The sequence below is a fragment of the Oryzias latipes genome, chromosome 9 (assembly GCF_002234675.1).
Source record: "Oryzias latipes chromosome 9, ASM223467v1".
Classification (NCBI taxonomy): domain Eukaryota; kingdom Metazoa; phylum Chordata; class Actinopteri; order Beloniformes; family Adrianichthyidae; genus Oryzias; species Oryzias latipes.
In genome coordinates this window covers 17,365,317-17,504,990 of record NC_019867.2, presented here as the reverse complement: position 1 = coordinate 17,504,990, position 139,674 = coordinate 17,365,317, and the positions used below count along the sequence as shown (strand labels likewise).

General features: G+C 39.8%; 12 protein-coding genes across 19 annotated transcripts in view; 9 read left to right on the top strand and 3 right to left on the bottom strand.

Moving 5' to 3' along the window:
* Positions 1–18,837, bottom strand: part of tcf7l1 (transcription factor 7 like 1) — a 30,402-nt gene extending 11,565 nt beyond the window's left edge. The window contains exons 1-3 of one of the 3 annotated variants that reach the window (XM_020705586.2): positions 17,852–18,837; positions 17,697–17,769; positions 17,493–17,620 (exon numbers count right to left, since the gene is read on the bottom strand). In XM_020705586.2, coding sequence (XP_020561245.1) covers positions 17,493–17,620; positions 17,697–17,769; positions 17,852–18,037 — 387 coding nt within the window. In that variant the 5' untranslated portion in view covers positions 18,038–18,837. The remainder of the gene's footprint in view (positions 1–17,492; positions 17,621–17,696; positions 17,770–17,851) is intronic. The other 2 variants (XM_011479088.3, NM_001252248.1) reach the window with 2 other exon arrangements.
* Positions 18,838–36,124: 17,287 nt separating this feature from the next.
* Positions 36,125–42,417, top strand: LOC101172587 (ubiquitin-conjugating enzyme E2 D4). The gene is made up of 7 exons (XM_004072495.3): positions 36,125–36,426; positions 37,677–37,740; positions 37,865–37,896; positions 37,978–38,055; positions 38,182–38,287; positions 38,604–38,697; positions 39,511–42,417. The coding sequence occupies exons 1-7, from the start codon at positions 36,403–36,405 to the stop codon at positions 39,554–39,556; spliced, it is 444 nt and encodes a 147-aa protein (XP_004072543.1). The 5' UTR covers positions 36,125–36,402; the 3' UTR covers positions 39,557–42,417.
* A 1,335-nt stretch (positions 42,418–43,752) lies between these two features.
* dbnl (drebrin like) lies at positions 43,753–56,220 on the top strand. 4 transcript variants are annotated; one of them, XM_004072680.4, is made up of 15 exons: positions 43,753–44,051; positions 45,496–45,551; positions 48,621–48,733; positions 48,817–48,891; positions 49,526–49,675; positions 49,970–50,047; positions 50,203–50,354; positions 50,430–50,484; positions 51,711–51,779; positions 51,941–52,085; positions 52,378–52,500; positions 52,756–52,806; positions 53,540–53,598; positions 54,146–54,230; positions 55,104–56,220. In XM_004072680.4, exons 1-15 carry the CDS (start codon positions 43,969–43,971, stop codon positions 55,238–55,240), a joined length of 1,431 nt encoding a protein of 476 aa, XP_004072728.1. In that variant the 5' UTR covers positions 43,753–43,968; the 3' UTR covers positions 55,241–56,220. The 4 variants fall into 4 exon arrangements, with proteins under 4 accessions (XP_004072728.1, XP_020561715.1, XP_011477659.1 ...); XM_020706056.2 differs by lacking the exon at positions 52,756–52,806; XM_011479357.3 differs by lacking the exon at positions 52,378–52,500 and having other exon boundaries at positions 43,757–44,051.
* A 2,337-nt stretch (positions 56,221–58,557) lies between these two features.
* On the top strand, positions 58,558–66,467 carry LOC101155279 (AT-rich interactive domain-containing protein 5A). The gene is made up of 7 exons (XM_004072679.4): positions 58,558–58,727; positions 59,825–59,895; positions 62,749–62,917; positions 63,013–63,065; positions 64,467–64,564; positions 64,643–64,802; positions 64,888–66,467. Exons 1-7 carry the CDS (start codon positions 58,607–58,609, stop codon positions 66,085–66,087), a joined length of 1,872 nt encoding a protein of 623 aa, XP_004072727.2. The 5' UTR covers positions 58,558–58,606; the 3' UTR covers positions 66,088–66,467.
* A 3,916-nt stretch (positions 66,468–70,383) lies between these two features.
* Positions 70,384–73,167, top strand: gins4 (GINS complex subunit 4). The gene is made up of 8 exons (XM_004072494.4): positions 70,384–70,763; positions 70,876–70,962; positions 71,648–71,761; positions 71,851–71,948; positions 72,033–72,121; positions 72,203–72,293; positions 72,413–72,517; positions 72,758–73,167. Exons 1-7 carry the CDS (start codon positions 70,665–70,667, stop codon positions 72,507–72,509), a joined length of 675 nt encoding a protein of 224 aa, XP_004072542.1. The 5' UTR covers positions 70,384–70,664; the 3' UTR covers positions 72,510–72,517; positions 72,758–73,167.
* Positions 73,168–81,436: 8,269 nt separating this feature from the next.
* LOC101155035 (protein phosphatase 1 regulatory subunit 3C-like) lies at positions 81,437–83,075 on the top strand. The gene is made up of 2 exons (XM_004072678.4): positions 81,437–81,886; positions 82,012–83,075. Exon 2 carries the CDS (start codon positions 82,170–82,172, stop codon positions 83,007–83,009), a length of 840 nt encoding a protein of 279 aa, XP_004072726.1. The 5' UTR covers positions 81,437–81,886; positions 82,012–82,169; the 3' UTR covers positions 83,010–83,075.
* Positions 83,076–83,151: 76 nt separating this feature from the next.
* phyhip (phytanoyl-CoA 2-hydroxylase interacting protein) lies at positions 83,152–88,175 on the bottom strand. 2 transcript variants are annotated; one of them, XM_023958565.1, is made up of 5 exons: positions 87,981–88,175; positions 85,968–86,144; positions 84,812–84,986; positions 84,609–84,726; positions 83,152–84,524 (listed from the first exon to the last, which is right to left on the bottom strand). In XM_023958565.1, exons 2-5 carry the CDS (start codon positions 86,142–86,144, stop codon positions 83,978–83,980), a joined length of 1,017 nt encoding a protein of 338 aa, XP_023814333.1. In that variant the 5' UTR covers positions 87,981–88,175; the 3' UTR covers positions 83,152–83,977. The 2 variants fall into 2 exon arrangements, with proteins under 2 accessions (XP_023814333.1, XP_004072541.1); XM_004072493.3 differs by lacking the exon at positions 87,981–88,175 and having other exon boundaries at positions 85,968–86,464.
* Positions 88,176–90,594: 2,419 nt separating this feature from the next.
* polr3d (RNA polymerase III subunit D) lies at positions 90,595–95,245 on the top strand. Its single transcript, XM_023958564.1, has 9 exons — positions 90,595–90,714; positions 92,642–92,838; positions 93,032–93,075; positions 93,183–93,337; positions 93,447–93,571; positions 93,661–93,820; positions 93,967–94,214; positions 94,292–94,444; positions 94,792–95,245. The coding sequence occupies exons 2-9, from the start codon at positions 92,674–92,676 to the stop codon at positions 94,906–94,908; spliced, it is 1,167 nt and encodes a 388-aa protein (XP_023814332.1). The 5' UTR covers positions 90,595–90,714; positions 92,642–92,673; the 3' UTR covers positions 94,909–95,245.
* A 157-nt stretch (positions 95,246–95,402) lies between these two features.
* Positions 95,403–106,696, top strand: gpat4 (glycerol-3-phosphate acyltransferase 4). 2 transcript variants are annotated; one of them, XM_004072492.4, is made up of 13 exons: positions 95,403–95,567; positions 96,252–96,877; positions 98,613–98,682; positions 98,774–99,074; positions 100,728–100,802; positions 100,890–100,979; positions 103,453–103,546; positions 103,649–103,764; positions 103,853–103,908; positions 104,003–104,088; positions 104,317–104,445; positions 104,697–104,776; positions 105,435–106,696. In XM_004072492.4, exons 2-13 carry the CDS (start codon positions 96,710–96,712, stop codon positions 105,541–105,543), a joined length of 1,374 nt encoding a protein of 457 aa, XP_004072540.1. In that variant the 5' UTR covers positions 95,403–95,567; positions 96,252–96,709; the 3' UTR covers positions 105,544–106,696. The 2 variants fall into 2 exon arrangements, with proteins under 2 accessions (XP_004072540.1, XP_020561712.1); XM_020706053.2 differs by lacking the exon at positions 95,403–95,567 and adding an exon at positions 95,958–96,038 and having other exon boundaries at positions 105,435–105,674.
* Positions 106,697–108,221: 1,525 nt separating this feature from the next.
* LOC101171587 (type I inositol 1,4,5-trisphosphate 5-phosphatase) lies at positions 108,222–124,412 on the top strand. Its single transcript, XM_004072491.4, has 16 exons — positions 108,222–108,705; positions 112,783–112,824; positions 115,231–115,331; positions 115,600–115,687; positions 117,997–118,060; positions 118,492–118,595; positions 118,773–118,825; positions 119,705–119,824; positions 119,983–120,067; positions 120,147–120,239; positions 120,320–120,394; positions 120,549–120,622; positions 120,715–120,826; positions 121,080–121,148; positions 121,232–121,290; positions 121,967–124,412. The coding sequence occupies exons 1-15, from the start codon at positions 108,646–108,648 to the stop codon at positions 121,271–121,273; spliced, it is 1,182 nt and encodes a 393-aa protein (XP_004072539.1). The 5' UTR covers positions 108,222–108,645; the 3' UTR covers positions 121,274–121,290; positions 121,967–124,412.
* A 1,482-nt stretch (positions 124,413–125,894) lies between these two features.
* Positions 125,895–130,352, bottom strand: nkx6-3 (NK6 homeobox 3). Its single transcript, XM_004072676.4, has 3 exons — positions 127,710–130,352; positions 127,093–127,262; positions 125,895–126,788 (listed from the first exon to the last, which is right to left on the bottom strand). Exons 1-3 carry the CDS (start codon positions 128,119–128,121, stop codon positions 126,558–126,560), a joined length of 813 nt encoding a protein of 270 aa, XP_004072724.1. The 5' UTR covers positions 128,122–130,352; the 3' UTR covers positions 125,895–126,557.
* A 105-nt stretch (positions 130,353–130,457) lies between these two features.
* On the top strand, positions 130,458–133,077 carry LOC101175243 (protein neuralized-like). The gene is made up of 4 exons (XM_004072675.4): positions 130,458–130,693; positions 131,505–132,014; positions 132,134–132,295; positions 132,397–133,077. Exons 1-4 carry the CDS (start codon positions 130,639–130,641, stop codon positions 132,567–132,569), a joined length of 900 nt encoding a protein of 299 aa, XP_004072723.2. The 5' UTR covers positions 130,458–130,638; the 3' UTR covers positions 132,570–133,077.
* Positions 133,078–139,674: the final 6,597 nt, after the last annotated feature.

Here is a 139,674-nt window from a genome sequence, read left to right as displayed (position 1 = left end):
AAATTGTTTGTCCTGTGTTGAGTAGAGATGATCAATGCCACTAATCCATGCTTTCAAGATACTTTTTGCTCCAAATTAAGATTATAGATTTTCATTTGGACAAAAATATGTGCTGAACTCCTCAGAAAAATGACCCAGAAATCTGACTGAACTCTGTATGAAGTGCGTCATCTTTTTAGAAGTGTACGGAATGAACAATGACAAATGAGCAAACTGGAAGGGTCGCGCATTCAGGTTTGGACTTTAAAAAGTCCATTCATCACTGTGGGTTTGTAAAGAGGAAGGAAGCTTGGGTGACTGTGGGTTAAAAATGGAAAAGACATTATAGCAGAAGAGGTGGGGGGGGGGAGAAGGGAGCGGAGGAAAAGGGGAAAAAAAACATTTTCAGGAATGAGTTTTTCGGAGCAGGCAGAGGGTATTGTTTCCTGACAGCTGGGGTCCAACAGAGCACCGCAGCAGGGGGAAGGGGTCCCTTTTTTCCTTCCAAAAGAGGGGAAATTCTTGGAGTTGACATCAGCCCTCTTCATTTTCACTATACTGCTCAAGGCTGAATCGTAGGTTCCAACTAATGGGCCCAAGTCCATACAACTGTCAGGAGGCAGTTGCTTTTAAAGGCTGCTTGCTCCCTATTGAAACTTTGCTCTGTGCATGGTGCCTAATGAATGTTACTCTCAGGAGAGAAAATCCAAAACAATGCAGTTTTCTCGGGCTAATCTGTGTCAATCACGAGCACTTCCACAAATGAAACAAGCGCTATAGTGAGCTTTTGGTCTGGTCCGACCATGCCCACCTCTCCTGGCCAATCCATCCGTTTTTTGACAGCTTCTGCCAGGACTGAGGTACATGCCCGCAGGCACTTCTTATTCGGAGCACTTACTTTTCTCTTAATTGCCAATGTGCCCCACATAGCAACTGTTCACACACTCCAAAAAACATCCAGCTTGGTAACATCAGCCGCACACTGTCATATTAGCTCCTATCCAGACTCCAGCAGCATACCACTCACCAGGACATGAGAGTGAGGAGAAGGGGGGGGTGTCTGGGCCTGTGACTTGTTTCAGGAAACTAAAGGGAAAATAATTGAGAGGCGAGCTGCTAAGCAAAAACTTTATGGGGGTTACAGATAGAGAAAAAAAAGTTTCCGAAACAAAAGCATAAGAATAGGACGATAAGAAGTTGATTATTTGAACCACCTCAAATGATTTTAGGTGCTCGCATAAAAGATTGAGATGGAGATAAACTAACTGCAACCAAACTGCTTTACATGTGCTCTTATTTCATTAGGCACCAATACAGACATATGGTTGGGGCCCCGTAGCAATGCCTGCTTCAGCATGGGAGCTGGAAACTGAATGCGCTCGGACAGAGAACTGAAAGAAACAAGTATTTAAAAAGAAAAAGGAAAAAAAAAAAGAAGCTTAGCTGGTCCATTTTTACAGCTCTCTAATTGTCTTCCAGCTTTCCCTGCTGCCTCCAGCTCTCAAAATAGACTTCAGTAGAATGTGCTACTTTTACAGGACCCAGATGCGACAAAGGTGGCAGGGATGGTGCAGAAATTTTCCAAAAAGCTACACTGGAGCCCATGGGTTGTTTGAACACAGAGAATACAACATATGCTCTGGGGCATGTGGCCTGCCAGAGCTGGGTTCTAATTGTTACATCGCTCTCACAGAGCAGGGGGGAAAATGCAGCCAAGAGTCTTTGTCATCTCTGAAGTGTGTGGTGCCATACTGCAAACCAACATCAGAGCACGTCGAAGAGACAGATGTCTGGACATTTGCTGTCAAACTTGGTCAGACGCTCAGCCAAAGGGACAAAAAAAAACAACACAGTTTTCTAGAAACTATTTGTCAGCTCATACAATAAATTGAAAAGTGTTTTTCTCTATCTTGAGAGGAGAAAATCTTAATCAATGTTTGCAAACTCTGCTAAAGCCAGAACCTTACATGTTGTCTGGATCTCGTTAAATATTACAGAATACTGAATTATTTGAATCAATGATGAGTAAAAACAAAATGGAAGGGTTGAATATGTATGAGTTGCCTGCTCAGACGAGGCCTTATGTTTGTGAAATGGCTTGGACCAGCTAACGGTGAATGGCAAAGCAGCAGGAATGCCTCCACGGATCGCTCCAGCAGATAATGTCAATCACCTCCTGTGCGGAGGACCCCTCCCCATTGTTTTCTCCCCCCCAAACAGAAAACAAATGGGCCACACAGCTTGCTGTTTGGATGAGGTGTTAATTACCGTCCCCAACCCATATTAACACCAACTTCACACAATAACCCTGTTGGCCCCCTGCAACATTCCCTCCCCGACTGGCTTTGCTCATATCACCTGCACTCGCCGGGCCATTGACACCTCTACCTGATGCATGCAGGAAACACAATTAAAAGATTAGTGACAAAGACAATGTGGTAAACAGCCTCCGCCTTGTCCCAGAGTTTGCATTAAGCTTTATTGTTTGCCAGCATTAGAGGCAATTACACTGATAATTGTTAAGCAAGCCTCCACACTCATTGTGCTAATTAGTGTGTAATCGATGGGGAAATGACAAGGCGCTCAGACTGAACTGGCTTGCACAGTATAATTGAGCAAATTTCAATTGAGTGGGGACCGCAACCTTTTATGCAATCCAGTAAGAGGTGAGTAAATAAGCCAACAGGAAGCAACTGGGTTGCTTTCACTCTAGGACAGTCTTGGACTAACTGATTAATCACGCAATTCCAAAACCAGATCACATGGGGGCAATATTACTTGACCAAGCTGGTAAGAAAAGGAAAAAAGGAAACTGGCTATTTTTTTTTCAATTTAACAAACTACTGAATGCCTGATTTTCCTTCCTGCACCACCTACACTCTATTAAACATTTTGTTACAGTTTTTACACATTTTTATGCTCTAGCTTTGTGCTATGGGCAGTTTATTTAACTCCAAGCAATACCATCATTTTTACATCCTTTGCTTCCCTCCTGTAGTTTGGTGTCCTCTGGAGTGAGCCAAGACCATTGACTGTCTAAGAGAACTGGACTGAATACCCCCCCCCCCCCCAAACAAGCCAAAATTGTTACTATTTCTTGTCAGAATAACCAAATCTTCTTGCTAATTCAATTTTTTTTATGATATTTATTTTCTTTATTGCACATTATTCAAGTTATAAACTGGCCAATCAGATACCTCAATATAAGTGTCCCCACCTCAAATGTTTAAAATGTTTGATTGACAGATTCTCTGGAGCCTGTATGGTTTTAGTGGAAGGGGTGTGGACTTCAACAAGCTCTTTCCTGACTGGCAAGAGTGGTTGCTATTGAAACGTTGACTCAGACTGACTCGGCCCAGTGACTGCTTACAGATGTCATCTGGCTCCGATGTGGCAGGGTCTTTATCACGAAAAAATGGCGACTGAATTGACTTCATTTCATTTAGGCTGGGAGTTTGCCATTTTCTATGGGTGGCGTCACTCTAACTCGGTCCAGTTCTCTTATACAGTGACTGAGACCTTTACTGAGACCAGCAGGGGTTTATTTGGTTGGTCCGCACCAAAATCCAACCAAACTTTCAAATTTGAAAAAAAAAAAGCAGAGCATCCAAACCAAACAAACACTAGTCAAATCAAATCTGCCAAATAAGTGCCTCAAAGAAAAGTCCAATAAAAATAAAAAGGCATAGGTGAGAAATGTCTGCTGACACTGGTGTCGCCATTCAGAATCACTCCATGGATGCTCATTGTCTTAATAAAATTAGAGCAGCAAAATTAGATTGCAGCAAATGTAGCATGACTCAAGAATCCATGAAAAACAGGTTGTTGTTTTCTTAAGATTTGATTTTAAGTCTTTGTCGTGGGTTTGCATTAACCCTTCAGATGCTGCTGTGGATGCAGCTAATGGCAAATCTGAAGTGTCCATTAGTCCATACGGGACTGAAGTTAAGTGACTATGACAGGGGCGCTCCCTCCGTTTGTTGGGCTTCTTTTGTGACCTGGTTGGTCGTCCTGCACTTTTATTCACAGCCGGTACAAAAACTGGGTCAAAGGTCAGACATCCAGAGTGCCATGGTTTCCATGGTGACGTGGCCTATTAAGGCCAGGCTCATTGGCCTCTTTAACGTACCCTTGTACACAAAAGAACTATTAGTGCAAAGAGGGAGAGAGGGCAGGGAAGAGGGGAGAGAGGGCAGGGAAGAGGGGAGACAGCACAGGGGAGGTCCAAACGACACGGCGTCCAGGTTCCTACAAGTTCTCCAAGAGGATCCTGAATGCTGACTCTGCTCCTGTCCTGTTTTGGCATGCGTTTTATTCTGGCAGGCTGTTCTCAAGGACAATGGAGCTTCCTGAATATTTCTGGCCTATGAAGGATTTCTTGAAGAGCAGAAAGAGTTAGTGTTACACAAATTCCTTAGCAAAAAAAAAGTAGTCAGATTTAACGTACTACGAGTATTACTTAGTCTATACTTAGTCTATACTAAGTAATACTTGGACAAATAGACAGAAATAAAAAGAGGAAAAAAAAAATTAAATGCCCCCTCAACAGGGCACAAACCAGTGTCCTCCTTGTGCTTGTCCCAAGCCCGGTATTTGCAGAGAGCAGTGCCAGGAATAGCATCCGAGGTAAAACTTATAGGAAATATCAAATAGATCAAAGCAGAAGATAGATATATGGATAGATTCACTGATATGATGTTAGTACGGTTTTCTGTGCGTTTTAGGGGCACAGACACCCAGACGTCCCCCTCCTGATATATTTCCTGCACACCTTAGTGGGGCTGACTGAATCCTGGGCCTGTACAGGTTCTATAGTAGACTTGCTATATTTATACTCAAGTATACATAAACTTCAAGTGAACTACTTTTTGCTAAGGGATAAACAAATAAACAACTGTCAAATGGTTAATTTTTATATGCTCTATGAAAGATTACAGGCTATATTTCTCACTTCATATATGTAATTTACTGCTGTTAGTGAAAAGCATAAAAGGGTCGTTTAGACCTCTGCTCATGCAAGCTTGCTGTGACTTTAGTCAGGGTTTTCACTTTTGCAGTTATTTGTTTTTATTTTCTTTTTTCACTTGGACACACAGCCGCTGCATCTAGAGCGCTAGCATAAAGCTTACATGCTGGAAGGAAGCTGTTGCCGTTATCAGTCCAACTTGTTGACTCTCAGATAATTTTAATCAAACGGTTAAAGAAGAATGAGGTTACAGTCAGGAACGAGTGAGACTTTGGAACACAAACCAGCAGCAGGTCACATAAAAAACGTAACTGTATAATTAGATGCAGGAGAAAATAATTGTGCATCTGGTAAATGCAAGGCTTATCTCATAAAGACAGAGAAAGAGAGTGCAGCTCCATTCAAGGCCATTGGGTAAAGTCGGCAGTGTGTTTTTCTTGTACCTTAGGGATCTACTTCCAGTCGTCCGCCGGGTCCTTAATGTCAGTGTGATCTGATGTCAAGACAAGCTACACCTAAAATGTCACAGATATTGTCTTTTTTCATATCCTGTTGTATTGTTTCATCAGTCGCACAGGAACACAGCTTTTTATTGTTTGGGGAGTAGCCTGGTTTCATTGAAATTTACAGCCGTAAATGTCGGTATAATTAACTCCAGAACACAAGGTGGTTACCAGCACTTGGCTGGATGTTTACAGTAAAGCTCAACTTAGAAATCAAATGTGTGTCTGGATATACGTGCGTGTGTGTGTGTGTGTATTTGGACTGTGCCAATGACACCCAAGTGAGACCTGGATTTTTCATTTATGACCAAACACAAATTGACTGGAGACAGCATGGGTTAGCATTATAGAGCCGCGTTTTGTTGCCAAAGCATTTAAAAGCAACATAATAGGTCTGAGCAGTGAACATACCACAGTAAGGTAATCACTGCAAATGTAATATAAAAATGACAAAAACAACCTTTGCCCCTGATTTGTTTTGATTTTTTACCAAAAATTGCACATGATAAATATTTTACATCTACTCTCAAAAGTATAAATGTGACTTTATCTACTAAGTCATATTTAAAGGGGATTATGGGTGACTACTTATGCATTCCTTTAACTTTTTTTCCCTGTTTTTGGTGGTGGTGGGGGTCTGTAGCACAAGGAGGAGAAGCATCTTACAGGCAAAAAGCACGTTTTGAAAAGCTGAGGTGGGCATAAGTGGGTGTAGTGAAAAAAGGCAAGAGAGGGGAAAGGAAAAAAAAGTTAAATTAAACACATTTGTTTCTGCTCTCACATACCACAAGTCTTATGAAAACAGAGGGCTGATTGTGTTCACTCTGCAAGTCTACCCCCCTCCCTCCCCTCTGTCTCTTTTCCACCACCCAACTCCACTCCCCCAACCTCCTGTCCTGAGCAGCAACCCCCCCATCACCACTAGTCTCTCTCTCTCTCTCTCTCTCACAAACACGCACACACACACACACACACACACACACAGCTGCCTGCAGATGCCTCCTGTGTTTGCTCTCCAAGTGCAGAGGCACAGGACTCCAGGCCCCGCAGACTGCAGGTCCCTGCCTCATCTCAGTTTTTACTACCTGACATCCATATCACCCCACTGCTAACCCCGTAAGCTCAACTCTTCAGCCTTTCCACTTCAGAAACACACACACCCATTAAAATGCCACAGGTAGGTTTCAACACTTCTTCCTGTTACGCTGCTCCACAAAAATCCAAATGAAACTTATCACACTCTTCACAGGAGCGGTTTTCTGAGGGAAAATGAAGCAATTGTTGATAATACAATTTTAGACGACATAAACATGATAACAGTGAAAAGAAAATGAAATGAATAAGATAACTTAATAAATTGCCATGTTCTTTGCTTTTCTTGTGCATTTTCAAATCCAATTAGAGCATTTTGTGAGCCTAGTTTCAGAACTTTGAGTTGGGTGACACAGCACCAAAATGGGGAAATGACTTCCTCCAGGAATAGTTCTGCATATTGTCTGCAGACTGAGCAGGTCTGGGAAGCTGCCAGCGCATTTTCATACCTGAAATTGGAACAAAAGTCAAAACTTCCACAGTCTTTCTATACGCAGGGCGCCATTTTAAATCAACTTATTTCTTTATAAGTCAGTAATTGGCGTTCCTTTCTATTTGGACTGGAAATACAATCATAGTAATAATTAAGCGTAAATGCAAATGTACCGTATGTGAAACGTAAGTCTAATCAATGTTACATAAGTTTTTCAAAACTCTATTTATGTTTTTTTTCTACTGTAAATCTTTTCGGTCAAAGTTCCTCTTTATTTAAATAAATTGTTCTAATTTCCTCCTTTCTTTAATAATTCCTTTTCCTGTTTTTTTTACTATAAAATTCTGTGATTTGCTAGTTATTTATCTGGGAGTGAACATCATGATATAAAGTGGAAAAGGACAATGATACTGCCACAACTCCCTTATTTATTCTGTAAATTGTATTTTTTGGGTTTAAACTGTACTTTTTGTCAATAAAAAAAAGCCTCCTTTAGGCCTTAGTTTGCTCTCAATGCTGAACTAGCTCTGTTAGCACAAAAAGTACATTTTCCGCAATTGATCGCAAAAAGGGAGTCCTCCTTTTTGGATTATTACTGCAAGAAGGGCCATAAAAAGTTTCTGAAACAGCCATGAAAATCCAAAGAAAATAGAGGAAATAATGAAAGCCAAGACAAGACTGACATTTAGAATATATAGAGGGAGAACCGTCAACTGAACAATAAAGTAAAAGTATAGCTGAATAAATAATAGATTTTGATTTAAGTTTTACATGTTTTTGGATTGCTTATTTATAAAGTTGTTTCTTTTTTGAGCCACTTGTATGTTCTTATTGCTGAGTTATTCGATTACTCAGATTTCGTCGTTTGTATCGGACTCTTGGAAATTCTGCAAAACTAAACCTCGCAGTCCAAAGATTGGCCTCCAGGCGGTGAGATAAAGCCTTAAGAGAAATCACAAGGCTGTAAGAGTGTGGTCATGCAGGCCTTTTTCCTCTCGTCAGGTCTCCCAAAAACAAACATGAATTTGAAGATATAAGCAGTGGTTAAACAAAGTGCGCTTTTGTATCATTGAAATAAACAGCAAGAAAATACATTGTTATATAACTAAAAGGAGGAAAAAAATACATTTGTTTTCAGAGCTGCTTAGCTTTGCAGGCAATGAGAGTTAAAAACATGCCCTAATGAAATTAACCAGGACCACTGAGACCTCACTGCTGGTTATAACAATGTATACAGCTGCTGCTATCTTTCATTCTCAATACAATCTAATGAGAGCTGCAAGGTGATAACGATCAGGGGCTGCTGTAAATATCAGATTCCCAGGGACAGAGTTTAGGAGAGGCCCCTTTCAATTACACAGTATTCAGGAATGTAGAGCATAAACCACAGGAACTGCAGCTGAAAACAAAATGCTCCCATCACATTCTGAGTGCTGAGCTTCCACCAGTCAGCATAAAAAAAGAGAATGGCATAAAAATTAAAACAAAAAAAAAAAACAAGGCAAGAGCTGTTTTTGCAAGCTCAGTGCTACAAAGCAACAAACTTTGCCTCGATTAAATCTGCGCACTTCTGCAAACAATTAAATGTTAACCCATGGACTGTAAGCTGCTCAGAGAGGAAGAAAAAGAGTATGGCGAGGGGGTGACTGAGGAGAGGAAGAGGGGTTCTTGTGCACAATTACAGCAGGGATTTATGGCCTGAGAAACAATTTATAAATCACAGCGCCTGAGCTAATGTGCTCCAGATTGTTCTCCATGCAGCTGCAATTTTGGTCTGCGTGAAACGGCATAATAAACCTGGCTGGAGGATATGTTTGGGTGGTGGTGGGGCAGGGAGGAAAGTTGAGATTGTGGGTGGGGGACTAAAAGTTTTGAGATGAACAAAGAGAATGACAGGGATTTTTGCTGAAACACATTTTGCGATGGGAAGTTCTTACAGGAAAGCTCTGCATTTTGGGGATGTTTAAAGATGCTTTTCTGCACCTTTCATCAAAATTCCACGAGAAATTCCACCTTAAGCTTTCCTTGTGGTTTGTCTTATAATTACACTGTTAATGTGGATCCAAGATAGATTTAGTTTATAATAGGAAAGAACAAATGTTGCAAACTGATCCCACCATTGTGGCTGCAAGGCTGGTGTGGGCGAACGGATCGGATGTGCCGAGGGGAAGCCTGGGCTTTTGTGGCCACTCAGCCAACTGGCCCTGAACCTTGACCTCCGACCCTTCACCCAGGAGGGAAGGAGGAGGGGGCAAACAAAGCTCTGAGTGGCATATGAAACTAGACACTCTGTGGGGAGAGAGTGTCTGGACAGGACTCGAGTAACCCCATTAACTGCAGGAAAAAAAAAAAAAAAAGATTTATGGCTATTTATTCTCCACTTTCAAATTCGCAAAACTAAGGAGACACACAGATCAAGCAAGCAATTAGAGGTGTGCACTGCGTTGCGCCTCGTCTACTTGCCAATATCTTCCGTCTTGCACGAAGATGGGGAAAAGTGCTGAATAATTAACAACTGTGCGTTGGGATGGGATTACCAGCGGTGCAAACATGTGCCAAAAGTTTGTCTGTGACTTAAGTAAGTTCTGCCTAATATGAACAACATGAGCGGGCCTTCAGGTGGGTTACAGAGTCAGTGACGCATTCACCGTGCTGCACCTTTGCTGGATTTTAGACAGAGGATTAAGCCAAGCACGCTGGGATTAGTATACTGTAAACAAAAACGGGGAGACATTGCTTGACGGTGAATGCGGTAAATGCAAGCCTCCTTCCATAGAACGCTGAAAGCGACTGTAGTATTTAAATCGAGCGAAGAGGGACCAAGACTGGGCCAGGCATTCTGTAGCTCAGCTGTGAGGCTCTAAGCCGTTGCCCTAGGGTCTTTGTCCTGCCTTTCAGGGCAAGTCTGAGGTAGTCAAAGACCCTATTCATGACCAGCACTCCCCCTGCCAACACACCCATACAGCCCCAGTCAAGTCAGCCGAAAGCTATAGATCCCTCCCATTTCACACGAGAATCAGACCTGCCCCTAAAGCCTGCTTCAGGGATTTCCAATAGCAAGCTCCTCCAATCCATGTACATATCAAACAAAGGGGTTCCTAGGCCTAGTCCTTGTCATAAATGGTTGATTAGATCAGTTAAAAAAAAAAAAATTTACAAAAGAAATTTGACATTGGAGGGATTTTGTTCTTCCTTTATGGAAATCTACCTGTGAAGCTTCCACATTGGACACGAGATTCACCTTAGTCTAGCAGATGCTTTTTATCCCAAAGCCCATTCTGAGTGCATCACATGATAAAATCATTAAACAAAGAAACCAAATCATGCTGATTATCTGAGGGCAGGGACCGCGGGGAATCCCGCTATCACTGAAGACCGCCTTATGTCTCCAAAGCACAAGGCCTGCAATCACAGCCGTTAATCATGACTAATCCAGAACATTACCTCATAATTTCAAATCGAGCTGATAAGGTCAGGAAAAATGGGATGTCCTGGAGTAGGGGGGCAGTATAAAAACCTTGACCCCCTCTATAGTGTTTCTCTTTTGCTGCTTTCGCTGTTTGTTCCAACACGATCCACAAGTCTGCTTCAAAACAGCGAGGCTGTGCATTTTACACGGCCTGCGCCTTGTCTTGGCTTTAATCGAATTTGATTCACAGGAGAACATTGTGACTTCCTAACAAGTACAATTGGTTTATGGGGTAAAAAGAGGGGGAAAGGGGGCACTACAAGGTGAAATCATTACCAATATTAGGCGGAAAAGCAGCCTCAGCTCATGGGAAAATTGTAAATGTGTGATATTGACCAAACAACTTAAAACACCACAAAAAAAGAAAATATCTGCCATAATAATAACCAGAACATATAAATTGACCAATTTTGTCAGTGAAAATTTAAAGATCATTTGCAAAAGAGGTATATTTCACAATTTAAGTAATCAAAAATAGTTTGACAAACCAGTTGGTCTTTGTTAATTTGGAATAATTAAAGAAGTTAGTTCATCATTTAACCTAATTATATAAATTAATGTATGATTAAATGGTCTTTAGCATTACATACATTTATTTAGCTAGTTGTTAGAGATAAACGACATTCCAGTGAGTCTCTATACATAAAACATTTTCCTTAAAATCACACTTTGATCGTCTTTTGAAAAAAGCATTCTTGTAACTAGTTTTAATTTTAGCCAAATTATAAAAATCTGTATTTTGTTTTCAGAACAGAGTTCCTGCAGTAGTTCCTCAGAAATGTACCTCTGACTTGTTAATGTAGAGTAAGCCTACCCCCACTTCCCAACACCCATCTGTTTACACACTCTCCTGCTATCTAACAGCCCCCTCACACCCCAGACCTAACATTAGCGGTGCAACAAAAATAGTGGGCAATATCAGAGCTATCCAGCCAGACAGTCTGCAAGTGGATAAATAAGAATGGAGCAGAGCGGGCAGCTTGTAGACTGCCGATTAGAGCTTCTTTATCACTGCTACGTCTTCTTTTCGTCTGCTCGTGATTCACAACAACTTTAATAAGAAATACTCAGAAATGCAATTTTAAGCCTCATTTCCTAAGAAAAATACTACAAAAACATGTTAAGAACAACCAAAAACACTATTTTCATCTATAGGTGGCAACTTTTATGTTTACAGTAGAACTGCTGTAATGTGATATCAGAGTATTGTAGATTATGTATCCCAAAGCAGGAGAGGCCTCAGGATTTTCACCCATATTCTTGATGTGCTGTGCATAGAGTAGCTTTCCCAAGTGGCAAAAACTGGAAAGCATGATTTATAACTTCTGCAAGAAGAACAGCTGCTCTGCTTGTACCGTCAACTAAACTGATCCAGGGCGGATATCCATCCACTTCTTAATTTAGTGTGACCACTACAACCTTACTGATACTATATGCATAGAGTACAACATGGCCAGTAAAAGACCAGGTGGCCTTTATATGACCTGAAGCAGGGCCTGATGTAAATCTAAGCTGTGCTGATGCTACTTGTGCATGATCTGATATCCCCCAATCTGATTGGCCTGTGACTGTGAAGGAATGATGAGGCATTGTGGTCTATGACAGAGAAGCGTTGCTCTGTGGGAGACAGAATCCCTCTGATAAGTGAGTGCCTCAAGGTCTGGAACCGGGCCCACCTCAGGATAACATCCTACGGAAAAGCAGCACCCGTATCTGCCCCAGTTTGTGCTCCCACCATCACATCTCATCAACAATCGCTCCTCCTGCCTGCTCTCCTTCTCTCGCTCCTTCTCCTGCTGCCTGCAGTGCCTAAACTGAAAACAGCTGGTTGGAATACCAGACTGATGAAACCCTGTTTAGAGCTTTTTGTTTTGTTTTTTCTTTGTCTTTTCTTCCTTCTGCACAATCACATTTTAATAGCATGGTACTGAGAGTTTAAGGTACAATTACAGCAGGAAATCTGACTTTTAAACAGTCACAGACATGAGACTGTTTAAAAAGAAAAGACCACAAACAACAGAAAATTTTCGGAGTTTATCTATACCGAACAAATTTCACTGTGCAGACTTTTTTTTTTAACAATCACATCATCACAAATTTCACTGAGGTAAAAGCGTTGATAGATTGTCAAATGATTGAATCCTGAAAGAAAATTCCAGCCTTTTACTTCTTAAGAATCTGCTTGTTTGGTCTTGAGTGAAAGTAAACTTCAAAAATATGCTATAACGTGTAAACATGCTAGTGTGTCCGGTTGTAAATGTGTGAGCTTTGTGTCCTTGTCCACCAACTGTTTTGCATTACAGCTCATGAAAAAACAAAAACAAACTGACCATTTGGGCGAAAAATCATTTTGATTCAATGATGTTTGAATGAAAATGCAAAAATAAAAAAGTTATTTTAACTATTAGTTTTAGGAGTTTTATGACTGAGGGTGACTTTCTGTGAGCGTGACTACATACTTCTTGCAAATCCAGGGGCCCAGCCCTCCCAGTTTGCACTAGGACTCTGGGTTAATACCACAGAGCAGACAGGACTAAGCTGGTATTCACAAAACACATGATACATGACTCCACCCCCATGTCTCCATCTCCCAGAGTTATAATTCCCTGAAAAAACTTTTTTCTTTTAGTATAATTAGCAGCTGTGGAGCAATAAAAACGAAAGTGCTTTGGGCTTCCTGCACCAGCGTTCTCTGTCTCGGAGTAGTGGAGCGATGGCTATCCAGTCAGGTTTGCAGAAGAGCAAAGGCAGTGCCTTTTAACTTTCACCAAACACCTTAATATCTTAAATGTGCAACAGGCGGTGAAGGCAAGGTCGACAAAATTTCATCACTCGTTGCAGAGATTTTTGGGAGAACTAAGATGTGTTACAGTTTGAAATGTAACACACTGACGGCGTGCGAGGCAGCTCTGGCCAAACATGGTAAATGAGAAAAACACATGAACTGATTTATAAAAAAAAAAAAATCACACATATTCATCTTGGAACATCAAAGGGATTCATTGATGTCACTAAACATGGGGAGTCTGCGGCTGGAGAGGAGAGATGTTGGTTATCCTTTCCTCAAAGGATGCAGAGATGCTCCTGATGGGCCCCCTTCGCTCAAGAAGCCAGAGAGCGCTATAAACAGAATTTCTAATGTCAAGCGGGCGAGTGGGTGGGTTAGGTAGCAAACTAGCGGGCTATGGCGAAGCAAGAGGAACTGACGCCAGCTCATGGTCTCCACAGAGACTGGAGAGGGAAGAATACAGACCGGGACTGACACCATTTCGCACAGCTCTGTGCAAGAGATGTTAGCAGAGAAGCATGGGCATTCATGATGAAAGGGAAATGCAAATGAGAAAATATTCACGTTTGCACAAAGAAGGTGCTATAAAAGAAAGAAACACTGCTTTGTACCTTACTTGATTATAGTAGTTGAACTATAGTTTAGCTTTTTTTTACACTTTTACTTCCTTAAGCCTAAGCACAAAGATCCTTATCAGAAAGGAACAACTCCAGGCGAGAGTTTTTATGCATTTCTGCGGTTGCTTGGAATCTGTTGCTAATTAAATAGACTAATTTTGAAGTGTTGGGGGGGGGGGGGGGGGGGGGCCCTTTCAAAACCTGAAACTAAGTCAGAAACATCAGCTCTGTTGACACAGCGCTTGGCCGAGAAAAATATTTGCGCGCTAAGATTCAGGAATACAACACCAATGGTTGTCAGAATGTGAGACCATACACAGTTCCCTCTGTTGCAAAATATCCAAACAGGCTTTACCTGAACGTGCCCCCTCCCCACCCTCTCCCCGCCTCACCCACCACCATCTCCTCCCCACTTCAACCCCCTGCACTCTCAGACTTCGCACAAACAAACGTACGGCACGCATGGCTGCTTGTTTGCCTGTACACACACACACACAGCAAAGATGAGTAAAGTGCCAAGTGAGCCACCTGATGAAAAGACACCCCCCACACAAACAAGCTTTGCTTATGCAGGGAGAGACCCCTTTATTCTACTGGACAATGTCTGTGTTGACTTTTCTTTGTCTGCACATTTTTGAGCACTAAAAGCAGCAGAAAGAATGGCAAAAAAAGAGAAAAGAAATCAGGAAGGCATGCAACCCTCACCACTGACATGTTCAGACCTATACAAACTCTCTATTCCTATCTCCAACTCCCAACAATTTTCTATTCAGCAATCATGCTCTGGAGTTTGAGTGTGTCACCACATATTTGATGAAGATATGTTTGAACGGCTTGTCTCACTCTCGCTTACTTGCAACCTCTCACACACAAGAGGCATTTCGACCTTCAGCGATGATGATGATGATGAGGTGCTAGCCGTTATCCAAAAATGGCGAGGAAGGTGACAAGCGGTGGCATCGAGCAGAGTGTGGCATGAGTCCCACCTGGACGGGACAGATGCAAAAGCTGGAAACTGACAAACTATGTCTCGGGTTTGCTTGGAGGGAGCAAAAAAAAACACACACTGGTGCTACAATACACAGCAGGCAAAAGTCTGGTGGAACATCTCTGCAAACATAAAACCTCCTCCTCAGCTCTCGGTGGATTACAGCGGAATGTCAGCTCTGAACAGGCTTTAAATCAGTTATGCTTGGCCCTCAGGGGAGCCCTGTGCTGATCCCATGAAGGCCTGTCTCTCATTGCTCATGATGGAGATGGCACATTCACATTTCTTTTATAGAATTTGGCACCTGAATCTTTCATCAGGAAGCAAACTGTAAAAAAAATTTTTTTTAAAGTGTTACATAGTAACAGTTGAGCGACTGAAAGCTTTTTGCGAAAACGCTAAAAAGATCTAGAAGTTCTTTAATGAGACAAAAACCAATAGTTAAAAAAAAAAAACAACTTCTGCAATCCCAAAAATATTTACTGAAAGCTATAAAACAGCAGCTCTCCACCTAGAAATAAAAACAAGTGGATTTAGTTGCGTGGTATTAATCACATGATCTGCTTGTCAGGAATAATTTTATCGTCTCGTGCAGCACAAGTACAGCCACATACCATTCCATGCCCATAAAACAAACCCGTCAGTCACAGCAGGGCTTTCGCAGCAGCACAGGCTCATAAAGTCTTTGCGAGCACTACAGTCGTTTGCATCCGAAGACCGGAGAGGTGACAACATCCATTCGCTCACAATGCACATTTTATCCCCTATACTCGGTTTGCACCTTTCCCGCAATGATTGTTGGTCAAAGACCCGGCTGATTAGATCAGACTCCAAGGATCCACAGGTGTAAACAAACCCAGCATTCACTGTTCAAGCTCTTAAATGACTCAAGTCTAAGACTAGAGGGCCTCCAATCAATCACATTCACCGTGCTCTCACTAAGTCAGTAGGGAGGGCAACATGGAGACCTTAAGACAACCACTAAGTATGCCAGCTATTGTTTGCCTGCTTGTTTTCTGCCATGCAGATGATTGACAGTGAGCTCCTTCTGTCCCAATGACCTCATTCCTCTTCTTTTAAATATGGAGGATTATACCTCCCAACTTTAAATCCCTTTTAATTATTTGAACAAATGCCTCAGGCATAAAGAACGAATTTTTTACAAAAAAATAGGATAGGAACCAGATATGATAGGAACCAAATAACCCTGGTTTACTAGATTCCAAATGGATGTCATTTAAGGAAAAAAAAAAACACATCCAAATGACAAATTTTTGCACTTTTTTTTTGAACAGCTTTCCAGAAAACCTGCAACAGTGAAGGCGCCACGCATCACATGGTGCGGGGAGAGCAGCCATTTAGTTAATGAGCCCCAATGGAGACCTCCAATGAAGCCATCAAGACTGCTCAGAATGACAATGGTCAACTAACGCCTTTCTAATTGAATGGAAGGTGAGGGGAGGCGAGGGGAGCGGGCCTGGAACAGTGAAAAGGAGACAGAAAGGTGGGGGGTGGGAGAGCGGTGGTGGTTCTGGGGAGCCTCTTTTCAGCCAGTTGTCTGCCAGGCTTTAACGAAAGTACACGTTTTTTTGGGGAGGGGGGTTGCGACAGGGCTTGGGGGGGTTGGACGCTGATCTCTGGCAGGGATTAGCTCAAGGAAGTTTGCAGAGCCCCGTTTAAAATGTACCAAACAGGCCTTCATCCTGTACTGCTGGTGGAACTTCCTCAAGCTGTGCATATTGGTTTAGAGTCACAGTAACTGCATATTACACGTCTTTAGGCCTTACAGTGGATTTATGCATGCTCATTTGTTATAAACACGTCAATGCAACAGCTTCTCACTATGAAAACCTGAATATGCACATTTGCAAGAAAAAAAAACAAAAAAAGGATAAACTTATTTTTGTATGCAACTTCACCAACAACGGCAGTTAAAAACACAAGTTGAAGAACCCAATCGGCATCACTTCCTTGAGCCTGTCAGCCTTATCTGGACATTAAAAGTGTCTGGACAGCGTCTGTCACAGACACGGCCTCTAATGTGTGTCAAAGCATCTACAATGCAGGATATAACCAAAGGAACAGCCTTTTCCCTTGTGCTGTGTGTAGATACTCGATTGTGGGTTTTAACATTTACAAAGATGGTTCACCCGCAGTCTGAAGAAAAGCCTAAAACCACCACAAAAAAAAACGTTGAAAAAAGAGAGCAACCTTGTGGTAGAAACTTTAGAAATACCTTTAGTTCTAAACTAAATATTTGAAGAAGAGAAGTTTTCATGCGCCTGAAAGTCTCTATAGGAGAACAGTGGTGACAGATAAGATCAGCTTTAGTGAGGCGAGGTCTTTGAAAAGTAAATAATGAAGATCAAGTTTGTGTGTTTGTTGATTTTCTCCCTTTAAGGAAGAAATGTTTTTCATTTGGAACTTTGCCCCCACACAATGGTTAGTTGCCATATGCAAGTTTGGGTGAGAGTGAGTGGCAGTGAGAAATGTATAACCCCCTGAAAGGACAAAGAAAGTAGTTACAACAACTCCTTGAGAGGCCACTTGGAGGGAATATGGCGGTCTGGCAGTGTGCAAGGAACTTTTACGCACGGCTGAAGTTTTTTTGCAGCGTGTGCGCGGCAGAAAGAAAGTAGATTCACCAGGACACTTACTGTTCTTGCACCGGGAGACAGTGAGCCGTTGGATAGGTATGGATTGGTGAGGTCTGGGATCATGAGGAACGGATAGCCAGGGTAGTGGGGACTCTTAAAGAAGCCACCATCTTGCTGTCTCCTCAGCGCTGCAGGGACAGGGGGGAAAGTTGTTAGAAGGCGCATCTACTAACTAAAGCGCGTAAAAGAGAAGCAAAGCTTCACCTTCACTGAAGTACTCTCTTGTTTTCTCATAACTTTCTGAGTCTGGTCTGGTTTGGGGGCGCCTCTCTGCGTGCTGCAAGCACAGGAGGGCAAACTGTGAAAACTCTCCACATTGGGTGATTACTGCGCGCTGGGAGCATTTAATAACAATTTACCTCGGAGTCAGACGAGCTGCTGTTGTTTTCCGACTCGTTCACGAGGGACGACTTCACATCATCCAAGTCCCTCTCCGCGGAAACGTTTTCGGATATCTTTTCCTCCTGCTCCCCTTCGTCTTTGAAGGGGATCATTTCATCGTTGGCCCCTAAGTCATCCCCGCCGCCTCCGTTCAGTTGAGGCATGTTTGCACACCAGTCGATCAGCTCAAACAAGACCAAAAATACAAAATAAACACTCGACAACAGTTTTTTCCCTCTCTTTCGTTTCAGTCCAAACTGGTGCAGTGAAGTAACTACAAGAAACAGTTCATGTTTCAAAACTCCAGTTCCATCCTCAATTCTCGGTCCATGGCGCGTTCCTAAATCCACAGCCTCAAATATCGGTGGAAGTGTGACGTTTGGAACCGTGCGCGCTGCAGCTTTGCCAAACTTTCGCCTCCTCCGCAGCTCGTGGACAACTTTGCGGTCCTTGCGTGGATCTGCGTGCTCCTGAAGAGTCGGGGCTTTCTCTCTCCTCTACAGAAACAACCCAAGCGTCGGGGAGCCTAGTCAAGAGCGAGCAACACGTCTGATCTCATCTTCTGACATCCATGTGTGACAAAACAAGACGGAAGCGGAAAAAAGTGAGGAAAAACTCCGACTTTCTTTTCAAACAGAAACACTTTTCCTAATTCAAGAAAGAAGAAAAAAAAACACGACAATCACAAAGTTTGTTTTAAAAAAACGCACAATAAAGGAAAAGAAAACTAGTGTGTTTTTTGTTTAAAATAAAAAAAAGAACCAAAATAAAAAAAAGATTCAATCAACGGGTCGCCTCTTCCATCCACATTGCTGCCGGGGAATGCGCTCCGAGAACTACTTGGTTGTTGAAGTGGAAGAAAAGCGCAGTCTGTCCGTAGAGGAGGAGTTTGCGCTGAAAACCGACACTTCATTCACCGCTGCGCGCATCAGCTATTCTTAACCCTCAAGCCACCGACTCACAACCACCACGCAAACCAAAGTCAGGACAGCGAAGTTTACGACCTCCTCATTAACTAATATTGCTGGGCTTTGTGCGCAAGTCACGTGATCTGGCTAAAATAAAAACTATTTGGCATGCGCCCATATTTTCAGTCCGGCTCAGGGTAGACACCGGAGACCAAACTGCCTCCAACTGGGTGAAGATGACAGGCCTGGTTTTAGTGACAAACTCATAATTATACATTTCCAGGTAAATTGCACGCCTGTGCTTGCAGACAATGCGCGCCAACACCTGGGATAAGCTTTACCTATTGTGGCCCAACTATAGGCATGACAGTGAGGCAACAGGACGCGAAAGCTGCTGGGGTTTGTGTGTGACAGGACATGCCTGGCCCTCTCTTTTTCTCATCCCTCCTCTGTGGACTGAAGCGCATTGCTCCATTGTTGATTTGAGGAACAGGATTGTTGGGCTGGTTTTGCAAGCTGTCTTGGAAAGGACAGAGGAAGTAGTTCCTTTTTTTTTTTCTTTTGTTTGGTTCCTGTGGAGTAACTTACTAGATCTTAATCATACACTAACATAAAGGTTTTCCAATAAGAAAAAAGAAATTACAAATAGAATTTAACCCTTGATAAATTATTTATTTAGAATAATTTTCGGCCTGTTTTCCATTTTTGCCCCATGACCTCAGACTTTACCATTTCACAAGCTGCCTGTTTCAGAAAAGTACGTCACTGATGTTGTTGACTGAGTGTCAGCAAGCTGAGGGGTTGACTGACAATTCAGCAATCTCCATGGACCTCATTAGATCCCCTGATTCCTTCTGGGTGTGTGCATGTGCACATGCACTTTACAGCTATATACTGTACACATTTTGGTTCAGCTGCACACTGCTTTGTCCCGTAACCTCAGTGCAGTTGCTATTAATGCTTTTTCTTTTTGTGCTTATTTTTTTTTACTCCGATGAATATTTGGCCTCGGGCCCGCACACCATTCCTTGGAGCTAAAAGTTGGAGGCAGGCACATTTTCCGTGCACATTTTTTTTAGATTTAAATCCCTTGGTTTCACATTGTTCCCAGACACCCTTTAAAAACACACACAAAATGTATACATGTTTCTGTATGATAAATTCACGGTTTCCATCCCAGCAGGTGTAATTACGATTATTCAACGTTCATGCAGCACAGTCTTATGAATGATTTACGGAGAAATCAAATATTAAAACAAGCTAAAAGGGGAAAAAAAGATAATGACCATATTCGGACACAGCTCCCTAACAAATCTTTGAAACAATGACACCTTTTTTAAAAAACAAAAAAACAGACATATGCATTTCCAAAAAGTAAAGCATAATTAAAGGAACAGCTTTGTGATGAAGCACATTGAAGAGACTAATAGGAACACATATAAAGAGACTTTTAGTGTTGAGTGTTACAGAATGAAGCTGATTTCTTCCTAAAATCCTTATTCCTTTGGCACAAGAGAATTGTAATAATTGGTGAAAAGTCATTTTACTTTCAGCATGTGAAATAATTCTATTATATCCCCCCCCCCCCCCCCCCCCCCCCCCCAGACTGACTGCCTTGTTTGGGGGAGATTGGCTTAAACCGGGAGTTGATGAGGAGTCATGAGAGATGCGATCAGCCACAATCTTAGCCTGGGGGCAGATTGACTGGTGGACAGAAAATTTATTCAGAGGGTGCTGTCCCTGCATCTGCCTTACTTTGAAGTTGCTCTCTCAACTCTGGCATGCCGTACGTGACTGTGTGTTCAGTTTTTTTTTTTTTTCTCACTAAAGAGAATGTGAAAAAAGCAGGGATGCGGCACACTCACGCCTGGGTTTCTCTGAGTATTCTGTGGTTTGCATGTTTCACGGCTGTAATGGAGGAGAGTGTACAGCAAAGGTGGGGAGAGATGCTGCGTGCCAATCCATACTCACTTTGGAGAATTCAAGGTCATCCTTTCATGTTTTGCCAACCATCGGTCAATCATTCTCCAATCAGGCTGGTGCTTAATTCAGGAATAATTCCCATCTCCTCGCCACGTCTCCCTCTCCGTTCTCTGTTTTCAGAAATGTTCAAGCAGTACGCTCTGATCTGCTGCAGTGTGTCCAACATGTTTTGCCAGGCCAAACCCTCCCTGTCAAGTTCTCTCATAATACCAGCTAAAGTGTGTGCAGGACATGTCAGATCACAAAGCGAGCCACTGTTGCCTCTGTCTGTCTCACTTCAGGAGATTTGGATCTCAGTGATTGTCTCCGATGCATAAGTCATGTTCTTTCATTCATCCACGCTGCTGAATAAAACGTCTTTTTTGCTATATCTTAAACAAATCTAAACCAACACCGCTTTGAAATGGTTAAAACAGTTCAAGCTACTCTCGTCCTGTGCTGCAACAAACCAGCATGTGAGCTTCAAACTGTTGTTTCATGAAGCAACATGATGTCCAAAAGGGACAGTCAATCATCAGTCAATATAAGCTTTGAGCTCAGATATATGAAAAAAAAAAGTAAATATCCTAATCAATATTTCTTCTTTAGTGCTTCAGTAGATGTTTTTGTTGCGTCCTCCCTGCTGCTTCTGCCCCAACCAGTTTCTGTCCTCTTGTTTTGGGATTTCCTGCTCTACTGCACTTTTAGCTCATCTAATGAAGATCTGCCAATCCTCTGTTCAACCATCTCTGCCTGTCTGTGCTGGTTTGGATTCTCCAACATCACACCTATCAGGACAAGCACAAGAATTTTCTTAATTTTTTTAATTTACATTTTCTCCGTTTTTAACATTATATTTCACTTACAAGGTTATATAACCTGTTGTCAGTTTGTTTAATATTTTCCTGTTAGCTCTGTATAAGGTGACCTTAACTGTGTAATTTCATTTTATTTTGGAAACTGATTTGTTACACAGCCACACACATTACTAAGACAGGTAAACGCTACATAAAGAAAGCTGGGATTTGAACCATGACCCTCTTTCTGCGATTCGTCCTGGCTAATGTAGGTCTGTACATGAAAGGATTTTAATTTTGTTTTTAATTTTTACCATTTTCAAGGAAAGTACTTATACTTTCCTAACACACGCAGCTTTCAAACTGTAAAAATGGATAACATGCATGTTGCTCACCTTTTTTTTTTTTTTTTTTTTTTTTTTTTTTTACGAGGTCATGTCCAAAAACACCATTTTATCAGAGTAATTACCACATGTCTTTGGTGTTTATTTATCCAAGACGTGGTTAGATCCCAACACACAAGCATAAAATTGGAGCCTGCTGCCATATAGTCATTACAGAAGCATCAACAGATTTGCAAAACCTGGAACTTATCATTTGTTGTTTCAGGCAAAGGGCAGGCTCCAGTGCTGATCTTACTCAACTCTTTTGCATCATGACCACTCCGGATTAGCTCACCTCCTCAGTCATCAAACTAAGTCTGAATGGGAGTGCCCAGCGCAATCATGGACCTCACAAAAATAACCTCATATCCGTTTTAATCCACAGAAAGGTCCCCTTTCCAGCCTGGAATGGGCGTAGATGGCATTTAAGACTTTGTGAGGTTATGATTAACTGACAGTTTTTTATTGCTTGAAGGGTGTAACTAAAACACTAAACTGTGAACAGAATAAAAAATACATAAAAAAGGCAAGGCAATTTTAATGGCATAGCACCTTATGTACACACAAAAGGGTTTTACAGAAATGCATCAGCTTTGGCAAGACACAAAAAGATCAAATGAAAAAAAAATAATGCTAGGTAAATACAACACATTTCTAGAGAACACACATTTGATATTGTATAAAATCTGTAAGAGATCCATATTTTAAACAGAGGCTGGAGAACAGAGCAACATTCTAAGTTTGGGACTTACATTTTGGTTAGCATCTAAGTGCAACAGAGTGGCTGGTTCCATCTGTGTACATCATAAAAGCAGCTTCACCCCGTCTGGTTGTGTTTCCAGGTTCCATGCGTTTATTGCTTCCTGCGGGTCTCAGAACTCTGCTGGGTTTGTGTATCACTGATATATTTGACAGGTTGTTGATTCCCACATCATCAAAGACCCACTCTGATGAAAATTGTGTTTTTAACATGTTCTTTTTGCAATTTTTGTTTTATAATGGAGGACACATGTAAAGAAAATTAAGCTTAAAATTTCTGAGTATTTTTTAATTCAAATTCAAAATTATTTTTAAATAAGTTTGTAGCAGTGGTGTAGAAACTACACTGGACGGGCCACAACCTCCCTGCTCTTCCGATAAATCCTCTCGTAGACGATTAGATCCATGTCCATCTTTGTTTTCTAATCTGAGCTGGAGTCTGATTCAAAACTGTACGACTGGATAGCCTCAATATTGCTCATCATTTTTGTTGCACCAGTAATGTTAGGTTGGGGTTGTGAGGGGCTGTAAGCTAGCAGGAGAGCGTGTAAATGGATAGGTACAACTTAGAGGCGAATTTCAAATGAACTACTGCTGCACTGCAGAAACTATTTCTTGGAAAGGTTTTTTGATATTGGCATGTGAGATAAAACATGTGAGATAAAACTGCATAATCCTAATTGGGAATACTTTTACAACAGATAAAAAGATGATCAGAGAGGAACTTTAAGTGAATTATGAACCAGCGACAGTACTTAATTCAATCTAACGATGAGGCAGACTTTAAGGAAACATTAAATAGCAAAAAGTTCATTAAAAGAGATTGAAAGACTGCAAAATAAGATAAGCTCATTATGATAGATTTCTCTAGTGCATCATTGACTGCATGTTTTAGGAAAGATAATGCATCAATGAACAGGTGAATTAATAAACAGGCATTGTCCCGATGACAGCAAATCATTTATTTTCCTACAAAGGATGTAATTTCACCAGAAAAAGAAACTTCAAACGTACCCAAGCCCTGCAGCGGGGATTCACGTGGCTGCTGAGACGTACTGCCTCACACCTCTTGTCTGAAATACATGTTCATGTTTTTCTGTGTTGCGGTGGATGCTTTTAAGAAGCATTATTTCTGAGAACTTCAAAGCCTGCCAAAAGCACTCTCCTTTTCAAGTGTACAGCAGCTTGAAAGAGTACTTATATTTTCCAAATGGACAGGAAGAGGCCCTCACTGGTATTGAGGTGATGCTAATGCAGTTGGTGCTAGCCTTTTTTTTCTCCTTCTTTTCTATTTCTTTTTCAAGGGTGACTCATTTTACTGCCCAGGAACACAACCTGTGTTAAAACTAATAGTCTTTTACAGGCTTCATTTTATATGTCCTTTAATTTCTCATTATTTTAAAGACAAGAAGACAAATATACTTTTCATTTTGCTGTGTGTCCATATGGAAACCTGGCTTTTATGGCTAAGGGGAAAAAAACAAGCAGAGCCAACAATGCCCACAGGTCCTCATGGACACCATTTATAATGTTCAGCCCAGCAATCTAAGTACCACAATTGTCTGAACAACCTGAGTTAGACTTTCCAGATGCTGCATGCAGGATTTGTGAAATTCCCTGGTTTTATTGATCCATTTTTTACTTGCAAGGGCTCCGTCTTCAACTGTCTGTGTTTTCTCAGCTGAGGATGAACAGCACCGCTCCTCGGAGGATTGGAGATCATTCCCCGTGATGTAAACGCTGCCCAAGTCAGAGGCCGTTGACTCTATTTAATACATCTGCCAGGGTTTTTATGAGTATGACACAACTGAAATGGTTTGCATTATGTGTGAACCATACGTTCCGGCTCGGCATGCATGGCAGCAGACAGCTGGAGGTAACTTGAGTCCGTCGGTCACTTATCAGCCCTGGCATCCTTGCCATTTCCCGTAGCCATCTTTAAGCCAGAAGAATCCAGTCTTTGTTTTCATCTCTATGTGCCCTGTGTTAACTCAGCAGCCCTGTGCTGATTGTTGCTGAGATATTAAAGAAAATGGTAGATGTGTCTTTGTCCATATTACTCTGTCTTGTGACTTCCAGGCTTTGTGTATATGCGTGGATATGTGCGGGTGCGTGCATACACATGTCTGTTGAAGTCGTGGTGGTGGTGGTGGGGGTTGCGTGTCTAAGTTTTAGGGAGCAGCTGCACCTGCCCTGTATGTCAACATCAGGGTCTGGAGCAGACACTCAAGAAGAGAGGTGGCTTTCACTCTGCTGGCCTCACTGGAGTTGCGTATTTCCAAAAACAACAATGACCACGCAGCAGCGCCGGGCCACGGAGCTTTCAGGCTCTATGGGCTTGGCGCCTGCTCTGTGTGGCCTTGAGATTATCTGCCAACTGAGCCTCCACATACAGCCTCATTGGACTTAGTCAGGTCCCCCCTTGTTCTTGTGCTTCTAAAGTTTCCAGGATGCTTTTTGACTGTCTGTTTTACACATAAGAGGCATGATCCCCCAATGGGATTGTTATGAGGTTACCAGGGCGGTAGCAGAGGGGTCAGGGAGAAACTGTCAGTCTATTTCCTTTCTCTGGCCTTGGGAAACTGCACCACAAGACTTGAGTATTTTTAGCATCCTCGCTGGTTTTTATCTGCGAGTATCCACAGCAGAAGACCAACATAATCTAGGACTTTTTTTTTTTCTCACGGATTCCTTATTATTAGCGTTGTCTTTTTCAGACGGTGCGTTCACTGCCTATAGAATGACCACATTTGGTGCGCAAGTGAGTGGGAAATATGCACAGGGCCTGGAAAACATCATCTTTATGTGTCAGTCTTTAAATCTCGTATCGCTGGACGTGTCTGGACTGATGGCTGGCTTACACTCGGACATCCACAACTGGTGATTGCTGTTTGCATGGTTATGATATAGGTTAAGACAAATGCGACTGTTGTGTAAGCAGATTTTGACATCAAATAACCAATAGTTAACAGGATTTGTGTTACCTTGAGGTAGAGTCAACTGTTTCAGACAGATTAGGTTGCGAATGAGCAGGAAACAAAAAGCGTTGAGAAGAAAAGGCGTGAGAACGATTTTGGCAACAGGTAATAAAGGTAAAAGAAAAACCAAACCCAGTACCTTTTTGGTTCATTTCATGGTGCGAGGTCACAGCAGGTATTGAGCTATCGTGTTCATCTGAGAAAGCCAGTTTCTATAAACCTGCTGGACGGTCATGCTCATTAACATTCAGACTGCATTTACACAGAACATCCTGAAAAACCCAGATGATGTTGCTCGCTGACATGTCTTACCTGCTTCACCACATTTCTTTCTGTGTTATCTCTGAGCCTATTGACAGCACTCTCTCTGAAGCGTGAACAAGTTGCCGTTCATCTGTATCTCTCGAAACAGCGGCTGCATGTTTGTTAAATAATCTAAGCGTAATAGGACCAATGTAAATGTTGGTTTTCTTCATCTCGAAACCATGTGGGCGGCCATTACTCTTTGTTCTCCGGCGACAGTCTCTGTTTGTGCTGCAGCTCGTGCAACGAGCACAATACTTTGTGCGGAGCTTGTACAGTGTGTCTTTTCGAATAGATCACGGTAATTAAACAGTATTTCATTGTGTGATGGAAAAAAAGAGCCATTGTTGAAACAAAACACACTCCTTTCGGACTATCATTTAAAAAAAATAGCATGTCAGACTGCTCACAGCTAAGGAAATCGTAGAATTTATGATATTCCAGCCAAGTCCGTGTTCTGAAATGGCTAAAATAAGTTCATAGGTTTAGTCAAATGTGGTTTCGTGCACCTTTTTTCCTCTATTTACTGAGTACACTTCCTTACCGACAGATAAAAAACTGGTTTCAACGCATTTCACACTTGGGTAATTATCTAAACTGTTGATCTTTCGTTTTATTCCACAATGCAATTATCACTCTGCGAATGGGAAGGTATGTGTTAAGAAAAATAAGTTTTGGCTCACCTCTCTGTTTCGCTGGACTCTGCAGCTGCGTGTGTGCAATGTGGAAAACAAACAGTGCAGTGCAGCTGGGTTTCTCAAGACACCCAATGAGGGAATTTTAATCCCCCCACTTTTTTTCTCCCCCACTTTGGCATCAGTTAGAGTTATTTGGTCATAAAGAAAGGAAAAGCACCTCACCATCTGAGAGGGATTGGGAAGGAAGAGCGCATACGATGCCAGAAACCCCTGTTGAAGACTTAGAAACGCAACAGGCCAGGAAATGAAATCCCCAATAGGTCAAAGTGCTCAAAACACAGAGGAGGCCAATTAACTGAGAAGGCGACACGTTTTGGGAATACCTGCACAGCTCCTGTAAGTCTGAACACTGGGGGGGAGACGACAAACAAACCAGTGTGCTGAGCTGGAATTTCAGTGATAATATTCAGAGTAACAGTTTTATCACTGCGAGGCACAGAAGTGTTACCACCAAGTGCCAACTTACAAGTATCTCTTAACCAGGCCTGCAGTGTGCTTCAAAAAAACAAACCATCCAGAGATCCTCAAACCATTTCCAGCTGTCACATCTCTGCAGCAGTCTAAACCCTAACCTGATATGACAGGGCGAGGCAAGGTGAGGGTCAGCCTGTGAGGAAGATTCATAACATGTAACCTAAACTAGGAGCATTATATCCATAATTGCCTGTGGTAGACAAATTAAGATGTTGTCGTGCTGCACTTTTTTGCTCTCATGTTTCTCCCGTCACTTTCTCAGTTTACAAAACTCCATAAGTCTTTAAAATTAATTATTGAGGTGACAAAAATGTGTGCATGGGCAGCAAATAAGTACACAAAGGGGATAAAAAAAATACTTTTTTTTTTAGGAAAATGGGATGGCAGTGTCTGTGTGGTAAACAGGCTGACAGCTGACACCGAGTTAAGGCTTATCTGTCAGAGCTCAAGCAGAAACAGTCAAAGCTTTGGTCCTGTTGGATTATTCAAATTCAGTCATGTACACATTTTATTTTACTTCTTGTTATCAGGCTGGTTTGTTTACTTTAAACCCCAGTGTGGTTAGATTCTATTATGGCAAAACTTTATTTTGTAATATCCCTTTTTTGTTTGTGTTTTAAACAACGTTGGGCAGTAACTGAACAACGTGAAGGAAATTTGTGTTTTTGAGAATCCATTATCCAAAAATAATCAAGCACAGGTTTAACAGTATTAGAAACCCAAAAGTGTTTGCAGCACTGATAGGTTTCTTTAAGTGTTAACTCATTGAACTAAACCTTCACCGTACTCTAAATCCTCCTGACTCCTGACCTGTCTGCAAAACCAAAAATAGATTCAAATGTAAACAAACACCCGCACACAAGAGCTAAACACCATCAATCTGTCACAATCATGTATTGATTCCAATTGATTTAGGAGAGCTAAAGCAATGCATTGTGGGAAAAGCAATTGAAACCAAGGATGAAACTGGAAAACCTGGACTTTGAGATTTTAAGTTGTCTTTTCAAAAGGTGAACAACTGAACAACTGAAAAGCTGCACAGTGGCGCAGTGGTTAGTGCTCTTGCCTTACAGCTAGAAGGCCCCCGGTTCAAGTCCCGGCTGTAGGACCTGAAACAGAACAACATCAATGGGGGACCTTTCTGTGTGGAGTTAGCATGTTCTCCCCGTGCATGCGTGGGTTTTCTCCGGGGTCTCCAGCTTCCTCCCACCTTCCAAAAACATGCTTCATGGGTTAATTGGTTAATCTAACTTGTCCCTAGGTGTGAGTGTGAGAGTGAATGGGTGTGTGATTGAGGACATTCTACTGTGCGACAGACTGGCGAACTGTCCAGGGTGTCCCCACAAGTGGATAGGCTCCGGCAGCCCCATGACCTGAAAGGGTCAAAACGGAGTAGAAAATGAATGAAAAAAACGATGAATGATGATAAACTGAAGAAAAAATTGTTAAAGGGAGGTGTAAATGTTATAAGGTTTCCTTGAATTTCCTTAAATGCAGCATATTCTCTGGTGACGCATCAGCAAAGATAAAAAAACCGAAGATTCCAGTTAATTGCAACTTTGGAACACAGATGTTATATGTTGATGCAAAGAAATATCTTCAATTATGTTAAATTAATCTAATGAAGAAGCTTCTTTTTTTTTGGAGTCATGCAAAACTACTAATGTACAAAATGTTTTATAATACCCTGTTTTACAATAATAATTTTGTAAAAAGCTAACTTTGCCTAATTTTTAAGCAATGCATTATAAATAGAAATGAATAGAAAACATCTACCCTAAAATTTAGCAAATAGCACATGGAGCATTTCACCTGAAGGACAGACACTGACACAGAGAACTGCACTTTGGTTTTCTGGATATTTTTGTAGATTGCAGAGACAACATTGCAAAGCAACAGTCATCTGGAATACAGCTCAAAGTTCCAGTAAGCTCCATAAAAAAGACGAATGTGTCCCTGCGAATACCCAGGGAATAGCACGCCGACTCATCCCAGTCTTTCCGCACACTGAGGCACAGGACCGGCCACAGGCCCCGGAGCAGCTCAGCGCACCGTTAAAGAAAAGAAAAAAAAAGACCACACCTTAAAAACGTTCAGTGAAAAGTCTCCACTCCAGCCAGTAAATAGAAACTTCTACACGTGTAGCTAAACATCATCTGATGTTCTTTTTATTTTGGGGAGGAAGCAAAAAATACTTTTTCAGTCAGAACAGTACCTCTGGTTAGTTGAAAATATTTCCATGTTCTTTGTCACAGTTAGAATCTCACATCCATCAGTGCTCAAAGCTGGTGGACAAGCATCACAAAGTTCAAGCAAAGTTTTGACCAGATTTTTCTTGTTTTTTTGTTTTTCGACAGTCATGACAAGCCTGACACTCTGCTGCTTAGATTCAATTTCCCAGCTTTGCACAGAACATCATGTGGACTGTCCATCCAGGACATGCAAAGAATGTGAAATAGTGAAATAGCTCCAAACACAAACAAGACAATCAGACATATTCACTGTGGTCTTTGTCTTGATTTCATTTCCTGAAGTCCTTGATAATGACTTGAACATAAAAAAGAAATGTTGTGACATGAGAGGAAGGATAAAATCATCTATTTTAGTCTTTTGTTTCAAAGGGATATTTAGGAGTCTGTGTGTGATATTTTTTTTAATCCTTCTTCACCATCCAAACCTCTTACCTCCCCCTTTGGGCTTTTAGGAGCATCCTGTGACCTCTGACCTTCTGGACAATAGAGGCCAGGACATTTCCCAGTGAGTGCCGATGGAGCCAACAACAGGAACATGAGGGGTGCTCATGGGAAACAAACTGTTTATTGTGCAGCAGGATGGACAGCCCCCCCCCCCCCCCCCCCCCCATCACCTCCCATGCTCCAGTCACTCACTTTCACACACAGTCTCAGACGGCGTCTCCACACCTCTGCAGAGTAAAACCTTGTCAAACAACAGGTGGTGGTTTTAAAAGCCAAACCAGGATGCAGCAGTTCTGCTCAAATGTCATATTTTTTGGAAGAAAGCGTGCTTAAGTGCTAGCATCTGGCTGAAACAGAACTAGAAGTCAAGAAGAATGTTTCTCCTTTAGCTGGGTCCTAGCATGTTACAGCTACACACATACTTCATGCATCATTTATTGTTAAATCATATGTTCTCTGTTGATCCAGCTGTTTCTGTCTCTCCAATGTCTAAAAACAATAAGCTCATATTTACTACCCAATCTAGCATACCAAACAGTTTGTTGGTAGAGCCACTGTTTTAAAGGAAATCCCTTCTTTGTCTCTTAAGGAAGTTTAACAAACTGGGAAAAAAAACTGAATTTACCACCAGAGCTCAGATAGCTGTAAAAAAAAAAAATACATTTGATAAGACAGAGTCACCACTAAATGTATCAGATAACACTCCGCACTGGTTATTACCAAAGCTCTGGAGACTTTCATTGCAACAGCGACGCAATAAAACGGTTTCCAAAGCTGTCAGTCACTTTGCCAGATGTGTGGTGCAACACAGAGAGTCGGAGGGCTCCAGGGATTTTGCTCTAAAAGTGTTCAATCCCAAAGGTTCTTTATGACTACACATGTGGTTCTGTTTGTGCTCCACATGATGCACATCTGATAGAACTGGATCAGATGAGATGGGCACATGGAATCTCTTTGCTGTTTCTCAAGAGAAAATGAATTATGACAATCTGAGAGGAATCCGAGATTGGCTAAATTGTGTGCTAGACAACTATTTACTAACTGCAATTTAAAAATAATATTTAGCTTTTTTCAAGTTTTTCATACCAATTTTTCCAATTTGTTTAAGTTTTTCTAATGCATTTAATTAATTAATAGGTTGAAAATTTCAAAAAATCTAAATAAAATGTCTTTTGGAAAATAAAGCAACATAAATGCAGACACTTTACAAAATTTACATTAAATTTTTAAATATTTCCCACAAAGAAAATAATGCATAAGCATTGTTTAGCTGAAATTAAAACAAATTAAAATTTTTAAACTCTAGTCCAGAGTGAGAACTTTCATCAAATAAATCAATTTAGGCAATTTAATGAGTACAAATTCAAAAAGAAGAAGATTTAAAGAATAATTCTGAGACTTTCCAGGTCAGAGGCCACCTTAACACCGACAAGCAAAATCAAATCACAGCTAAGGAAATGAGCCATGAAACTCTGATTGCTCCACACATAATGACCCTTTTTTTCCCAGTTGCTTGGCTCAAGAATTATTTGATTGTGCGGACTGCTGACTTCACTGCAAACATGAGCACTGCTTGCACACATCGCCTGTGTGCATAATCAAATCAAGATCACTGACACAAGGAGCGAACAAAATATCTCTTAGTATGTGAGAACAATGAAGCTTTGTTCCACGAGAGAGCGAACAGACTGACCGAAGGTAAAACACCTCTGGAGACAGCGAGCCCAGCTTGTGCTCAGCATTAATTGGTTGGGCTTTTATTGGATAATTTCAACATTAGGAAGGCCCATTTAAGTGAATTTTGAAAATGACACTGAACATATGTGCTTTGTTTTTTTGTGGCCATGGGAATAAGGGCTACTGAAGGGATCGCAGACACAGTCTTAACATAATTGCCAACCAGAGTGGAATGCTGCCTGTTATGCGTTTAACTTTCATTCAGGGAAAAAAGATAGATCACGCAGGTTTGCAACAACCGCTAAGTTCCTCAGGGTCAAGTAATGTTCTCCCTAATTCTCACCTTTGGGTCATCCACCACTTGGGAACTTGGGACACCAGTTATGTAACTTTAAACCGTTTGGGTAAAGGTGGGAAATTCTCTGTGAACATCAGTGATCAAAAACATACACGTTTGTAACATACGAAATGCCCGGTAACATCAGAATCTTATTCTGGGAGCAAAGAACACAGAGTTTGAAACACACAGAAGCAAGATTTTAGAGATTTCAGAAGAAAGGACAGCAGAGCGAGCCAAAGGGGCTTGGCGAAGCAACGCTTAAAGACAACAAAGCATGGGCTTGACTGTGGCTGAAAACCTCATGCTGATAAATTGCCTCTCCAAGTAGACAAACCTCAAAAAACAAGAGCCTTGCTGCACAAGACCAAAACTGCTACCTCTGCTGCTCTCTGAATCTGATTACTAGCAAGCCCTGAGGACAGGCAGGTCATTGAGAGCACGGAGATGAGCAAACAATAAGATATTATCTGAAGGAATCTTCAGTTTTCCAAAAGGAAAATGGTCCCTCTCAGTATCTCGTTGAGGGTAGGATCCTCAACCTGACACTGAATCAGCCATTTAAGAAGAATGAACACTGCGTCCCATTCATACTTACTCACTAAAATAATAAGAGCTCTTTTTTCACTCTTGTTAAAGACACATAAAGGGATGCTCATGAGGCGTTGCAAGACAAGGCTGCGGAGAAACCGGAGCACGCAGCTGATCCAGATGAATGTGCCTTTACAGTCATTGGGTATTGAATGAACAAATCTACTGCCTCTTTTTTTCCCTCTCTTTTCTATTGTACACGTGAAGAAAACACACGTTTCAGTCCTTTGTTTGCTGATCAATTGTCATGCAAGTTGGCATCTGAAATACACAAATTTGAGTGAAAGGCTCCATTTTTGTGCCGACATGCTGTTTTCTGTCTGAAAATAAACCTGGTAAAAGTTTGAGAAACATTGTTTGGGTTCACACTCCAAAGCAAATTAGGTACTTGCCATTTCCAGTCTTGTTCTTTTCAAACAGTGACATCTTGTGGACACCTGGCCTCATTCCACTCACTGAACACAGTTTCTGAAGGATAAAGACCCACTCCAATGAAAATGGTGTTTTCAACATGTTTTGATGGCCTTTTTCTCATGATGGAGGACATATTTAAAGTAAATTAAGCCTAAAATTGCATTTCTGAGTTTTTCTTTATTCAAATGGTTGTGAACTAGGAGCAGAAGAAATCGTGATGTTGAAAAAAGCTTGTGGTTGTTATGTATAAACTACAATCGGCAGGCCACAAGCTCCCCGCTTCGCTGCATTCGGATGCATCTGACTCAAAACTGTACAGCTGGATATCTCCAATATTGCTCACCATTTTTGTTGCATTAGTTATGTTAGAGCTGGGGTTGTTGAGGGGCTGTAAGCTAGCAGGAGAGCATGTGAACAGATGGGTGATGGGAGGTGGGGTGGGGTTGCTCCCCACCAACAGTCCCACCCACAACTCAGAGGTGAATTTCTAATGAACTCCTACCACTTTGCAGAATAAGTCCTAGAAAACAATGCAGTTTTTTTTTTTTATTTTGGCTAAAAGCAGCACAACTATAATTAAAAGACCACAGGGAATGCTTTTATACTAGATCAAAAGATGATCGGAGTGCGGATTTAAGAAGAGGTTAAAATATGAAATAATGAGGACGATTATATTTGCTTACTTTTTGCTTTAAATTTGATGCTTTTCATAAGTAAAAAAAACAATAATAGTGATAAGAACAAAACTCATGATTACCGGTAGCTTCAACGTTAAAATTTCAACGTGTAAAAGAATCATTTCAACAAGGGTTACCTGGTTTGACCTTTAGGCTCTATCACTGTCAAAAGATTGTGTATCATTTTTCTTTGTTGACTGGTGAATGTAAACGTGTGTATTGTTGTTTTTATCCTGTTGACTTGTAATGTGATCTGTCCAGAATGTACCTTGTTTTTCACTTTGCTTCTCACTTAATAACCGTTGTAAATATTACCTGTAAAACTGAAAATAATGTAGGCGTCAAATGATGAGTGAAAACCAGTATGTCAAACAGGCTGAGGGTCCTCAGAGTCTTGACAGTTTTGAAACTTCTCAGAGAATTTTTGCATTTTTTCGGGTGTGTCAGTGGAAGGCAGAACAAAAACTGATCGTCTGCTGTGGAAACAATCACCTCTAAGAGCAAGCTTTCCTGCAACCAGATCAGTGGTTCTCAAATACTAGGTTAGTGACTCCTGGGCACTTGATGGCTCCCCAGGGGTAAGCTAAAAAATCTGATTCCTTCCTAAAAAAAACAAACAAAAAACAACATTTTTAGCAATAATTAGTTTACAGAATAGTTTGGTGTTCAGTTGAGTCTTGTAGCCTGTTTTATAAAACATCTGCACTTATTTTCTATCTTTTTAAATGTTCCCGTGATTCAATTAGAACCAAATAAATTAAAACATGTTTTGCAACACTGATTTTTATTTTAACAAAAGAAAACTGCCTTTAAATTTTATTGTCCTGTTCAAGCATCCTGTTGTTGTAATCCTGTCAAGGTTCTCGGAAAAGTACTTTTCTTAAAAGATGAGCTATCTTGAACTGGTAACTATACAATTGATGAATTTTAGGGGAACATCAATTTGTGCAGGGAGAAAAAGCAGAGGACTACAAACATCTATTAATATTTGCTGCAATCTGCTACAGATCTTAATTAGAGTATGGTGACAGGTGCAATGTTCTTTCGGAGTTCTCAAAAAAAGATTCCCTCTCATCACTTTTTATTACTCCTTGTCCTTGTTGAGTCCTATTTCAGTTTAAAAAGAGAAATTAGGAGATTGTTGAAGGAGATTAGCCCGCTCACTTTGGACAGCAACTGATGAAGATGCACTACAAAAGTACACTTTAGATAACTTTTTAGACTGAATAAGGGGTGTTGTGTGCATGTTTTGCATCAGCTTGACTTTGTAAAGGTTATTCTTGAGGATATTTAGCTGCTAAGTAGCTTTTTCAGTTCCAGTCCTGTGATATCAGACCTGGATAATTAAGAATCTCCTAAAACATAAGAAAATTATGATATTTCAGATGTATTATTTACATGTTGCTCAGCACTTTTGATTGGTTGAGTAGTTTCTGCGTCACTTCAAATGGTTTGCGTTTGCGAATCGTGAGCTTAAGTGAATCGCTCTTTTTTCGGAGAAGAATGGAAATTAAGATAATAAAGGAACCATTCAACCTTTCAGATTGATGAATTCCGACAGCATTTATCATGGCAGTCATTTAGCAACTAAAGGGACTCTTCATACGTCACATCAGAAGAAGAAAAAGCAGAATTTGGGCAAAACTCATTATCCTACAACTGGTGACAAGCTGAATGAAAAGGTCTGTTCAGTGCTAGGGATGACCCTGCAACCCCAGCTGTTAATGGTGCAAAGAAGAAATTAAAAGATGTCCAGAATATAGTAAACAACACGACACATTATTTTGTTGAGGTGGCAAATTCAATGAAAGTAGTTCAAGTCAGTTTAAAAAATACATTTAATTACCTTTAGTTTTCCCTTTTGAGACTCTATTTCTACTCTATTTCTATATTTTTAAAATGGTTTGACACCAGATTTAGAATAGATAACGACTAGATTTGTACTCCATCACATTAGTTTTTCTGTTAGATTGCTCCACCTGCCTAGTTTTAAAAAAATCAGCATTAAAATTAAGGTTAAGATCATTTTGTAATGACAAAACAAGCTCGTACAAAAAGTAATCTAAAGTTGTATAGTTACCAACCAAAATATTGTTCAATCAATTGCCAGGTTGATTGTTATTTAACCAGCTAACTTTGACACTGTTTTACAACAACAAAAAAAATCTGTGTACTAATCTGGACATATTGTTCAGTTTGTTCCTTGGTTCAGACAGAAATAGAAGAAAGAAATTTAAAAAAAAAGAAGTTTGCAGGTCATGCTAAATTCGCTAAGGTAATTTAGGAGTTCATAGATGCTGCAATTATCTAAAAGTTCTCAAAATTGGTAGTAAAAAATTTAGAAGCAGAAAAAATAAAAATTATTATGAAATTTGCTGAAGGTTTTGTCGAGATTTCTAAATTACACCAATTTAGTAGACATGAGTAAATAAAAATTGGGTAAAAAAAAAAGAAGTTTGTAGGATTAAAATTTTCACTAAATTATATTAATCACAAGATGAAGCTATTTAAAATTTGATTTAGACGTGCTACATTTAAACAGAGAGAAGAGGAAAAAACGTTATGAACAAAGTCTCGCGACAGTCACACAATACCGTTATGAGAAAGGTCTCGCGATACTCAGAGATTGTCAAGCTCCAAGAAGAGTAGAAATCGGAAAGGGAGGTAGCAAAATATCTGTTTTTTGTAGTGTTGTAAACGAGTAACGTATAATTTAATATTGATTGCATTGTTTATATATCAACCCAATCATTCTTTTAGTTGTACATCAATTATTGTTCAGTGAGATTTTATAGTACGCGACCACAGAGTTCAAATTGTATGTGTGTGGTGCTAACTGTTAGCTGATAGGCTAACTAGTACAGCCATTGAAGCAATGGCGTTGAAAAGAATTCAGAAGGTGAGTGTTTGTTTTCTTTATTTACCAGAACTACTGTGAAGTTGACTCGTTGAAACAGTGTCGGACATTTTGTAAAGAGATTGAATCCGTATAACAAATTGTGAAGCTCGAAGTAGCCACATGACATTAGCTTAATTTCTTGTGTTTTCTTCACTTCAAAGTAATTCTGAAGACAAAGGCGAGCTAACCACTTGGCCTTGTTGTTGGTGCATTGCTACGGCAACAGTGCTTCCCAATAACAAATGAACTGTTTGGTTATGTAAAAGTTGAATTTCCCTGGCTCATGTCTGGTATATCTTTGCTAAGCACACTAATGGCTCGTGTATATTTATTTAAGAAGTGAGGCAGTGTTATTAGGCTAATATGTTTGCTAGCTTCAGTGTGTTAGGTTCATAGCCTGTCCGTTGGATCGGTATTCTACTTAAATGAATTGTTACAGAAGGTTTATTTGTGTATGCGTTGGTTTACATTGTGATAATGTATATACTAGTCGCAGAGTGACAGCTGCCTGATTGTTGCCAAAATTGAACCCTCGAGTCATCGTTGCCATATAAGGAATTGCAAATGGGGCACTGGAGCAGGCTATGTGTGTATTTATATAACAGAATAGATTGGCGTCTTTTCTAGAGATGTTAAATAACGGGCTTAACAAGCGTTTAAGCTTCTTTTTGTGTTTCTGTCTGTGAGGTTAGTCGAACACGAATATCTGAACGCTTTTGTTAATTTTTCTACTGCGAGCAACCAACTCAAACTCCTTTTTCATTGGTTCTTTTTATAGACTGTATAATCAAGTTAGGCAAACTGTAGTTAAGATCCATGGGCTAATCAGAACTTGACATAAAAGTTTACTAAGTTTTTATTTGATATCAGCTAGAGATTTTCCAGTACGATAGGGAATACATAAAATATTTTTATTTGAAATGTATCTTAAGAAACAACAACATTGTTTTATTTTAGTTGATTAAATCATATGCTGTCTTTCATGGTGTTTTGGCTTTTTGTCTTCACATAACTTTTCAAAAAGCTTTTTTATTTATTAGAAAAAACACTAATTAAAATATGACATGAAATAACCCATTTGTAATAGATATATTTGTATCTAACCATTAACTTAGGTCTAATTACTACTAAATCCTTACTTATTCACTTGCTCATTATGTAACTTCAATAGCTATTAAGTTTGTAGAATTAACCTTAAGGTATTATTATTTTTATTTTCTTATTGTGCCCTTTTCAATCCATTTTTTCAGGAACTCTCAGACCTGCAGAGGGACCCTCCTGCCCAGTGCTCTGCTGGACCTGTTGGAGATGATTGTAAGTCCTTAAGACCGTTTATGTTTTTACAGTATGAATTCATTCTAAGTATTATACTGTATTACATTTTACATTGCAAATATAGCACACAAAAAATCAAGTAATGTTTGTTTTTTCTCTCTAGTGTTTCACTGGCAGGCAACAATAATGGGTCCAGTAAGTGCAAACCTGAACGAAAGTTAGCTCAAATAAAGTTGTATATATAAAAATAAACTGTTTTTATGTTTATTTTAACAGAGCGACAGCCCATATCAAAGTGGAGTGTTTTTTCTCACCATTCACTTCCCAACAGATTATCCTTTCAAACCACCAAAAGTAAGACTGCTTCTGTTTTCCAATAATAATGCACAATATATTGTTTTTTTATTATTATTATTATTATTTTACTTCATTTGATCTTGTCCGGTCTGTAACTTTTCTCTTGGTTCCATTGTTGTGTAGGTTGCATTTACAACAAAAATTTACCACCCTAATATCAACAGTAATGGAAGTATTTGTCTGGATATACTGAGGTCACAGTGGTCACCTGCACTCACAGTATCAAAAGGTAAAGGCTTAAAAGAAAATTAGTTATATATTTGTGTTCTGAGTATTTAAAATTGACTTGTGAAATTCAGCCCCAAAATCTTTTGTGTGTGAAATGTAATGTTTTAGACAGCATATCAGTCTCCATGGGTTCTATATGAAGCATTCTAAAGTTTTTAATGAAACTGTTTTTTTTTAAATCATAGTCATTTTATTATTACCGATTAGTTTTCTGTTCATGTTTTTACTTTGGGACATAAATGACTTGCCTTTAGGAAACACTTGAAGTGTCAACCAGCCGTCTAATGTCAAACCTACTTGTTCTTGTTTCTTTCCAGTTTTATTGTCCATCTGCTCTCTTCTTTGTGATCCAAATCCCGATGACCCACTGGTACCAGAGATTGCCCATACATACAAAGCTGACAGAGAAAAGTGAGTCCAATGCAGAGTTTTGTCCAATTCTCAGTCATGCCAATTAATTCTCTAAAACAACAAAGAAGTTCTAAATGATACGCTGCAGCCAAAGAGAGTTAAAGAAATGCGGAGGCTTCTGGGATTTTGGTCAAATTCTACTCAGTGACTGGTTTGCATTGGGCACATTTTGAAGCCAATGTAGATCTCAGTCATGCCCATTGTCAAGCTGAAGCTCTTTTTAAATTCTGATCTCGTATATCGAATAAAATACTATACAGTGTTCCCTTTGTTTATCACAATCATGAAGTAGGATTACAGATGTGTAAAGGCTCTGAAATTGCTCACTACACTCTTTATACCCTTTTATCTGACAGAAATGAAGATTTAAACACCTTTCTCTCTTGTTTAAACTCTGGAAGCTCAAACGTTCCAAGCAAAATAGTTTATAGAATAGAAGGAATGATCTGCATACGATTCAAGATTTGTCAATTTGGAAACTAAACGCATTGTCTTCTGGAGACATTGCACTGAGAGGATTGATTGACAGGGTCAACAGCCAATCAGTATGCAGAGCACAATGCACTATTAAAAAAAAAAAACAGGCAAAATTGCTCTAAAAAAAATCCTTGAGACTAAAAAAGGTGAATGCAATAAAGCAAGGGAACAGTGTCAAATATACAGTTTTTACAAAGTCTTACAAAGAAAGAAAAAAGTTTGGAATTTGGTTCTTTCTCTTGTTAAGCACCGTTTACTCTGGACCGAGTTCTCAAAGCCCAGAAAAGAGTGTTATGTCATTTTATACCCAAAATCTTTAATTCTTTTTTCTTACAGGTACAACAAGTTAGCAAGAGAATGGACGCAGAAGTATGCAATGTGAAAACACCAGCAATATCAAAACACAGTTGAGAACAAAAGAACCAAATGAGCAACAAAGGGGAAAACAAACAAATAAAACCGTTACAACTCTCAGTGAGGTACAGTGCCAGTTGGCTGTTTGTGTGCTGATCTGCTACCATGTGCTGTTCTTCATGACCTGTGTGGATCTGCAGAGAAGAACCCAACGGACTCTTCAAAGCACTCCCACGCGGAACACCGGAATTTCCTCCATTCCCTAAAAAGCCACACTCAAGACTTAAAACCATTTATCCGTGCTGTTGTCGTCATCATTGTTGCAATTCACATGCTTCATTTTCTGTATCCGTGAGTCAGGTCATTGTGCTCCTGGGATGCAAACATTTTGAATTGGGGGAGATCTGCTCTCCATTCGCTCAGAGTACCATCGGCATGGAACTGGATGTCGTGTTCTGACTGTGTTTCCATGTTTTTAGAGGCCTTTCTGTGTTCCGTTTTTGGTGTATGTGCAATTGAGACAAAAGCCCCCCCACCCCCCCTTTTTTTTTCAGTGCAAAATGGTGCGGTGCCATTACCAGCAGCTTACCTGTTGGCACTTAACTGTCTCTACCCTGAAACAATGTGAAATGAGTAATCAGGAATGGCTTTTGAACATCAACGCCGTGAAACAAAAAGAAACACTGGAGGGCTGCCAAAAAGCCACCTGGGATTTGCTGTGGTGGGTGAAACCCCACCTATTTTCCCTGCACATATGATTTCCTTCTCATGCATGGCGAGCAGTGGTATGTTCATCACACACCGTATGCAGCAGTCATTTCACTACTAATGTGTGGCTATGGAAATAGTTACCTTTTGGCATGAAGCTTAGCTGTTTGCCTCCTCAGTACAGTTACTCAGGTATCTAATCATATCATCAGCCTTGAACGTGCACTGGCCCATGTTATCAAGCCTCTTTAAAGAAAAGCCTGGCTCTACGAGTTGCATTCATGCTTAGTAAGAATGAACTCTTATTTTTTTTTTTGTTTTTTTTATCCAGGTCTCCATTTTCATTTTTCTTTGGAACGATCCCACAATCTTAGCTTTCTAGAAGTCTTTTGTTTGGATGAAATGGCCTCTGATGTCACAGTCCCTTGTTTGATAGTTGGGGGCTTTAAAAATCCTTGGCATCTTGCAGAATCAACTATTTTAAGTTAATTATAGTAACAAAATAATGCAGTATAATGTTAAAAGACTTGTTAGCTTTTTTGACAGGTTTAAATTCTTTATCTTTAATATATATAAGAGCACATTTTGCTTCATTTGGAAAGAACATGGTAAAACCTATATGCTTTAGACATTTAAATGTTAAGTTTAAACTCCCCCCCCCCCTCATTTGGTTCATATGGAGCATAAACGTGTTATTATGTAATAACTTCATTGTAAGTGCTGGAATATTTACTTAAGTTGTCACTCTAGAATTCTGATGCTGCCAACATAAAGGGAATTATTGGGTTGTTTGCTATTGAAGCTGAAGAGATTTCAGTTCATAAAATAGTTGAGCATGATGGATTTTTAGAATTTTTATTGAAAATAGTGACATGATTTGGGTTCTGTATATGGATTGTTTTCGTCAGCAATGGCTGCTGAAGCAAATGACAACAGCCTCACTTTCCTCAAAAGCAGTATGTTGACATGTTATTTTCTCTGAACGCAAAAGCTTCAAGATCTTAGACGTATTGCAGTTGTTTCCGTCTCTGTGTGCGTTAACGCTCGTTAATCTGGACCCTTGAATGCAGCTTGAGTTCACAATGCAGGTCATGATTCATGGACTCCCCCTGTCCAGTGTGCTTGCTCGGGTTCACATCGGCATGCTTTGCACTCTGGAGAACCTTTTCACAGCCATTTTTTTTCAGGCATCAGGGATTTCACTACAATTCATCTGCCTAACACCTCAAACAAAATTTCTAGCCTTAACCCTCATTTTGTATTTTTAGACCATGTGTCATAGACTGTAACTCTGCCTATAGGGCTGTGATAGAAATGGAAACTCGATTGGAACGGCTCCAGTACGTGAACTAGTCTGAATGCAGACCTATACTCAAGACATTTAAGTTTGGAATTCAACTGTTTTGACTGCCATCAACATACAAGTCTTCAAACAGTATTGAGTAGTAACAGACATTGTTATAACAAGAATAAAAGTCATCTTGGTTTTTGTTTGTCTGTAGTGGTTTTTTTTTTAATTTAAAAAATCTGCCACTTGATTATTAGTGAGACGGGATGAGTCGATGCTTTCCAAATTTAAAGATGATCATTTTAGATCATTGAGACGAAAACAAAAAGTCTGTTACTTGAAGAATTGAAAGAAAAATATATCTGTTGTGTTCTAACAAAGAGAAACATCCTCATGAAATTGAAAGGCTCAATTATTATCAACCATTAATTGAAACTATAGAGTTTTGTAATTCATGTTGTCATCACAGGAGCTGTAACCATAACAAGCTGATGTTAAACGTTTACACTTATATTTGCATCATTTTCATTTTCCCTCCTAGCCAAACTGTTTTTTTTTTTTAATGAATTGATATCAAGGAGACAGAATTCCTGTTTATATTTTATTTTTTGTGTTACAAGTCATTGAATTTGGATGAAGGAAGGTAAAGGAAACAAAAAGCCAACATTCTGAAAATCAAATATTACAAAACAAATGTGTATTTGGTTTAAAGGTAAAGGTCTATATATATATATCTGACATTTAAATGTGTAACACTTGACACTGTTAGAGATTTTAGTGTGACTAATGATTGCATCGGTTTCTCATTACAAATATGTTCTGGATGTATTTACAACAACAACTAAAGAGGTCATTTAAATATGATTCTTTTAATAAACACATTCATGCAGCCATTCTGTCTTTCATTTGTGGATGAATCCTCAAATAGCTTCTTCTGAAACCACTTTGGTCTCAGCAGGCCCTTATTAAAGCCTGAACAGGAAATAAACGTAAAGAAAATCAAAGCAAGGAGAACTGAACACAAACTCCATAATTGATCATGAAACAAGGAAAAATAGAGGTTAAATGTTATTTTCCAGTTGAACCATCTCAAAAGAATTTGAGAAGTTTGGAATTATTCAAACCATTTTATAAATTATTTTTTATTAGTATGAAACAAAGTTTAATTCTAGTTGTATTTCATTACGTTTCTTTCTCCAACCCCTTAAACAGGCTTTGAATTTGAGCTTTTATTAATAGAAAAATGTAAACATCTAACTGAATTTTAAAAAAGAAAGTTAATTCATCCAGATTTTACTATTAGAGATGTTATAATTTAGTAACAGAAACATTGTCATTCAGTTTTTGCAGCTGGGGGGGGGCATTATTTTAGTTTAGATGATCATCTTTGGCTATTTATTTATTTATTTTACAAAATTCAATATTGAAAAGTTTCTTTTAATGGTTAAATTGAGAAATTTAAAGGCTCGACAAACTTTATCTGCTTTCGTTTAGTTCAGAATGGATCCCTGTTGTAGTTTCTGGGCGCCATCTAATTAACAGAAACTGCAAATTGGCAACAAATGGAGGCCGGATGAGCTCACACTCATGACAGGGTGTGTGTACATGCCTGTGGTGTAATTGCAACAAATGCATGTGTGGAAGCTAATAAGTACTTTTGCCAACTAATAACTCAACACATTTTTAGGTGTAATTTAAGTTTGCAACAAACATTTACAACTTGAAACTTCTTAACATAAAATTGTCCCGCAATTTTATGAAGCCTAACTTAATTTCTGCAATAATTAGTTTTATATGTATTTATGAAAAACAAATATTAAGAAATAAATTAGAATTTCTCTAAAATGTGTAGATATACAATGTTAGATTTTTCGCTTTTAATTTAATCTGGTAAAAAATAGTTCTCATTTTCCCAAAATTTAGAAGCACAGTTTGTGTTATCACTATTTAAAAGAAAAAAAATAATATATATTTTCCTTCTATAGTAATGTAACATTTTTATAATTTTATAAGGGTACGAAAAGTATTTAGTTAAAAGAAGACGAGTTTTTTCATTTTTTTTTTCAAATGAATCGATACATTTACCTGAGCGGTCCACATTGGGGTTCATTCGATAAGTGGCACGGTGTGTTCAGGTTGAGCGGTGCAAAGATGAACTGTAGCTTCACTTCAAAATAATATTGTTTTACTCTGCTTTAGTAAAGTATTTGTGTGTTTTAATGATGCAAGGGAAACAAAATGTCATTTTTAAAATGAATAGAAATCACAAAGCGAGTGTTGAGCAGGGCTGAGAGGAGACGATGGTGTTTAAACGCGAAATCCCTGAAACGTATCTGAAGTCGCGTCACAGACAGAGCTGAAAGTCAGTGTATAATCATCGCCGCTCCTCCTGTAGGAAGGACGCTCCCCAGATAGCTAGCTGGCTCGTTAAACTAAGGCGAACCATGTCAGTAAATCTCAGCAAAAACGGACCCGCATTGACAGCTGCATACAAAGAAGTGGTGGACGAAAAATCCAACACGAACTGGTAAGAAGCTACATTTTTAAAGCGACTGAAAGCTGTATGCTAGCTGCAGTGCTAGCTCTGATTCAAGTAAGTTAACGTTAACCTAAGATTAAAAATACCTCATCAGTCTGGAATATTCTCTTTAAAAACTGTGACATACTTTGTATATTTTTTTTGTTGACAAGAATTATTAGGTGAAATGTTTTTTATTTAGCATAATTATCTCAGATGATTAGTCAGTGTGTCAATTTCCCCCCCTAAATATTTCGTTGTATTAATGCGAAATATGAAGGAACGCAGTCAATAATGATTGTGGTTAATAATTTGTTTAAAACAAAAATGACGTGCATATATTATGAGTTATTTTTGGATGGTTTGAATTGCCCCAGGGCAAGTTGTTAGCTGAAACCCCCCACTTCCTGGTAAGAAATCAGAAGTTAGACAGGACCAACATCTACATAACTTCCTCCTTAAATGACCAGGCATTAGACGGAGTATGATTGTTCCTGCAAGTACAGACCTGTTGCAGACAGCTGCAGTGTTTAATGGTGACCTTAATTAAAGGCAATTACAGCAAAAGTCTGATCCCTCAGGGGAACTGACGAGCCGACTCCGGAAATATGTCAAGAAGGTTTCCTTTTTATTTGTTTGAAACCGACTTGAAGCATTTGATAACCTGCTTTTAGAAATAAACACGTGTTTGTGTCTGAAATATTAAAGGGAAAAAAAATCCTAGAATAGATCAGAGAACATTTATTTACTAATTTTCTAATTTTAGACGTTCAAGTTCCTGGTTGAGACTAAACTTTAGTCACAAAAATGAAATGATGAAGGGAGTGGACTGTTTTGACCTTTTTAAATGGATGATGAATATTGATGCAAATCATTTGGGAACACTTCCGTTCAACAAGCAAAACTCATTCAAATGAATGAGTCCAAAATTTCTGACAGTTATCATTTGGGTTATTGATCCCAGTCATCATCCTTATCATAAATCCATCCAAATTTATGACTCAAAACATACTTTTGTTGAGTTATAATTGGAGTTTTGTATTACTAAAATAAAAAATCTTATCTTATCATTCATCTTTGGGTTAAAGTTACAGAATCACCAAAATAGTTTAAAAGCTATGTCATGCTAAATAATTTGGTTGGAGTTGGAGCACCTGCCAGCTGGTGTTGGTATTTGATACTGCAAACCAATGGCAGCTTCGGCTCCACCCACAATTCAACTACAGCCTTTTTGCCACTATTGTGAGCTTTTTTTTTAGTCAAGACTTGCAGCTGTTTAACTTTTAAATCTTTTATTTTGCATTGAAAAGCAAATATATGCATTTCATTGTAGCTGTTTACACTTCTTTAGTTGCAGAAAGTAGCTTGTCTTAACAGAGCATTACTGTCACACTTGCTTAAAACTGGTTTCCAAAACACGTCTAATCAGATGAGACGAATGTGTTCCCTGCAGGGCCTTGTTCACCTACGAGGGAAACAGCAATGACATCCGTTTGGCAGAAAAAGGAGGCAAGTCATTTTCACGTTTTTATTTTTATTTTTATATATATGTTACCAAATGTGTCTGATGGTCTAAAGTTTAATCCAAGCTATTTTTTTCATCAAAAATAAAAGAATTTAGTTGTAAACTGCAAAAAGTAAAAAATAAAGGTAAGGTTGCTAAAACGTTGTGTAAATGTCTGAATTACACAATAAAAGCCTTTCAGTGGAGCTAAAAAAAGATGAACAATTTAGGCTTTGATCAAGACTTCAAATATTTCAAGTATTCCAACTTAACTTGATTTAATTTTTTTTTTTTTTTTTTTTTTTTTTTTAACTTGTCCTGTCCAACAGCTAGGCAAACAGATGAGAGCTGAGGGCCTCTTGTGTTGGACATATTTTATTCTAACAAGAGGGGTTATTCATCTTCAGACAAACCAAAGGTATGTCTGAATAAACCCCTTTTGTAATTGAGGCCAAACTTTATTAATTTCAATCATGTTTGAAAATCTTTGGTGTTGGACCGGACGGAAAAGGAAAGAGGGGAAGAAGAGAGAGGGACGTTAGAGAGAGGGGGGGTAGGAGGGTGATAATAGGAGGGGAAGGGGGGTAAGACCATGAAGCAGCATAGAGCAGACAGGTTTACTGGTTGTTTATCGTTACGGTACGGTTCAAATGTAGTACAAAAAGGGCGGGGCCTGTTCACACACACTCAAATATTATCAACACACCTGCTAGCCGCAAAAATGTCCACATGTCAACATGCACACAAAACAGATAGTGTTCACGAACGCATACCTATGCCTTTAAACCAACTAGTGTGAAATCTTTCATTCATTCAATCATGCAAACTATTAGGGCAAAGGTGAGCTAACACCTGTGCTCAGGTGAGTGTTTATGTTCTTCTAAAATGGATGGTGGAATGTGAAAAGAAGGACGAGGAGCGCCCAGCCACCCCCACACCCATACCCCCGCCGCAGCAGCAGCGGCAGCCGGAATTCCCCCAACGCCACACGGGAACAGGCAGGGAACAACCGCCCCCCGGGCGACCAAGACCGCCACCCAGGCCAGGGCCAGCAGGACCGCAGCGAGGCCCCCAGAGCCAGAGAGCAGGGAGGCGCAGAGGGAAAGAGAGCGCCGCCCCAGCCCAGCCAGGAAAGCAGCCCCCCGCCGCGCCGGAAGAGCCCAACGCAGGGCCCCACCGGAGAGGGACGCCCACAGCCCCAGGCGAGCACCCCACCACCACCCAGGAGTTCCGGGCATCCCCCCGCCCCGACCCCAGGTACGAGCCAGGACCCCCAAGGGAGACCCGCTCCGCACTCCAGGCAGCCACCCACCCGGCCCACGGTTGGTCCAGGTAGGAGCAAGGCAGGGGCCCGCCGCCCCCGCCCAGGAGGGGGGAACCCCGGGGAAAAAAGGGCGGCCCACAAGGGATGTTATAAATATGGCCCGACCAGGCTCGGCCATGTTGGAAGTTTGGCGGGGCCCAGCGCCCAGGGGCAAGGACCAGGACCCACCCCCCAGGGACACGAACACCCCCGGCTCAGGTGTAATATGAACCCCCCCACCGTGCGGAGAGAGCACCGCCGGGCCCAGGGAGCCGGCACCCAAGGGACACGGCCGCCATCGCCAAGAGGCCCGCACCCCCCACCAGGGAAGGGGTAGGGGACAGATGGACCCAGGTCCCACCTTCCTTGTAAAATGTGTGTGCGTGTATGGGTGTTTGAGAGGGTGTTTGTGTGCATGTGTGTGTGTTTATGTTTGAATGTATATATTGAAGGGGGAGGGGTGTGTGTACTAAGGGGGGTGCAGTTAAAATTGGCGAGTAGGGCACTAAGGGGACATCTCCTGATTGATTTAATTTAATGACTATTGTAGAACTGAAATGAATCTTTTGTTAAAAATGCAGCTAAAATGGAAATTGTTTATCCTACTTACTCAGAAATAGCAGAGAAAGTCCAGATGCAAGTTTCACCACCAAACGCTCAGAAATTGAGGGGAACTGACAAGAAGCGGCCTGGCTGACCCAAAGTTATAACACCTGTAGGACAGGCGATTCGCTGGACAACAGCTCTGATTGTGGTCGTTGCAAATTCGTCTCCGTTTTTACCATGAAGAGAGAACTTTGAGCTGCAGGTCTGACTGGGTGGGGGCACAGCAAAAAAGACAATGCTAAAACGTCTGAATCAGACAGGACACCCCCCGTGGGATCCGGCGGAGGGTGGAGGGTGCTCTGGGAGTATGGGGTCCAGGGAGCTTTACTGAGGGCTGTCCAGGCTCTATTTGACCCAAACAGGAGCTTGGTTCGGGTAGGCGGCAGTACGTCAGACCTGTTCCCGGTGCACGTTGGATTCTGGCCGGGCTGCTCTTTATCAGCGGTTCTGTTCATAGTCTTTATGGACAGAATTTCTTGGCACAGGCAGGGGCCGGAGGGGTTCTGGTTTGGGGACCAAAGGATTCCTTCTCTGCTCCGTGCAGATGATGTTGTCCTGTTGGCTTCATCGAGCCAAAATTTGAAACCTTTGGTTCATCGCACAGATTCTTTGTGCTCAGTCAAAACAGTGAAGGAATGGCTCCAGTGTGAGACATTAACTGTCAAACATGGAAAAGGAAGTGTGATAGTATGGGACTGATTGCTATATCTAGGAGGGTCTGGGACTCGTACAGTGAAAACATGAAGTGGCTCGCACAGGCTTGATCTCTTTTGAACCTCTTTGGAAAGAACCAGACTGAAGAGTAAAGACAGAAAAGAATATTGAAGAAGGAATGCAGCAGCTGTCTTCAACTGTTATAGCTGTAAAAGTGGCTACTTCAATAAAAAAACGTAATGATTGCATACAAGTTGATTTTATTTCTATAACTCCAGTTATTTATTCCCTACTTTTTTTTTTCTCAAGGTGCAACAAGACGTTAAATTTAAAACCTTTCACAATAAAAGCCTAAAAACATCAGCGCGCTCTAAAGGTTTTGAAGGGTATACAGTACAGGCAGTGGAATGATCACCACAAAAGAACTGCTGACCTCTGCTTTCCAGGCTGACTGTTTGCAAACCACAGGAACCGCTTAGTTTTTCTTTTCTTTTCCACTTTTTTCGTCAAGATGGAGGACTGGAGGAGTTGGTTGAGGAACTCAACAGTGGAAAAGTGATGTATGCCTTCTGCAGAGTTCAGGACCCGAATTCTGGTCTGCCCAAATACGTCCTCATCAACTGGGTGAGTGTACAGTTTTACATGGATTTATTTGGTTTGTGGCTTTTTTCCAGTACCTGTCAAATGTCTGTGTTCTCTTGTTACAGACTGGAGAAGGAGTAAATGATGCCAGGAAGGGAATGTGTGCCAATCATGTCCTTTCTATGGCCAATTTTCTTAAGGTATCAATGAAATCTGCAGTTTCATTTCTGTTGTAGTTTATTTTCCTTTTAAAATGATGATTGTGTGTAATTTTAATGCATTTTTTGTACCAATCTGGAAGATTCTATAGCTAGAAATTATTTTATTTCCTTAAAATAGTAACAGGACTACAATAAATGAATCATCCCTAAATATTTTATCTATTAAAGTTGACACATATCGCCAAATTTCTTTGTTTTTTGCAGCTCACAAATCAGAGCAAAACTGGCAGAATTTTTGTTGCAGAATATTAAAATTTTCTTTTCTGAAAAAACCTTTTAGTGTTTTTTTTTAAACCATTATAATTATTTTTATGTATGGTAATAGTATATTGTCAACAAGAGATCTAAAATAGAATCAGCTTTCTGTAAACTCTAGTTCTGGTCGGCATTCTCATCATTATCTGTTCTTAGCTGAGCCTCTCAAATAACTCGTGGTTTCTTTGACACTTCATGAGCTGCTCTTGCATTGTCTGAACTGAAACTGCATGCATTCATGCACCTTTTCATATCATCCTTTTACAGTTTGCTCCACACGCTGAACATAATCAACGGAGCTTCCTTTTCCTTGTGTTTTAGACATAAACATCTTTTTTTTTTATTCTTCCATTTTTAGGGGGCTCATGTCACAATTAATGCAAGAGCAGAGGAGGATGTTGAGCCTGAAGCCATCATGCAAAAAGTCGCTAAAGCTTCAGGAGCCAACTACAACTTCCACAAGGAAACTACCAGCCGCTTTCAGGACAGCGGCCCTCAGGGGCCCGTGGTATGCTCTCCATTTGGTCTGTCTGTCATAAAGATCGACACTTCCCAAGTTTCCTAAAGCAGAGAAACGTTTTGCTTATATTAAACACCAGTGGCCTCCCATGTCCTACCAAAATAGCTTTTTGGAGAATTAGACTTTTTAACCATTAATGCATTAGTTGACATGGTAGTATTTTTTTGTGCTAAAAGCAAAAAACATATATGTTTATTTATATCTGGTGGTAAATTAACATTTTCCAACCTCTGACTGTACTTCTACACGTTAACTCATAAGAAGTCGCATCTTTTTCATCAGGGCTCCGTTTACCAGAAAACCAATGCCATGTCAGAAATCAGGAAAACGAATAAAGATAACTTCTGGGCACAGGCTGAGGTAAGCTTTCACACACGTCTGGCTAAAAAAACACGCCATTAAACAAATTTATGGGGATTTTGTTACAGATTTCTTAAGCTATTTCTTTTGGAACTATTCCGTATTTTGCAACTTTATTGGATTGTTAAACATATCTGGATTTTGGCAACTTGCAGAAAGAGGAGGAAAAACGGCGGCAGGAGGAGCGACGCAAGGCAGAGCAGGAGCGCCAGCAGCTGGATAAGGAGAGAAAAGACAGAGAGGCCAAAGAAGCTGCACTGAGGGAGAAACGAGACAAGGAGAAGGCCTCTCAAATCGAACAGCAGAAGTAGGCTGCACCCCACCCTAAAAAATCCAAATGTTTGCTTGTCAATCAAAGGGCTCTGAATTTTCTGTCGATCAGGAAGTACCAAGAGCAGCTGGAAGCTGAACGTAAGGAGCAGGACAAACAGCAGTGGGTGAGTCTGTCTCTGGGGCAAAGTTCAAATTCGTACCTGTGAAGCACAAACTAATACTACGTTCACACTAGGCCTGCACAATATACCGCAAATTTATCGTTATCGCGAAATCAAGCTGTGCAATATGCATACCGCAAAAGACGGCAAAAATCGCAATAAATGGTTACCTTAAATGTGCTAAAACAAACTCATGGCAGCTTGAAATATTGAACAAATGAAATAAATCCCTTTATGCATTTAACCAATCAGAAGGACCCGTTTACGTTTTTGATCAATCAGATGAGCCCTTTTATGTTTGAAGTTTGCCTCCTACGTCGACAAGGGTCATTTGGAATATAATTTTTAAACTGTTGCAGTGAAATGGAAATTATGTTTTTGTTTTTTTTGCTATTTGTTTATATACCACAATTTATATCGTTATCGCAATATTAATTACCAATATCGCATATCGCGAGTTGTCCTCATATCGTGCAGCCCTAGTTCACACTAAACGCCATCCGCACCTAAAATCTGCATCTGCCGCCTCTCTTCTGAGACCCGTTAGATTCACTATTGGACGCTTGTCCGAAAATGTCCTCATAAACATGATGCTTTGATGACTTGCTGTCCCGCGTTAGTCCAAGGAGAGAAAAGATCAGAATAAAATGAGCTTTTTTATGGTTGTCACGAAACAAATAAGAACAACATCATACAGTTTTGGAGGATCCCAAACGGCAACAATCAAGTTCTCCTCCATGTTGGTTTGGGATTCCACCCGCTTATCACATCAATGCGCCAAATTCAACGCCAAAAGTTCAGATATTTGAACGCGTTTCTGGCCACACCACGACACCCAAAAACGCGCCGCTGCCAGAGCGCCTGGTGCTCTGAACGCCTGGTGCTCAGAAAGCCTTATGCTCTGAACGCCTGATGCTCTGAACGCCTGGTGCTCTGAACGCCTGGTGCTCTGAACGCCTGGTGCTCTGAACGCCTGGTGCTCTGAACGCCTGGTGCTCTGAACGCCTGGTGCTCTGAACGCCTGGTGCTCTGAACGCCTGGTGCTCTCAACGCCTGGTGCTCTGAACGCCTGGTGGTGTGGAAAAACCAGCTGGTGTGAACGTAGCGTAATAGAAACGTGTGTTTTGTGATGCTGCAGTTCTCTACAATGAAAACAAGTCGAATGCCAACATAAAATTAAAGAAGGTAGTAAATTCCAGCAGTGCAATCATCAGTATCAACCTCATCAGGAGGAGCAGCAGAAGGAGGACATCCAGAGGAAAGCAGTCAGGAGGGGTGAATCTGTAGAGAAGGTCAATGTAAGTCCCCCCCCCCAGAAAACACTCAATCTGAAGCTCATTTCTCTCTTCAAACTTCACGCACCGTCCTTCTTCTCTTTGAATATTTCTCATAAAATCACATTGGATGTTGTTTTTTTTCCAACCTTTGACCTTCTGCGTTTTCTTGTCTTCCTTTCTAGGAAGCTGCATCCCTCATTTCTCAGCGCTCTGTGAACCCCAGAGAGATGTTCAAGCAGAGAGAGCGGGGAATGACTCCCAGCGACTCGGACGTGCCCCCTGCTGCTGCTGCTGCTGCTGCTGCTGCTGCTGCTAGCCCCCAGCCAGGTATTTCTCCTTTTTTCAAAACGCTTTCATCACATGCTCCATTCTGCCCTGCTTCACCTTCAGAGCCTGTAGCCTCTCTGCCGTTTGGTAGGTAACAGAAGGTAACAGGTCGCGCTGTTCTTTTCTCTTTTCCTTTCTTTGAGTTGGAGCTACACATCAACATGTCTGGTTTGTCTCATACTTGACTTTGTCTGCATAACACGGTTTCCTCCTTGTGCTCAGTCTGCCGGTTCTTTGACTTCCTTCTTCATATGTCTGCATGTCTTCTGGGTCAATGTACGTCTGTGGTCAGGGCGACTTCAAAGCCCCTTTCTGTCTGAGCAAGCATTTAAATCTGAGCGAAGCAGCTCGCCGCGGCGTCAAGCTTCTCCTTCTGCTGCGCCAGCACGCTCCGCCTCTCCTGTCCGTGCCACAGGTGTGAGCTGAAACCACACACAAACACACACACAAACACACACATGAAATGATTGTGCGGCGTTCTGGACACCAAACTCTGAATAAACAAAAGATCCGTGTTTCATTCGTTGTCGCCATCATCCCTGTTTGTCACTCTACTCATATTCCCTAAAAAAACTGGAATGAGTGTGTTTTGTACTCATTCAGAGGTGAATGTTGTGTATCTTCATGCATGGTGTTCATGCATGTCTGTGCTTGTGTTTTGGGTGATAAGAGCCTGTTGTGGAGGATGAGCAGGAGGCAGCCCCCCAGGAGCAGTGGAAAGGTGGGGGCTCATTTCACTTCTCACTCATGAGCTTTTTTTAGTTTCTGCACTCTTTCATCTGCTGTCTACGATGGAGTATTAGGGCCACCATAAAATAAGAACCAAAAGACAAAGGCACGAGAATAAAGTCGTACATTCAAACCAAAAAAATCACCAATTTACAAGATTGGAATTGTACATTTATACTTCAAAAAGTCGTAATTTTAAGAAAAATAAAATTAACTTTTAAAATGTTTCAAATGTTTCAGCTAGACTTCACACTCCTAAAGAATCTTGCTGATTCTGCTTTACTCTTTTGTAAATTTTCAAATTTTGTTTAATAAAAATGCTTCTTAATTTTAGAAAAGTCAGGAGTTTTTTCTTGTAACATTATTACTTAATATTCATAAGTTTGATTTTATTCAAGTAAAATTTTGACTTTTCTCATAACTTTATGGCTTTATTCTCATCCCTCTCTCTCTCTCTCTCTATATATATATATATATATATATCTATATCTATCTATATATATATATATAGATATAGATATAGATATAGATATATATCTATGTAGATATATCCATCTATATATCTTCGGCTCTAGAGTAGCTGTCTCTGAAAATGCCAATTGGATTTATTTACAGAGCTTTCCACTTTTTATTTTTGTGTATCTTTGCTGCCATCTGCTGGTAGTGCTGGTAGTTCTTGGGAGGGAATTCTCATTTTTTGTTTTCATTCTTTTTAATTAACTTAGAGGAGGCGCCCAACACCAACTCGTACGTTCAAGAGTTGCCTGATGAAGAACCCGCTCAGGTGGGTGTGTTTTCCATGTGGAACACTGTTTTTTTATTATAGGGAAGACTCTTTGCAGGTGATTAAAGTGGTTTTTAAATGAGCTCTTTCTGCAGTTTTGATTTTAGACATTTGCCTCTTTTAAAATAATTTGTTTATGTTTTGGAGGGGAGAGTGTAAAGTGCCACTGAATCATTCCAAAAGCCAAACACTGTTTTTTCCAGACCATATAAAACTCTCAACAGTCTAAATTTGTTACACTTTTGGCACATTTTTACTAGCTTTGCATAAAGTCACTTTGTTTTGGTTCTTTTTCCAGTTTAAAATGAGTTCTAAAGGGGTCGTTTTTTTGAGAAAAATTTGCTGTTAAGAGCCAGTGGCAAAGAAAATATGCAGTAAATGTTGACGCAACTTTAGCTTAAATTCCACCTTTTTAGTTTTCAAATTTTTCCTGCATCAGACAAAAGACCCAAGGATCTAAAAATGCATGAAAGGACTAAAGGGGAAACATTTAAGAGGAGGAACAACACTGGATATTTGTAAAATGCTCAACCTAATTTTTTCCCAGGTGGAGGACAGCAGCTCCTGTAACGTAACGGCAGATTCATCAGACAGAGGCATCTGCGCTAGAGCTCTGTACGACTATCAGGCTGGTGAGTTTGGACCTGGGTGGAATTCTCAAAAAAATTAAAACTCACTTTTTATAAAAAACAACCAACGCTCCCCGTTCATCTCAGATAGACCTCTCTGGCTAAATGAAAACCCGATCAGGTGGTTAAAGCTCTCTGTGGGCTTCGTTCTAACTCTGGATCAGACAGCTGAAAGTAAAGCGGCTGACAGGAAACATGGAGTGACAGCGCTGGGTATGATATGTAAAACCCTTAGCGGAAATTGCGCTGTGGACGCTGTGGTTATGTGGCATTTGCTGTAACTGTTGAGCCGTGACTGCACTCCCCTTACTTTCTTGCTTTGCTTCAGACGGGCTGCGTTTAGCGCTGCTGGAGAGGAACTAAAAGGGGATGTTGGTGAGCAGCAGTGATGGGTTAATACATAAAACGTGCATCCTGAATAATAAGCACAGACGCTAGTTGGAAATGCTTGCTCCGCCCACCAGGAGGGGTGAATAAGGTCAGGAGCAAGGTGGACATGGAGGCATGTTTACCTCCGTGTTGCATCAGAAAGACCTGAGTGAGCTGCTTTGGTGGTCATCTTTTCCTCTTTCAGCAGGTAGATTTAGCTCAGGACTGCAAACACTCAGAATTTGGTTTTGCTCCTTATTCCCACGCAGATTATTTCTGCTCATGCTTAATATTAGTCACCAAATTAAGAATTTCTGTTTTATTGTTGATTAAAATGTGATTCAATTCCTTTCTAAGTGAATGCACCATTTAACGCAGCATTTTAGTGGTTTTTTAGCCGCTTCAGTAGAACTAGAAGTTATCAGAATTGAACGGCTGCTTCAGTTTCAGTTATTTTTAGAAGCTTGTAGTGGCTGCACTGATGCAAAGTCGCTTCCTCTCTTGCAGCGGATGACACAGAGATTTCTTTCGACCCGGATGAAATCATCACCGCCATCGAGATGATCGACGAAGGGTGGTGGCGAGGCTTTGGCCCCGACGGCCATTTTGGAATGTTCCCGGCCAATTACGTGGAGCTGATTTAGCTAAACCCCAGAGGAGCTGAGCAGCAGAAGAGCGCACGCTGCAGTCAGTCCATACACACGTAGGAGGCTCAAAGGGAGTAGCCTTCAGCTCGTGGCGCAACAAACACGGGGTGGTAAATGTGGACCAGAAGCTTTCAAAAATCTTTTAACATTTCAAGTCTACTATTGATGTTTTCACAAGCTGACGGCTCTGCAGAGGGAACCGAGGCCATCCCATAATTCTGCAGCCCCTCATTCCAGCACGACATCAGCTTTAAAGCCTTCAGTTGTAAAGCATCTTCTAGCTCCCATTCCTTAAGTGGCTTCAGTTTATGTTCAGGTGTGACTTGGTGATTCTGTGTAGCAGCTGTTTCTGTCCGTTTTTTCAGGAAATGAAATTGAAAGGGTGTCACCAGAAGCAGCTAATCCTTTGCCTTGATTTTTACCATTTCTTTCCGGCAGACTGAAATATTCTTGTTTTGTTTTTTTGCGTGATTGACCTTCAATCTTGTGGGACTTTGAAACGTGCACTGATCCGACTGTGGCTGAAGTGATGATCTAAATGGAGAAACGACCCTCGCCGCGCTGTGGGTTGGGCCTACAGCAGGGCAGTGCATCAGTTCCATTTTTAAATGCGAATAAATGGCCGTTCTCAGTGCAACTTCTTCCTCATTCGAACCACATCCTTTCAACAAACTTAACTTTTTAGGGAATGACTGAAATGAGGAACACACACGTCTGCATTTATTTCAATTCAAATTGCAGATCTGTATCAAGCCCTGTGTGCTTTATTGTGCCATCAATGATGCGAGGCAGCGGCTGCAGCTCAACCAGAACCGCGGGAAAGTAGACTTTATGCAACTATTTTGTGTGACTCCCACCCTCCTTTAAGTCTCAAAAAAGTTTTTTTTTTTTGCATAGAAAGGGGCATTTGTGTGGTTGTTTTGCAGAGTCTGTTGTCATGCACACATTCTTCAGTCAAAATAAAGAATCCAACTGTGTGGGTCTTTGTATTTCATTTTTTCTGATACAGTACAGATGAGCAGAATAATAATCTGTCAGCAGAAAGAGCCTGGAGGGATTTTTCACAGGTTTAACAGGAACTCAGACGTACACACCGGCTCAGTATTTGCCCTGCACGGTTTCCTGGAATGAGGCAACAGCTGGGGAATTTACCTCTTAAGGCATAGGTTTCATTTTCTCACGAAAATCTCTTATACCTCTTGCCTTTGCATCTTTCGGTTGAATCCTCCAAGCTAATGAGAAGATGTTCTACACGGATGAAGGTTACTGTACCTGTTTTTTGTTTTTTTTCTTCAGAAAAAATCTTAAGCAGCTTTTAAATTGAACTTTTAAGCCTCTTGTGTGATGTGAAAACTTTGCATCTTTGCGAATCGTTCCCAAGAGAATGAGTCACTTCAGAGAGGAAATCTTTGGTGTGCTGCAGTCACAATATTCTTGTTCTCATTTAGATGGTGCTGCTCTGGTCTCAGCTCTAAATGTTTGTACAAGTGAAAGTCTGAAATGATTCGCTGGGGATTTTTTTTAATGTGTTTTTTGCTCATCTTCACTTTTGTTGCTGTTGCACAAGAAAGAAATTCTCACATTTGTGCAAACAGATTTTTTTTTTTTTTTTTAAAACTAACTTTAAACATAAAAAAAGAGGAATATTTCCCCCTCTTTTTTCATTACATTCCTTTTTTCTAAGTTTTGGTCAATTTGGCTTAAAAACTGAAACTTGATTTAAAAACGTTTTAAAAGAATTTGCCTAAAATAACCAGTTAGGATAGCTTTTACAAGTGTGGTTATTCTGACAGTTAGATGCTAATGATTTTCAAATGTCATTCTCTATCCGCAGCAGATGTTTTGAAGAGGACATCCCCCTTTAAAAGACATCAAAGATAACCTGAGGGAAACGTGGATGGAGTCTGGTGCAGACTATTAGGTCACGCACAAGATCAGCCTATTGTTAAACAACTGAAGGAAAGTGAAGGGAAAATACCTCAAAAGTTCCTCTATCTCACTGAAAACATCAAAACAATTAAAAAAAAAGAACCACGAACTGACATAACTGGTTTAGGAAAATGATTGGTATCATAAAATTTGACCTTTTTATTACTTTCGGGAACCTTAATCTGAAGAAAGTTCTATTTGACGTGTTGACAGCAACAGATGACCAAGAAGCTTCTGCATTTTCCCAGCCATGTAGTATTTGTGCAACGGTCAGTGGAGCCTATTTTAAAGAAGTGGAGCGTCCCTGTTCCTTATAATTTGAGAAGTCTTGAAACTAGGCTGCCGTCTTGCCTTTTATAAATCAAATTCCCTAAAGTCGATTTCTTGATTTCCTTTGTGAATTATTATTTTTATTTCTTACTATACAAATGAACTTACCAAGAGGAGGACACCCTGTCATTTTCCTTTAATCGGGAAAACCTACAAATTCAGCCAAGGATCAAATGCTCCTTTCCTTCACTGTAGCTGCAAATAATCCCTCAACTCTTGGCTGCGTTTTTATTTATTTATTTATTTATTGTTTAGGGCTGCAGAACCATCGCTTTTAGTTCTTTCCTCGCAGTCAAATTGTTAAATTGGTAGATGGAACCATACAAAACACAACCCCACTTCCCCCCGTTAGGCAGATTTTATGGTTTGTTCCTCACCTGAAGTGGAGCCAGCATGAAAATTTGCTGACGCACTCAAACTTTGAGCTACTTTATCTGATAATTCAAGTAATTCAAGTTAACATTTACACATCATCATTGAGCTAAAATTCCAGAAACTTAAAATGACATAGGTTTTTTTTAAAATAAAACTGTGTCCCTAACTGGCCAAAACTCTTCTGTCACACATGGTTGTCAGTAAGTTTAGCCGTTTTGCTTCCTTTTTTATTTGAGGCGAAACATTTCTTTAAAACATCGTTTCAGAAGACACCCAGGAAATGTTCTGCTGACACTTCGACGCCTTCAGACCTTTATTTGGACTTTAGTTCTTTCACTTCCCCAAATGATGGAATTTGCTGAATTGGAATCCAGTATTTGCAGCTGACCTTTCTTTGAGTTGAGATTTTGATCTCTGACAAAAAGCCCTCTTCATATTTTCTGTATATGTCAGCCTGCACTAGTTTGACATTTCTTGTATACTTCCTATTTTTCAAGTTCATTTATATTTAAAAAAATCTTTTTTGTAATAGACTTTGCTAAATTACAGGATGATTTGTCCAAATAAACATCCAAATATCAAAATAAATCAGAAAATGCATTTAGTGTTGATCTAAAAATGCAGATAACACAGACAACAAGGATGACAAGAGCTGAATGTGAAAAAAAAGAAAGAAGAACAAGAACTCTGTTTCCCAGCCTCATTTGCAGCAGTGCCATCAGTCAACCAATGAAACTGTCTTGTGGAGATACCTTCCTATTTCGTGGTATCGAGTTGAAGAGTGAGATGCATGAATTACTGTCAGCAAACACAGAGAAGCTCGAGACCAGAGGACAGCTTCTGACAATGGGTGAGGGCGAACTTTCTCATTCTCATGTTCTGTCTGCTGTGTTTAGGACTAACAAACCGAATTCTCTCTGATTGGACCCTTTTTTGTTATGTTGAACTTTAAAAAAAATGTTTATATTAGCACAAATTTATAAAGTTTCAGAAAAACTGCTCCTGCTTTGACTCAGGTTGATGCACATACTTTGTAGAGAAGATGATTCAATTTAAAAGATGAAAAAAAAAACATATTTTTTACTTTTTTTAAATAAAGATGACAAAATAATTTCTATAAATGTGAATGTATAAAATTCTAAGTTGAAAATGATATTGCAACTTTTAAGGTGTGGTTTTGTTTTAAATGGATTTATTTGCTTTTTTTCCCTAAAATTGTGAAGTTCGGAGGCTATACTGAAAGCAGAAATAATGGTCAAAGCCACAACACAGGAAACAAATGATCTCAAAAGAGAAGCATATTGGTTTTGAACAAAAATAATACTGGTGTGGGAGGGGAACTGTGTGAAATTGAGCAGACATTTGATGAAGGATGAAACGTCATTCTCAGAATTACACCTCACTCCAAGGCTTTTGATTTTCAACACTCATCTTTCAGTTTCTCCTAAAATGCGAATGCATGAGGAATATTGGTTATTTTTCTCTGTAAAAAGAAATATATATATATATTTATAGACTAGAAAATGATTAACATTATTACAGAATAAATTCCTTATGGATGAACCCTCACGTTAACCAAATATCATCATTTCCTTCACATACATGAGCTGATTTTCTTCACAAAGACAGACGCATCTTGATGGAAGCGATTTAGTGATTGACAAACAGTGTAGTTCAAGTGTTACGATATCATACAGTGCAGCATACAAGTGGTTGTTTTCTTGAGCAGGAAGTGGTTTTGCAACCTGTGGTTTTATATCACGCTCACTCTACAATATGTTCTACAGATTACTGTGTGTGTGTGTGTGGATGGGAGTGTGTGTTATAGCAAATATTCCTAATTTTATTCTAACAGTTTTTATTTATAATGTTAGATTATATTCTTTTTTTTTTACTTCACACATTTATTTTATTTTTATTTTAATTTTCTTTCTGATGTGTTTAAAGCTCAGGAGGAGCAGAGCGAGGCGGTTCAACAGACAGCAGGAGGCGAGGAGGAGATGGACACATCAAAGCAGGTACTAGATTGGGTCACTGCCCGTGAACCGTCAGTTGGCTCTGTGGACGTGTGGTGGGGCAGTTTCCATCAGTTACAGTTCATCTGCAACTACTGAAATGACAGCTCAGAATTAGTAATGTGTTGTGTTTTCATTTCCTTTTTTGTTTTTTGGTAGTCTGTTTGAGACGGTGTCAATTTCTCTTTTTTTAAGAGGTGTTTGCCAGCAGTTCTTTTATCTTTCGGGCCTGCTGTGAAATGACTGTCTGCAGATAAGTGGCATTATTCTGAGAAGGGCAAACACACACATTTCTTATTGCAATATTTGAAGTGCGCATAAAGAAACTGAAGTAGAAAGTCACAGCCACTGTTCTGGTAACTGAAGTGAGAGGTACAATATGAGAAGTACAAATTAGCTCATCAAATTTCCAAGGCCCATGTTAGTTGAAAGCATCTTGGTTTCTGTGGTGGATTCTGCCCCACAGATAGCATCAGTCTGAACGCCATTGACAGTCATAGTGAGAATCACATATCAACATACTGACATCATCACCCACACAGTTTTCCAAAAATTTCAATTTGCGAAAAATCAACTGAATTCTTTCACGCAAATATTCGATAAAAAATGTGAGATGACATCTGAAGGGCTACACTTTGTGGCTCACAGCGCTGACACTTCCTGTCGGCAGCCTATGATGCACAGCCCTTTTGTGAATCAGATTGAAAAGCTGTGAGTAAGTTTAGATGAACACGTTGATGTGCTTGCAGTTTTCTCATATTGGGATTTCTGGTTTTTAAATTCAGGTGGGCATTTACAGTACATCACATCTCTGGAAATGCATAAACTGAACCTAAGCGGTTTGTGAATATGGCATTTAAAAAAAAAAAGATGCAAACTGAGGGGCTGAAGGGATTTGAGAGAAAAATAGTCAGTGCAGTTGGCTGCCGGCTGGGAACAGCAGTATGGAGCCACCAAACTGACTCAGTTTGGACGGTCTTAGTTTAAGGCCTGCACCTTCACTATTACTCACTCTAGAGGTTTACTTCTCGGAACCAGGAACCACATTGAGGAACTTGATTCAATATGAAACCGCCTTGCTCGTTTTTGTTTTACAATGAGTGCCACAGAAATAGCGGTTTCGAGATGTGATGATTAAAAGTAAAATATCGGCACTCATTGTGGTATTCGCCGAATTATGCTGCTCTGAAATTGATCAGGGAAGCAGCCAGTCCGCATTTGAATATTTAATGCACAGAGTTGTTGTTTTTTTTTTTTATTAACTTCAATTTAGTGACTAATGTGTCACTCATAGAGGTTAGATTGCAAGAATAAGTGTGTCATTTCTAGAAAAAAAATCCCATGTTTGTCTTGGTTCTCTCTAAATTCTGTGTTCTTTTTGAGTCAGTGCAGAATTTCCCAAAGCTGATTCTTGCTATGCACAGAGTCTCGCTAACTTCTCTAAAAAACTGGACAATATTTACATTTTTATTTTTGCTATTCTTTGAAACATGCTAATCAAAACTCATAGAAAAGTGTTGAGTTGTCACCGCAAATTGACTAATCTGTTTTTGTTGCACATGTGCAAAAAGAGATAAAGAAACAGGTTTGCATCAAACCAAACGTGCAGAACGGGAAAACAATATTATGTGAACAAAAGTACCGGTATCTGTCCTTAGCAAAAAGTAGTCTAAGTGTACTGCAAGTATTCGGTAATATACTTAAAGTTTACTTTTATACAATTGTAAACTTTTAAATGTTCTAATTTATACTGAAAAAGCATTCAGTTAGTATGCTTGCTGCACTACACAGACATGAAAGTATACTTGTAATGCTTATAAAAATACTCAAGTGTACTACTCAAGTGTACTACTTTTTGATAATGGTAATATAAATAATAATATGTGTCATTGTGTATTTCCTCATCTTGTGTTTATTACTTACAAAAAAAAGGTAAAAAACTGAAATATTTTGTATTTATAACAACTTTGCAATTGTAACAATTTTTTTCTTCACGTTTTTGACTACTGAGGGAGCCGTGAGTTGCACTGGTGGCCTTTTTCTTGAACTGTTTAGGGGGTTTTGTCTCAATTATCGTCATCAGCATAGATAGTAATCGAGCAGATAACCTTACACAAAACCAGAGTAGCTGCTACTCATTGATTTGACCGATTTAAAAGAAATTGAACCCATTTGAGCCATAAGGAGGCGGGGTTTAGCAGATCAGGTAGATGACAATTAAGTTCAAACATAGGGACAAACAACACACTATAATACATCGCATCTTCTTTAGAAAGAAAATACTGTAAGTTTATCTTAGGGCCCTGCTGTCTAGTGCTTCTGTTTTTTGTTGTTGTAGCTGTTTCTTTTTTCTTTATCTTGCCTGCATTTAATGTTTCATTTCTCTTTTTTTCAAACCACAAATAGAGACTATTTCTTTCACCAAAACTACTGAGAAGTTGATCGGACTTAAATTCTTGGTAGCATCTGTTTTTTTTTTTTTTTTTTGAGTCTGTTTTTTAGTCCCAAGGGGACAAATACTCTTCTTTTAGCTTTTATAACTTAAATTCCTAATCCCAGCTCACCAGCAACAGAGTTTTAGTTTACAGCACATGTTTCGATGCCTTCTTAATTTTTTAAAGTGACATCCGTGACACAGTTGGCTGATAAGTTCAGACCAAAAACCAAAAACCCTGCTGCTTTATCTCCACACGGGATGTGCAGTGGTTTGAATTGAAACTCTACACTCTGATTTTGTCTGTTTCATTTCAAGATTTCAACAGTCTCTTTTCCCATCTTTCATCCCTCCAAGCGTAAAATAGTTTTCCAATAGGACACACTAGTTCCATAGACATAAAAATGTTTCCCCTCTTATAGGCTTCTCCCTGTGTTATTGAAATCCACGGCTCTACCACTGAATGTGAGGAAGAGGCAAAGCTCAACCGGCCGCAGAAGGAGGAGAAAGCCTTTGTGTCCAGTTTGCACTCTTTTATGAAGGACAAAGGTACACCCATTGAAAGGATCCCACATCTGGGCTTTAAACAGAGTGAGTTGCTCTTCAATTCACTTTTTTTTTTTTTAAACCAATTTCACAATTTGGCTAAAGAATAACAACAACTCTCTCCTCATTTCTTCTCCTAGTTAATCTCTGGAGAATCTATAAAGCTGTTGACAAACTTGGGGGCTATGATTCCGTAAGTTCTCCTCTCAACATTCTTTATAACCCTTAACCTGTAAAGCTTCTGTGTTGGGTGGTTTCTGAGTGGAAAGTGAGCAGCTCTCGGATGCTAAAATAAGGACTTTGTTTTTTTAGACTACACTTGAGGACAGCGAAGCTGCTGAGCTCTAAAAACTGTGCTCTTGAAAAAAAAAAAAAATGTTCTTCTCGCCTTTGAAGTTCTGAAAGTGATACTCATATTGAAATGGAACCAGAGCGGGGCTTAGGGTAGACCACCAGCACAGTTTCCCTGTGCATGAACACTACAATACAGGTCACCCACGCATGCTGCATTCGTGGCATGTAAGGTGGTAACAAGCCACTGGCGTTCTCTATTAGATTCAAACGGACATAAATGAAAGCACATGTGGATGAATAAAATGCAATTATGATGAAATTCATTCAAGAAAAACACTAAATACTTCTGTTTATTTTTTAACAAAAAAAGTTGTGGTTTAACCCTTAAATGATCTATTATTTCTTTGGTTCTTGCACATTGGGTGGCCTCAATTTCATAAGTTTTCATAACTTTTCAAAATTGCATTTCCATTTAAACCCAGCAGAGGGCAGATCCTCCTCTCAAAGAAATTAGAACACAAAGAAATGAAAACATAAAGTAAAATAACATTTTAAAAAAGACTTCCCAAAACATTTCCTGGCAAGCTCTAAAATTGTCAGTTGGGAAAATCTAAAGGGAAGCTTTTCTTGTATTTGAAGTGAAAGAAATCTGCCAATGGAACTATTAGAATTTGTCTGGGTAAGATGTCTTAAAATATGTTTTGAAATCCTGACCTTTACATATAAACACTCACATTTACATACATTATTCTGACATATGGAAAAACTATGTCTTAAAATAAGCGTGTACTGTAAAAATAAAGTTGTATATCTTTAAAGTAAGTACATTTACAAACATACATGGAGACATGCTTGTACTCCCCCCCCCAAAAAAAAATATCCTGTTTGAAGCGCTACAACAATCCTATAAAAATAGATAAAGTTGTCAAAATAATGTGTCAAAAGAAGTCATTAAAATATTACTTAAAATCAGATGTTTTTTAAGATTAAATTCTCAGCAAGATCTCTATTCAAGATTTACTTTTGTTACATCTTACTAAAAAGTCACTAGTAAGCTACTTTTGTCTTATATCAAGTGTCAAACATATTTTAACTAGAAGCTAGACAAAAATACTATGATTTTTTGTGTTTTTCAATGAAAATCCAGATGAAGTCCTGAGATTTTTTTAGCACAGGGGTTTTGACAAGTACATTTAACTAATAGTGCTAAATAGAATTTAAAAATGCAAATTTCTATTTATTTATTGATAATAGAGCTAAGTTCACACTAATGCAAATGTTCCCACTTTTCTACCAACAGGTAACTGCTCGACGCCTTTGGAAAAAAGTGTACGATGAGTTGGGGGGGAGCCCAGGCAGCACCAGTGCTGCCACCTGCACCCGAAGACACTATGAGAAGTATGAGAGAAGTTCCCTGTCGGCTTTTGCCAAAGAACTTTCTTGTTACAAGTCTAAAACATTCCATTTCTCCTGAAGGCTTGTGCTTCCCTTTGAGAGGCACATCAAAGGAGAGGAAAACAAACCTCTGCCTCCCAGCAAACCACGAAAGCCTTACAAGAGAAACCCAGAGAGCAAGATGAACAAGGCGGATGGGAAGAGGAAGAGGACGCTGTCAGAGAGAGAATTGGACTCTGAGGTAAGAAAGAAAATGCCTGTCGAAAATGTAGCATGCTTTAATGTCTGCGCTTAATAATAAACTGTTTTCCTGTATTTTCCTGCAGATGTGTGCCCAAAGAAGTCCAGAAACGGTTTGCCAACGTGAGGTGATAATGAGTCCAAACTTTACACTCTGGGCTGCTGCTTCTGAAGGACACCACTCAGACTGCAGGCAGTCCAACAGACCCTCCAGCAATTTCAGCGCTTCCATCAATGGCCACATGTTGCAAGTCCCAATGTCCAGCTCCTGGGCTCCTCACGTCCCATCTGCGACCGGAGAGGTCATTTCTCCCCTGGAAAAGAAAAAGAGAATGGCTCAGGCCTGCCTTAATGTACCCGTGAGTTCTCAGAGAGAGGACAAGGAAAGGCCTTCCGTCATCCACTGCTCCCTGTCTCCAGCCAGGGCTTCCTCCAGCAGGAACTCCTCGGATGGCTCCCCGCTTCCGTCATCCTCCTCTTCCTCCCGCAGCCCCTCCCCTCTTTCTGTTTCATCAGAGGACAGTCCATCTGCCAAAGGCTCAGAGAGGCCCCAGAGCTGTTTGAGCCCCACCAAAAAACAGGAGGACGACAAGCCTGTGAGCTGCAGTCAAGCATCCACAGTGCCTATGGGACAGAGCAAAGAATTTTCTCAGGTCAGGCCCCAAACGCTAACCACCGGTTCAGTAAAGAGTCTGAAAAAGGACTCTGCCTGGAAGCCTTACCAGAAGGGGACTGGGAAGTATTTCACCTATCCCTTATCCCCTTCCACTTTTGCGACGTCTACCTCAAGTTTTACCAAAGTTGTTCCAAAGCCCGTGCAGCTTCTGCGACCCGCTCCCATTCGGCCCACTTATAAAATTCACCAGAGCAGGCTTTATCAGCAGGACGACTCCCTGGCGTGTGCGAAGAAACTGAACAGTGTTGCCCCCTGGTCTTATCAGACAGAGAAGAGAGAGAGATCCAGGACACTGCCACAAAAAGTTCCTCTTCCTCAACAAACCCTGCCTCAGTCCGCCGCCCATCTGCCAACTTCATGCATCCTGTCGAACTACGACAAATCAGGGAGAGACTCTCGGCACCAGCCAGCACTGCATCCTGCATTTTTCCCCCACAGAATGAGACTACCTCAATCCCAGCTGATGTACCGCCACGTCCCAATAGGCCCAGGCCACTCGGCTGTCATCGGTCCAGCCGTTTACCCTTACGCCTACACCTTTCCACTGTTGAATCCCCAAGCTGGATACACTCTACCCACCATGAATCCTATTTATCCACACAAGCTGTGATTTTTATTTTATCTGATTTTATCTGAACCCAAATACTTTTTTTAAAAGAACCATTTGGTAAAAGTTTGAGGCTTAGTGTAGCCAAAACTGAACTAGGCTTAGGAAAACATAAGCAGCACACTGGGTTAATTTGAACATGATGAGGTAACAGAATGCTTGATGAATGAAGGAAACATTTCTTTAGTGTGTTAGATTAAAGGCTGTAATATGTTTTTTTTAAAGGGCTTACTTTCCAAAAAATGTCTCTTAGTTTTTATGATATAGTAATGATCTTGGCCAAAACACAATTCCGTTTTTACCACCTCCGTTGCACAATTTCAATAACTTGTCTGTGAAAGTAAAATAAAAAAACACTGTACTACTTTCTCAATTTATAAATACACAAAAAGGATTGTTTATGCCTGTGTCAGTATTATGTTCCATTAGAAAAGATTACTTTCAAAAGAAATAAGAAATTTTAAAAAGGTAACTTTAACACTGCAAACACGATTAAATAGAGGATCTGGTTCTGCTTTTATTTGCTTATTTTTAGGTTCCTCCCTTTATTTTTTTTTATTTTTTTTTACAAGAAATGTTAAATACAAATTAAGATAATTAAGAAAGAAATGTCTGTAAACTGAAATGCCTTCAGTAATGAAATATACTACTATATTATATTAACCAAGTCTAGTTGACTGCTTTTCTACTTACTACTTTGATGGAATCAACCTGGATGGATGGCAATTTACTAGAGGTTCATTTTAACAACAATATCACAATTTGTGGTTGGTGATGCAATTCACTGACCTAAAATCTTTCCAGGACATCTTTTGCCAAAACTTCAACCAGTGTGACTCAGAGATAAATGTCTGGTTACTGAGCAGTGCAGGTGACATTTTCCAGATTCCTTGTATTTCTTGTGAGATGATCAAGGCTCCGACAGCCCCGCAACCCCAAAAGGGAACAAACAGATTAGAAGATGAATGAATGAATAATCAAGTGTAAATTAAATATGTGTACAAACAAACAAGTAAACAAGAATTAAGGGCAAATCCATTCACATTTGAGTTTTATAAAGTCCAGCCAAATATTGTTTTTCCACATCAAAAAACGACAAACGGAACATTATTAGAACATTCTACCACACTTCATGGTTACATGTCTGCCAAATTCAGTGTTTCCACACATTGGACTGGAATGATGATGCGATCATTTTCTGCTGCCATCACATGTGTGTTGTCCACTGTGATGCACTTGGTTGTTTTTATGTTATAGTAAAATAAACCTACCGTGTTTCAATCCAAATGGCATTTTCCAAGATCGATTTAGTTTATTTTGAAACGATTTTATTTGTAGATTTGATTCGATTAACAACTTGCCTCGGACAGATCGATCCGGTTGGATTGTAGGAATATAACTCGATTAATCAATTAATTGGTACACCCCTACAATCTACACAAAAAAATGTTGTCTTCAGAGCATGCCCTCCAAACTGGCCTTAATTCTGCATTCAAGTTGTTCTCGTTTTTAGCACAGACTGTGGTCAAGACCCTCTGCAGCATTAGTGTGTGTTGCTCAAGTGTGTGCAGCTTCACAGGTTGCTTTCTGACTATAGGTCTGACATAGCAAACCCAACCTCGTAGGAAGACGCTGTGGTCTGCCATAATGAACGTCAGTGCAATGGCAGTGTCTAGCGGACGCCAGATCATCGACAGTGTAAATAACAAAGAACTTTGAGGCAAAAAGCAATGAGAAGGAAAGAGTGAGCGGAAACTGCACAAATGAGATTACGCTGCAGGCCACAATGTGGTCTGAAACAGCTGAAACAAATGAGGCATGTTCAAATGCACAGCAGAAGTGAGACAGAGAGCGCTGTGAAATGCAGGGGGCATTTATTTTTACCCAGCATATCTGTGGGAACACAACTGACTATAAGTAAATGTGTGGAAATAATCCTTTTGTTATAAATGTTCAATGGTGACATGAAAAAAATCGATACAATCCATCAGATTCTAAAAGTTATGGTCATATATTGCATAACCTTTTCACTAATCAATTGGTCAAAGTAATGCTTGATAATATTTATGCAGAAGAGAGGTCCCTTGTGGAATGACAATTTTCTCTGTTTGGCTGCCTGTGGTGGACCGAGCAGTGTAAGGCAAGAACAGCAAACAAGTTTATCAAAAATATTTACATTTATTTTTAAAAAGTGTAAATGGGCAAAAAGGGGCCCTTTAAAAGAGGTCAAAGTAACAAAATTAAACACAAGATTTAAATTTAACAGTTGACAACTGAACAGACAAACTTATTTACCCGCGGCCGTGGTGCAGCGGTAGGGCGGTTGACCCATGATCGTAATATTGCAAGTTCAATTCCCGCCTTGCATGCCCATGTGTCAAAGTGTCCTTGGCCAACACACTGAACCCCACTTTGCCTCTGGTGGGAGGTTGGCAGCAGCGGAGCTGCCATCAGTGTTTGAATGTGTGTGTGAATGTGACTGTAAAGCACTTTGGGCCTTTGTAAGAAGGTAGAAAGCGCTATATAAGTAGACGCCATTTACCATTTACCCTTGTGCTATCCTAGGCACTTTAACATTGGGAGTTGGGTCATCTAGACCCAGACGGTGCACTGAACCTTTTTTCTTCAATGATTTGTGATCTTCACTGGTGTCCATGGATTACATGAAATCTTTCCACCTTTGCCATGGTAGGGAGAACACGTCAATGTAAGGGTGGGGTCATCTAAGATATAGCACAAGGGTTAAACTGACCTACCTAATTGTGAACACAAGGGAACACATATAGTGGCTGATCAAACCAACTAGACACACAAGGGGGAACTTAAAAAGACTAAGACAAAATACAACAAACAAACTAAACTAAAGTCCATCCAATGGTAAATTAACATACACAAATGAATGAAAATAAAGAACATCAAAATTGAAACTAAAGTAAAGAAACAGAGAAAGAGTTTCTTTACTGGGCGATGGTTCAGTCCAATTAGCTTCCTGCTGAATATAAGGCCTCTGCTGACTGGCATGAATTGTTGTGTCAGGCCTGACTTGATTGTTTCAGCAGCAGCAGCAGCAGCAGCAGCAGCAGCAGCAGCAGCAGCAGCAGCAGCAGCAGCAGCAGCAGCAGCAGCAGCAGCAGCAGCAGCAGCAGCAGCAGCAATGGTTCCCTCAGCACTGGTAACTCAAAACAAAACATCAAATTAATGAAGCAAATTATCATAAAGTAAACTGAAACATGTTAATAAATTTTATGTTCAAACATGTGTTTGGGTTATGTTTGAAAAAAGAAAACTAAAAGTATATGCACAAAAAATAAAGTGAACAGATATGGTGATGTGGTGCAGGAGATTACTGCCCTGATGGGGTGGCAGCGTAGGCAGCCATCACACTGCCAAATAGTGTGATGAAGGATTTGGTAGTTTTTATCTAAACTTTATCTGCCTGACTGCACTGTTCCAACTCTGAAGTTAGACCGCAGAGGGATGTTTAGCAGCTCATCATAGCTGTTTGTTGTACATTTGGTTCAAACATGGGCAAACTTCAGTCTCGGGGACCGCATTCCTGCATGTTTTCCAACATACCCTGCTCCGGCATGTTCTATTTGGCTGAACACACCTGAACCAGGTAATCGGTCTTGGATAGGGGCTTGGATACGTCGAAATCATACAAACGCACCGGCCCTCAAACCCCTGAAGTTTCGGGTGTTCCCCCCCCTTCACGGTGACACGCTCCAGCAACCCAATAACCCAGAAAGGGATAAAGCGGGTTAAGAAAATGGATGAATGAATTAGTCTATCAAAAATACAGAAATGTTGAGACTCTTACATTTCATCAGGGTTTCTAAATTCTTTGGGTTATAGTTAAAAAAAATTTATGCCTATTATTATTTTTATTGTATGTATTTATTTTGCTATCATTCCAACTTGTCTGATATTCAAATTTTATAAACAGTCTTTATGAATATTGAGAAACAAGGGATCAGCTGAGTGCAATCTGGGCCATTCTTTAAAATGTAAAGATCTGCTACACTGTAGATAATGCACGGGCCTATAAAATGTTCTAGTCTGCATAATTGCAATGAACGTGTTCTGCTTACACAATTACGAAAACACAATTTAAACAAAAAGTCAAGATGAGTTGGTTTAATTGCCAGTTTTTACTATTTCAGGCTTCTTTTTTTTCCATCACGTTGAATAATCCCGGTAACTGCGGTTGCGGATGTGGCAAAAGAAAAACCTTAAGAACTATTCCTAACTTTTTTCTCTCTCTTTTTGTTTATTTATTAATAATTTATTTGCTTTAAGAGTTTTCCGAAGCATTTGGCCAATGACAGACGATGAGAATGCCTGGCATACTAAACTCAGGGTGAACAAACCCACGAACAATTCAATCTCGCGAGAGCACCACATTTGGCGCGAATACATAAAGAGTTGTCTTTGTACACAGACGCTGGGGTTGCAGTTGCGTTTTAAAATAGTACTTTTTATTGAATCGATAGAATCTTTGAGTGGCTTCAAATGAGCCAATTAGAATACGAAGTAGCAAAACATATGAGGTAATTTAGTCCCTTTAAAAGAACAAAACGATGTCGGAAGCCGCGTTTGATGACAGCGAGATCAACCAAGAAGATGACAGCCAGGAGGACGTTATGACTCCAGCAGAGCTGATCGCCAAACTGGAAGAGGTGAGATCGAACTATTAGGACCTTAAACCTTTTCTTGCGTCTCAAAGCAATGATTGCAACCATCCTGTGTTAGCCCCAGCTTCACTGCTGCGCTCTTCTGGTTGAGTCACAGGCTTGGCTGAATGAGAAGTTCTCCCCCGAGCTGCAGGAGAACAAATCCGAAGTGGTGGAATGTGTGATGGAGCAGCTCACTCATATGGTAACCACGAACAGTCTGCTACTTTTGATGCTCATCACCATCAGTTTTGATTGACAGATTCACTTGAAGCCACAACTTACTGGTTAGTTAACAGCATTCTCGAAACTCAGGAGTTGTTGAAATGAGGTTTATGTGGATTGTTACTAATAATGTAAATGCTATTAAGGTTTCTTAGATGACTGCAAATCAGTTTCTAAATCAGGTCATAGAGTACGTAATTAACAAAATAATTGCCTTCCTTGTTAAAGGGTCACTTTGTATCCCATCGATTTGATCGATTGTAAAACCGTTTTAATCACAATCATGTGCTTTTTTTTTATCCAAAATTCGAAAACCTTTTAGAACATAGTTTCTGCAGAGCAGCAGTAGTTCATTAGAAAATCCCCTCTGAGTTGTGGTGCAGAGCAACCCCGCCCCCCTTCCCCTCTCCATTCCTGATAGCTCAGGTGCTTGTGACCTGCCCAGCGTTATTTTTTTACGTAACGTACTTTTGTCATTTATCGTTTGCTCCTGATTCAAAATGATTGATGATGACTAAAGTAATTTTTATTTGAACTTTCTTTATAGATGTCCTTCATGATGAGAAAAATGCCACTAATTGTATCATTGGTGCATTTCTTTTATAGTAAATGTGTACTTTTCCCATCGTTGTGAGTAAAGTGCTACTCAACTTCTCTGCCAACAGGAGTCCAACTTGCAGCGAGTGAAGAAAGGCGACACCAAGGCCAGCATACATCGCATGGAAGTGGACCGGATCCGCTTTGTCCTCACCAGCTACCTGCGCTCCCGGCTGCAGAAAGTCAGTCAGGTGGAAGTTGTACAGTAAAGCTCCAATCTTGCTCTATAAATATAAAGACAAAGCTTCCTTTCTGTGTGCTGTCTGTTTAGATTGAAAAGTTTTTCCCTCATGTCCTGGAGAGGGAAAAGTCTCGAGCTGATGGGGAGCCATCCCTGCTTTCCCCCGAGGAGTTTGCATTTGCCAAAGAGTGCGTTTGAGTTCAACAGACATTTTTATACCGTTTTGAACAAAACAATTTGCATGGATGAAAACGTTCAGATATTTTTTTCAGGTATTATGACAACACAGAAGCGTACCTGAAAGCGGTAGCGCTGAAGCGGATGCCACCTAACCTACAGAGCATTGACATGCTCAAAGCAGGTATCTTGCCTTTGTTTTTTTCATTGTTTAGTATTGCGATCACTTTTGTGACAAATGAAATGTTCTCTTGTGCAACTGCAGTTCCGGAGCCCTGCTTAGACTCGTTTGTGTTTCTGCGAGTCAAAGAGAAACAAGAAAATATCTTGATTGAGCCTGAAACAGATGATCAAAGGTACCAAACAACTTTTAATTTACAAGATAATGAGATGATTTCTACCATCCCACCAGCAGGTGGCGAAGTTCTTTTCCGAATGCAAACCAAGTGGTAACTTTCTGTGACTCACTTGCCAGAGAGTATGTTGTGGATCTGGAAGAGGGCTCGCAGCACTTGATGCGGTATCGCACCATCGCGCCGCTCATCTCAAATGGGGCCGTGAAGCTGATCTGAAGACTCAAGTAAGATGGTCTCAGTCTTGACTCGTCTTTCTCGATGGCTTCCAACTCTCACACTGACAGCTGCTGGTCTTACATAAGCTGCTGTTGGACAGTGATGTTTATTCTAAGCTCAAATCATCTGTTTATGTTTACACTACCTGGCAAAAAAATCAGTGTTTAAAGTGTTATAAACTCTGTATTTTACATATTTACAGAGAAACTCGCAATGTCATTGAACTAACAGTGATTTTTGTGTTGCAGAATTGTCCTCCAGTGAGAGTTTCCACTCCTGGGAAGTTTTTTTTTGTTTTTTTCCCGTTTATATTGTTCTTTTGAACTGTTGTAAATACAGGTGGAAAACGTTTTCTTTCTAAATTTAATAAATGACAGACATGTGACCCAAATACTGATGTTTTCAACATATTTATGTTGATTTGCTGTATTGTATATTTTTCTATTTTTTTTTCCAACTGTGGAATAATATTATAATTTGTTTTATTAGCAATTTGTCATCCCTGCAAAGAAAAATAACTCATTAGATGGCTTTTTAATGCAGCACTATTCATTGGTTTATTGTATATATTTGTATATGTAAATGTTTTTCCTAAAAGCTTTTGTTTGACATTATTGTGCATTTTCATTATAAAAAAATAAATCAAAGTTTAATAGCTTGTGTGCATCTTACTCCATCTTCCACATACTGTATGTATAATAAGCATGAGGCTGCAGGTTAAACTCTTTATAGCTTAAGAGAATCTTTATCTTGTGCATGGCACCGTTACTGGACAGTGATGAAAAGGAGATCGGTCAAGATGGCGACCGATGCAGAAGCAACGCTCTTTGGTTAAGTGAAGAAACTATCCTCTATCCCTTACTACCAAACTTTAACTAACAGAAGTACACGCTACAGAAATCTAAAGGAACCAAGATCAATCTCCAAGCCTTTGAAAGAAACCACCTCTCTTCTAAATCTATCTATTACCGCTGTTGGGGGTCTGGACAACGGCTAAGCTAAATCGGCTACATCGAAAACGGCTAAGCTAAGCTAAGCCGGCTACACTGCAGCCTGTGAAACCCGTTCCAGCTCATCATGAAGCCAAGCGACCTAAACACAAAACGAAAAGGAAGAGAACCTACCGTCCGTGAAGAAGGTATGGAGTTCGGAGTTCCTCTTGATATTGAGAAAACAGCTAGCTCTCCAACTGCTGTCTCGGCTCCAGCTGCTGCTAGCTCTGATCATGACTACACTAGCTCCGGTCTGCCGCCTGACTCTACTCCAGATACGCCAGTTAAACCTAAGGAAAAAAAGCAAAAAGCTGAAATGTCTTTGTCAGAATTACAGAACAACATTCTGGACGCAATTAACACGCGGGCTGATAATCTAGAAGGCCTCATCAACAAAAATACTTTAAGTATTGAGGGCCTGAAGAAATCCCTGGACTTTGCTTTTGCAGAAGTTGAAACTCTGAAAGTGGAGATGAAAGAAGTCAAAACTGCAAATGAAAAATACGACCAGAAAATATCAGAACTGCAGCATAAACTTAATGAAGCTGAAAGATATGGTCGAAGATGGAACCTCAGACTACACGGTGTGCCGGAGGGAAACCCTGAAGACATCAAAGCCAAAGTCACCAACATCTGCTGTGCTGTGATTCCCAGTTCTCAGGAAAAAATTACAGGGGATATCGACATGGCTTATCGTCTCGGAAAGAAGACAGGAGCAACCAACAGACCGAGGACGACATTCATCCGCTTCACATCCATATCGACCAGAGATCTTCTGTGGAGAGCAGCTAAAAGGAGCGAGTACCTCAGAAACAACAAACTGAGATTTGCTGAAGACCTGACTTCTGAGGACAAAGCGCTGAGAAATAAGCTGTGGCCCATTATTGAGGCTGCAAAGAAAGAAGGAAAAAAGGCTCATTTTGCAGGTATTCGTGTCATCATAGAAGGCAAAGAAGTACGACCAGAAAACTTTCACCAATCCCAAATGGACACATCTTCTGCAGAGGCCTCTTCCACCTAGGATGCTCTGCAAGCACCAGGACAGACTTGTCACGCTTTTTCACTGAGGCAAGCTTGAAAAGGTCTGGTTTGATTTGGGCTTTTGCTTTTCAAATGTTGAACTTTTACAGGTGATTTTGCACACTTTCCCAAATATGTGAGCTGGTAAAAAGAGGATAGCAATAATTCAAAATAATTAAAAACATATAAAAAATAAATAGATTAAAAAAAAAAAAAAAAAAGACAAAAAATATTTTCCCTTTTTTTACAAATGGCCTATTTTTTAAATGCTTTTTTTGTTTTCTGTATCCTTCTTCCCTTATTTTTAATGGCCAATTTTTGACAAATATTTTTTGCCGAACAAAGAGATTGTTATTAACCCATATAGCTCTGCTGTTAATAATGGGATAGAGATAGTTATTTGTTCAGTACTTGAGTTTTTCTCTACTCTTATAGTACTTTTTCTATAGTTTTTTCTTTTCTTTTTTACACTGTCGTTCTCTGTTCTTTCTCTTAATGCCAGGGGGTTGAGACAGAATGTCAAACGAAAAGCCTTATTTCTTTTTGCAAAGCAACAGAAAACCGATTTCTCCTTTTTTCAAGAAACACATTCAACTAAAGATGATGTACAGTTCTGGAAGGCGCAGTGGGGTAACGATATCTGGTTATCACATGGCTCAGAAAGAGCAGCAGGTGCTGCTGTTTTGAAAAACTCCTTCAATGGAGCCGTATTGCATTCTGATGGGGATCCTAAAGGTCATTTCTTCGTTCTGGTCCTTAATACTAATGATTCTCTTGTATTACTTGTAAACATATATGGGTACAACGCAAAATGTGAAAATGACTTATTGTTGGAGAAATTAGAATCTCGTCTTCTACACTGGTTATCCAAATATCCAAATGCCTTGATTGTGATGGGAGGGGACTTTAATGTTGCTCTGGATGGTCTGTTAGACAGATGGCCTCCTAGAACTAGTAATTCTATGGCCTCCAGTTTAATACGATTCATGCAGAAATTTCAGTTAGTAGATATATGGAGACAAAAGAATTCTAATGTAAATTCTTTTACCTGGAGCAATAAATCCCAGACCAGCTTTTCTCGCATAGATTTTTGGCTGGTTTCAAGCTGCCTTGATGAAAATTGTATAAATGTGAAAATTCTCACCACTCCTTTAACTGATCACAAAGCTATTTCAATACAGATATTTTTAAATCCAAACACTTGTTACAGAAATTCATACTGGAAATTAAATAACTCTATCTTGCAACATGATAAGGTGTCCAAAACCGTTTGCTTACTAATTAAACGTTTCTGGCAGAAAGCTTCCTTAGAAAAACAGTTTAGCAGAAATTGGGAACTTCTAAAATTTGAATTATCTAAATATTTTAGAACATATGGAAGCTCATTTGCTAAAGCTAAAAGATTTGAAGAGGAGAGCTTAATTTCAGAAATAACATCTTTAACACAAAAATCTCCTGTTGACTTAAATGAAAATGAGCGAAAACACTTAATTAATCTGCAAAATAAACTGGATGACATGTACCGAAGAAAAGCTGAGGGAGCCTTTATAAGAAGCAGGAGGAGATGGATGGAGGAAGGAGAGCAGAATACTGCATATTTCTTTCGCCTTGAAAGACAAAATGCTAAAAATAATTCAATACAAAAATTAAATATTGATGGGAATGTTACAGATAATCCTAAAAAAATAGCCAATTACTGCTCTGACTTCTACACTAAACTTTATGAATCTAAATATTGTGAAGAAACTTCTAATCTCTTCTTACAATCTCTCACAGACACCAAGGTAATTGAGTCTGATTTGAAGGAATTCTGTGATAAACCACTATTGCTACATGAAGTTATATCAGCTATTGAACACCTCAAATTAAATAAATCTCCAGGCACAGACGGCTTAACCTCTGAATTCTATAAAACATTCTCCGAACAACTTTCTCCTTTCCTCCACCATTTATTCCTGGAGAGCTTGAACAACAACTTCCTTCCTCCTACTTTAACCCAGGGCCTTATAACATTAATACCCAAACCTAAAAAGGATTTACTCCTCATTGACAATTGGCGTCCAATCTGCCTGCTTAACAATGATTATAAAATACTTGCCTTAATCTTCGCTGAAAGGTTAAAAAAGGTTTTGGATCATATAATAGATGAGACTCAGTCTGGCTTCATGACAAATAGACACATATCAAATAATATCAGATTAGTACTTGATTTAATTGATTATTCAGATTATTGTCCCGACGAAAGCTTTATCCTTTTTCTCGATTTTTACAAAGCCTTTGACACAATTGAACACAACTTCATCCTCCATGCGATAGAAAAATTTGGTTTTGGTCCATTCTTTAGAGGAGCTGTTAAAACCATGTATGCAGGAGGAAATTGTTCTATCAAACTTCATGCTGGGACTTCTCCTCGATTTTTACTAAAAAGAGGAGTCAGGCAGGGATGCCCTATTTCCCCTTATTTATTCCTCCTCTGCACCCAGCTCCTCACTGACTCTATAAAACTCAGCTCACTAAAAGGTATTTCAATAGCAGACCACACAGTCACTATCAGCCAACTAGCTGATGATACCACCCTCTTTCTAAAAGATCATTCTCAGGTACCGTTAGCCATTAATCTGATTAATAATTTTTCCGTTGCATCTGGACTCTGTTTAAACATAAAAAAATGTGAATTGTTTGCTCTTAAACACTGCGACGTCCTCTCTATCTGTAATATTCCAGTGAAAGAGTCCATTACCTACCTAGGAATTACTTTCTCTAAAGATAAAAAAGCCAGATGCCAATTAAATTTTGACCCAATTATTAATAAAACACAGACAAAGCTGAACCAGTGGCTCCAGAGAGATTTATCATTGAGAGGCAGAGTTTTGCTAACTAAAGCTGAGGGAATCTCTCGCCTAACGTACGCAGCTTTATCCCTCAATGTTGACAAAAAAGTCCTGAAAACCATTGACAAAATTCTATTTAACTTTATTTGGAGGAACAAAAATCATTACATTAAAAAAACTGTTGTAATGAACACTTATGATAAGGGTGGTCTTAACTTTCTAGACTTTTGCACATTAAATAATACATTTAAAATTAATTGGCTAAGATATTTTATGAAGAATCCAACTTCAATCTGGAATTTCATACCAAATTACATTTTCTCCAAATTAGGAGGCATAAACTTTCTTTTATTCTGTAACTATAATGTACAAAAGATCCCAATTAAGCTTTCTTCCTTCCATAAACAAATGTTACTTTCCTGGTCACTCATCTACAAACACAATTTTTCTCCTCACAGATACTACATATGGAACAATAAAGACATTACTTATAGACATAAATCTTTATTTTATCCATCATGGTTTAATCAAAACATCCTTTTGGTTCATCAGCTGTTTAATTCAAACGGAGCTTTAATGTCACATGAAGAATTCTGCTTCAAATACTCCATCAAAATACCAAAAACCGAATTTAACTTTGTTTTGAAAGCAATTCCTAAATGTATTATTACATTATTCAAAAGTTCATCATTGCAAAGTCCAACTTTATTGCCAATTGATCCGACTAAAATAGAAATAGGCCAAATTTGTTTTTCTTCTTCACGTAACACAAATCGCCGTATACGCTCACTCTTCCAGAAGGATGTTGTCTCCATTCCTTACGTAGTTTCTTTTTGGAATAATTTAGTTTATCATTTAGAATGGAAAAAGATTTGGAATTTACCAGCAAAATACTTTTTAACCAATAAAGTGAAAGAAATCTCATTCAAACTAATCCATAAATTCTATCCAACCAAACTATATCTACAAAGGTTCAAGGAAGATATTGATGTTACTTGCTCTTTTTGTCAAGAATACCCTGAAGATACTGTACATTTATTTTGGTCATGTCCCTTTTCCACCACTCTCTGGTCTAAAGTTTGTCATTTCATTTCTGCCCACATTGACCCTGACTTCCGCCTGTACTTAGAAAATATTATGTTTGGCATCACCCACTGTCCATCTCATAAAAAAGAACAGTTGTACCTCATTAACCTTTTGTTGTTTTTATGCAAATGGCACATTCATAAATCAAAAGTAACGAATCATACCCCTCATTTCTCAGTCTTTATTAATGAGTTCAAACAATACATTAAGACAATAAGAAACTCTGATAATAAGAACGCCATCAAAACATTAGATCTGTGTATTAGTTTCAATCTTTATGCATAAAATGTATAAACCCCCTGGCTTGTTTCTTCGTTGTTCAATGTTGAACATTATTTTGTATTGATTTTTTACATTCAATAAAGTTTGAAAAAAAAAAAAAAAAAAAAAAAAAAAAAAAAGGACAGTGATGAAAGTCTTCCGGGAATTCCCGGAAATCCGGGTTTTTGAGCAAACCGAACGTACTTTCCGGGAAATAAAGACCTGATCTCTAGGGACAAATCGCTTTCCGGATTAGAAAATGGTCTGAAATCAGCTAATTTTAGCTTTATTTTCTATATTTCTCCGCAGATCGCTTCCTCTATGGTCGTGGCCATCTCTCGTCTTCCCGGCCTAATTGATCAATGACGGGACGTTTTAGTTGCTTTCGAATGCGTCGACGGGTCTGATTGGCTCTGTCTGCACCACGTGGTCAGCGTGACTTGCTTCCCTAGAGACCAAAACTGGCGGTCCACGCTAAACTTTCACAAACACACCTGAAGAGTTTGCGATCAAATTTGTGTTAAAATAATGGCAGGCATCGTCATTATTGAGCGTGGTCACGACCTCAGTTGTGAGAAGACGATAAAAAACAAATTGAAGTGGTCTTGGCTGGAAAAAAAAAAAGATTTTTAAGGTAGTGTAGGTCAAATACTTTTTTGTGTAAAATAATCTCAAAACCACATTTTGAAATAATTTCAATTTTAGTTTTGAATTTCAGTTTTTATTTTGAATACATTTCTCTATCTAATTTATTTGTATTTCCTAATTACCATGATTTAGTTCAGTATAGTTGACATTAATTATAAGTATTTGATGGTTTGGACCCGCACTCCCTTAAATAATGTTTACAATGTTTAGCTTAGTTTGTATGTTTGTTTTGATATTTCCCAGATTACTTAGTATTGGTGTTAAAGAATTGATGTATTATGTTATAGAATTATAGTTTAAAGCAGATCCCATATTTTGATGTAATTATAGTTTGAGAAAACAGTGCAAGTGGATGTTGTACATCAGTCATTTCTAAAGCAGAAATAATGTATAAATAACTGAGGTATTTTCATAGAATATCATAGTTACTGGTGTTCTTTTTGCCATTTGGGGCTTTGATGTTACTATATTTTAGCAATTGTATGTTTTGCAGCTTTAAGGAAAAGCGTAGATTTTTAATTTGAATGACAAATCATGATGCTCCAATTAGTCTTAGTTTCTTGATAAAGAAGTGAATAACTAGCTGCCAGAATGCACCAGAATGCATCTAAGACCACGTATTTTTCCAAAATTTCGCTCTGTGCCCGCCATATCGCTCAAAGAAAAGTTCATCACTGCTGGATTGCTGCTCTTATGTAAGACTTTTAATGGGAGCAATCAGTGCTCATTGTTTCCTCTCACACCAGTGTGCAGTAATTGGAGCTAATAAACTGAGATGAAGCGTGTTTCATTAGCGCGTTGTCATCTTGGCCTACAGTGCTGAGTCTTCTCATTTAAATCCTCTTTCTGTTCTGGGCTGTTTCTCCCTCTATGGAGAATCAGCCCAGAACTAAGTATGCAGATGTTTTAATGTTATGATTTACTTCTTTTTTTTTTAAAGCCCAAAATGTAAAATTTTAGGGGGAAAAAAAACAAAAATTAACCTTTTCCTCTAAATCAGTGTTTTTCAACCTTTTTTGAGCCACGGCACACTTTAACCTTGACAAAAATCCCGCGGCACACCAGCATCCCAAAAAAAATAAAAAAGCAGAAATTCATGGTCTGTATTGATCGACAGCCCCCCCCCCCCCCCCCCCCCCCCCCGCCGCCACAATCTCACATGGATTTTTGTGATAATTGTGGTAGAAAAAGCAGGAAGTTGCTGCTGTTTTTTCTAAGAGATGAAATAAAAGTTAAATTAGAAAATTTAGAAACTGTTTGTTTGTTGTGGTTTCAAGACGTTTCACAAGGTCGACTCATTAGGCGCTGTCCCTTTAAGCCAATGCATCATGGGAGATGTAGTGTGAAAACGGCCGAAAAAGGGCAGAAGGACTCGCGTCTCTGAGCTTCATTGTTTTGTTCACTTGTTCCACGGTCTGACACCGGACTCTGTGGAAACCTACACCGCTAAAGACGAGCCGTAGCTGGTATTTTTGTTAGAACTGAGCGACTTTTCAGCAGAATTAAGAACAAGGAAGTGAAGACTTTAAGCACTTCTGATTGGTCAGACTGATGACATGTGATTAAGCCTTCAAAAATGATTGGCGGAGACAGTTAAAGGGGCGGGATTTTTCCGCAAACTGCTATAGCTGGAGGGTAATCGCGATACCGTCATTCTTATCAAAATGTCTTTAATAGAATTAAATAAACACAAAGAAAAAGTAATTTTAAGATATTTTATATTCCTAATTACTCAGTGTTTTCTCAATGCCTGTTTGGATGAACAAAGAGCTGATCTCCTGGAGATGGAAAATGTTGTTAGAGCAGTTAATGAGGGCAATTTCCCACGGCACACTTGACCATCTCCCACGGCACACTAGTGTGCCGCGGCACACTGGTTGAAAAACACTGCTCTAAATGTTCAAATAACATTTCAGCTGTGTGTGTGTGTTAATCATATGAACTTTTGAGGTCAGTAAATGGATGCGTGTTTTTTTTTTAGCTTTTAAGTGTTTGTGTGCAATTTGATACATGCGTCTGAGTCATGGATATCCTGGTGTTTGCTCTGCTGAGACTTGTTTTTAATGTGGTCTTTCGGTCACTCACGCTGCAGGCCTGCAGGACATCGATCCGCTTGGGGCTTCAGCCAAAGCGCTAAAGGCTTGGAGCTCAGCCTCTGTGCAGGCCGCCTCCACTGAGGTCTGAGAATAGACCACAAGATGACTGGGATGTTTTCCACAAAGCAGAGTGGAATTACGTGCACGCTCACACCATCACTTCACACTAGCTGTCACATCCGAGCTGATGACTCACTTTTATTTTCCAAAGTCTTCCTGAATTCTGCTCGCTTCTGCAATAAGATTGAGTGACAGAAATAATCTTAAACTGCTGTGAGTGAAAAATACAGAAATAAAAAAGCACAGAAGAGTTCAAAACAGCTACTGCTTAGCTGATTGGTCAGCGCAGTTTAGTGGGTGGGGCAAACACCATGACATCTCAGCTATATAAATATGAATGATCCTGTGAGCTGAGGTCAAGTGCTGCTTACAACAACTTTGAGGTAGGATTTGTTTAAACACTTAACAGTTTGGCTTGGTTTTCAGTGATTGTAACCAAATGTACAACAACAAGCTTCAAAGATGTTTTGTTTTTAGTGCTTTTGACCATTTTGTTCTTGTTTTCCAGAATGTGAGGATGTCCAGTCCAGAGGAACTGTCTGATGAGTTTGCAGCTTCTTTCCCTGTGTGGTAAATTTACCTCACAAAGTGCTTCATGCTGATGGTCTGAAGCAACAGACTGTTATATGTCTTGCAAACTTGCACCTGCTGGTCTTATTGGGGTCAATGGCTCATTCAAAAGGCCTTTTGGAGATCGCTGTCAGGCTGTGCTTGGACCAACGTAAACAGCTGTGTCCTCACGTGTGGGTCCCCATCCTGAAGCCCTTGCGGCCTTGCATCCGCTCTCCGGGTTCAGAGCACTATCCTGTCGGCCTTTTGAGTCAGGGGCATCTGGACTATCCTCTCTTATCTATCCTTGATGACATAGATGATGATGACATTTTCACCCCAATCAAGGAGAAACGTGTGGTTTTTGCTGACTCACAGGGCTTTTCCCTGACAGATGTACGACTTTTTACTGATGAAGAAGAGCAGTCTGACCTGGATCTGCTGCCCACGGTGCAGGATTTAGGAAGCATGACAGGGGAAGGATACAGCTGCACTGTCAGCACCTCCTGCCCAGGGACGCGCCTCAAACTGGGCTTTGCGCAGCCTTCTTTGGATTTTCAGGTCTTCCGCTCCAGACTGGCAGAGAGCATGGTGATCCTGGAGTGCTGCAGCATTAGCGAACAGACCCTCCGCGGTACAGTGCGGGTCAGGAACATTACCTTCCAGAAGGACGTGCGATTGCGCATCACCTTCGACTCTTGGTTGAGTTACCGTGATGTCCCCTGTATATACCTGCAGGAGCGCTTTGGAGGACCTCAGACAGACATCTTTGAGTTTTCCACAGATATTCCTAAGGTAATTGATGCCAAGCGGAGGATAGAATTCTGTTTGATCTACTTGCCAGCCGGTCACAGTGAGCCTTTTTGGGACAATAACAATGAAAAAAACTACAGCATTACTGTGTGTGTGAGCTCACACCTCTGCTCTGGGAAGAATCTGAGTGAAAGAGTAAACTAACCCGAGCCATAACAGTTCTTCTAAATAGATTTATGAATAAATACATTTTACATTGCTTTTACTTTATTTGCAGTTTAAAGTACTTTATTTAACATTTATTTTCATACTCATTTTGTGTAAATAAATGTATTTTTGCATCGACTTGATTTGTATTTTATGCATTTATTGTTTTAGTCAACCAAATTGGACTGACTGCCATAAAGGACAGATTTCTTTCATTGAGGGTATTTTTTCCTACACAGGTCAGAAATTACTGGACAGGGGGAGGCAGGAGCCTCATAGCAGGAGGAGAGAGCTAATCATAGCTCAGCTCCTTTGAAGGCCTCCAGTGTGCTCTCAGAGATTTACTGCAGGCAGCTTAGAAGATATTATCTTCCTCCTATGTTCAATACCCCCACCACCATCCACACAGCTTTCACTGTCTTTTTTCACAGATCAGGACGTTTCTATAGAATTTCTACAGACAGGTTTGAAAGAGCTTATGTTTCTCATGTGGATGCAACAGATTGCTGCTAAAATCTAATCTGGATTTGAAGCTCTGTCATTTTTAAGTAAACTTTTTGGCAGGGAAGGGGCTTAGGAAAAAAGGTATCAAAAGACGCTTAAAATAGCCCAAGTGTTTCATGTTTTGTTTCTAACAGTCCAAGTAAAATTGGAAATGTCAAGAGGACGTCAGTAGTGGCTTGTTATGACTTTACATACAAAGCCATTATTTTTAGAAAGTCTTTCAATCTGGTCATTTCATAGAGCAGCCATTTTGACTATGTTTGTCATGATTTTCAGAACTCTGCAATGCAAACTAAGAGCCAATAGTTAAAATAAAAATGTAAAAAGTCTACTAAAGGCAGCTCTCCACAGTGTTCTGACTAGGTGAAGAACATGGTTGCTGTTTTTTCCTCTTTTTGAGACTCTTTTTGTCCGTCTTCATGTCCTTCTGAACCGCAGACTCAAAGGACGCCTTTATCATTTCAGCGTCCCACACTGATGTTACACACTTTGCAGCTGGGATCCTTCTTTGCATTGGCTGTGGTCAGACTCATGAGCTGATGATGTCCACTGATCTGCTCCACTGTGCCACGATCCAAATGCACAGGTTCAGTGAAAAGAATCTCCAGGATGACATCACTGGCGTGGCAGTACAATGGCTCCTCCTCCGGCCTTTCGGGAGCGATGTATGTCAAGAAAGGGTTGGAGGCCAAGTCCAGCATTGGCAGGCGGGTACGACAGAAGGTGTCTCCCTCAGAGCCTACAGGCGCCAGAACCAGCACCACATAGTGGTAAGCTGTGTACATACAGTAGAAGTCTGCAAAGTACAGGCAGATGTTGGGGTTCAGCAGCTGTCCAGCTGGGATCTGGAATCTTAAGGGTCCATATGGAGAGTCGTTTGGGGGCAGCCCTGTATCAAACTCTGTATTGCAGCTGAAAAAAACTCCCTGCAGTTTGCCATTGATTGGAGAGCCATGACTTCCGCTACTGTCTTTCAGTGCCGGGCGCATCAGACCTCCACATTCCCTCCTGTTCAAGAAATGACAAAGACATAAAGATTCGTAGCTGTGAGCAATACTTCACACAACCAAAGGAAAAGAAACTGGCTCTGACCTGACATAATCGAAGTACTCTGGGTGCTGGTTGCGGTAAAAGACGGAGAACTTCAGTAGTCTCCCTGCAGAGCCATTTGCCTTGTCAAGAAGCTGCTGTAGGTGTTCCATTGCATAGTCTGCAAAGATGTTTGATAGTTGTACACAACATCCCAATGGTCATCAATGCCTCCAGTATTTGTCCTGATTATGCTAAGATCGTACCCCCAGTGCAGAACTCCACCACCTGGCTCCACTCTGACACCTGGTAGTCACCGTCTGGTTGTCGGACAGCAGTTTGAACAGCAACACAGTATTCCGTCCGTGGGCTAAGGAACCAGTGTCCCCTTACAGCCATGGGGAGAGGCACTGCCTTGGCCACCAGCTTGGTCGGCACATCCTGGAGGATAAAGCAAGAAAGAGTTGGTGTCAGGAACTGGATTTTGGTCCATTAAACAAATTTACATAAGAAATACGGCCTTACACCCGGGCGGATGTCACCAGGATACATCTAATCACATTAACTGCTTTGTTTTGGTCAGTGTCTCCAAGTAGCAGCAAATAATTACAACTCTGCGCTCAGATGTCCATGACAACACCTCAGATACTAGTTTGTTTGTGCCACTTTGTGTCAAAGCGGAGGAAGCTTGCTACACTACTCAATACCTTGACTCAATAAGCACATTCTCAGTTTCTGAACACAGACTGCTTCATCCGGTCATTATTTCCAAAAATTGTTGTGCATCTGCAGAAAAAAACATTTTAATTTGCTCTATTTCTTGGTTGGCTACACAAACTGCGTTTAGTTCTAGTCCTGTTATTAGGGTTAAAAGTACAAATTTGTGTATGTTGAATGCTTTGAGTGATGCAGACAGAGAGCTGGTATCAGTAGTACAAATACTTGATTATCCTCACAGCTACAAACTTCGAAACAGTCATGAACTAGAACAGGCTAACTGCTAAAAATTGTTTTTTTTATCATTTTACAAAACACAATTTTTTGCTTTCTGTTTAATTGTGACTTTGATGATGTACACTGGAACTGACTAACTTCAAAACTGTATTGTGCAGCTGTTGAATTTGTCAGCTTTGATACACTTTAAAAATAAGCAATAATCCAGTGAGTCACGGGCCTGGAGCTGTTTACTGCACACACTTTTGCTTTTTGGTCATATTGGAAGTGACTGAAAGGGCGCAACTGTCCTCTATTCAGACCAACACAGAATATCATAAAGCAGCCATCCTGCTAACCTTCTGTTAAACCAAATGTAAACATTTTACCAGTTGGGTACATGACGCGGGAACAAAAATCACAGCACCGATCAGATCCTTTGCAGGGTTAAAATGACACACGAGATCATGCAGTACAGTAGAGACAGACCCTGTGTTTAAAGCGGTTGTGGTCTCTGCTTTCTTTGCGACTCAGGTCAATGAAGAAGTGTGTGGCCTTCTCAGTGTCTTCTGGGGTCATGTCCCACATGATGCGAAAGGAGTCGCAGGTCACCTCACAGATCTGAATATTGCAAGGAGTGGAAAGAGGGGTGTCCATGTCTGCCATCTGCCATTAGAACAATACAGAAAAGTACATTATTACACTATATTAGAGTGTAGTATCTCTGTTAAATGTGGATACATTTAGCCAAGTTATGGCAAAACATATCAGCAATGAAAACCATGGGTGAACTCCTCTAAGAGTACATCACATTTAGGGATTCTACTGCTGATTTGTTTTCGTCTGTCTCAATCTTTTTATTTCTCTTTCCATTCTAAATTGACATCTCTTGTTACACAACTTAAAATGCTCCCAGCTGTGTGAATAGGCTCAGATTTTTCAACATGGGTCACAATCTACCAAATAAAGACACATTTTGCAACATCGCTCTGATTCCTCCATTGATTTTTAACAGGGGGCACACACAAACATTTCTCCATTCTTAGACAGCAACTAACACAGGAGGATTAAAGAAGTGTTCTTGAAAAATAGTTGGGTTAATGATGTAGCCGTTTTTAAATTTAGACAGCAGTGCAGCTTGTGTACAATCCTGTCTCTTTGGTTGCCTCTTAGCGGTCGGATGCAGGTGGATGCAAACAGATCCATGCAGACCTGACTGTGATCTGTTTTTCAGCACTACCTTATTTCAAGAAATGTCATTTTTCTGCCTTTTATCCGTGTTGCCACTTAGTTTTCCCCACATTTGGCCCAGATTCCTCATCAATTCTGCCAAATTTTGCTTGACATATTCCTCCATCTGGAGTTTGTATCAGCATTCAACTCCTTTAGTACAGCTTACAAAAGCATTTTCTTCTCTTTGTTGAAGTTTAATCTAACATCTGTAAACCCTAGCAGAATTAATTGGCTCTTATTAAAAGCACCCTTGGGGTGAAAATACGCCTAATCATAATTGTGGCTAAAAATGTCACACTCAATTTTGTGCTTCATATGATCCCACACATGCCAGTTGTGGAGTGGAATCATTATGATGTGGCTGGCTCTGCTCAAGTGCCCTGCAGTCAGGAAGATGGACAGACTTCGCCCTCATATTAAAGGCCGTGAACTGTGAAATTTAGCTCGTTCGAGCTGGAACTGGGCAGGAGGAGATGTTGCCTGAGACACGTGTGTCTCCATGAGTCTGTTTTCCAGCTGCTGCTGCTCTCATTTCTAACCACCGTGCCTTATCCAGCGATAGAAACTGGGGCAAGAAGAGATTCTCACGGGATGAGTGATCAAAGCACCACGCCTCTGAGTGTGCATCACTTTGGTTTGAATACCAGTGAGCACAGTTCAAACCCAGGTTTTGAAACCATTTGTCCAGTTCCACCGCCTTAGTTAAGACATCTATCTAAATAAAGAAAATGGAGTTTGTCCCTGGTTTCAATAGACTTCTAATCCGACTGAGGCAGCTGGCTTTAACTGATGATTATGATGAGCTCTCAAATCACAAGGCATAATTTATTAGGTCATACATGCGTTGGGTTCTCTAATCGTTCACCAAAATCACAAGAATCTATCAAAATCAGGAATGAATTTCACATGCATTTTGTACTGTGTGTCTTCGAGGCTTTTACAGGCTTCTACAAAGTCCAATAAGCGAGCAGTAAAAAGAGATCTTTTGTATCTTCAGGAAAGTAGGTGAACCAAACAATTTTATTTCCATAAAAAATCCTTGCATTCTTACATAACTGACACTTCTAGAACAAAAGGTGTGAACAAAGTTGGGTGAAAACACCAAATACTAATTATGAATCCACAGTTCATCTCTTGAAGCTTGCAGAAATGATACATCACAACTTAACAGGAAGGAATCTCACAAACTACATAGATGTGCCTACATTAGTGATATCTTCAGGGCACTTAAAGCATCAATATGCATACTCTTATTTAAAAATGTCTTACTTGTTTGAAGCCAGAGTTTGCAAAGCCAAGACAAACAGCTCCAGTTCCTTATTTTTGCCTTCCTCTTGTCTGCTGGGATGCTGGCGATGACAGATCCCTCAGGAAAACTGATTGGGAGGTGAAACAAACACACACACACACACACTCCTCTCCTCCTCTTCTTCCTTCTTCGTCCCGACTGTTTCTCGCACTCTGCATCACACAAACAGTCTAACCCCACCTCCCCTTTTCCACCCTCCCTCCCCCTCCTCCCAATCTCATTTTTTGCTCCAAGCATTGCATGATGTTTACTTCACTTCTGTGCACCCACAATGGATAAATAAATACCCAGATAAAAAAAAATAAAAACTCCAACCGCCGTGTGACCTTAGTCGGATTTGCACTCAACCTCATCAGCATCACCATTTCGCCAGCCAACCATACACTACCCATCACTTGGCAGTAAATCTGCCCCGAAGTGCAGAATCACTTAGCTGCTTTCATAAATGTCAGCTCTCAAACATGGAGATGCAGTGAGTGCTGGAAGGGAAACACATAGCATAACCATCATGACATACTATGCTGGCTTTTCCAAAAAGATTAATCTCTCAGTATTTTCCTGAGGATTACATGGAACACCATCAAGACCTCAAAAAATATACATGGGCCAACTGTTATGCCATATGGCCTTACTCGACAGGGCTTCCTCCCCCAGCCTATCCCAGAGCGAGCGATACGACACTGTAAGTCCCAAGTAAGCAGATTTTTACCAGCACTCATTGTCAAAACGATGTTGTTGTTGTTGATTTTTTTTTCTCTTGTTGTTCCAGCCTCAAAGGACAACTCAGTGTAGGATTATTTTAAAGATTAAATAAAAGCTCTTTCAGATTTATGGACTAATCGGCTACTGAAAGAATTGATATAAACATGGGAAAGGGTCCAAAGTGAGAGTGTATTCTTTTCAACGACCTATATTACTTGTATTTCAGAAATGGCCATGGTGTGTTGCCATAATTCCACAGACAGTGTGCGGTACTGAAGAGTCTAATTTACTTTCAGTCAGCAGCAGAGAACTGATGCCCTCAGAATGTAATTAAACTGCAATCATCCATCATCAGTCATGGCAATTCCGACTGTTCATGAAATCCTTTCTGCTCTGGAGATGAGTACACACTTTTGTCTTTGAAGAGACCCATTGAAAAGGATACATTGACTCCTTCTGCTTGGCAAATTTTTCATTTTGTGTATATAGAACATAAAAAAACATACATTTTTCTTGCCAAGTTATTCTTAAAAGAAAAAAAATCGTCATTAAACTTGGAGTTTCAAACATCATCTAAACTCTATATCTTGAATTCCCCTTTAATATTTTCTCACACTAAACCATACTCTAATGACATGCAGCTCATAAAAAGGTAACCTAAACTTTCCCTGTTTGATCAAATTGATTTATTTAACTGCATCTATTTATATTTTTCACATATTAAAAACAAATATTTTCTTTGCACTCTGAAGGCCTATTGGATGTTTCCTTTAACAGATTATTTGTATTATTACTATATCACACAGTAGGAACATTCATTACTTATATCACAAACTCTATTTTAATTCCTTAAAAATGTAAAGATGTGAGTTTCCATTTAGAGTTTATATTAGATTTAATCTGTTTAACTGCATGGAAATATTTAATCTTACTGTTTTATTTAACTGCATGCAGTTGTTTGCATAAGGTAGCAAATGGATAGTTCAGTTGGCTCTGTGTAGGACTGGATCATGGGAAACCAGGATCCGCTTCCCAGGGGCCACAATGAACTTGATGCAGTGTGGGCCCTTAGGCAAGACCCTTTGTTGTACTGCGTAACTATGCAGCCACAAGGGGGCCCAAGTCTAGGTTCCCCTGTGCCGGTCCCCAGCTAGGATAAAATACAGGGTTGTGTCAGGAAGATCATCTGGCGCAAAAATCTCTGCAAAGCTACCTGTGAGAATCAGGGAAAGCTGATTCGCTGTCGAGACCCCAGAAGGAATATGCTGAAAGGCGAGAAATATAAAAGCGTGAATGTTGCATAAGACTATTTTGCTGTAAGACAGAAAATAACCAAGGAAACAAGTGCCCAAACAAATGAAATATTTATTATTATTATTATTATTATTATTATTATTATTATTATTATTATTATTATTATTATTATTATTATTATTATTATTATTATTGTTAGTAGTAGTAGTAATATAATCAGTTCCCTTAGCATGTCAGAGGAAAATAACATCTTTAGAAAAAAAAAATTTCCAATCTCGAAATATGCCATATCTTTTGGTTCTTCACATCTGAGACATTTATTTCAAAACATTCAATAACATTAATCCATGCAAAAGATTTTTATGAATCTGACAAAACTTGCAGGAAAACTAATGCACGATATGTCAGAACTCAAAATATAATTTTCATTTAGCTGTTTTAGGAAACATTTGGAAAGACTAGTATAATCGTTTATCTAATCTTATCTTTTTTATGACAGTGAATTTTTTTGGACTGTGGATTCTGAAATAAAACATAAAAATAAAACAAAATAATGTTTCTAAGCATGCGCGTTTTTCTGCGCATGTTTGATCCTCGAGAGCAAGTTGAAGCCAAAGCGGAAGTGTCATGGCGCCGCTAGTGAATGCAGCGGTGGACGAGGCAACAGGATTTTGTTTCTGATATCTGGCAGGTTTTAGGGGGGAAAACTCCGAATAAGGACCACCGAGGACGTGTCGTGTAAGTTTTTGGAGAACTGCAATATGTTAAGACTTCCTCTGGACAGCTTTCGCGTTGTTTGTGATCTATCTTACTAGCCACGTGTTTCTGTAACATTTTTCTTCATTCATCGTATGTAAATACTGGTTGTGTATTTAAATCACTGACAAATATCATTGTAAACACAATTTATTCTCAATGCTTAGACTCGAAAGTTTAAGAAATCATTCCTAATTAATGTCTTGAATTGCTTACGTTCAGAACCACAACAGAGTAAAAAAGATAAAAAGAAAAAGGTTACAGAACGGACTGAAAGTATATTTTTGTTTATCCCGGTATTATTACAAATTACATTAATGTAAACCTCAATAACATTAATTTTAGGTATGGGGTCTAATGATTAATTAATAAAGTGACACATCAAAACAGATTTTGTGGCTGAAACAAGTTGATAATGGATTCAAATCGAACTGTACCATTATAAAATCCTTTCAAAATTATATTAAATTGATAATCGATCTTGGAAAGTACCATTCAGATACATGCTTGGTTTTTTAACTATAGCGTAAAAACGACGTGATGGTGATGTTAGCAAAGAAATGTCAAAGCATCATTCCATTGCAATGTGTGGAAAAACAATTAATTTAGAAAAGACATGTGACCATAATCACAATAGTGTTCAGAAAAACAGCAGAAATCATTGATCGATTTTCTGGTCTTGTTACAAACTAACCAACCTCCAGCTGGCACAGAAACATGCCCTCTTGACTGTGAAGGAATTGAGCGTCCCCGCACAACAAATCAAACATACCCTGTAAGACGCGCATGCTCAATGTGTTTGTTTAGGGAAATAACAGAATTCTTTTTTTTAATTGGACAATTGCAACATACAGAACAAGAGAATGCAACAATTATGCACATATAATGTACAGTAGAATAAACGTGTTACAACATTAAGAAAATTTTAATTATTAGAAGCAATCACAAAAGGCAATAACAAATAAAAATAAATAAATAAAATAAAACTAAACAAAGAAAAAAATAAAATAAAGTTAAAAAAAAATAATAATAAAAAGAGAAAATACGAGAGTAAACTTATATCAGTAGTCCAAAAAATTTACAAATTTCAATTGTTTTTTGAGCTTTTGTATTTTTTGAAGATGAAATTAAGTTTAAATATTGCTGCAGTTCAAGTGACAGAATTTGTGGACATGAAGGGAGGGACACGCAAATCCCCTTTTGTAGCGATGATAAGACACTAAAAATCTTTTCTTTATCTTTTTGCTAATTTTAGTGTCACGTGCTGTTGAGCATTGCTAATTTTCTTGCAAAGATGTATTACAAAAACAAGTGCGTTGATCTTATTTTGCGAGATAACAGCTGGTTCTTTTAAATTTTGGCATAGGGGCCAAAAAAACAAAACAAAAGAACTTCTAGCCTGTAGCTTTACTTTGAAATCCAATGATTGGCGACACACGAGGATGAGGGGCCATAAATAAACGTCACAGCTGAGATCACCTGGTCAGAACACAGTACTTTCTCAGGAAGTTGAGGCAGGCCCTCTTCTTTCAGGAACTGCTGGTCAGGTTTTATAAGGCCAACAATGAGGGTTCAGTTCTAGTGCCGCGCTGTCTGAAGGCACAACAGAGGACAGGAAGACCGTGCAGGAAGTAGTAAGAACAGAGGGGAGGGGGATAGGAAGTGCACTACCAGACTGATTGGGAAAGAGTTGTATTTGGAAAGATGCCACACACCCTGGACATTACGTAACTGTTTTAAAGGCACACGCCAACAGAATCCAGAGTAGTGTTTCACCTGGCAGTAAAATGTGTGCAACCTCCTCATAAAGACATTTGAAAACAATTTTTATGTAATATTTGTGTATTTTCCTTTTAAACATCACCATTGTCTGAGAGAGATGATGATGAGTATTATTGTTGGCCACCAGGTTGGGAGTTTGACATCCCTTTAAAGTTCAGGATGGCGGACTCCGGGGAGTCCAGCAGTCAACGCGTTCCCACTCCTGCAGGCGCCAGCAGCAGCAATGTAGGACTCCAGATGGGGCGTCGACCACCAGCTGGACTCTCTCCTGGACGCCTCCCTTCCATGCGGTCAAGGGACCTCACCCTGGGAGGAGTGAAGAAGGTTAGCATCATACCTCACTCGCCATTTAATCTTTGGGTTAGGAATTGTGTTAGATGAGTTAATCACACCAGATATATTAAGAAACCCTTCTGTAGCTTCTTTTGCCCTACTTGCAATCATGATTTTTTTTTTCTAGATTTCAAAAATAAACAGCTTTTCTTATTACTCATTTATCTTTTTTTTAATTTTATAGAAAACCTTCACACCCAACATCATTGGCCGAAAGGTTAAAGAGGAGTAAGTTGATTTTATTTCTAGGATTGAAAAATGCAGTGAAGAACAAATAAAATTCGTGTAAACTGAAGCTTTAACTGTTTTAAAAAAAAAATTTTTGGTTGCAACAGAGCCAAAGTTGAGACTGATCAAAGGAGAGATCGGAGAGGTGGAGAACGTGGTCGAGGGCCGAGAGACAGAGGCAGGGGCCGAGGTCGCCAAGAGATCATCCAGTCCCATTCTATCTTTGAGCAGGGGCCGGCCGAGATGATGATGAAAAGGAGAGGTGGGGGGCCAGCAGGACTAGCATATGCAGTTTGCTGCTGCAGCTGAACTGCCATTTTTAAAGTTTCAAATGATTTATCCCCCCCCCCCCCCCCCCCCCCCCCTCATAGGTGGATATGAAAGCGAAAGAGATGCTCCAAGCATGGGGCCTTCACCCATCATTAACATTAAAAAGGAGAAGAGGGAGACTGAAGAGGAGACGAAGGAAATTCTGCGCAAGCTGGAGCGGGACAATGTACGTCCATCCTTCTCTTAGTTACAACCATCACAGACTTTCACCAAAAGGCATTTCTCTCTTTTTTTTTCTCGTTCCCCTTCTTGCAGTTTATTGATGACCCCTTCCTAAAGAGTGAGCAGAGGAGTTGCCCTGTCCAGCTCCCCCTTTCTGTGTCAGGATGGGGATTTAGGGAGGAGTTTAGTAAATCTACTGTCAAACTTGAGAAGTCAGAAGAGGGGGATGATCCCATGGAGTCTGGAGTCGTTGGTAACTACAGAAACTTTTATCTGTACAGCTCATTTCTGGCAGTTTTTATAGTTACCCAAAACAGGAAATTGTGTGCATTCATAATATCTGTATTTGAAGTGGCCTTTTTTTTTTGTTATTAAAACGCCACATTATCCTGTCTGCAGTGAAACAAGAGCCAGAGGAAGTGGAGATACAGAAGAGTGAGGCAACATTTAGACCTCCTCCCCTTCCTGAGCCTGAAGTTCTTCCTGATCTGCTTCATAAGTGGAGTCTAAACAAAGGAGAGGAGCTGTTTTTCATTCAGCTGCCTGACTCTCTTCCTGGTCAGCCTCCCACCAAGGAGCACAGACCTGTGAGGACAGAGGTGCAGTCCGAGGATGGACAGTCCGTGCTTCTGAAAACAGAGTCCCAGGTAGGTTTCAGGTGTTCACCTTTCAACTCATGCGATCACATGTGGAAATAGTAATTTAACTGTTTTTCCAACAACAGGAAGAGGAAGCTGAGGACAACAGTTGTAATTTGAAGGATCTGCGAGAGGGTTTGGTGGGAAAGATGCTGGTGCGGAAGTCTGGACGAGTGCAGCTGATACTAGGACAGGTGACACTTGATGTGTCATTAGGAGCGTCGTGCTCTTTCTTACAGGTACTATTGGACTGTACACCTACGAATTCAAGTGCGCACCAAAACAAAACAGCTTTTAGGCATGAAAAATATGCATGCTAATCTATTTCAGAGAATGTGCAAGCTGTAATTATCAGTAAAAGCAAAATATTTTGCTGATGCCATTCAAGAGAAGCTGGATTTTTGGATGCATCACAAAAAATTTGTCCAGAAAAAAAAATTGAAAATGGAGCTTCGTCGTGCTGTTAAACACTTATAATCAATATGACTCTTGCTGCTAATTAGCTGCTAATACCAACATAAATATATTTAATGACATAATTTTTAAGCCCCAACATGCGTTTTTTCCCCTCACTTTTGTCTTTCAGGAGCTGGTATCCATTAATCCAGAGGGGAAAAGCGGAACTCTGACTGTACTTGGAAATATCAAGCACAAAATGGTTTGCTCTCCGGACTTTGAGGCTCTACTACAGAAGAGGGCATGATGCCCAAGCTGCATCTAACAAAGTTTGCTCTGTACCTGTCATGATGTTGACAGGAATGGAATTGAGTCAGGAATGCTGACTGAATTGATTTTCTTGTAGGTTCCTAACACTCAGTAGTGAGGTTGCTGATTTTTGTTTTGCTTTATTTCAGGTTAGTTTCAAGTGTTATTGTACAACAATGTATATAGGTACGGTTTTATTTTGATCTCAATGATTAGATGGTTCAAAAATGGAATTTCATGTCAAGTTTCTTGAAGATTTGCTTAATACATTTCCTGGCAAGAGTGTACATAGATAAAAAGTAAAATGTGATTAAATAAAAGTTTATTTCTATGTTTTCAGTTGTCAAATGTCTTATTAGTTCTGAAATGTTTACATTTATCTGAGTTTGTCCTTTTGGGGATGAAGCCCTGGCTGCGCGTTTGGGGGCTGGAGTCTTGGCTGACGCAATAGTAGCGTTTGGCCACCAGGGGTCAGTGTGGGTGGTATTTTAGTCAGCGGGTTCTGGCTTTGAGGCGCTGATAGTTTCAAACGGAAAGGCTGTAATCTGGAGAGCCGCTGGTTTCCAGCGGGTGGAGTTTGGCTACAGTCCACCAGACAAAGACGCGATGAACGGCGGACGCTTTACTGTACCGGCGCAGCGGTTGCGGTGACTTAAGGTTAGTTAGCGTTCTGTCGTTTAAAACATTTCATTTTTCTTATTTTTGAGTTGAAGAAACGATCATGTACCGGAAGTCACCAGCCCTTGTACTGTACCCACTCAGGAGAGGTCGTCTGTTGGTGTTGGGGTGTTCTTTACGCGGCTGTCCATGGATGAGAGCTGGCGGCTAGCATAGCATAACGAGGAGCGGTGTCTGAATTGACCGTTAGCACTCATGCTAACAATTTATAGGAGTGCAATTCGCTTTGGTACATTTAAGACTCCTCAGGCTAGTAATAGTTCCTCTTTTTCGATTTTTTTTAAAAAAAAATTCTTAAACGTCTTTCTTGTTTAGTTGTTATGGGGTGTTTATTACTGCTGCTAATGCTTGTTAGCATATTGGCGAGGGAACCCCCGCTATGGGAGAGGGGACAAGGATGGAGGCCCTCCAGCTAATGTTCCGCAGGTTCCGCAGCCAGCAGCAGAAACAGTGGGTTAAATCATCAGTTCCGTTATACTATAGAAAAGTTATGTCCGACTCTAAATATATAAAAATAAATGGCTTTTGTCTTCTACTTACGCTTTAGTTTAAACGCGCAAACAGACATGACGTTTTCTATTTAGCGTTAAAGTTAATCTTCTATCTAGAATAATTTAGTTTTAAAGTCGGTCCTGATTGTTCCATAATCCTGTACTTTTCCAGGTCAGAGTGATGCCGGAACACAGACCACAGAGGGACAGCCACCTGCTCTGCCGAGTTTGTTTTTGTTATCATTGTTGACATCTGTCATCGGCGGGACGCCTCCACCATATAGGACAACAGAGAGCGCTCTCCCCACACCTTTATTTTTCTTTATTTACTTTTTTTTTTAGTGCAGCTCAGCCAAAACTCATTTGTTGAAATGAGATCATCTCCAGAATCCCGTTCATTATGAAGCTAATGCTCTTCCTGTAACACGTCCGGGAGATCAAGATGGCCACATCTCCATTCAGTGTGAGGAGAAGCTCCATTCCTTAGTTACTCCGATGAAGGCTCTTTTGTGACACAAGAATCAGGGACTCTGAGGACCAGGAGCCAGAGACTTTTACTACCCCCCCAACCCAAGCCTTTTTGATGTAAATTTAAAGGACCTGAAGCATAATCCTTCCTGGGCTTTCAAGATGGACCTCTTCTTCAACCCTTTTGATAACTTGGTGTGTGTCCTGCTTGGCATCTCCTTCACCGTGTGGTTCACCATGCTACTGGTCTTCATTATTGTGCCTGCTATTTTTGGCGTGTCCTTTGGAATCCGCCGCCTTTACATGAAAACTCTCTTAAAGATCTTTGAGGTGAGTGAAACGTCAAAACTAACTATACACAAAAAGTGTCTTGATGCTGCTGCGCTTTAACTGAAAAGCATTTTTTTTTTAGACAAAATACTGTTTTGTTTCTTAAATTTTTTTTAAAAAGGAAACATTTTGATTGAATAATGAAGGAAGCACATCTGTCCGGCTGATAGCTGAAGGCAGCTGCTGCTTCTAATGTTTGTTCTGGTTGTTTGTTAACCGACAAAAGCAGAACAACATCCCACCTGCTGCTTGCTTTCCCACCGGAACAGCCTATAAGCATTGCCAGTAACTTGGTTATAACAGAGGCCCCCTATATCTTTGCAGTTGTCTGTCTCATATGTCAAAACAGTTCAATCTAGCATTTTTCCCTTGTTTTCTTCGTGGCACACCTTTTGAAAAAAAAACACGTTCTTCAAAGATCAGGTCTTCTGTCAGAAATGAATCGACAAGCGGGATAAATGTGCAGTGCTGTTGGCAGCTGATTGCATTCTCTGCTGTGAGATTTTTAGAGGAACAGACCTAAAGTGCTGGAGCACTGTGGAGTTATGTCTAACGATAACATATGGTCTCTAATTGTCTCCATTTTCCTGTTAAACAAAAGTCTTTGCCTCTTTGTAGTTGTTGTGAACAAGTTAGTCTTTCACATGCAGCTTATAAGTATCCGTTTTAAATTGTATTTTTATTTTGTCTCATTTGCTCCAAAAACTCTTTAATTGTTGCATTTTTAGAGAATGACTGAGTCATACTGCTTGCTTATGATTTAGCAACAGCTCTTTACTGCAAACCATAAAGACTGTTGGCAAACAGCTTTTCATGTTTAAAATTGGCTAACAGTCAAATCACATGACACAAATAAGACCTGATACAGTTTGAATTGTGCATATATACACTTTTTTTTCTATTTAAATATTTTTGAAATGTCTTTTTTTTTTTCACCGAAAAATATTTTTGCTGTTGTCAACTTAACAGGACAATTTGGTGTTTCTCAGAGTGACTAGCAAAGCCGCCAATACTCAACCTTCTTGAAATTTTTTTAATATATTTATTTTTTTATAGCTCCCCCAGGCTAATTCTGTTCTTGACAGTTGCAGACCTCCTTGTCTAGTGCTGCTCCTGCTAGAATTAGTCATTGTGTTGTGTCAGCCTATTGCATTTGGTTCACAGTTTCCTCTGTGCTCAGTGTGTGTGTGTGTGTGTGTGTGTGTGTGTGTGTGTGTAGGTGTGTGTGTGTGTGTGTGTGTGTGTGTGTGTGTTTGCATATTCAGATCCATACCTTCATTATTGTCAGTGTTGTCTTGCTTCTAGAAGACTAGTTTGTCTTTTATCCTGATTTGGTTTCATTTGCAAATCCGAAGTTTGACTTTTTCATGACTGACAAATCAACTGGTATGTTTTGTAAAGTTTTAAACAATAACAGTAATCAATAAAAAGAATAAATAACAGTAATTAACTATCAAATCTTTTAGTTGTAGGCTTAGAATGAGCTTTGTTTCCAAATACAAATTGTCTCCAAGTTCCTCTTGACGGTTCAAAATGTTATCCACATGTGATGTTGCATTAAAGGCTTTCAACTGGACTTTTTCAAAGGCTAACATAACATTTCTAAAGGTTTTTTTTAGTCTTAAAAAGGCAATTTTTAACCCTTTATGACTTTAAATAATTTTTATTCAATTCCTACGATGTCCCTGTTCTGTGTTGTTTAATAAAAAGTCAGCTTTTGTTGTATTTCTTCCAGTGGGCCACACTTAGGATAGAGAGAGGAGCCAAAGAAAAAAATCACCCTCTGTACAAACCATACTCAAATGGTAAGAAATACTATTGCAGCTGTGTTCCTGTAAATGTGTGTTCCTTTTCAAGTTTATATTACTGATACTCCATCTGTCTGCACTGCTTTAGCCATCATTGCCAAGGAGCCTACCTCACTGGAGGAGGAGATCAAGGAGATCCGGCGCAGCGGCAGTAACAAAGACTTGGGCTCCACCCCAGAGTTTGAGATGTCGGACATCTTTTATTTTGCTCGGCGAGGAGTGGAGAGCATTATGGACGACGAGGTGACCAAGCGGTTTTCCGCTGAGGAGCTGGAGTCTTGGAATCTGCTGACACGTAGCAACAATAACTTCCAATATATCAGCCTGCGGCTGACCGTCCTGTGGGGGCTGGGTGTCCTCATACGCTATGGCTTTCTGCTGCCTCTCAGGTAATGAACACACTTCCAGCGGCTTATGAAAAGCAGCACAATTTCTTTAATCTGGAACATAGAATTCCAAGGATCAAACTAAAAACCTCCAATAGTTTTCTCATCAAAGCTTTAATTTAAAAACATATATTCAGTGTAAAAGAAGGAGCATAACTCTGCAGTATACTATGATGCACTATTCGTGATTTGGAAAGCTTTACAATAGTTGCCAGTCTTCCCTGGAGTGGGTGTTCCAACAGGTTCACCCTGAGGTTAAACTGAAAACACACACAGAGCTCGTGGGAAAAAAAAGAGCTCCAGCTGAACTCCTTCACCCCTCAGTCAACATTTTTTACCTTAGTGTTAGTAAAGTAATCGGACAAAGAGCACAAATTCAATTTGTTTAGACGTTTTCAAAAGAAGGCTTCAAATACGTGTTTCTTTAGGAGATCCAACCAAACAGATCTAGACTTTTTTGAACATCTTTTTTTTATGTCTGAAAAAGTGGAAGTTCAATAATGTGGAACACAAGTTTTTTGCATAAAAAATAAACACTTAATAAACTCAGGGCTCCAGCATAAGCAGCTTAAACCAGCTATCAGTTATGACAGTGAAGGAATGATTATTTGGGTCAGTTTTGAACCCAAGTACTGGATCAAGTGGATGCATCAGCCAAGAGTTTGTCTTTTACCCAAATCTGTTTTGTTTCAATGTAATTCTGCCTTTCTGAAGGAGGATGGTCTGTATGTAACACTTCAGTAAATCTACAAGGCTTGAGGTCAAATGAGGAAAAACGTTTTGATGGTTAAAGTCCAGACAAAATGTCAAAGACAAAGCTCCCAGTGAATTAAATCATGATGTGAAATCCATCACAGACAAAACCTACCGAACTTACTTCAAGTCATTTTTGGCAATGTTCCTCACACAGTCTTCTTTGTTGTGCTTAGTTTTGGTCATGATGGTGTACTGCATCATGTGATGCTATTTTCATGTATGATATAACTAAGGGAGTTGTATGAACACTCACCTGAAAAAGACAGTTTGCTGTTCATATTTAGATGTGATCCTTTTTTTTAAAGAAACTTATAGGGAAATTGGATTTTAGATTGTAATTTAATGGGTGTTTAGCTGCCCAGGGCTGTGTGATGTGTTTGCCTTGTGTTGGAGTTTGGACATTTTCTATAATCTGTGTCATGGTGTGGGTACATGAGATGAGAGACGGCGAGACCATGACTGAGCGTCAGGCTTGGTTTGCTTAAGTCTCCTTTAAAGCGAGGGAATGAGTCTGATCACTGCTGAACATTCTTATCGCCTCCTGTGCAGCTATAAAAGATTTTCCTTACATGTTTAATACTGACTTTGCTCAGACCACTTCATGAAACCTTCCCCTCCACCATACAGTACTTTCCTAATCCTCTCTAAATGTAATCAGCACCTTCTGCAGTCCCGCGACATTGGTGCATTCAGATTAAGTCGACCTGTTGGCTTCACAGGCTCCTCTGCAGATTATACAGATTAATAGGGTGATGGTAGGAAATAAATGAACTAATGATACTTTAAAATAAGAAAGTTTTTTGGTCTGCATTTTCTGCATCATAACATTTATCTTCCTAGCGTGGATGAGGTGTTGGTTTTTGTATTTGAAGTGGGGTGTAAGCCTGTTTTCTCCACCAGGGTAACCCTGGCCTTCACAGGTGTTGGCCTCCTTGTGTTCCTCACTTCTGTAGTTGGTCTGCTGCCAAACGGCAGGTGAGACAAAGAACATCTTCAACCTGAGCCAAATGATGAGCCCAGACCTGCATATGTAACCCTTCTGTTTAATATTCTGTCTTACAGGATGAAAGGTTTCCTCAGTGAAAAAGTCCATTTGATGTGCTACAGAATATGTGTTAGAGCTCTCACTGCCATTATAACCTATCACGACAGGTATGTACCCAAAACTGTCTGCCTTCCAAAGCTACATGCAGTTTTTCTTTTAAAGTCTAAAAACATGCGCTCAACTGATTTAATGGGCTTTGATTAAATCAATGTCGTAGTTTAAACACATTTATCGTACATCACCTAAAACCATATTAATGTTAAATGCTGTGACTTCACTCTCCCATGAAACTCCAGGTCCTAATGCTCACCCCCAGAGTTACACTGATTCTACACCCAGCTGTCTAAACTAGGTCCTACTGGTTCATAGTTCTGCTGGAGCAGTGCATTCCTTTTAGGAACTACATCTGTCAGATGTTTTTTTTCTAAAACCTTCTCATTTGACCTCCATAGGGGTTTCATGTTGGTGGAGTGAGCAGAACACATCAGAACAATACACTTCAGACCTTCAACAACCCTTAGAACTAGTCTTTTACTCGTAGATTTCTCCTTCACAAATACCGGAACTGTTCCTGACTCGCAGAACATGAGCACTTGACAAGAGTTTGGAAGGAAAGCCGACAAGAAAAATAATTGGTTTTAAAGTTCAAGGAAAGAAACATAGGAAATATAAAAATATTGAATCGCAAGCCTGGGTAAAAAACAAAAAAACACTTTTAACTCAATCAAACCTAAAACATATATTTGTCAAAATCATGAATGCATTTACCTCGAATTTGAAGCAATTCCTGAATTTTTTACAGGAAAAAACAGCTATCAGCTAGTTTCAAAAGTTTTACCTTTGATCAGTTTATAACACAAGTTATGAAAAGTTTGTTATGTAAATATGTAAAATATGAGATAAATTATTAATGTAATGTAAAAATAATTATGTTTTTGTTCAAAGTAAATTAACATAATAAATTATAAAATTATACTTGGGATTTTCAATCAAACTTAATCAAGAACTTCAGAATAAAAAGCAAACAAGTTCATTCATATTTTGGCAGTGATACTCAGTCCTTACTTAAAACTGGGCAAGTGAACATTATTGGGCAGGAGCACAATAGCTGAGCCTTAAGTGTTCATTTCAACAGCTGGCTTGAGTGTAGATAAAACACAAAATCATGTGTCACAAATGTGTCTGCTGTCTTTTTCCAAAGCAAGGAAACATTTCCCTTAGTGGGACAGGAATTGCAGCTGAATAAAGGGCAGAGATTTGATCAAGACTATGACACATCTCATACGGAAGAGGAAGCTAATCCTTTGTGTTTTTTTTAAGGGCACTGCAGGCTTAACTGAAGGAAAACTCTTTTGCAAATGAGGATTAAAAACTGTTGATTAAGGGCGGGGGGGGGGGGGGGTTGCTGTGCTAATACATTTGTTCTACCCCCAAAAATTGGATCATGGCTTTATTAAAAAGTGGACTCAGTACTTGCTGGCCTTTGCAGTCTTAGTGGAAGCTGTGTTATCCTAATTGGCTTCATTGGTGACATGAGTGAAGCTGTGGATCTGGGGCATGTCTGCTAGCTGTGTACAGAGATTGCCTGTGCATTTACCTTCATTATGTTATAATTACCGTCATGCATGCTATAATTACAAGAATTGTTGCTAAGTGTTGTTTAATTTATGCTGAGGGGACTGTTTTAGTAACCTGCGCTATTTGTGAATCATCATCTTATCTCCTTTTTGATGAACTTGCATTTTAAAGCGAGAGCTTTGACATTCTATTACTGCTGCTCTGTTGTTTTAATGCAGTTTAATGCTGTTTTAATGATAAAGCATTTAAAGCACCATTGTCATTTTGAGGAAAAAATGACTGAACACTTTTTCTTCTGCAGAAATCTGTTCTCCTTGTATTAGCATTACCACTTTTTTTCTATAATTTAAGGATTTGTTTAGTGAGGTTTAGATTTCAGCAGAGGAAAGGCGGAAAATAGGCTCTGTAAACACTTTGTGTCTGTGTCAGATTGTCTTCTTTTTTTTTGATTCATTGTAACATTCCTGAAAACTCTTTTCATGGAAGGAGACGTTATTCTGCATCTGAACCGTGAATGAACACGTTGAGCCTCCTGCTGCTGTTCAACATGTTAGTCATGAAATAATGAGCTTCTGTGTCCAAAGGTACAATGACATTGATCAGTGCTCTTAAATCAAACCAGTATATCTTTACTAGGCTTTATATGGCATGATCACTTGTAGGATGTTCCTCCTAAGACATGTAGCACTAAAAATAAAACCCTGACATAGGAAGTGTCGTGCTCTCTTTTTCAGATTGTAACCTTATCTTTGGAAGCTGGACACACTGCATTCAAGTCCTTTCTTAGCAGGGGAGAGTCGTTATCCCAGATACTACGGTTCAATTACTAAGCTAAAGTGAGGCAGTGGACCAGAGCTCATTCAGTTTGGAATTAGCATAAATAAAACTAATTTGACCATTTTTTTTAATATTCTCCACACTGACTGCATTTTCTTCTATCACCCTTAACAACTTTTCAAAGTGGATGTGCTGTTGATCGTTACATTTTCTGACCTATTTCAGTGAGAATAAACCTAAGAATGGAGGAATCTGTGTTGCTAACCACACCTCACCCATCGATGTCATCATCCTGGCCAGTGATGGTTGCTATGCCATGGTAACTATAACATTTTGAGGCTAGCTATTTAAAAGAACAACCTATCTTTACTACAGATATCCATCTTTTTTACATAGATGCGTTATTTGTTTGTGTTGTTAGGTCGGCCAAATTCACGGTGGGTTGATGGGAGTCATTCAGCGGTCCATGGTCAAAGCATGCCCTCATGTTTGGTTTGAGCGCTCCGAAGTGAAAGACAGACATCTAGTGGCTAAAAGGTAATATTGCAGATTGTGTTCAAATGCACTTGTCTACAAATTTCCAATGCTGAGCTAACAGCAGAACTATTTACTTCATGGATCACAGATTGAGCGACCATGTCCAAGATAAATCTAAACTGCCGATACTTATTTTTCCAGAAGGTATGATTTCTAAAAAAACAAAAAAGGCGTTGAAGTTTCGACTTGAATCAAAGTTTTGTTTAAAGATCATTGTTTAATGATTTGAACTCCTCAGGGACCTGCATAAACAACACGTCTGTTATGATGTTCAAAAAGGGCAGCTTTGAAATCGGAGCCACAGTCTACCCTGTAGCCATTAAGGTATGAGCTCTTGTCTGCTCCCCTTTTGGAAAAAAAGGACTTTGTAAATGTCATTAAAAGTAGCTATGATGACTTCTTAGGTTTTTTCTATTATCAGACACGGTTTTGTCAAAACACAACCATATCTGATAATAGAAAAAACCTAAAAAGTCAGTAATAATACAGACACTTTGTACTTTATTGAACTAGTAGCTATGATGATTAAACACTTAGATGTCTTTCTTGCAGTATGATCCTCGGTTTGGAGATGCATTCTGGAACAGCAGCAAGTTTGGAATGGTCAACTACCTTTTACGAATGATGAGTAGTTGGGCCATTGTCTGCAGCGTGTGGTATCTTCCTCCAATGTCCAGAGAGGTCAGACTTCAATTTTACTTTATGATTATTAGCTCGTTGTTTTTGTTGTTTAGAAAAGCTGTTATTTAAACTGTATTTATCCAAATTATTTTGGATCAAGTCACACCACAAATCAAAAATCCAAAAGTGGCGTGCATAGATTTAACTAATTTAACTATAAAGATCTCTTGTTTATTTCTATTATTTCTGCTTTTAACTTTCATTTTTCCTATCTGTTGTAAAGCTCCATTTAAATTGTTTATGTCCATCAGGAGGGTGAGGACGCTGTGCAGTTTGCCAATCGGGTGAAAGCAGCTATAGCCAGACAAGGCGGCCTGGTTGACTTGCTGTGGTACGATTTTAATCCCACTCACTCATTGCAGAAAAATCTCTCCTGCACTAATGACCTTCTATAAAGAACTTCTCTAAAAGATGCCGAGAGATCACTGAAGTCTATAGAGTCAGTTTGAATGGACGTCAGTAAAACAAACCTTTTTCAAGTTGACGCATCAGGTTTTTAGAGATATGGAATAGCTACACAAGTCACAGTAAAAGTTGTGATCTCCTGGGCGTTCAACTACAGACCTCGACCAGCTGCTTGTTTCCGGACATCGCAGTTTTACTAGCTCATAGTTACCTGGAGCAGGTGTGTTCCACCATTCAGAAGCTGTAGTGTCAGGTTGTTTGGAAAAGACGCAGATTGGTGGCCCTCAAGGCCTGGAGTTAAACCGCCCTACATCTTCCAGTCAACTGTATTAGTATTTTGCTATAGGTTTGTACAGACTGTTGGTAGAAGAAAAGTAATATCTTTTAAGTAAACTTTTATTTTAAATCTGAGAACTGTATGTTTTCTTTGTTGATTTTCTCCAAGGTTACCAAGTTGTATCAGTTGGTGTGTGTTAGTATCTAGCTCATCTAAAATGGTTGTAGTGTATTCTGTCTCCGTTTCATTGCTGGTTAGGAGATGACTAGTTGTGACCTGCGTTCTGACGGAACCTAAACTCTTGCAGGGACGGCGGATTAAAACGTGCCAAGGTAAAAGATACCTTCAAAGAAGAGCAACAGAAACTGTACAGTAAAATGCTGGTGGGCACCCAAGAGGATCGGAGCCGGTCCTGAGGAGCTTCAGTGGAAGTGGACTGTTCACCGACCCGACTGCATTTGCACCTCTGACGAAATTGGTCGTCAGCACTGGGCCCTGCTGTTGGAGCGGCTGGGCTGGAAAGTTCTCCCTGACCGCACCAGCTCTTCATTCAGCGTTCTCGGCCGTGCATCAGCCGGGCATGTTGCGTTGCATTGGTGTAAGGGGGTCTGGTGCCGCCTTTGAACTAGCTTGACACAAGCATCTACTACATCAGACATGAAACAATGGAGTGCACATAGAAAGTCTTCCTTGACACCGGTCTTTTAAGGAAAAACGTGTATGATCATCTTCGACATTCAATCCCTCTGTTTTATAGTTTCAACATTTTCAAATGTTGGTTTCATATTGTGGTTTAACTTAAAGATCAGGTTTTATTCGAGAGCTCTTATTGGTCATTGGTATAGTTTGTTCTATACCTAGAACATGTTGCCGTTATTTATTTGTATGTACTAAGCCTAACTGGCTTGTACCAAGACTTTGAGCAATGCTTTTGTTACATTTCATATATTTTTAGGATTTTCATGGGAAAACGTTTGCTTTTGTAGATTTGGGTTTTACATAAGTATAGCCATCATTGGAGTTGCTTAGCAGAAAAGCTCCTATCTTGTTTGTGGTTTCCATTGAATGTTTAAAGTCCTGACATTATGAAGTGGAAACTGCTGTCACCAGGATGCAGGTGTATTGGTTTGAAGCAGATTCTCCTGTTCCAGGCAAGAGAGCAGTGGGACTGATAATAATGAGGTGAATAATCCTCTCATTAGACCTTTCAATTGGACAGTTTTGCACCGTTTCTTAAGCTCATAGCACATGGTTGGCTTCTTGTAGAAACCTAACACCAGCTGATGCCTATTTAAACTCATCCTTCCAAACTGCTGGTTTTGGCCACCCGCTTCTGCAATTAACATCATTTTTCATTCATGCTAAAAGAACTCTGAAAGCTTTTATTTTTCCTTCTGTTTTTACTTAGCAGCTTTAAGCTCTGAGAGAAACTGCCGCTGATCTGCAAATGGTAGCCCTCCTCCATGTTTGTCCTGGAGATGCTCGTTTAATTTGTTTTCTGTTATCAGGGAAACTCACTCAGACTGTCAAATCAGTCTGTGAAAATAAACGTACACAAATGTGAAAAAATAGTGGCTACCTCTGACTCCATTCGCCAAAGTGCCAATGTCGTAATGACCATAAATATCTGCGGATTTTGTGAAAGAGACACTCATTCATGTTTGACTGGAGAAATGGACAAAGATAACTGCAGGTAAATATATAACAAGCAACATTTTAACATTTATTTACCAAAAGATTAATCCAAAATGCTTCACTAGCAAGTGATGACAAACCTACTCCCCATGCAAGTATTTGATAGGCCCATTTATTGATAGAATTCTTAAGACTGCTGTAGATTTGCTGTATGACTTGCCTCAGATGTCGAATACAGCACCTTAACTCTGACTCCAGACCAACCACTGGTAACTACATACTCAAGCCTACATGCACATGTAAAGATCTCAATCGCTGGCTGTCACGGTTTGCATCAAGTCTTCTGTGTTGTTTGCTTTTCACTACACAACACACATTCTAGCAAAACATTTCCACCTCAGTCTTATCTGTTGAAAGGACCGTGTTACACAAGTCTTGGTTATGTTCAAAGGGCACTTTGGAAAACCCTAATCCTACTTTTACTTATTTTTTCTTCCTGAACTGCTACAGACCTTTTATAAACAAATCGATAAGTTACAGTAATTGAACAGCTCAAAGTTCTTAAGCAGTTTATTTTAGCGTTGCATAGTTAGGTGTTGGAGTTAAGTTTCTGAGACGTCCATTCCATTTGGATCCCTCCACACAGACGTAAACAATCCTCATTTAGATTAGTGGAATAAAAATAGTCCTAAAATCTGTTTCGGTAAGGTCAAAATGAAGTTGTTTTTTTAAAGCCATCATTTTTTCCTCCAGTAGGCTTCATTGAAGGACTCCAGTGCAGGATGATGATTTGCAGGCAAGAATTCCTTTTTTAGAAATGCCTTTTCCAGCATAGACCAATGATTGTCTCCGAGGAGAGTTGCATTTTTAAACTACAGCCAGCAACAGGAACCGTTTCTAGTACTACCAAAAAGTTTCAAACGTGTACCTAAAATCTATTTCTTGAGTACAGCTCTTGTAAGCAGTTGTGATGGGTTTGGTCTGCGGAAATCCGACCCCCAAGGGTTTGCTTTTATTTTGGCACTGATTCATGACTTCTAAAGAAGAGTTATTTGATGTCTGTGTACCAGAATTACTTACGGAAGACTGAAAGGCGGCATTTTTTATTCAGTGAAAAGGCGTGTCAGGTGAAGGCAAGAGGATTGGAGGATTGAGATCTTTGAAATCTGCGGTGAAGTTGAGCCGTCCGCAGTTAAAAGTTTAGGTGCGACTTCCTGTTGCGTCAGAGAGAACATTTCCGACGCTTCCAATTCATGGTAAAGTTGCACCCAGACCCGTTACTATACATTTAAAGTACTTGGTTGCAGTTTCTTTCATAAATAAACGGTAACTATAAGACTCCACATCCACAAATAAAGTGTTTGTGTTTAAACGCCAGTCCGACCAAACAGGATACCCCCGGGGATGGGGGGTGTTGGTTGGCTTGAAAAGAGCCCTGTTCAAAGTTGAATTGTGTGCTTACGTCGTCCGAGGGGGCGGGGCCACGTTCAGCGCAGTTAGTGGAGGTGGCAGCTCAGATGCTCCGTTCGTCCCGACTCGTTTAGTCTGTTAAGTAGCTCCTGGTCCAATTAAGCTAGGCAGGGTAGAAGTCCGCGTGCGCGTGTCAACATTCAGCCTGGAACACTGCTTTAAGAGTGAGCGCGCGCGCTTCTCCAGAGCACCATGACGACCTGAAATGACAGCCCGCCATCCACGGACGAACCCCACTACTAAGAGAACCAACGGTTGTCGAGATGTTGGCGTTCTTCTGAGGTAGAGCTGCTGGTCGCGACTTGGACTCACTAATTAAGCCTTTATAAGCTACTACAAGTTAGCGGTCGTCGGCCTATTATCTCCTGACGTCGCGGAGTTTCGTCGCTGACGGTGGAAGCGAAAAGCTGAACATGGACACCTCCACGGATGTGCTGCTCGTGACCGCAAACGTCGGCTCCCTCTTTGATAATGTAAGTAAAAGTGTTCAGAATACACAACGCAGTTCTGCGGGAGGATTAAACTCGCAGAAACGCAGGCTGTGAGCACTCCGAGCCTTAATCGCAGCGTTCATCTTTACTACTAGGAAGTAACGAGATGAGATGTCTTATGTAAGTGTCTGCTGAAGTTTGAGCCCAAATCCGCATAGGTGTGTTTCAATTACCCGCCCTGTTCTAAAAGTTCCAAAGGTTATTTTTTTGAGAATTTTCTCTGAGAAAAAATAGAATTAAACTTGTTGACCCACATTTACTTTAGGATCACGTGATCTGTCATAGTAGTTCCGACGCCTACTCCCCATAGTGACAATCAAATAATAATCTCTGATTCTCAATCTAAAACAGATTGGGATTATACGTTTTGGCAAAAAGTTGTTTATTCAAATTTATCGCTTGTTCTAAATATGATATTGCATTTTATAAAATACCTCAGATTATCTATATATATTTTTAAACTTTTGCCTTTAATTCTCACGGACTATTTCATTTTTTTCAATTATTCTCTTTCTTGAGAAATAAATAAAATGTGTTTAATTTTTCAGCAAGTTAACAGCATGTTTTAAGCAGTTAAAATGAAATAAAATGGACAAAAATGCCATTCAAATATAATTATTATTGTGTGATTCTTTCATTTTTGTTTAAGACCCACTTCAATGAAAATTGTGTTTTTGGTGTTTTGCATTTCTGAGTATATATTATTTTGAATTCAAATCATTGTGAGTCAGTAGCCAATAAAAAACATGTTGGAAAATTCTTGTTGGTTGTGATGTAGAAGCTGTTACGGCAAGTCATGAGCTTCCTGCTCCATTCTGATTTTCCTGTTGGTAGACGACTAGTTCCCTGTTTTTCATTGTTTTCCTTGTTTGAGTTGGTATTTGGCTAAAAACTGCATGGCGGGGTATAGCTCCAATATTGCTCCCTAATTTTTGTTGCACACATAATGTTAGGTAAACTAGCGGGAAAGCATGTAAACAGATGGTTGTTGGGAAGCAGGCTTACTTCGCATCAACAGTCCTGCCCACATTTCATGAGCGAATTTCTAATGAACTCCTGCTGCTCTGCAGAAACTTTGTCCTGGAAAACAACACCATCTTTTAGATTTTGTCTAAAATTAGCATTTAAATAAAAGACCACTGGAAACGCTTTTAAAAGATGATTTGAGTGGGACTTTAAGGCATAAACCTTTTATGTTTGTCAAGTCAACTAGCATGTATTTCTCCAGCATTTAAAGTCACTTTCCATCTGTGCTTGGTCACATCGTCCGGGCCGTTCTCCAGTGTGTCCAAACACACCTAAACAGTCAGTACTTTATTGTTTGGGTCTGGACTGGCTCAAGAAAACCTTTAAGCATTGGAGGAAGGAGGGCTCTCGGAGTCATGGAAATTTGGCTCAGGACCAGATTTCCGTTTGGCAGAGGTAGCTCTCTAATGAAAATGGAAGATTTCATTGTGGGAGATGCATAAACAGATGCATATCTCTATCAGGGGAGTTAAGTTCTTTCATTCACTGAGGCCCCTCTGTGTCTGCAAACGAACAGGCCTGAACATTTGTTTTCTGGCTTAAATGCGGGACTTTCAGCAGAGGTCAACACAAACCATCTAGCTTTACTGAAGTGGAAAAACTGATTGTCCTGCCAAAGATTCTTGAGTTGCCGTCTTTGGTATATCGCAAAACTTGTGTGCGCTTGCCTTATGAGATCAAAGTTCAGGTTATATTGCAGTTTATATTTCAAATCACTCATTCTAGTTAATGAAACTGTCAAATACACTTGACTATATCATCTTGTGCAGCTCATCTGTAATGATTTTGCTTCATTGTTTTTTGTAGCTACACCCTCTATTCATTGGTGGATTATAGTAAACAAAAGTCATCCTTTTAGGTTTCTTAAAGATGCCAACTAACCATTATGCAATCACAACTTAATTACCATGTGTTTGCTATGATGCAGCTGTAATCATAGTCTAGTCCAAACACATCTGTTGATGGCAGTAAGAATGATGTAAGCAATGTCTTTCAGATGAGAAAAGCTGAGCCGTTGTCATCCATCCTATGCAAATACTCTATGCAAAGCCTTTTCTCTGGTCACATGAAAGAAGTCTGCAAAAAGATCACGCATTGCAGAAATAATCTAGATAAAGATAATTTCTTCTTTCACTATTTCTATTCATTCTAAATCAAAAAGATGATATTAAAAAATGACTGTTATTTTTTTGAAAACATTGATCAAATAATGATCTACATCCTTGCTTTAAAGCTAAAGCTAAAGTTATAAATTAAACATGGTAAGGTATAAAATATATTTAAACTATAATGTTAACTTTCTATACACTCAAAAAGATACACATTTCTTTAAAAGTTACATTTTTCCATAAAAATACCCCCAGGGAGGATGTGTTGTGTAGTGTTGTGAAGAGCAGAGGGATATATTCACATGCAGGAATACTTGAGAGGCTTCACTTCCTGGAACACACTGCCAACGAAACACATAGTCAAAGCTAATATTTCCAGGAAATCCTTTTTGTTTGTTTAGTTTGTAAAGAATTTGGGATTTATGCCTTTTTCACTATCAGGAATTTATTTAGTTTTAAAATTCCGTGGGGAAACATTCCCACCCAATAAAAATGTTAAAGACCCACTCTAATGAAAATTGTGTTTTTGGTGTGTTTATTTTATTTTATATTTTTGTAGCATTTTTCTCTTGATGGAGGATTTATATGAAGGACTGGGCCTTTGAACAGAATGTAAAGTATATCAGAAGGATCATTTAAATCAAATTTGCCAAAAACCTTTCATGTTACTACCCAATTTCAGCTTCTTTTTGGTGCTTAGAAGCAGAGCAATAGTTAAAAACTGCGGTGTTGCTGGGAAAGGTTTTCCTTCCTACACGCTAGGCTTCTAAAGAGTTTCTATTAAAATCTCCAAACTGCTCTCTGCAGCTCCCTGCAGCACAAACACAACATTTTGGGAGGGGTGGATATCAGAACTGTGGACACATCTCCTTCCACAACTAAAAATGTTTGTCCAACAGCTACACTTTTTTTTTACTGGTTATAAACATGTTTAAACCAAAATAAACAGTGATTAACATATATTTTCTAATGCTAAGGTAAACTAATGTCAGTAAACTATCAGAGAGTATCCTGCACCAAGTGTGGGTTGACCTACCGTAGATGGACACTAGTGAGCAAAGTCGCTTGAAAATGTTGAAATGGAAGAACCGCATTTTGCAGAACATTAAAAACATTTCTACATAGCTGTAGGTTCTGGTTTAGCTTTAGGCAAGTAAGGTCTGATCAATTTAGACCCCAAAAATCATGAAATAACATTTTACTTTTTTCATATTTTTTCTTTGTTAGTAAACATTTTTATTAGAACTTTCAGGCAGTTATTACCCCCCAAAAAAGACAATGTTTTATAATTTTTTTTAAATTATTTTATATATATATATATATATATATATAATAGCTGTTATTATACTGCTTTTATTGTGTCTGATCTCATACAGTGTATCATTGAAATGACCAAACAGGGTTGTTTATTTAAAGGAAGAAAATAGAACCAACACATCATTTAAAATAGTTACTGCCATCTATAAACTGTAAACCTATTGTAAGATAATCAGGTTTAGTCTCTGTATTTCTTGTGTTGTTTTTACAGTATTGCACCATGACTGATAATCTTATGGATAGTTAGCTTAGAATATTAACTGAGGGTTTTTGGTTATGCAAAGTACCCTAGCAGACCACAATCTGCCATCAAATCTAAACTGAATTAGATTTGAATTTCTTTTACATCACAACCCTGCTTATCATACAAGCCTGAGCATAATCATTGTGCTTATTTCCTTTTTTTTTGGATCATTATAATGGGCATTTGTAAAGTATAAACATTTTTTTTTGTGTTTTCAGTTTTTAAGGCTGTTTTACAACACTGACTTTTACCTCAAAACTATAGAATGTCAGACACCGACTGTTGTCTTTAGCCCATTTTTACAGTTTTTAATTATTCCCTTAGAAATGTGTTGTTGATCTTTTTGCATTTTCCCACTTCTAGGTCGGTGAAATTCAGAATGGATGGCTGCAAGAACTCTTCAAGGTAGGTTTGATTTAGCGGTCAAAGCAGTTTTTACAAGGTTTGCATTCTTTTTTTTGTGTTTGTTTGTATGTGTTGGTGCTTACTTAGCTAACAGGCCTGTATGGGCCAGAAAGAAACAAACTTGAATGATTTCTTTTGGGAGGAAAAGTCAAAAATAATTTTATTACCATGTATATAAATAGGGAGCAGTAAAACGTTACCAAACCATCAGAAGAAGGAAAAGAACTTTCGGGAGCTATGTTTCTCCTTCATTTATTGTGCTTCTGGGGAGAAAATTAGGAGGTGTTCTAATATTATATTCTAATTGTCTCAGTAGATGCTTGGCTCTACTCTTTCCTATGAGAAACAGTGGAGCTGGGACACCAAGTTTATTTGGTTTGTTTCATTTGTTTATGAAGATGAGCATAAACGCCTTACAAAAGTTTTTGGGAGGTTAGAAGTGGGCGTGGGCTGGAAACGGGGATACAGAATGAGAGTTCCATCTAATTCAGGAACATGCACTCTACACAGTAAAACTACATGGGATACATAAGGATGAGAATGATTATAATGTGGGCTCCCAGTTCTGTTCAATCTCACTTATGCTTTTTCTGAGCATTTCCAGGTGGGAGCACTGAGTACCAGCAGACAAATCTACATGGGGCTGCTGTATTTTCCAAACTTTAAGTCAAAAAATGCATAATAAAGAAGAAAAAACGTATATATAAATCATACTTTTGGAAATAAAGCACGACATTTGCCATAAAAGTGAGGCTTCTGAACAAATCCACCAAGCCCAGCATAATGCTGCGTTCACACCAAACCTGATTTAAGCTTCATATTCGCGTCTGCTGCCTGTCTTACAAGGTGCGTCAAATTTAAGGCACTTTTTCAAACATGTGTTCATAAACTAGACATTCCCGCTGAGTGTGGGAGAAGCTACCATCAAAAGGTTTTTAGCCTCATCGCCATATTTCTGTCAATCTCATATGCAATGCATTGTAGACATGGATAATATTGAGAGATCAAGTTGTCTTTTTCTTTTTTTTAAGGGCTTTAAAAAAGCATTAATTAGCACGTCTGCATGTGTGGGTTCATGAGATCATTCAGAGAATCTCCCAGTACAGTGAGCTTCAGTATTTACTGCAGGAGCCGCGTCTGAAAGATGGCCGATTTCAGCAGCACTTCTGTCTGTGACCCAGCTTGGTGACTTGCTGTCCCACTAGTCTGAAGAAGAAATTAATCAAAATCAGAAAAAAATTAGAGGGCCCTTTTTATTCCTTTTTCAATGCAAATAAGAAAAATACAAAGTTCAGGAGGAGAACGATCAGATTCAGCCCCAAATTGCTTTTGGAGCCACCCACAGTCTGAGCGGTGCTTCTTCTTCTGCGTTGCTGTCGGTAGTACATTTTGATACACACACCTACAGTTCCCTCTAGTGGGTGTTAGTGGGAAAATGACAAAAATATGAGGTTTTTTTTTTTAAATCACATACAAGTTGTACCTGAGTTTAAGTCTCTGCTCGGCCAAACTACGCAGAAAACTGTGACTTATACCCCATAAAATTGGGTAATTCTTGAAGCACACACCTAAATGTGTTGGATGGCAGGTTTATGAAAGTTCTAGTTTAGATCCACTTTATATTACTGTTTACATAAAAACAAAACATTTATAGCTTAGTTTACTCTCTCCAGAGACTTTAGTAATCTGCTGATACTAAATAATTTATAGGATCTCTTCTAATGTTCTGACTCTGGAACTGGTCACTCTATGACCTTAATGCAACTCAACTTTAATTTAAAGCACTTTCAATCAACAGCAGCCGACACAAAGTGCTGATCACCAGAAATAAAGAAAACAAACACTAAAACAGGTTAAAACACAAGATTAAATATAGAGAGATAAAAACAATAAAACCAGTACAGCAATAACAGAAGTATCATGTTGCAGTAAAAGCTAGAGCATAAAAATGGGTTTTCAGGCGGGTTTTTGAAAATGGACAGTGATGGAGCTTCTCTTATGGACCGTGGCAGAGAGTTCCAAAGCTTTGGATCAGCGACAGCAAAAGCTCTGTCCCCTCTGAGCTTCCGTCTGGACCTCGGTACCTCCAGAAGCAGCTGATCAGCTAATCTGAGGCACCGGCGAGTAAGGAGAGAGAAGCTCAGAGAGCTACAGCGGGGCAAGACCATGTAAAGATTTAAAAACAAGTAAAAGGATCTTAAAGTGAACTCTAAAATGCACTAATGATTATAAATAAAATAAAATAAAATATTTTTATAAAAAGCCAAGCAAGTTTTAACTTCATAAAATGCCTAATAATTGCTGAAATTAGAATCTTCCTGCGAAGTGTTCGGTGAAGAAACGCCGTGAAGATCTGTACCAAACAGAACTCTCCATTCTAAAACTAACTGCCTTGCTTTTTATCAGGCAATCCACAAATACAAGCCGCAGTTCATTGCTCTGCACTTCCAGGAAGTGGGAGGGAAGGACTACATGGTCAACATGGGCAACGCAGAAAACTTCTTCTGGTATGTTTGGGGGAAAAACCCATATTTGTCATAACATTTTGCTTTTCATTGTTTGACATGCTAATGGTTTAGCTCAGAATATGTTATTATTATTTTTATGGTTTCTTCCAACAACAACAGAACTGTTTGCTTTAAACTTCACAAAGGTATCTCTCCAGATAAAACTGCGGTTAGGAACTTTCCATAAACTGTCTTGTGTTTTATATCTAAGCAACATTCCTTTACTCAGCAGCTGTGTGACCACTCTGTTCGACTATGCTTCTCCCAGGTTACTTGAGTCCAGCGAAGAACTGAAAGACTATGACAGGACTTGCATTTATGTAGACAGCCAGTTTCAAGCAGAAGACAGCTTCACGGTAAGAAACATGCAGAGCTGTCAAGGATTGCAGCTACACAATACCGTCACAAGGGGGAGTCCTTCTCCACTGAATTGAGATCATGGCAGTACAGTTGATACATGATAATATATGAGATCAATGTCATAGTTTAATTGAAGCACCTGCTGGCTCCAGCGGATCATCTAAAAGTTGTGTTTGATGCAAACAGCTTTTGCTTGATTTAATGTTAATAGAAGTTACGGTTTGTCTTTGACTCTATTTTTTGATTAAGTGTTGTAAAGCTTCACAAGATGGATTGCTCACAAATAGAACTAATTCTTACAATCACCTCTGGAGCATTTGTTTTGGTAGTTATTCCTAATGGCGGTCACATGTCTGGGGGGAGTATCATACACCACGTGCACGCTGCAGCCTTATGAAAGTGACATGGATCTCAATGATTTATTATACAGCTGTGTTTCAGTTCTTACACAGTATGGGAGAGTAGAGATGCTGTTAAAGATAGGTTTGTTGACACGGCCGTGAAGGTCTTAACATTTCCTCAGATCATCCATGTCCAAAGCTGCAGTCTAAACTTGGACTTTACCGTCATGTTACGGTGCTTTGATGTTGACTAACAATGCACCAGGGCTCTTTCCTGAGCTTCTTCATGCTTTCCTGTAATGGGTGTGTCAGCACTGCTTGCGCTGACACGCCACTTGAAGTGCATCCCGCGCTGGAAAGTGGCTGGGTATTCCTTGAACTATGAACCCTTCCGCCTCCCAGGTGATCCCCCCGTGCTGTACGCCTGACAGTAAGGGTCAACGGCTTCATTTGTGGACTGAAGGTGCGTGAAGCAGAAGAGGGGTAAAGCCAATGGCCAGGTGTGAGGGAGGGAGAAAAGCCAAAGTCAATACATTTAACTCTAGATTAAAACTATTGATCCCAGCCTATTTGTACACAATAAATTATGTGTGTCTGATGTGTGGAGGACAGCTGGGACTAAGTTTTCCCTGCACTCAAGTGTTTGCACTCCCCACTGTTTGCCCTGAAAAGCGACCCCCCCCCCCCCACCCACCCACACACACATGTACAAAAACACACACACTCTGCCTAATGTCTCATTCTCATTTCGGTTGTGCCACCTGCATTGATTTTCAATTTGTTTCCTCCTGGCTGCAGATCATCAGTTATAAAGCCGTGAGAGTTTGGAGGGTTGCTTTTTTTCACAGAGGCTGAAATGGCACTGATGTGGGGAGGGTTGGGGGTTCAGACTTGCATACATTTCCAGTACAAATGGTATTTTGATCCCCCAAAAAATCGCTCCAAAGTCAATATTTGTGTACAAACCTGACTCCTGAAGTTGAGTTTGTGTGTCTGTGTACAGAATGTAACAATCTGAAGATGTAGGTTAGAAATTGAAGGTCTCCAGCTCAGAAACCTTCATCGGTGACAGCCCCTGAGACGTGTCCATGTGACTCTTCTAACCTGAGTTTTGACAAGTTGGTCACTAATTGCTGTTCACTGGAGCCAACAATGCAGACACGTCCATTTTTTAAAAAGCCGGATGACTTTTGGCGGGGAAGATAAATGATGTCTTCAGGGAGAGATCTCTCATGCTCTGGCTGAATGAACGGGTGTGAGTGTGAAGGGGTGGGGTGCTGCGTGGAGCTCCGTCACGCCCCGAGCCCTCCGCGCTCCCGCTGATTTCTCTTCGCTCCCCAGTCACAGCGCCGGCGCCGGCAGACAGCAGGCCCTCTGCTTAATACCTTTTAAATGGTTTTAATTTTCTGTCCTTATCGATTTGGCAGGCCACGATTAATCAGATCAGTGGAGCACGCAGTTAGTACATTAAAAATTGTCAGCCTGGTGTCAGAAATGATTGGACCCGCGCGGAGGTGTATGTGTGGACGCCCTGCACACATAGAACACCTTTATTCCTTAAAGTTTCATGTGTCGCCGTGGACGGTGAAATACACTGAGCCGTAAAGTGGAATTCAATGGAGAGGTCACATTTTATACTTAAAGCTGTTATCTCAGTTTTAGATGCAATTTCAGTTTTATTGTCTTGTTTACCTACTGTAGTTTTTTAAGAGGTCGATTGCTTGATTTTAAATTCATTCGCTTTCAGGAAATCACTGCCAAACACTGATTTGGACTCTGATCATTTTTTTTATTTTTGCTTTTGTGTTTTTTTGATAAAAAACCTTAAGTATAAAGGTGTTCACTAAAAAGGTATATTTATATGATTTCATTTAGGTATTTTTCTTAGTCTGTGGAAATGATTTGTTTTTCTTTGCAATCAGACCCCTTCATAATGTGCTAAAGTTTGTGTTTTCTCTCTGCAGGCTTTGGGGAACATGTACTTCATCCACAAAACACTGAAAAATGTCTACCAGTATGACTTTAATGGTAAAAAAGTCTTTACTTTTGCCTTTTTTAATGTTTATGATTTGGTTTAATTTAAAAACTCTTTTTTTCTTTTTGTAGTTCTAAGATGTGTGTAATGATAGATGATGTCAACCTCTCAGCATATTTTTGCAAAGAACCAGGATTTAAAGTGATTCTGTTGTTTGCTGCTGCCTAGTCCAGTCACGTAATGTGTGAAAAAGCTCCACAGAAAAGCTGATCAAAGAGCCATAAACATGGCAGAGCTGCCATCGGCTGTTAGGCCTGAACCGCTTCTCGGCCACCGAACTCGGTCTAATGGCCCGCTTATAAGTTCTCTCATCACGTACGCCGCTCTGATGAGGTTAACACCAGTTTATTGATTGCTGTTTGCATGTTTTTCTCACTCGTTTACATGTCACCTGCCTCTCTCTGCTGCCCCCCCCCCTCTGCAGTTAAAGATTTCAAAGCAGTGCTGGGGCAGAACAAGTATGTGGGCTGTCTGGACACCGTGACCACCGTGGAGAAAGAGAAATTCCCAAAGAATTTCTGGCCTAACGTGAGTCCTAGAGTGTGTTGGGGCTTGTTGGTTAAAGGTTCATGTGGACCAATGAGATCTGTTGGTCCTTCTTTCTTTATCTGACACAGAAGACTCAGTAACCATCAAGTTATCCCTTCTTTATAGAACAGAGCTCACCACTGTTTAGTGACTAACTACTGTTTGTCTCTGTTGCAGTTCAAGTGGTCCAGAAAGGGCTTCATGAGGACTCGCTGGATCATCCACAACCAGTATGCCGTAATCCCTTCTTACTTTTCCTTTTCCTTTCACTTTGACTCGTATGTCATGAGATTTATATGGGAGGAATTATATTGTAAAAAAAATAAACTCAGATAACACACGTGTAAAAGAGGGCTGTCAAAAAGTGTCAACAAACCTCTTCTTTGAAGATGCTTTGTTTAAGATTTAACTTGAATCATTTACCAGACTTTCAAAATAACTCAACAAAGAGAAATGTCCAGCTAAAGCAGAGTCGGGGTCGACGCAGTCAAACGTGTGTCGGCCTCAAGAAATGTCCAAATATAGTCGACCTATCTCCATTTTCTTTTTTGCTGCAGAGGAATGGGTCAGAACTGAACATTTTGGTTGAAAACTGGGTGTAGAACCGAAAAACTCATTGTGCCATTGCTTATCATAGAACTGAGGAGTTGAGGCTGTGACTCACATGATCACCGTTCTATTGTCTAAAATAATCATTGCATGCAAATATCCAATTAGATGCCAAATGTTTAAAGCATTTGGAAATATTTCTGCTAAAATTGTAGTTTGTGGCTAGCATTTCAGCAGAAGGTTTAGCTGCTGTGTTCTTTTATTCTGAATGGTTTCCAATATTTGCTGTTTCTGCTTCCAACAAAAGGAGATATTAGTGCAGCATCAGCATGCCGGGAGACCAAAAGTATTAATAGGATGCAGAAATAATACTGACAGCCAAAGGAAAGGGAGTTAGCACTCATCATATCTGTTAATAAGAGAATATCTCTTGACTTGGCAGCTGGAAATGCACACGTTCTTACAGATAAAGGCTCACGTTCACATACTTATCGACCTGATATCACGCTGTCATAAATTGATTTTTGGCCTGTCGTAAACGTTCCCTATGGTCCTCACAGAGGTCTGGACTTGGTCAACATCCACCTGTTCCATGATGCCTCCAACCTCATTGCCTGCAACGCCAGCCCCTCCATCTACTCAGCCAACCGCAAAAACGCTCTCAGATATGTCATCAACAGGTGAGATCTGCAGCTGAGTAAAAAAAATGATAGTTTTAGGATTTGACTCCATGAAACAGCAATAATTATTGTCTGCTTTTGCTATTTAATCTCATGAGCAAGATTTATCAGGACTCGTGTTTCAGACCATATAATGAGCATCTGGGAACTCTCTCCAGGTTGTCAGATGATCGCTACACGTCCTTGCCTTTCTTCCTCTTTGGAGATTTTAACTTTCGGTTGGACACTCTTAGTCTGGTCCAGGTTTGTGATAGCATGAGCTTTTTCCCCATGCATTTGTGAGTTTGTGTTGTTTCCTGATAGAAAGTCTGCGTTTCTTCAGCATCTGTGCACTGAAGCGGAGGTGCAGACCGTGAAGGACGGCAGCAACGAAGTGCAGAAAATCTTTTGTGAGGAGAAGGACAATGATCACCAGGTGACTAGAACCAGATAAAAAAGAACACATCACTCCATTATTTCTAGTTCTGCTTTTGGTTACATTCATTCGTCCTGCAGGTGCTGCTTCATATTGAAGAGAAGCTGTTCCAATATCTGCACCAGGCGCTGTTCAGAGAGGACAACGGCAGAGCTGTAAGATCCTTCCTCTCATCTGGAATCTTTGGTTGTTTTTCTGACCAACTTCAAGACATTTTAAAGACATTACAGTAAAAGCAAAAGCAGACCTTTGATGGATGTTTGGATGGTAAAGTAGGTTCTTTTCAGCATTTCTTCTTCTAATCCTCAGCTTTTGATTTATGACAAAGAAACATCAGCATTTCACGATGATATAAAGGAGGAGGACATCACATTTCCTCCCAGGTAAGACTGAGCAGCTTTCTGGACATCAGCTATTTAAGATTGATCGTGTTCGGTTAGTCTCACCAGAAAGTCTTCTTTTTGTCCTTTCCCAGCTACCCGTACAGTGAAGACTACAGTAAACCAACTCAGTACATGAACACTCGCTGTCCGGCCTGGTGTGATCGCATCCTCATGTCGCACTCTGCTCACGACGTCATCCACAGGGTCAGTCACAGCTCCCCCGTCTATGCTGCGGACCCTCATCTTCATCAGTAGTATAGAGAGGAGGTTTAGATAAAGGCATCATCACACTACAGGGACTTTTATGTTTTCTGGCTAAAGGTCAATTGCTGGTTCCTTTTTTTTAATGGGCAAACAATGCACGTTTTATATTTATCATGAGATTTGTTTATTTCCTGTTTTGACTTGTATGTGTAAATCAGAAGTTGTTTTTGCTGAATTGACTTGTGTTTTTCAGGGTGAAGATGATGAGAAGACCATTGTTTACAACACAGTGGGGACAAATGTGTGTATGGGAGACCATAAGGTAAGAGTCGGGGAAAATGTTTAATTAATCAGCCAATGAATCTGCAGCGTAGTCTTTATTTTTGTTGTTTTTTCCTCCTGCAGCCCGTTTTCTTGTCCTTCCCACTGAAGACAAATTCTCATTGACTTTGAAACTCTCCATGGTAAGAATATACATGTGTGTTGAACGTGTGAGGCTTTCAGAAGGCAGTTTTAAAGCAATGGCAGTAATCCTGTTTAGCTCCCAGGAGAGCCATAACCGGGCCGGCCCACGGGGGGCTACCATATGAACTAAGATGAAGTGCCTGTGGGACTTGGGCTCTCCTTTGTGCCGCGTGCGGTGGGAGCACAGCCGATCAGCACCTTTCACTGACAGATGCATATAGAATTCTCTGTGCTGTCACTGTGGCTGCACACTTGCTGCACTGCAGCTCCTCCTATCATGAATTACCGTGAGGATGGCTGGCGGGAGAGGCATTCGTTGCGCCTGACACCGCATTGGCATTTTTACGGCCATGATTTTGTTTTGTGGCAGTTTAAATTTGTTCTTTACAAGACGGACTGTGTTATCATGACTCTTTAGTTCGCTTTAAAACGATCCTAGAAGGGAAGCAGCCATAGAGGTCTAACATCCCAAACGGCATCGACTCCGGTCCTCTCTATATGATGTTTGTGCATCATCATATGTGTTTAGGATTTCTTTAGTTATTAGTTTAACCACAGTTACCTGAGAATACTGTCATCAGGTGGGTAGAAAGCGTCAGAAGGAAAGAATGAAGTTGACTATATTTGGTCCCATTTGTGTGTCTTTATGTTGAACGTTTGATGCTCTCTGTGCAGATCTAAAACCACATACCCTCTGAGTTCAGCCAAAGTGGAAAATCAGCACGATGACTCACTACAACAAACCCCGCTGCCTCCAGCTGGGCTCATCCCAGCCTCACTGAGGAAGTGTCTGCTGTCCCGTCACAGCTGCCCCCCTTCCTGCTGACCCGTCCTCAGTGCTACAGGAATGTGTGACACAGTGACTCCACTTTTCTACTCATTCTTATCAAATGTAGACTAAAATCTGTCCTATGGCTAAAACTAGTTTTTATTTTTGAGTTAAATCATAAGACTGTGATTGTAAAACTGAATGTTAAAAGACTTCAGCATAAACTATATTTTATCTTTTAACACAAAATATTTTTCTGAAATAGTTTATGAATTAAAAACAACGATAACAAGAGTTTCACAGATTTAATTATTTCCTCCTTTGTTATAAGCTCACAAAGTTTCAATTTGTTTACAAAGCAAAAAGTACATAAGCATACAATTTTTTCTGTCTTTTATTTAATTGAAAACTTTGTGAATTTGGGACCTTTCAGGTTATTTTTCCCCATTTGATCTCATTTCATTTGCAGTGAAACACATTTTATAGGAGCAGAGACATAAGAAATATGAGAAAAGACAAAACCATAAACGATGATGTTAGTTTAAAAAGGTAAAGCTCACAAAAGACTCTCTACCATGATCTATAGAACCATATGTGGACAGGAAATGGGATTTTTAGGGTCTCCAAAAAGGAAAAAAAAAGCCCCAGGGGCTTTCCTGTCCATTACAGCTGTAACAGATTGGGAACGAACGGACAAGGTGGATTAAATTTTATGGATTTAATCTGATGACAGATTTTCAGCTTTAAATCTAAATTTAAATCTTAAATGTAAATGTATTTACAGCTTTTAACATGTTCAAAAGGAAACTATTGATCTATTTTGCCTTAATACCTAATAAAAAATAAATTCAACAGACAAGGTGGGTGTACAAAACCTGTAGACCCGGGAAGGAGGGTCTAAGGGCAGGGATGCCCAGTTCAGCTTAGTCTGTTTAGTTCAGCCATTACCTTTTGAATTCTATGACTTCATGTTCTTTATGATTTCATGTTCACTTTACAATTACTGGTATGAAGCTCATTGAGACGACTATTGTTGTAATGTTCGGCTATATAAATAAAATTGAATTGAATAGATCATGTCTTTTTCATAAAGAAGAATCAAAGTTTAATATGAAATGAAAATCACTTAAAAGAAGTCCTGGGTTCCTGAAGTCTGCATTTAGGTAAATGTACAATGATTGTGTGATTTTTGTGTGTGTGTGTGTGTTTGGTCATTTTCAGTTAGGGTTTTAGGTCTAGCAACACTCAGTCTAAATTAATGTCCTCCAGTGTAAACACATTCAAAGATTAGAATCAGAAATGTTTTAACACCTACAGGGATTTGCTGCAGGTTCTTAAGGTTGTAATAACTGTAAAACAAAAAACCTTGTAAATATGTTTACTGTAACTTTCTTTGTAATGTTCACCCTCATCATCAGAATGTCTGTTCTTTTAAAACACGTATTCCTCTCTATGGTCCTTAAATATCAAGTGTCACATTGATTCAACTGTGCGATTGTTACGACTCTTCTGCATGTCATTCAAACTGTAGTTCAGGATTACTTTTAACTATAAGACAGATGGATGATATCAAATGTTTGATGTTTTTTAATTACACAATTTCCTTAACATGTGGCTGGGTCACTGTAATATGTTGTTGTTTTTTTCTTTTTAAAGATAGAGTAGAAATAACACTAGAAGGCGAAGGGCCCAGTGACCCTTTTAAAGCAACACAGAATCACCTGCAGCAGTTTTCCATCTGCTTTGCTTCTTATGTAACAGCCAGATTGGAACCTCCACAGCTTTACATCCCAAGCTGCAGCACTGCTGGTTTCATTCAGAACCTTTAGCTGAAGTCTCATTAAAGTTAAGAGATGTGTCATCGCAACAACCAATATCCAAATGTTTGCCTCTTCTGTCTTTACTCAATTCTGCATGTTAGCATCATGTAGTTTCTTTTCTGCTGTTTCTCTTTGTTCCCTCTTATTGTCCCGAACTGAAGCTTTGATTCAGTAAATGTGTTTTCAATGATCAGTTTGATGATTTGATTTTGTGTCAAAAACGTTTGCTGTTTGCTCTGTTTTGCTTCCAGAGCGTTTAGTGATGGACTGTCCTACACGTGTAACGGCGTGCCCGCATGAGTTCACAAATATTCAAGCAAAGTCTCGAACATTATTGGAGTTGAGCTGTTTCGCCGAATCAGAAATCAGCGCAGACGTTTGTGAAGAGTGGAACCATTCTGTAATATAATGTGATGTCAGCAGTGGGCTTGGAGTTTAGGCCAGTATTTACTTTGAATTTACTTAAGTCAAACTTCATGTCATTTTACTTTTGTACATAAAGTTCTTCCCTAAAATAAAAAGTGTCTTCATCCATGCTTTTAGACTGAAAGTCCAGTCACAATAACATCCGTGGGTTGACACTTGACACTGACCGCATCAGGCGGCTGGACCAGAGGTCTGCAACCCGAAGCTCCAGAGCCGCATGCAGCTCCTTTGTTCCTCCACTGTGGCTCTTTGGATTTGAATATCAGGTTCATTTGCTATAGTTAAAGAAGTTCCGTCCTTTATGCTTAGAATTTTAACATGCCGGATAACCAAGCAAAAAATAATGGGTGAAGGTTTAATCTACTGTCAGAGTGGTTTATTAGTTTATTATCAGAATGATCTTAAGGCGCTTATCTTCTGCTGTATAACTGTCTCGTTGTTGTGGTTGTAGTTCTTAGAATACAGAATTATATTTACATCTCCAGAAGAAAAAAACGTTTTCATGCCTCTATATTCGATGGTAAAAAGGAGAAAAAGCATGGAATCATCCCAAATTCAGTGATAAAAATGCCATGCTTGACTTTAAAAAAAAAAAAGTTTTCACCTTTTTATTAGAAATAAATTGCTGCAGCAGAAGATGCATCTTATTTGATACTGGGTGGATTTTATTTTGAAAGGACTTGTGTGTGCTGCTGTAAAAAAAAAAAAGAACAAACTAATATATAGAAAAATATGACCCTTTTATGGTTAAGTTATTATAATTATTTAAATGGTATAAATGAATGGAATAGATACAAATACATTGTGTATTTTTCTAAACAGTGTCGTGGGACTTGACACTCCCGCTGGGTTTAGTGAGTCTAAGCATTGATAGATGGACATAAAGATGAGTTCCTGTAACTGTAGTTACAGGAACTCATGGATGATTAGTTACTCTCAATAAAGAAGTTAAAGCTTTCTTAAATGTCAAAATATGTCTTTCCCATTTTGACATATTTTTACATTTGAGGTTTCCTCAGACGGCTGCACCTACAACCCAGTTATGGATTGGATTGGAAAAGATGATTGTGTATGTGCTCCTACACATCTGTATGATAAAAGAAAGCCACGCTTCAACTGCTGATTATTGGTTGTTTGTATGTATGTATTTACATAAACATATTTACAACATTATAGGAACAAACTTTTATGTTTTGTATTTGACTACTTATAATAGTAAACTGAACATAAGATAAAACTAGTTTTTTAAAGGGATTAATGTACACAAAAAAACTAACAATTGGAATCAACTCAAAATAAGAGTTAATTTTTGACACAATTTAATGTTAAAAAAGACACTGAGAATGTTAGTTATGTAATACTATCACATGCAGAGTTAAAATAGTAACACTTTATAAAGTGTAATTTTAACACTGGGCTGGTGAGAATTATATCAACAATGGCAAAGTGTTAAAATTGACGCTATGGGAGTTAAATTAATACTACAGATTTAGCTGTGTAGTTTACCACTTCAATCCTTTGATAATTCCATGCATTCTTGTGGCTTTTATGGTTCATTTCCAGCCTTACAGAAGCTGAACTCACTTCTTTTAAACAGCGACTGAGCCTATTTGTTAGTATTGATTTTTACATTGGAAGGGGTTACTGGGGTCATTTTCTTCAATTAGGTTAAACAGGCAGTATATCTCTCCAGCTTTGACCTATAACCTTTTCTCGTTTAGTCCCCTAAACTTGAGTCAAATGGTGTTTAGGTTGCTTTTTTTTTTAATTTGCAAACAATAACCACCATCTTTGACAAACAACTCGTGAAATTTATTGTGCATTGTTGCAGCTGAATATTACATTTGCAGCTCCTAAGCAGTGAACGGGGTTTGAAAGGCATTTCGTTTTAACAGAACTCAAGTAAAACATTTAGAAGGTCACAGACAAGCAGGGGGTTTTATATTATTTTGTTAAAAAAAGATTAACTTTAAAATTAAAATATTCACAAACAACTTAGGTTCAACTAAAAAACAATCTTTCTTTTTTAAACCATTTTCTCCTTCCACAAATTGCACCATGCAGGTTTTTACAAATCAACTTCAGACGCACAAATTACTTCAAATCTATTATAATTCAATATTTTATTTAGGTAATAACAATTTGTCGCTTTTGGAGACGCTTCATTGGATCTATTCAGTACTCAAAGTTATTCATGTCACAGCATGCAGGTCTGCTGAGGAGCGTGTGCGTCAAAGCCTGCTGCAGTGTGTCAGACTGGATGTGGCCCGAGGCGCAGGACAGAGAACGCCCTGCGGTGCTTGCGCAGCAGGAGTCGGATCTTATCGTCGTCGGAGTCAGGGTCAAGTGGTTTGTTGTACTCTTCGTCCTCCACCTCGTTTTCGGAGGCCTCTCCGCCTTGTCCGACGTGACTCGCCTGCGTGGACGTGGGCTCGGAGGCGCTCTTCTTCCTCCACTTGGTCCGTCGGTTCTGAAACCATACCTGACACACAAATGATGTGGTTACTGCGAGCATGTGCCGGGAGCAATGACAGGCATTATTCAGAGGAATGAAGTCCAAAGGATTCATAAATCTGTAATAAGCTCTTCCTCACAAGCATCTTTACTCAAAACTCCTCTGATGGAACCCTTGTCACATTTATATTTAACTGCATGTGCCTTAAAATTCAAGACATTTTCTGCACATTTGAATCCACTTGATCATAACAAACGTCCTAAAGGAAGCTTAACTTTTATAATGTTTCTTTTAAACTGATCATTTACATTTAGTGTGTTTTCACTCTGACCTTAACTTGGGATTCAGTCATTCCCAGAGAGTAAGCCAGTCTCGCTCTCTCTGGTCCAGCCAAGTATTTAGTCTGTTCGAAGGTTTTCTCCAGAGCAAATATCTGATGACCACTGAATGTTGGTCTGGTGTGTTTCTTCCTGCTGGGCAGTTCCACAAGAGAGCCGCTGCCTGGAGGGGGTCAAAGAGAGAAACAAAATTATTTCAGACAACCAAGATTTGGGAGCTGGAATCTAGCATCACTATGTTAAACCATTGAAAGTTACAACTTATAGCATTTTTGCTCATTAAACAGACAAATCTAAAGAAGTAATATTACATAATTGATCAAATATCAAAATAACAATTACATTCTACTGTCAAAGTGCAATTCTTCAGATCATTAACACAGCCTTTTTAAGTAAAGTTTAGTTTTAGTTAAATACGGACCTGGCATCTAAGAACATAACTGTGTTTTTTTCTGAGGTTCTTTGGTTAATCCTTTCTGAATTCTTTCTAACCGACAGTGAATCAGCAGAGTTCTCCTTTGACCTGTGCTGTGTGATGCCTCACAGACAAACCCAGCAGACTTTTCCAGGACTGCTGGTTGCAGAGACAGTCTGCCTCACTGACACTCACTGTTGCTGCACTGCTGCCGTCCTCTCCAATCACAGGTGCTCTCTGCCCAGCAGCTCACACTGCGGCTCTTCATCGGGCACTCGGTGCCAATCTTGGAGAAGCTGCCCAAAGAAGGGTTGTAGTCTCGGTTGTAGTACATGGACGTGCTGGTTACGGAGGGGCCGAAGCCGCCCATGGTGGAGTACCCAGACAGCAATGTGGTGGTGCCAGTGGAGCCCACTCCCACCATGGAGCGGCTGAGGATGTCGTTGATGCCGTGTGGCGTCCCTGGCTGCAGCTGGCTGTTGAGGCCTGGGTTGAGCTTGTAGAAAGAGTTGGGCACGGAGTACTGGCACACAGGTCCTTTAAGGTCTGATGGGAATTGGTTCAGGTTGTTGTTGAACAGGAAAGACCCCTGGATGTTTGGATCCATGGGAAGTGTTTGAATCGTGCCCTCCGTGGATCAGCAACACATCCACCAAGATCCAGGAGGTCCAAAAGTTTTAGATTTTCCAAAGAGGGTCTTTGGTGCACCACAAACAGTGAGTGGATTTGGAACACGCCTCGTCCCACAAAACTAAAATGTCCAAATTCACTAATCGCTGATATTGCAGAGTTCCTAATGTCTACCAAAATAGCCGAACATGTAACTACACCAAGGTTATCCACAGTTTAGGGTTTGATGACTCCATATCCAAAGTTTTCAGCGAGCCTTCTGGACGCCTCTGTTTTGGTTTTCCTCTTTTGACACACTCCTCCTGCAGCCTCTCCTCTAAGAAATTATAAATAAGCAGTATCTGGAGATGGAGTGGTACCTTGATAAAGATTGTCCGCATTAGAATGCAGCTTGGGATTGGCTTCGGTCTCGCAGCTTCATTGCCTTTCTATTGGCTCCTCATCCAGAGCTAAGCTTTTTATTGGACGGCAGCAGATTAATAGTTTTTTGAACAGGTGTACTGGGAACAAGTAGATTTTTTGATGGCCTGCCATGTCTGACCGAGTGTGTTGCTGCTGAAATACACAGAGGAGGAGCAGAAGAAGATAAATGTGCACACATTCAGAAAAAAAGGCACATCCATCTAAGTAATGCTCTGTAGTACATACATCACACAAAGAACAAATACAATTAAGCGCCCTTTGGTTCAAACCAATTGTGTTTGTAGAAATACCAATGATAAAAGACATACTGCAGGTTAATATACAGGTCTTTGAACAAGACATCACTGATACCGAATTAAAGGAAAGCAGTTGAATACTCCAGCAAAAATGAAAACTTTACAAATGTGTCGTCTTTTTATACGGTAAAAACCTATGTTTAGGCCAATCACAAACAAGCAGGTTAGGTTAAGATCTGATCACTGATGTAGTTACGACACAAATTTCCCCGATTGCAAGGGAGTGGGGTTAATTTGCTTTAAAAGACTAACTCAGAGCAAACTTCTTTTTTTTAGGTGTTCTTGTAGCATTCTTTTCATGACAAAGGACAAATATGAAGAAAATTAAGCTCAAAATTCCATTTCTGAGTATTACTTTATTGAAATAATGGTGAATCTGGAGCATATGAAGAAGTTCTTTTAGAAAGAGCTGGCAATTGTGATGCAGAATGAGTAATTGTTGGGCCATAATTTCTGTGCTCCGCTCCACACTGATGCAGCCACTTGTAGACAAATAGATCCGTTAACGTCTTCATTTTCCTCATCCTACTGTCATCTGGCTGTAAACTGTACGGCTCTATAGCTTAAGTATCACTTGCCATTTTGCTGCACCGGTAATGCTAGGCTTAGGGTTTGAAAAATCCGTCAGGGTTTTAGTCCAACTTTGGAAAATTATGAAGTCACACCTCTTGATGGATTGTTGGAGCATTATTAGTCAGGAGCCTTGTAGAGTGATTCGCATGTGCTGCTACTGTTTGTGAAGTGGTTGAATAAAGTTTGACTTATCTGACTAAAATGTGCCTTCAATGCTAAAATCCAAGTATATTCAAAATGTGGTTAAACAAAGTCTGTGGAGTCATAATGTGTTGCAGGCGGTTTTCACTAACATATCTAAAGTCCTAAATCTGAAATTCTAAATCATTTACCCAGAGAACCTCAAAACTCTTGTTGTGTGGGCGACTGCATGCTCTGTGAATGTTTAAACCTGCTGACAAAATCATTTACTGTTTGATTTGTAGTGGGACTGTCAGTGAGGGGCAAAGAGAGGGGCTGTTCCCCGCCTTGCTGCAGAAAAGGCGGGGAACTTTCCAGGGATGGTAATCTCATTCGGGATTTCCTGTGGTTGCTTCACGTGGTCATGTGAGAGTGAGGAGGAGTGCATTTAAAACAATCAGGGCTTATCAGGCTGTGGGAGGAGACAATACCTCTGTCCAGTATCCAATAGAGGCACGCACCCTGGCTTACTTTCATTTCCTTTCAGAGGGACCAATTCCTCTAAATGAACAGCTGACTCCACAAATCAGATGATTTATGTGACCTTTGTGTGAGCGCCCCCCCCCCTTAACTTTAATTATTTTGTGTTGTAATCATGATGTCAACACAAACACAATTCATATTCTTTTTTTTTCTCTCTTAAAAAGCAAAGAATTGTCTCAGGAAGTTTGTTGCATTAATATACAAACGTTTTTTTTTGTTTTTTTTTAGTTACAACAGGCTGAAATGCGTATAATAGTGGGTAAAGTACATTCCAGTTTTATGTTGTTTTTTTTTGCATCTCAAATTTTTTAAATAAAAAATAAATACATTTAAAACATTTCAGAAATGACACACTCACTTGAACATTTTAAGTAAATTTCCATGGTTTGGTCCTCCCCTCAGTCCCACCTCTTTTGCTTTCGTGTGATTCATGTTTGTGTTTTCCTTTTGCACGTGCTGCCCTGCCTTTAGAGCGGCAAACACACCCACTGAGATTTACCTCAACTTATAGACGAACACACGAGCACAACTCAGAGCAGATGAAGATTTTTGAATCGTTCAAGATGGAGAAAAGGGTCAAACGGAAGAATTCTGGTAAGTTGCTTTTCTGCTGTCGCTTCAAGTTTTAAACTAGAAATTGTGTGTCATTTTGGATTCAGTTTTGTTGTTATGTTTTGAAGTCTCAAATTAATTAATTAATTAATTAATTAAATTAATTAATACGTAAAAAACTTTGCTTCCTTCTAAATTTTATAGGATATTCTTACACTTATTTTAAAATCTGCAAAACTCTTTAATAAAAGAAAAAGAAAAGAATCTCACACAGTAGGTTTGGTTAAAGTCGAGAAACAGAAAGCTGTTATGAAAAAGTAGAATGAAGTCAATCTATAACAGAAGTTTATGATTCTGAGTATTTTGACTGGCAAGTAATCCACAAATTGCTCAAACAAATACAGAAAAAAAACTTTCCTTATGACTCATTTCTGAGGGACGTTTTCTTGACATGTCATAAGAAGTGACCTACACTATATGATGCATTAAACAAGGAACATTACGCATAATTCTTCTTAGCATTTTAAAGCAACTTTAAACTATAATGTTTGTTTGCAGCTTTGTAAATAAAGTTTGACCTCAGACTTTGCTTGACAAACACTGAAGCTGTTGGGAATTTTTATGGACTAATTTTTCAAATTATGCAGCCAACGTCTGTGTCAGTGTCTTATTGTGTAAAGTTTGTTCCCACAATCTGCAGGTATTGACTTCCCTAGGTTTTATATAACTTTGTAATGATAATGAGAATTATTTCTCACTGTTGTTTGAGTGTGAAAATAACTGTTGTGACTTATTTTTGTGTAGTATTTGCCATACAAGTCAAGCTTTTTATTTTGGTTTTTCTCTCCAACAGTTGGCTCAGTGGTAACAAACAAGTGTAGCCGTCACTGCCTCGGACTTCTGACCTTCCACAGTCAGGCTACTGGAGACCGGATCCAACTGAGCCCGGATGGTCTGCAGGCTGAAAGGATAGGGGACACGTTCAGAGATGGCCTAGTGTTCACTAGCCGGCCAGTAAGGGTCCAGGAGAGAGTTCATGTTCGAGTGCAGAAGGAAGAACTGTTTAAATGGCAGGGAGCCATGCGGATCGGCTTCACCAGCGTGCCACCTTCAGACAGATCTTTGCCTCTGCCCAGGTTGGCCATCCCAAATCTGACCCATAAGCCGGGCCACTGGGCTGCTCCTGTGCCTGAGTCCCAGTGTTCTGCAGGTTCAGAGCTGGTGTTCTGGGTCTCTGCTGGTGGAAACATATATGTAGAATGCGGCAACACGCGGGACAAATTTCTTTCAGGAGTGGACCTCAGTCAGCCCCTCTGGGCCATGATAGATATCTACGGACAGACACGCTCCATATTTCTGCTTGGTATGTTTATCACATTCACAATGTATCTCCTCTTTCTCTTATTCTCTATTCAAATTTTTGATCCTTCAAAAACTCCAGCAATTTTAAAACTGATGTTTGTTTTGACCTCACTGCTGCAGGCTCTGAGATGAAGAGTTGGTTTTGCAAAAGAAAGTCCTGCACTGTTCCTGTACCTGAGCTTCCCATCTCACCCAATGACAGCTGTCATTTGAATTCTAACGCTTCAACATCAAGATATGGTGATGAGTGCGTCTCCAACCATGAAATGGACATGTCAGCAGGTAAAAAGAGTCACTGTGGCGTTTTTTTTTTTATATAGCGCAGTGAAGTCTGTCTGTGTGATGCCAGGAATATAACCTTGATTCTTGTCTTCTGGTTCCAGATGAAACATGTGTGGTGTGCATGCAGAGAACAGTCGAAAGTGCCCTGCCCTGTGGCCACAAGTGTTTGTGTTACCAATGCACTTCCAGAGTCTTGCTGCAGTTTGGAACCTGTCCGCTGTGCCGAGAGGACATCAGGTCTCTGTTAATAGAGTGGAGGGGGGTGTCTGGCTGAGCCTTGAAATGCTATTCCACCTGAAATAAACCCTCAACTACAGTGTGACTGAAACAAAGAAAACACAATGAGTGCCATTATGTGTAATTTGGTCATGGGGTGAGTGGGACTAAAGGGCCGTCCAGGAAAACCTGACATGATAAATCTCTGGAATCAGGTATTATTAGTAGATAGGATAAAGAGCTTTTATTTTGAAGAAAAATTCTGCCACATCACTTTATGTTTCCACCCCCCCCCCCCCCTCAAAAAAAAAGCTGTGATCAAGTGTGTTGTAATAAAAAGTTATAAGATTGTATATACTATATATATTGTTTATTATTAATGTACAGATATTCTTATTTCAACACGTTTAAAGTTTTTTGTATTATAAATGTCAAGTAAATGACAAGAAGGAAGAAGGATCAAAACGAAAAATAAAAATGTTGGATTATTTTTATATTGCTTAGACTTTTTTTTACATGTATATTTGTATAAGACCGTCAAATAAAACAACCTCTTTTTAATGCAACGTCTTTTGACCTGTTTACTGTCTAAAAAGATTGAACCACCTCATAGAATTTCTGGATATTCCTTAAAAAAATCAGAAAAGATCCGTGCAAGTCTTAGAAGACTCATTTTGAATCACTTGATCTTATACCTGCAAAAGATTCAAAAGGAAAAGGTTTTTTTCTGTTACGAAACATATCATAAATCTTTTTTTTTTCAAATTCATAAAGGAAAAAAATAAATTTTTGTAGAAAATTAGCCTTACTTTATGTGAAATAATGAACAAAGTGTATATGTGAGTGCTGTTCTTGGTGTTTTTTTAACATTCTGTAATCATTGATTGTGGTTTCAAGATTGTTGAAACGCTGTGACCTTATAGCTGAATTTTCCCATCATCATGGCGTGCTGAATGATGGCACTGAACTGAGAGAAGCTGCATGGTAGTAAAGAGGTCAATGAGCTCCCATCTACATCTGCTGAAGAGGGTTGATGAGCCGCACAGATAACATCAAGCAGAACCAGATGCAGGAGATGTGATGCGATCAAACTGATTGATTGATTTTAGTCACAGATGACTTTCAGAAGTGCGAGAAAGATTACATTTAGGAGAAACAGTATCCTTCTCAGAAAGCACACATCCGGCAAATAAAGGTTAAGGATTAAGCAAACAGCAAGACAAAAAACTACAAGTTAATGATTATTTCCTGCTTTATTGTTTCAAATAAATTCAGTTTCATTGTGACTTGTTTATCATATAAAGTTAACCAATAACTTGCCTGCTTTCTGATAATGACAGCACAAAACACACTTTCCTCTGTTCCAGCAGTTCTTTTAGCTGAAGAGCTATTACTAATGCTTGAAAGAGCTCGTATTGATCAGGTTTTACATATTTGTCTGTAATGATACTAATATTAACACAGATATTGTGGGGGTAATTGGGGGTGCCAAAGCTTTTTGTTTGGGGGGCAGCTGCCCCCCTTGTACCCCTGTGGCTCTGCCCCTGGTTCATCCAAATCAAAAATACAACAGCATTGTTGTCATTAAAGATTACGCGGGCTGCAGGGTGAAATGTTGCAAAATGAAGACAAGCAGTTTTGTAATTTAACTTTAAGACCCAAATGTTGCTGATGCAGGAAAAACAAACTCCATCTGCCGGGGATTTCCTTCCCCACTGAAGATTCTACTGATGACTGGTAGCAAGCACAATGCAAACATTTAGTATTTTATTCCTCACTTTTTTTTTATATGAAAATTTTTTAAGGCAACCATGGGCCGGGTGGGTGGCTGCCTGGAGCGCGGAGCGGGTCTCCCTTGGTGGGTCCTGGCTCGTACCTGGGGTTGGGGCGGGGGGATGCCCAGAACTCCTGGGTGGTGATGAGGTGCTATTCTGGGGCTGTGGGCACCCTTCTCGGGTGGGGCCCGGCGTTGGGCCCTCCCGGCGCAGTGGGGCTGCTCTCCTGGTTGGGCCGGGGCTGCGCTCCCTGTCCCCCTCTGCCTCCCTGCTCTCTGGCAAGGAGGCACAGGGGGGCGGTTGTTCTCCGCCTGCTGCCGTGTGGCGTTGGGGGGTTCTGGCTGCATTATCTGTATTGTGTACATGATGACATGTGGACATTTTTTTTTTCAGCCAGCAGGTGTGTTTATAACATTTGAGTGTGTGTGAGGACAGGCCCCGCCCTTTGAGATTTGTATTACATCTGAACCTTACCGTAATACATCCAGTAGCTTGTTGCTTTATGCTGCTTCATGGTTTTACCCCCCACCCCCTCCTATTATCACCCTCCTACCCCCCTCTAACATCCCTCTCTCTTCTTCCCTTCTTTCCTTTTCCGTCTGGTCCAACACAAAAGATTTTCAAATATGATTAAAATGAGTAAAGTTTGGCCTCGATTACAAAAGGGTTTTATTCAGACATACTTCTGGTGTGTCAGAAGATTCATAACCCCTGTTGTTAGGTTAAAATATGTCCAACACAAGAGGCCTTCAGCTCTCATCTGTTTGCCCAGCTGTTGGACAGGACAAGTTAAAAAATAAAATAAAATTAAAGCCGCAAGCGGCGTTGTATGGCCCGCAGACGCAACCCGCCTCCACGCCCAACTCTACGCACCACCGCTGACCTCACCGCCCTCACAGCCCGCAAATTAAAAGCTAGTCAAGGCTGGATTTGCTAATTATGCTAACAATGCTAACTATGCTAATGTGGCTAAAAGTGCTAGCATTGCGATCAGCATCATCAACTGACTCAGAAAAACACATTATCTAAAATGCTAATTATGCTAACTATGCTAGCTACGCTAATGTGGATAAAAGTGCTAGCATAGCGATCAGCATCATCAACTGACTCAGAAAAACACATTACCTAAAATGCTAATTATGCTAACTATGCTAGCTATGCTAATGTGGCTAAAAGTGCTAGCATAGCGATCAGCATCATCAGCTGACTCAGAAAAACACATTACCTAAAATGCTAATTATGCTAACTATGCTAGCTATGCTAATGTGGCTAAAAGTGCTAGCATAGCGATCAGCATCATCAACTGACTCAGAAAAACACATTACCTAAAATGCTAATTATGCTAACTATGCTAGCTATGCTAATGTGGCTAAAATTGCTAGCATAGCGATAAGCATCATTTACTGTCTCAGAAAAACATATTCCTCCATTGGTGAAAGCTATATGTCATAAGTTGATAAAAAAACGACTTTTTCCAAAATGGCGGCTTTTCTGTTTATTTTATCTCCATAGCAACCATTTTATGTTTTGGTCCACTTCAGAAGACGAACAGATTGACGTCAATTTCGGATAAATCGGTAAAAGTAAACTTTTTGTCGTCCTTAGCAACAGTGGTTTTATGCTAACCACGCCCACATTCCTTATATGTCCATGTCCAGTCTTTTTCAATGTATTCTGTTTCAGGCATGAATGCATGCATTCAATTTTCACTGTATTGTATTGAAATGCATGGGAGTTATAACAGTGCGCCACTTTGCTAGCTTGCCACGCACACGCCGCTCAAAATCTACAACTTCTACTTCCAACATTTTTTCCACAGTAGCTTGCCATTGATGCCCAAAAAGTTTCGAGACAATCGATGAAAATTCCAACGACAAGTTTACGTTTGAATCTGGTGGTAAAGGTGTTTTTTATAGAAAATTCAAGATGGCCGCCTTTTCCCGAGGTCAAAGGTCGACGAAACTCCAAAGGTGATTGTAGACTTACGCTAGGGACATGCGAGTCAAATTTCGTGAAAATCGCTCGAAAAAAAGTTCATTTTTCCATATTGTGTAAAAACGCGAAAAACGCAAAATGGCAGATTTTGGCAAAAAATGGCCGCCAAACCGTAGGTCGTGTCGCCATCACGTAATGATTTCAAAACTTTCTTTGGATATACCCGACAAAGTTATCTGAGTTTCGTTAGCCGATTCTTAAAAATAAAATCCAAAAAAATTTTTTTTGCCGAGTCAGCACTTTTTTTTGCGACGGTTTTTTGTTTACCACGGCCACATTCCTTTATGGATTTTGTCGTATGTGACATCGTTTTGTTCAGTGTGGGACAGGGTATCGCATATTTCAGTTTCAGGCTATTCCGACAAAATATGTGCGAGCTAGCTAAAATGGCGACGGTTGCGAATTCGCCACGGGCACGCGTTTCAAATTCTACAACTTCTAATTCCAACATTTTGTCCACAGTAGCTTGCCATTGATGCCCGAGAAGTTTCAAGAAGATTGATAAAAATCCCTAGGACGAGTTTTCGTTTGTATCCGTTACTAAAGGTGCTTTTTTTTGAAAATTCAAGATGGCCGCCCCTTCCCAAGGTCAAAGGTCAACAAAACTTCTTTGGTAGTTGTAGAATCGTGTTTGTGGCATGTGTATGAAATTTCGTGAAAATCGCTTGAACAAAAGTGTCATTTTCCCATATTGTCAAAAAACACGAAAATCGCCATTTCTCTGAGTTCGCCACAAAATGGCCGCCAAGCCGTAGGTCGTGTGGCCATCCCATAATGATTTCATAACTTCTTTGGGATATCTCCAACACGCGTGTTTTGGTTTCGTAACTGTATTCCGAAATATTTTTTTTTGGCCCCATAAGCGATTTTCGGCCCATTCATTTTTTTTACGGGAACGCTCGCTGTGATGTCATTGACTTCGGGGGGGTGACGTTCTCTTTGTCGAAAATTCATTTTCAATTTATCCCAGATGTGTGCCAATTTTGGTGAGTTTTCGGGTATGTGGCGGGGGTCAAAATTAAGCTCAAAGACGCCGTTAGTGTGCAAGAATAATAATAATAATAATAATAATAATTAAAGCCGCAAGCGGCGTTGTATGGCCCGCAGACGCAACCCGCCTTCCACGCCCAACTCTACGCATCACCGCCCTCACCGCCCTCACCGCCCACTTTTGATAATGGCTAGTCAAAACTGCATATGCTAATTATGCTAACTATGCTAGCTATGCTAATGTGGCTAAAAGTGCTAGCATTGCGATCAGCATCATCAACTGACTCAGAAAACCACATTACCTAAAATGATAACCATGCTAACTATGCTAGCTATGCTAATGTGGCTAAAAGTGCTAGCATAGCGATCAGCATCATCAACTGACTCAGAAAATCACATTACCTAAAATGCTAATTATGCTAACTATGCTAGCTATGCTAATGTGGCTAAAAGTGCTAGCATTGTGATCAGTACCATCAACTGACTCAGAAAAACACATTACCTAAAATGCTAATTATGCTAACCATGCTAGCTATGCTAATGTGGCTAAAATTGCTAGCATAGCGATCAGCATCATCAACTCTCTCAGAAAAACACATTCCTCCATTGGCGAGAGCTATATGTCATAAGTTGATAAAAAAAAAAAACACTTTTTCCAAAATGGCGGCTTTTCTGTTGATTTTATCACCATAGCAACCAGTTTATAGTTTGGTCCCCTCGGGAGGACGAACAGATTGACGTCAGTTTCGGACAAATCGGTAAAAGTAAACTTTTTGTCGTCCTTAGCAACAGTGGTTTTATGCTAACCACGCCCACATTCCTTATATGTCCATATCCAGTGTTTTTCAATGTATTCAGTTTCAGGCATTAATGCATGCATTCAATTTTCACTGTATTGTATTGAAATGCATGGGAGGTAAAACAGTGTGCCACTTTGCTAGCTTGCCACGCGCACGCCGTTCAAAATCTACAACTTCTAATTCCAACATTTTTTACACAGTAGCTTGCCATTGATGCCCAAAAAGTTTTGAGACGATCGAAGAAAATTCCAACGACAAGTTTACGTTTGAATCTGGTGGTTAAGGTGTTTTTTATAGAAAATTCAAGATGGCCGCCTTTTCCCGAGGTCAAAGGTCGACGAAACTCCAAAGGTGATTGTAGACTTACGCTAGGGACATGCGAGTCAAATTTCGTGAAAATCGCTCGAAAAAAAGTTCATTTTTCCATATCGTGTAAAAACGCGAAAAACGCAAAATGGCAGATTTTGGCACAAAATGGCCGCCAAACCGTAGGTCGTGTGGCCATCACGTAATGATTTCAAAACTTTGTTTGGATATACCCGACAAAGTTATCTGGGTTTCGTTAGCCGATTCTTAAAAATAAAATCCAAATTTTTTTTTTTTTGCCGAGTCAGCACTTTTTTTTGCGACGGTTTTTTGTTTACCACGGCCACATTCCTTTATTGATTTTGTCGTATGTGACATCGTTTTGTTCAGTGTGGGCCAGGGTATCGCATATTTCAGTTTCAGGCTATTCCGATAAAATATGTGCGAGCTAGCTAAAATGGCGACGGTTGCGAATTCGCCACGCGCACGCGTTTCAAATTCTACAACTTCTAATTCCAACATTTTGTCCACAGTAGCTTGCCATTGATGCCTGAGAAGTTTCAAAAAGATCGATAAAAATCCCTAGGACGAGTTTTCGTTTGTATACGTTACTAAAGGTGCTTTTTTATGAAAATTCAAAATGGCCGCCTCTTCCCAAGGTCAAAGGTCAACGAAACTTCTTTGGTTATTGTAGAATCAGGGTCTTGGCATGTGTGTGCAATTTCGTGACAATCGCATAAACAAAAATGTCGTTTTCCCATGTTGTCAAAAAACACGAAAATCGCCATTTCTCTGAGTTCGCCACAAAATGGCCGCCAAGCTGTAGGTCGTGTGGCCATCCCATAATGATTTCAAATCTTCTTTGGGATATCTCCAACACGCGTGTTTTGGGTTCGTAACTGTATTCCAAAATATTTTTTTTTGGCCCCATAAGCGATTTTCGGCCCATTCATTTTTTTTACGAGAACGCTCGCCGTGATGTCATCGTCGTGGGGGGGTTGACGTTTTCTTTGCCGAAAATTCATTTTCAATTTATCCCAGATGTGTGCCAATTTTGGTGAGTTTTCGGGTATGTGGCGGGGGTCAAATTTGAGCTCAAAGACGCCGTTAGAAACGAGAAGAATAATTAAAGCCGCAAGCGGCGTTGTATGGCCCGCAGACGCAACCCGCCTTCCACGCCCAACTCTACGCACCACCGCCCTCACCGCCCACTTTTGATAATGGCTAGTCAAAACTGCATATGCTAATTATGCTAACTATGCTAGCTATGCTTATGTGGCTAAAAGTGCTAGCATAG

What these genes read in the sequence shown, in the direction of transcription:
- LOC101172587 (XM_004072495.3), top strand. Translation starts at nt 36,403, where the DNA reads ATGGCGTTGAAAAGAATTCAGAAG. An exon ending in CGTTGAAAAGAATTCAGAAG is followed by an intron (nt 36,427 to 37,676) that starts GTGAGTGTTTGT and finishes CCATTTTTTCAG; the next exon opens with GAACTCTCAGACCTGCAGAG. An exon ending in TGCACTCACAGTATCAAAAG is followed by an intron (nt 38,288 to 38,603) that starts GTAAAGGCTTAA and finishes GTTTCTTTCCAG; the next exon opens with TTTTATTGTCCATCTGCTCT.
- dbnl (XM_004072680.4), top strand. Translation starts at nt 43,969, where the DNA reads ATGTCAGTAAATCTCAGCAAAAACGGACCCGCATTGACAGCTGCATAC. An exon ending in AATACGTCCTCATCAACTGG is followed by an intron (nt 48,734 to 48,816) that starts GTGAGTGTACAG and finishes CTCTTGTTACAG; the next exon opens with ACTGGAGAAGGAGTAAATGA. An exon ending in CTCTCCTGTCCGTGCCACAG is followed by an intron (nt 52,501 to 52,755) that starts GTGTGAGCTGAA and finishes TTGGGTGATAAG; the next exon opens with AGCCTGTTGTGGAGGATGAG.
- LOC101155279 (XM_004072679.4), top strand. Translation starts at nt 58,607, where the DNA reads ATGAAACTGTCTTGTGGAGATACCTTCCTATTTCGTGGTATCGAGTTG. An exon ending in AGGACAGCTTCTGACAATGG is followed by an intron (nt 58,728 to 59,824) that starts GTGAGGGCGAAC and finishes ATGTGTTTAAAG; the next exon opens with CTCAGGAGGAGCAGAGCGAG. An exon ending in ACATCTGGGCTTTAAACAGA is followed by an intron (nt 62,918 to 63,012) that starts GTGAGTTGCTCT and finishes TTCTTCTCCTAG; the next exon opens with TTAATCTCTGGAGAATCTAT.
- gins4 (XM_004072494.4), top strand. Translation starts at nt 70,665, where the DNA reads ATGTCGGAAGCCGCGTTTGATGACAGCGAGATCAACCAAGAAGATGAC. An exon ending in TGATCGCCAAACTGGAAGAG is followed by an intron (nt 70,764 to 70,875) that starts GTGAGATCGAAC and finishes GTTGAGTCACAG; the next exon opens with GCTTGGCTGAATGAGAAGTT. An exon ending in CCTGAAACAGATGATCAAAG is followed by an intron (nt 72,294 to 72,412) that starts GTACCAAACAAC and finishes CTCACTTGCCAG; the next exon opens with AGAGTATGTTGTGGATCTGG.
- LOC101155035 (XM_004072678.4), top strand. Translation starts at nt 82,170, where the DNA reads ATGGCTCATTCAAAAGGCCTTTTGGAGATCGCTGTCAGGCTGTGCTTG.
- phyhip (XM_023958565.1), bottom strand. Translation starts at nt 86,144, where the DNA reads ATGGCAGACATGGACACCCCTCTTTCCACTCCTTGCAATATTCAGATC. An exon ending in ACAACCGCTTTAAACACAGG is followed by an intron (nt 84,987 to 85,967) that starts GTCTGTCTCTAC and finishes TTTATCCTCCAG; the next exon opens with GATGTGCCGACCAAGCTGGT. An exon ending in GGTGGAGTTCTGCACTGGGG is followed by an intron (nt 84,727 to 84,811) that starts GTACGATCTTAG and finishes ACATCTTTGCAG; the next exon opens with ACTATGCAATGGAACACCTA.
- polr3d (XM_023958564.1), top strand. Translation starts at nt 92,674, where the DNA reads ATGGCGGACTCCGGGGAGTCCAGCAGTCAACGCGTTCCCACTCCTGCA. An exon ending in GATGATGATGAAAAGGAGAG is followed by an intron (nt 93,338 to 93,446) that starts GTGGGGGGCCAG and finishes CCCCCCTCATAG; the next exon opens with GTGGATATGAAAGCGAAAGA. An exon ending in TTCTGAAAACAGAGTCCCAG is followed by an intron (nt 94,215 to 94,291) that starts GTAGGTTTCAGG and finishes TTCCAACAACAG; the next exon opens with GAAGAGGAAGCTGAGGACAA.
- gpat4 (XM_004072492.4), top strand. Translation starts at nt 96,710, where the DNA reads ATGGACCTCTTCTTCAACCCTTTTGATAACTTGGTGTGTGTCCTGCTT. An exon ending in GGCTTTCTGCTGCCTCTCAG is followed by an intron (nt 99,075 to 100,727) that starts GTAATGAACACA and finishes TTTCTCCACCAG; the next exon opens with GGTAACCCTGGCCTTCACAG. An exon ending in TCTACCCTGTAGCCATTAAG is followed by an intron (nt 104,089 to 104,316) that starts GTATGAGCTCTT and finishes TCTTTCTTGCAG; the next exon opens with TATGATCCTCGGTTTGGAGA.
- LOC101171587 (XM_004072491.4), top strand. Translation starts at nt 108,646, where the DNA reads ATGGACACCTCCACGGATGTGCTGCTCGTGACCGCAAACGTCGGCTCC. An exon ending in GGCTGCAAGAACTCTTCAAG is followed by an intron (nt 112,825 to 115,230) that starts GTAGGTTTGATT and finishes GCTTTTTATCAG; the next exon opens with GCAATCCACAAATACAAGCC. An exon ending in CGCTGGATCATCCACAACCA is followed by an intron (nt 118,826 to 119,704) that starts GTATGCCGTAAT and finishes TGGTCCTCACAG; the next exon opens with AGGTCTGGACTTGGTCAACA.
- nkx6-3 (XM_004072676.4), bottom strand. Translation starts at nt 128,121, where the DNA reads ATGGATCCAAACATCCAGGGGTCTTTCCTGTTCAACAACAACCTGAAC. An exon ending in ACGGCAGCAGTGCAGCAACA is followed by an intron (nt 127,263 to 127,709) that starts GTGAGTGTCAGT and finishes GACCCCCTCCAG; the next exon opens with GCAGCGGCTCTCTTGTGGAA. An exon ending in TGACTGAATCCCAAGTTAAG is followed by an intron (nt 126,789 to 127,092) that starts GTCAGAGTGAAA and finishes TTTGTGTGTCAG; the next exon opens with GTATGGTTTCAGAACCGACG.
- LOC101175243 (XM_004072675.4), top strand. Translation starts at nt 130,639, where the DNA reads ATGAAGATTTTTGAATCGTTCAAGATGGAGAAAAGGGTCAAACGGAAG. An exon ending in GGTCAAACGGAAGAATTCTG is followed by an intron (nt 130,694 to 131,504) that starts GTAAGTTGCTTT and finishes TCTCTCCAACAG; the next exon opens with TTGGCTCAGTGGTAACAAAC. An exon ending in ACGCTCCATATTTCTGCTTG is followed by an intron (nt 132,015 to 132,133) that starts GTATGTTTATCA and finishes TCACTGCTGCAG; the next exon opens with GCTCTGAGATGAAGAGTTGG.